We start from the raw sequence: 129846 nt of genomic DNA on the forward strand, positions 1-129846 counted from the left end.
AAATAAGTCATGCCAACTTGTTAAACGGAATATATTAGTACTTGTAGATTTTATCCCCAACAAAAGTTACACAGGTACGTGGTTTTTACGAAGGGAAGGGCCTAGGACATGAATACTAAATACAAAACTTTATTTCAACAATCAAACACTAATTTAAAAATCACTAAAAGACTGTAGGACCCGGACTACAAACATGAAGCAGTGACATTTCCTCTCTCAAGATCCATTAATCAGTTCATGTGAGTACAGTTGTTCAATATTAATATTATAAAGCGGCGAGAATATTTTTGGTGCGCCAAAAAACATAGAAAAGGAGACCGAGGCTCACCAATGGCAGAAATCGTTTGGAAGGTCTGGAAATTTGAGTATGGAAAAGTATGGAATTTTGAAATGGAAAATGTGTAGGAACCCTTTATAAATATGTTAGCTTTACTGTTATCTATAAGCTAGCGTGCTCCAAAACAATGAAGTCTGGTTTTTATGAACATTCACGAGAGCAGACTTGCACGTCACGTCAATCACAAGAACACTACGATGCAAGCGTGATAATATTTTGTAAATAAAGTGGTAAATTATGTTTTACTGCAAAAAGAAACCACTCAAGTCACTTCATAACATTGAGGTTAAACAACTGGAATCACATGGATTACTTTAATGATGTCTTTACTATCGTTCTGGGGCTTGAAAGTGGTAGTTGCGTAGGCTGTCAATGGAGGGGCAGAACGCTCTCAGATTTCATTAAAAATATCTTATTTTGTGTTCCAAAGATGAACGAAGGTCTTGAGAGTTTGGAACAACATGAGGGTGAGTAATTAATGACAGAAATGTTCATTTCTGGGTGAACTAAAACTGTTAACATTAAAACAAAATTAATTAATTAAAACTAAATTCATAAAATGATCCCATAAAAACAATCCTTTAAGGTTCAATACAGAACCTTTTCTTCTAAGGTTGGTAAACAATTAAATATTTCTTTTATTAGAAACCCTCATGTAGAATAATTTTCATCAAAAGAAATATAGAAATAAATGTAGAAACATTCCTGCTTATATAGTGTCACTTTTAACTTTATTTTTGCTAATATTATAATATTTATGCTTTTTTATTATCTGACGCATTATATCTTTTGTGGACTTTTGTTGATGACCTATTACATTTTGATTGTGAAGATGTGAGATCTTGCAAGTGTGTTATATTTACTGTATATTATGTTTCACTCCAAGGTTTAAGGGTGTTTATTGAGGACATTGCATTCCCCATAACTTAGGAAGAGTTTCAAAGATTAGACAAAATTGTATTGTTTACAAAAATTTATTCATACAAATCTTACAACACAGTTTTGTTTTTTTTGTTTTTTTGTTTTGTTTTGTTTCTTACATATATAATGGTGACCTTGTGTGGCTCCCATGTGTTATACTGCACTAATGATCAACACAAGACAGAGATTTATCTTAACGTTCAAGTAAGGCTTTGGGCACTATCAGTCTCTGCACAGAAAATGCATTTCAAGGTTGAGAATGTTTAATGAATGCTGTACAGATAGCTACAACACACTATGCATAAAGAAGTTCAATCGAATAACCGGAAAGGCAGGGCCAGGTGGCATTTTAACAAATTATGTTATGTGAGAAATAGGAGGTGTGTGAGCAGGTGATTGCAGCATTTGGAGGGCCACTAATGTGCCATCTGAAATTGGTGGCCATAATAAAGATGAAGCAAAGGCACCCAAGCCGCTTAGCTGTCTCCTGTGTCACAAAGCCTGCAGGAGAATGCAGAATTAAACACAGATTGATTTCACACGTTTGCACATACTAACAGGCATATGCAAACAAACATGTACATATCACCGACAAGTTTAAGCATATATAACGTTGTCAAAAACTTTACCTCAAAACGTATTACCTTTCATTTGACCTTTGGGAATATTCTTTGTCTTGCATACATAGATGGATCATTACATATATGTCATACCCAACAAGCTCCCCTATACTGCTGTGAAATTACTGATATTTATAACCACAGAGATAAAAATGGTAACTCTGAACTTCAAGATGCAGAGACACATGTCTTCATTGATTAACAGCTTTGTGGACAAATAACAGACATTTGACACTGATATGAGAATAGTGCATTATGAGAATGATAGAAAACTGAGAAAACAGAACAACGGAAATTCGATGAATTATTTAAATACCATATACAATACCATTCAAAAGTTTGGGGTCAGTAGGGTTTTTTTTTAAGAAATTAATACTTTTTTACAGCAAGGACCCATTAAATTGATCAAAAGTGACAGTAAAGACATTTATAATGTCACAAAAAAGTTCTATGTCAAATAAATGCTATCTATCAAAGAGAATTCCTCAAAAATATGCAGCAACACAATCGTTTTCAACATGGATAATAATAAGAGATGTTTCTTAAGCAGCAAATCAGCATATTAGAATGATTTCTGAAGGATCATGTGACACTGAAGCCTGGAGTAATGATGCTGAAAATTCAGCTTTGCATCACAGGAATAAATTTCATTTTAAAATATATTCACTTAGAAAACAGTAATATTAAATTGTAATAATATTTCACAGTATTACTGTTTTTGATCACATTAATGCAGCCTTTGTGAGCATTAATAATTCTTACCGACCGCAGACTTTTGAAGGTCTGAACCACTGTAATCACAATCATTCATAGACAGGGACTTCAATTTCTTTCGTGAGATTTCAGAAGAGAACAAAAGCAGGAAGGACTGGACAGTGTTTCAAAAAGAGAGTTTGAAGATGTAGATTTAATTTAAGTTCATATGCACAATTTTTTCAAATACATACAGAAGTTAAGGTATGTGCAAGAAAGGAAAACGTGTTGAACGGCTTGTGAGATTTTAGCCATAGATGACAGTGGGAAGAACTTGACGTGAGTAAAAGAGCGTGGAAGGGACGAGAGACATCCCTCAGAAAAGCACTATTGCACCGAGCCGTTGAAACTCACCGGGAATTCAGGAGGAAACTGTCTCAGCCAATCCAACAAAAATGCCTCAATCTCATCCCCATCCGGGAGCACACCAAAGTCTATGTCTTGTAGAAATTGGTGCAAATCTAAGTCGTCAGGGCTGTTGTAAATAAAAAAACTTTGTTCTTAATTTCAGGAGTGAAAGAAGGAAGGTATCATTCAATGTAATGATTGTCTTTGAGACTATTTATTTACTCATATTCAGACTAATAGACAAAGTATTCAAGCAAGCATGAATTAATAAACAAACAAACAAATTGTTATTTTGTTCGACCACAAGGCATATCGTTGCATTATCAGGTGCTTCAGTACAAAAGAAAAACAATATTATTATCAAAATATTCGTTTTAATGTCTTTACTTCATACATAAATACATGTTTATAAAGGACACAGGTGCGATCAAATGATCATCATAGTCTTAGTAGTGACTAACTTGCTACAAGAGCTGTACATGTACATGATAATTATAGAGACGAATTTGAAAAAGGCTACAAATTGGCGAGCCGCCGTCCTTTGCTTCTATATCTCTGTCTATACCTTTTGCCCAGGACCGTGGCCAGATACTTCTTTACGGCCATTTGCTTCCGGTAGCGGCTGTAGCTGTCTGTGAAAACCCCGTCCGAGTGACGCTTTGAGAGCGGCTCATTGTCGTCATCTATTGTGTTTCCTCTGTATTGGAGAAAAAGAACAAAGCATTCTAGAACCCAGGAACTTAGAACGTAGAGAAACAACCTACATTTGTTTGAATTTAGGAGAGCAAAAAATCATAATCTATTTGTCGCAAATAGTTTTATCGCTTAGTTTCATTTAGTAAATAAGTTGTATGTGTATGTTGTATAAGCTGCTATGTAGGACTAGTTGTATATAAATACATTTTATGATATGTGGACCACAAAACCAGTCATAAGTAGCACTGGTATGTTTGTAGCAATAGCCAACTATAAATTGTATGGGTCAAAATTATTGATTTTTCCTTTATGCCAAAAATCATTAGGATATTAAGTAAAGGTCATGTTCCATGAAGATATTTTGTAAATTTCCTGCTGTAAATATATAAAAATTATATTTTTGTGAGTGGATTTGCATTGCTAAGGACTTAATGTGGACTGCTTTAAAGGTGATTTTCTCAATATTTTGATTTTTTTTTGCATCCTCAGATTCCAGATTTTCAAATAGTTGTATCTCAGCCAAATATGTCACAAACCATACATCAATGGAAAGCTAATTATTAAACTTTCAGATGATGTATAAATTCCAAATTAAAAAAAAAGACCCTTATGACTGTTTTTGTGGTCACATAGGCCTATAAATTAGAGTAAGTTTTGTAAAAAGTGACAATGGGCTGTTCACACAGGGTGCATTATCCCAGCTAACAAAAAAGGTTCTGAGAATGTTTTGATAATGTTACCATTAAGTTATGATTTCTATTTTAGAGTTTTTTGTTTTTTTAAATGTTGTAAAATCTTTTTTTTCCCCCTGTGGTTATGCAGTCTTTAAATTTGATCATTCTGCAAACATGTACTTTTGAATGTTCTCTGAACATTCTGAAACATTTAGTAACATTTAAAAAACTTTTACACGAATATCCAGCTAAAATGTTTCATGTGTATGAATAATGTTTTAGTGCTAATGTTTTGAGAACATTCTTAAAACTTCGAACAAACGTTCTATTAACGTTACTGGAAGAACGTTTGTTCATAACAGAGAACCTTTTCTAGAACGTTAGTGCAGCGCGCTCCATAGAGCGCTGTCCTGTGTGAACACGCCCTTATTCTTCCTCAGATAGGCTAATGAATGTTGAGAAGCTCGGACAAACATTTGGAAGTGAAATTAGCGATATTGATTTTTCGAGAGAGCAAGATACAGGTGGAGAGAAAGGGATACTGTTCTTACCCCACGCGTTTCGCCATCAGTGTGTGCAGGTATTTCCGCGCTGATAACTGACCAAGCGCTTTCCTGTAGGCTTTATTAAACATCCCGTCAGCGTGCCTTTCCAATCTGCGTGACAAAATGCCAAACAGATTGTACAACGATGTATCAGTGGATGTCTACAAAAGAGGTCAGTCTTAGCTACGCAATGTTCCCTAATTATTGTAATAGCCTCTTATAACATCTTCAGACCGGACCTCAGACCAGACCTCAACTCAAACAAGCAAATACCTCGAAATGTCTTAGACAGAATTTAACCAGAACAATCACAGTAATAGACAAATATAGAGTAGCCTATGCCATTTTGGGAATGCTTAGAAAAATAATTGGAGACCGGGTGAGGGAAAAAGTGTTATCACCTTTTCGAGGGAGGACTATATAACGTGTATGTGTCTTCAGGATCTGATGGAGAGCTTCGAATGGTGATCTGGTCGCTGTCAAAGGTTAGATCCGTTAATGCCTTGCCCTCCTCGTCGAATCCTGCAGTCTCCATTCTGAAACAACACATGAAGTCATTTCATTCCCATTCTGAAGTAAAGGCAATACTTAGCCTGATTCATATAAGTGCTCTAAATTTTTAAGTATATTAAATGCATACTATTAATATAACCTATAATAACAAAATAGCCTATAGGGGATATTTCTGTAAAATTGCTTAAAAAGCTAATATTACTAGGTTTTTTTCTTGTTTTTGCCTATAAATATTTTATAGGCCTACACTTTATGTCAGAAAAGAAAATCAAAGGATTATAGTCTTGTAGAATTATTTACAATCATAAAAATTAAATCACTAAAAGAAAAAATAGCGTAGCCTAATACATTCAAAGCGCGTTCACACTTGTGCCTTTTCTTTCAACTCGATTCTAGGCGAAAAAAAAGAATGCACGTGTAAATAATGAAACTCGTAGTAGCGTATTATTTAAATGTGTTCATATTTGGTACACTCTTAAAAATAATGGTTCCAAATCGCGTTTCCCGAGTTCCCCGAAGAGCCTTTCTTTTCATTTCATATTTTTCTTATTATAAAGAACTTTTTAATAATATGAAGACCCTTTTTCGATTATAAAGAATCTTTTGTGCTTTGAAAGGGTTCCATTGATGTTAAAAGTTCTTCATGGAACCAACAATGCCAATAAAGAACCTTTATTTTTAAGAGAGTTACAGCCAACAAAACAAGGTCTGTTGAAAATTTGAGACACTTGTCAATAAATCGCGTACATTTTTTATTGATCCAACAGTCTTAATGGCCAAATCTTGTTTCGCCGTCCAACTACGCTGCGCAAAATCGAAATCCTCTCCGCGTGTTCGGTGAGATGGATGTGCGGTTTCCGTACCTGATGTTTGGATGGCTCAGAGGCGAACACACGTTGCATTGTACGAGGAGCCCGTAGATGAGGAAGGCAAGAGTCGTTTTGCTGCTCGTCATTATTCTGTAGAATAAAGACATAAATTAGTAGGAGACATTGGAACCATCATGTCTAACCGTACACAGAGGTCTTTAAAACTTTCAGTCTTTGATGCTCTAAACTGTTATATTTGTTACAGTATCAGAGATGACACTACAACTGGCTGGCTAATTTGCAAAAATGATGGTCAAGACCCTTTTATCTCAAACTGAATTATTTCACACCTAATACCGATTCCCACAAATTCCCGTTCCTTCCAGAAGTGGTCCACATACCTACGGCTGCTGTCCAGTGGAGGCTGCAACCACAAGAATGAGATGAAAATCTCACGCTCGCTCCAAGACTCTCTCCAAGGCTGCTCTTTAAACTTTTCTACGCGTCACTTTGTTATCCTTATGAACACAGCGTAGATCCTATTTTTTCCCCCTCAGATCCCCGTATAATGACAGTCGAACGGATATGAAACGAGTTATCATTTGTCTTCATCTCTCATTATATTATCGCGAGTTTTATTCCTCCAGCCCTTCCTTCTGGACCTTTTTCACTCCCCACTTTAGAGATCTCGTCGACGTCATCCTCCCTTACTAGGGAGAGATGGAAAGATCACTGTACTTTTCCTACCTCCATATGGAGGAAGGGAAAGTACAGTGATCTATCCATATAGAGACTAATATTTTATGAAATTATAAAATATACAAAACAAGTAGCCTATTTTCTCGATTGTAATTAGAAAATATGTTAGGTTGTAGTTTTAGCTTTTTTATTAGCATTTTAATTCGATAGTGCATAAAAATGATTTCTTCAAAAAAAAAATTAAATAATTTTATAATCTGCAAACATTTATTGGTTTATTTTTAATTCCATTTAGTTTAATTTCATATAAATTTTCCATTTCAGTGCACATTAAATGTATCATTTAAAAGGTGTTAAAAGTTACATACATGATTTAAAGTCACCATTAAACCATGAAAAAGTAATTAATCAAAATAACTTCCCTTTCCTCTTGCAGTGACATCTCTGCTCTTTACTAGCACGAGGGCGGGACAACTTGTCACTCACATGAGTTCGACCAATAGCAAACCACAACCATCCAATCAGTTCCCCATAGACAACATCAAATCCCGTCCTACATTTTTTCTTGTTTGTGAAGCCGTTTTTGATGTACATCACAATAGGGAAGAAATAACTATCGCAACTTCTGTTTCATACCAACTTTAGATTGTAGAATCATCTTAGAATTACAGGCTGTTTCCCAAAAGCATTTAAGAAGTAGGGCTCGAAGTAGGCTATATCATAACGAAATGTACTTCTTAAGTTATTTCACACTGTCAGAAAAAAAAGGTACGGTGCTTGTCACTGGGGCAGTACCCTAAAGGCAGGAACACACCAAGCCGACGGTCGGCCGTCGGGCAGTTTTTGTTCGTCGGCCGACTAAGTTTTCTCAGTGTGTTCCACACCGTCGGCTGAAGTTGGTCCTCGTCGGCTTTTTTTCGGCCGATTCGAAATGTTCAAAAGGTTGTTTTTTGCCCTTACTCTCTGACCCCCTGAAGGTCAGTGAGTAATTTGCACCCTGACTAAGACACACTGGGGGAAGCATTTCAATAACCCTATGAATGCATATAAAAATGCAGAATCGAATCAAATTGATCTAATTGCATCGGCTTTTAATGTGAATTGTCTCGAATCGAATCGTTCTGAATTTGCAAAAATCGTTCTTAAATCGAATCAAACACCTATGAATCATGAATCAAATCAATTCACTGTTTACCCAAAGATTCACAGCCCTAATTCTGACATATTTAGGTTTATTCTGGACTTTTTTTTTTTTTTTAGAAAGAGCTGAAACACCGTCACTTCAGATTCGAGGCCGGAGCTTGTCGGTCCGTCTGATCATTCTGATTGGCTGTTCAGATACTGCCACCTGCTGGTACGGAAAGGCATTTAATCTCACGCAGGTGTAGAACAGACGTGCTACTTGGCCGTCGGCTGTCGAGCGTCAGTTTGGTGTGTCAGGGCAACTTTGGACACAGATGCTGCCGACGTGAGCCAACCCCACAGTCTGCTTTCGTCGCCACTAGTTCGTTGGCGTCGGCTTGGTGTGTTCTGGCCTTAAGGTACAAAAAGGAAAAGGTAATAATATGTACTTTTAAAGTACTAATATGTACCTTTAATGTGTAAGTAAGGTACAAAGATGTACCTTTTCACTTTTGTACCTTAGGGTCCTGCCGCAGTGACAGTGGTGTACCTTTTTTTTCTGACAGTGCATGGTGACATAAAGCTAACAAGGCTTTTGGGAATTGCAGTTGTGGGTGTAAGCGTTCTGACTAGGGGTGTAACGATTCACTCGTTTTCTCGATGCATCAATTACGAATCCTAATGACACATATGCATCGATCTTGAAACTTGTTTTTTGAATCGTGAATCGTTAATTTCAGTTGATAATCAATGTAAAATTCTAAGAATCGGATTCATCACGATTCAATATCGATTCAGTGCTTTAAAATATATAAACATTAAATTACTACATTGCGCGAATTGGAGACGTTGTACGCTGCACTCTTTACCGCCCCTCACTGGATTGCTCTCGCTCATTGACACATTTTTGAGAAGCCCACAGTTGAGCTCTCCTCAGGATGGCCACTGGCCCACGACCAATTTGTACGTAATTTACGGTGGCTAAATTGTATGAATTCATACGACCTCACTCATACAAATTCATACGATTTGTCTAAACCCGAATGACATTGTGTGAAACTGAATGGAGATTATCGAATTATCATAAGATTTGTGAGTGATTTAGAGCATAGCAGAATTCAGTCAGATAAAGGTTTATTAATTCAGTTACACACAATATTAGTTGTTTTCATGCCTTTTGCACAACATTGCACCATTTCATGCTTTTCATCTTCAGAAAGATCTTTCTTCCTCATCATATTGCATGAGAACTGTGACTTGCTTAATAATGTGGAACAACCTCTAAGTAGGGTTTCCATAGACCTGGCAAATTATTTTGTCTGAGATTGATACCAGTTATCTACAAAGACATGGAAAAATAAATAAACAAACATTTTCTTAGAAAAACTAAAATCTGAATGTTTATTGTACAGAAATCTTACTGATTTGTCTCTTGCATAATAATTTGGAACGCAGTGTAAGGTTGTGTAGCATATCTATCCTGCACTATAGTTAACATGAACTAACAATACTTTCAAAGCCTTTTAAAATTTTGGCTTATGTAAATTTCTACAAATGCCAATTTTTAGGCTATTAAAATAAAGTTATGTAGCATCATTAAGAACTTACATTAACAATGGACAAAAGGTTGTTTTTTGCCCTTATTCTCTGACCCCCTGAAGGTCAGTGAGTAATTTGCACCCTGACTAAGACACATTGGGGGAAGCATTTCAATAACCCTATGAATGCAAATAAAAGATTACATACATCTACCTGAGAATCATTTCCTCTGATATTATTTCAGCAATCATATGTGTTTTTTTATAAGCTGTTCAGATTCACTGTTTTAAAATGCCGTGTCAAGTTAAAAGTTCAACGTCTGAAAACACGTCTCGACATCCTGCGCTCTTTTCCATGTTTTTTGCATTTTAATCACAAGCGCATTCCTTCATTTAGCTCACTGCATACATAGACATACGAAAAGAAATTAAGGTTTTTGATGAAAACATTCCAGGATTTTTCTCCTTATAGTGGACTTCAATGGCCTCAAAACGGTTGAAGGTCAACATTAGTTTCAGTGCAGCTTCAAAGGGCTTTAAACAATACCAGACGAGGAATAAGGGTCTTACCTAGCGGAACGGTCATTTTCGAAAAAAATACAACTGTATATGGTTTATAAACACAAATGATCGACTTGCACGTGCTTCTGCTTTCCATATTCTTCGAAAAGCTTACGCTGTTTGTCCTACACCTTCCCTATTCGACTTACGGAACGAACGCGCGCAAAAAGTATTCTCATCGCTTCATAACATTAAGGTTCAACCACTGTAGACACATGGACTATTTTAACGATGTCTTTAATACCTTTCTGGACCTCAAAAGGTGTAATGTCGTTGCTGCCTATGTGTGGATCAGAAACCCTCAGATTTCATCATAAACATCTTCGGACAAAATTTGTGTCCCAAAGACAAACAAAGGTCTTACGGGTTTGGGATGACATGAGGGTGAATACGTAATGACAGAAATTTCATTTTTGCATGAACTAACCCTTTAAAGGATGTTATGATAGTACAACCTCTTACATGTCACAATATCAATTTGATTTCTAAATTCATGACCCCTTTAAAAGTAATTTTAATTAAAACTTGGACTACTAGAATTGTCAGATGGTCCTTTTTTTACGAATCATGCACTGTGATAGCGTGTCAAAGCATACTCAGCTATAAATAATATGCAGCTATAATAAGTGTTGTCATTTTTGAGTGATGTTTCATGTCGATATGCAATAGTTGCATATTGTTAAAAGTAATTGTGGTTTTAATATATTTGTAAGAATTTCAGGTTTATAGAAAAGAAGAAAGGGAAATCAAATGTCTGGCAAAGTTATATTCTGGAAACTGCAGAGAAATCCCCTAAAAGAATTATGTTTATGCTCCACAAACCTCTAAGGTCAGCTCTAAACACACACACTAATTTATATTTAATTAGAGTTGATTAGTATACTGTGTCAAGTAGAGTCAGTCATAACCTATTCAGTTTTGTCCTGTGCAATAACCTGTTTGCTTTTATGACTCATTTGAACATATGTCTCTGTTTGCCTTAATTAGTAAAATATGCTTGTGTCTGTTCTTTATGAGGTAAATTTGACATTTATTTTATCCTTGAGGAAGTGTGCATAACATACTCAACCTGAGTGCAACTTGTTTAAGCAAATAGTGGGGTAATAACATTGTTCAAATTAAAAGGATATTTGGATTTTACATGCTCAATAAACCATTAAAAAAAACCTAAACTTCACTACGTTTCGGTCGTGACTGTTTCGGTAGTGACATCATTGTTTTGGTAGTGACAAAAGGGAACATATAATTGTTTATTTGGGGGAAATAAACAATTTTATTACTGTTATGCGAATCATTCGAATTTTATTGTTTTATTATGCAAATAATTTGCTTTAGTATGTTAGTTAAAATTCTGTAATGCGATATGGTTACTACCAACAAATTACTATCACTACCGAAAATGTGCAGTCATGACCGAAACATGGAATGTTTTGTTAAAAATGAAGTATAATGAATTATCAACTAAGATGTTATTATAGTGTTGTAATGAATCCTTAACTCTGAAATCAGTATGATGAACTTTATGCATTTTACAAAGAAAGATTGGATTCAAAATACAACAAATCTCATAAATAACACTTGAAATATTGCTAAAATTGTAATTGTTATTGATTTACCTGTGAAACTTTTCCAAAAAATATATTTACAAGGTAGACATAAACAAAATCTTAATAGGTCAATGTAGCCCTTCTTATTAAATTATTTATTATTGTGTTTTCAGTAGTGACAAATTTGGGGAGAGGAAAAATATTCCAAAATTTTCTGAAAATACAATATGAGAATTAACTGTACAATTACTACAAATATGTACTTTGGATATTATACAATTTTCTTACATACAAAATTTGTGGAAAAAGACGTTTCCAATTCTGACTTTGCACCAATTCTGTAGAATGGCCCATATATACAGGTGCTGGTCATATAATTAGAATATCATCAAAAAGGTGATTTATTTCACTAATTCCATTCGAAAAGTGAAACTTGTATATTATATTCAGTCATTACACACAGACTGATATATTTCAAATGTTTATTTCTTTTAATTTTGATGATTATAACTGACAACGAAGGAAAATCCCAAATTCAGTATCTCAGAAAATTTGAATATTGTGAAAAGATTCAACATTGAAGACACCTGGTGCCACACACTAATCAGCTAATTAACTCAAAACACCTGCAAAGGTCTTTAAATGGTCTCTCAGTCTACTTCTGTAGGCTACACAATCATGGGGAAGACTGCTGACTTGACAGTTGTCCAAAAGACGACCATTGACACCTTGCACAAGGAGGGCAAGACACAAAAGGTCATTGCAAAAGAGCCTGGCTGTTCACAGAGCTCTGTGTCTAAGCACATTAATAGAGAGGCGAAGGGAATGAAAAGATGTGGTAGGAAAAAAAGTGTACAAGCAAGAGGGATAACCGCACCCTGGAGAGGATTGTGAAAAAAAAAACATTCAAAATGTGGGGGAGATTCACAAAGAGTGGACTGCAGCTGGAGTCAGAGCTTCAAGAACCACTACACACAGACATATGCAAAACATGGGTTTCAGCTGTCGCATTCCTTGTGTCACTCTTGAACAACAGACAGCATCAGAAATGTTTCGCCTGGGCTAAAGACAAAAAGGACTGGACTGCTGCAGAGTGGTCCAAAGTTATGTTCTCTGATGAAAGTAAATTTTGCATTTCCTTTGGAAATCAGGGTCCCAGAGTCTGGAGGAAGAGAGGAGAGGCACACAATCCACATTGCTTGAGGTCCAGTGTAAAGTTTCCACAGTCAGTGATGGTTTGGGGTGCCATGTCATCTGCTGGTGTTGGTCCACTGTGTTTTCTGAGGTCCAAGTTCAACGCAGCCATATACCAGGAAGTTTTAGAGCGCTTCATGCTTCCTGCTGCTGACCAACTTTATGGAGATGCAGATTTCATTTTCCAACAGGACTTGGCACCTGCACACAGTACCAGAGCTACCAGTACCTGGTTTAAGGACCACGGTATCCCTGTTGTTAATTGGCCAGCAAACTCGCCTGACCTTAACCCCATAGAAAATCTATGGGGTATTTTGAAGAGGAAGATGCGATATGCCAGACCCAACAATGCAGAAGATCTGAAGGCCATTATCAGAGCAACCTGGGCTCTCATAACACCTGAGCAGTGCCACTGTAACGATATGGAAGCAGGAACTGCCAGAATATAAGCTAAAATCTGAAAAGTTGTCATTAGCAGGGCTAGAACCCTGATCTCCTGGACACAGAGCTGGTGCTCTTCCTGAGTGAGCTAGCTCAAGGCAGAGGAATTTCAGACTCAAGTGCAGAGGAATAATCTCAAGGAGACGAGAGGTATGAACTTGAAGTTGCTTTACTTGTAGAAGAACAAAAAGATAAAAAAACAAAGTACAAACAAAACCAGAAGCAAAGCTTCCAATAGCCACAAAAAAAGGAAAACAAAACAAGCACAATGGCTTACAAAAGACTCACGGTTTGCAACAGGATACACAGGAGGGTAGGCTCAAGACTGAACAAAAAACAATGGCTAAAGGCAAACTTAAATAGGGCCCTACACAGGTGAGTATCATCAACAATGATTGCAAATCACAATTGAGAGTTCTTGGTTGCCCCCTAGCTACTGGGAGGAAGATTGCAGGCAACAGACATCTTGCGCCCCTTTGTGGCTGGGAGAAGTACTGTTGGTCATGGCAGGAGTATGACCCCTACCGACTGGAGGAAGTATTGCTGGCTAGAGTCTTACAGCCACAGACTGATCGACTCCATGCCACGCCGCATTGCTGCAGTAATTCAGGCAAAAGGAGCCCCAACTAAGTATTGAGTGATGTACATGCTCATACTTTTCATATTCATACTTTTCATTTGGCCAAGATTTCTAAAAATCCTTTCTTTGTCTTAAGTAATATTCAAATTTTCTGAAATACTGAATTTGGGATTTTCCTTAGTTGTCAGTTATAATCATCAAAATTAAAAGAAATAAACATTTGAAATATATCAGTCTGTGTGTAATGAATGAATATAATATACAAGTTTCACTTTTTTAATTGGAATTAGTGAAATAAATCAACTTTTTGATGATATTCTAATTATATGACCAGCACCTGTATGTATGTATGTATATATATATATATATATATATATATAAATATATATATATATATATATATATACAGCTATGGAAAAAATTAAGAGACCACTCCAAGTTCAGAAATCAATGTTAAGTGGTCTCTTAATTTTTTCCATAGCTGTATATATATATATATATATATATATATATATATATATATATATATATATATATATATATATATATATATATATAAAATCAGTTGTGCAGAGATTAATTAACCTTAATGTGAACCTAGTGTGAACATTTAGTAATTTAGAGCTGGGTGATAGTTTATATTTGATGACGATATAAACAATCAAGCTGTTTACTTTGCTGTATAGTATTTATTTTGTGTGATCATTTGAGTGTACTATATGCAGATGAAACTCAATATACTTGTAGTTGTGAGGTAGGGTTATTAATATATGTATATGTTGTGATATGGAGGATTATGAAATCTGTAAGGTTACAATAACACTTTTGTACAATAACAATTTGGTGTACTGACAAGCTAAATGACCAATACCACTGTTAAATGATAACAGGACTTCAGATTTTGGTCACCTACCTGTTTAACTGAAAAGTTAATTGAAAGTCATGACATATACTTAATACATAGTACATATTATGAAATAGCTTTATTGTCCATACACGCTTAAAGGTGCCATTTTGGGTTACCAAAAGAACCTTTAAGTAAACGGTTCTTAAAAGAAACATTTTTTTTTTCATGGTGTGAAGAACTTTTTAATAATCTGAAGAATGCTTTTCCACTATAAAGGACATTTTGTGCAATGGAAAAGTTCTTGGAGTCTGGGAATAATCTTGTCAGCCAGTATTTTGCTACTGACTCCTTTTTCTGGGCCAATCTATCAGTAAGTTCATTCATTTCAATGTACATAAAATCTTGAAAGTACTGAAGTACCTGTAATCAGTGTTGTAGATGAGCATTTAAATGTGTTGACAGTTTAGCATTATGTTTACTTTTGTGGACAGTATATGAAAGACATTACATTCAAATAATGCATCATTTCTCTTTTAAATATATTGGTAATGGCCAAAAGGGGGCAGCAAAGTAAAAGAAAAAAATCATAATAGTTAAAACAATGCTAATAATACAGTGTTCAGCACATTTACATTATCCCCTTGCAAAAGTACATTGATAAAAAAGCATTTAGAACTCTTTTAATGATTGCTTAACATATATTTTAAACCGAAACAGCCCAAATACTGTCTAAGAGCATAAAGAGTGAACACAGAAAACTGTCTGTGCTTTTGGCTGGTATGTGTTTAGTTCTATTATAATGATACTCAAACATTAACCAAGATCATTTGCTAAGCATGTTTTGCCTCTGCTCTGAAGCTCTTGCCCAAGGATGAACTAGATTGAAAGTGAAAGACGAGGCTGATTTGCAAAATAACATTTGTAGATGCAACACCTTGGTGTTTCTGAGTCAAATGGTATTGACTAATAAGTCAAATGTGAAAATGTAGATTTTTCAACCACACTGGATTTCACTTCAATTGAAACATTAATTTGGTCCTAAAGGTGATACTTGGGGAAACTTTTTGAGCAATGTTGCCAGGCAATTTTGCTGAGTGATGTTGCTTGGGCACTTTCCCATTGAGAATGGGCAACAAATTTCTATCTGGATACTTTAGATAGAAATTTGTTGCCCATTCTTAATGGCAAAGTGCCCAAGCAACATCACTCAGCAAAACTGCCAGGCAATATTGATCAAAAAGTTGCACCTTAATAATATAGCTGCATTTGGCTGGGGGTTTACAAGACCTCTGAGCTGTCCAATGACTGATGACAACCAATAATGGGATTTTAATGAAGCAGTTACTTGAATAACCAAGCTTGCAGAGTTTCATGTAAGTGGTTGTACTATCATAACATCCTTTAAGTTTCAAAACACAAAACTTCCTTGTTAGTCTAAAAACAGCTTTTATTGAAACCAAGCTCTGAAAACACGACGTTTCTAATTTTGTCACATTATGACGCAACTTTAATTGAACTCTGTTGTGTTCTTTGTTATCTGTCAGTGCCATTGCAAAGCAACATTTTTGTTTAAAATTCTATATTCAGTAAAATGTATACTTCAGGAATTGTTTTTTTAAATCAATTTAGGCAATGAACTTAGGCAAAAAACTTATAATGTGTGACAAAATGTTTTTTAAATTGGAAAATTTAGCAAAATGTTTAAAAAAAATTAATAAAAAAAAATTAACTACAACCAATGTAATAACCTTTCCATAGAAAATAGTCCAAATTACCATCCGTTATAACACCACAGACAAAAATTTGGGGGGGGGGGACAAAATGTTTTTTAAATATTATTTAAAAAAAAAATTAATTGTAAATGTTAAATTTACATTACAATATAACCACTTTGTGTTAAAAATGTTATATTGCAGTTAAATCCCAGGATACCTCTTGTGTATGGTGTGAACATGCAGACTATTACACATGAAATCTCAAATTCATGTACATATGCATTTTAAAACAGAAACCTTGTATTAGAACATTGCAAATAAGGAAAAATAACACTTTTATTTAAACACTATAACCATCTTTAAATAAAAAAAATGTTTAAAGGTCTAAACAGCCATTTGCATTTTGATTGCAGGATGGGGGTCATAGTCATAGATCTCAAAATCCTCTGCAGAGAAATCATCAATTTGTTCAACTTTGCGTTTGATCTTGAGTTTGGGGAATGGACGTGGCTCTCGCTGAATCTGTGGGTACAGGACATGTTAGAAACACACTTTGATTTCCCCTGTCTTGTGTTCTATGACTTTTATTTTGAAATGTATTTTCTCTTTCCATTGTTCCCTTTGTTCACTTCCTGTTTGCCTTTGTTTCTATAGTTACCCTTGTTTGTTTTGTTTCCATGGCAATTTTTTACCCACACATGTTCCTTGTTACCCAGTATATTATATTATATTATAATTAACACATTATATTATAATTTACATATATTATATTATAATTTACATACATAACATACATACATACAGTTGTGCTCAAAAGTTTACATAATTTGCAGATTCTGCAAGGGGTAATCATGTTAACAAAATAAGAGGGATCATGCAAAATGTGTGTTCTTTTTCACTGTGCTGAATAAGATATTTTCCATAAAAGATGTTTACATATAGTCAAAAAAATAACTGAATTTATAAAAATGACCCGTTCAAAAATGTACATACCCTTGATTCTTAAGTGTGGTTACCTGGATGATCCACGACTGTTTTTATGTTTTGTGATGGTTGTTCATGAGTCACTTGTTTGTCCTGAACAGTTAAACTGCCCAACGTTCTTCAGAAAAATCCTTCAGATCCTGCAAATTCTTCAGTTTTCCAGCATGTTTTGCATATTTGAACCCTTTCCAGCAGTGATTGTGTGAATTTGAGATCCATCTTTTCACACCGAGGACGACTTAGGGACTCAAAACAAAACTATTAAAAAAGGTTCAAACAATCACTGCTGCTCCAGAAGAAAACACGATGCATTAAGAACCAGGAGGTGAAAACTTTTGAACAAGATGAAGATGTCCAAATTTGTCTTATTTTGTTTAAATATCAATTTTTTTTATTTAGTACTGCCCATCGGAAGCTACAGAAGATATTCACATTTCCCGGAAGACAAATTAAGTAAAATTTATCTTGATCTTCAAATTCAAAAAGTTTTCACCCCCCGGCTCTTAATGCATCGTGTTTCCTTCTGGAGGAAGGAACCTTTTACCTTTTTTAATAGTTGAGTTTGAGTCCCTCAGTCGTCCTCAATGTGAAAAGACAGATCTCAAAATCACACAATCACCAATGGAAAGGGTTCAAATATGCAGAAGATGCTGGAAAACTGAAGAATTTTTCTGAAGAACGTTGGGCAGTTTAACTGTTCAGGACAAACAAAAGACTCATGAACAATCATCACAAAACATAAAAACTGTCATGGATCATCCAGGTAATCACATTAAAAATCAAGGGTATGTACATTTTTGAATGGGTCATTTTTATCCCTGTGTCTCAGTTGTGTTTTCTTGGCCATTGTCTTTACATGTATGTTTATATAGCTGTTGCATTTCTGTTCCCTATTTGGATTATCATCACCATCTTCCCTGTTTGGATTTTTGTTGTCATCATGCCTGTTTGTTTATTCGTTTGTTTAATAGACTATTGTTGCAAACAGATCCTCACCTCTCCTCTTTCCTGCGCAACCGTAACAAAAATATGTAGAAATATTGTATTTTTATTAGTTATTGATGGGCGAAGGTGATATAATTTAATCAAACAATGAAAGTTTTATTCAAAAATACCAACAGAAATTCAAATGTCTACTAAAGATTACTAGTAGACATTTTAATTTCTGTTTGATTAAATTATATCACCTTCACCTTCATCCCCAGAAATAACTTCCTCCAATTATTTCCTATTTTATCACCAGTCTCTAACATGGACATGGAATTTTTCTCCTTTTCCAATATCTATATGCCCTACTATTTTGAGAAATGAAAGAAGAATCACACACTACACTTTTTTATGGCGCACTTCGTCTTTCACACATCACTGTAGATTAATGCAGATAGACTAGTTTTATGGAATTTATGCAACATACCTGCTCTTTCAAAGGATCAATGTGATTGGTATAGATGTGGGCATCACCTATTGTATGCACAAAATCTCCAGGCTAAAAATAAGAAGAAGAATGAGTACAAAATATATTCAGCGAGTTCAAGTTTGGTTAGTATGTCCATAAAATAGCACGGATGCAGATTTCACAAGCTTTGATACATGTATGAAACCCTAAGGCGCATGTTAAATACAACTTTTACTTCCTTTGTGAACTGGATGTGCATTTGTAGTGAACTTCAAATACAGAAATAAAAAAATATTTTTTTTCCTTTTACTAAATTGCAACTTCATTACAAATGTATAATTACAAATAACTGCTTGTCATGCTAAAGTTCAGCTAACTGCATTTAAACTTTTCATTTAATTAAAATCATAGTATATGTGAATAAAAGCCTAAATTCAATCGGTTCATCATATAAAGCGATCGAGTCTCTTCAGAAAATTTGGACTAAACCGCTCAATTCATATGGATTAGTTTTACGATCTCTTTATGAATTTTTGAAGCGTCAAAGTGGTAGTTAAGTGGACTGTCAATGGAGGGTATCTCTCAATTAATCTGTGACCATGAGGGTAAGAAAATTATGACAATTTTTATTTTTGGGTGAAATAACCTTTTAAATTTCCATTTGCTTAACTGACAAGAATAGCTATGTAAATGGTTTTATGCTGCATCAGATCATGCATAATCATGGATTGTGATTACCAGATGACTGTACATTATCCCTTATATTTACATTATGCAGGAAGATGTACTTTCACAGATCATCAGATTTTGAAATATGTTCACCTTGAGTCCAGTGATGTGGGCAATCATGTAGGTGAGAAGTGCGTAGCTGGCAATGTTGAAGGGCACACCCAGACCAATATCACCAGAGCGCTGGTACAGCTGGCACGACAACTCACCATCTGACACGTAAAACTGGCATAACGCATGGCAGGGAGGCAATGCCATCATAGGAAGATCTATCAATAAAATGGATTGTTTTATCATCATGCATACATGTCAAATAAAACAATATAAGATGAAAAACTTACATTAAAAAAGTAACTTTTAAACTAAAAAAAACCTTAAACTTGAATATTTGACCAACTTAAACTCAAAAGGCAACTAACTGAAATAAGTTTAAGTACTATTATTGCGTAAAAAAAAACTAAGTTTATTCATATTGAAAAATTAAAGGTGCCATCGAATGTTTTTTTACAAGCTGTAATATAAGTCTAAGGTGTCCCCTGAATGTGTATGTGAAGTTGCAGCTCAAAATTCCCTATAGATTTTTTTAACTGCCTATTTTGAGGCATAATTAGAAATGCGCCGATTCAGGCTGCGGCCTCTTTAAATCGCGCGGTCTCCGCCCCCTCCCGAGCTCTCGACTCTATCATTGCATAAAGTTCACACAGCTAATATAACCCTCAAAATGTATCTTTACAAAGTGTTCGTCATGCAGCATGTCTAATCGCGTAAGTATGGTATTTATTTGGATGTTTACATTTGATTCTGAATGGGTTTGATGGTGCTACGTGGCTAAAGCTAACATTACACTGTTGGAGAGATTTATAAAGAATGAAGTTGTGTTTATGCATTATACAGACTGCAAGTGTTTAAAAAATTAAAATAACATCAGTCTTGTCTCTGTGAATACAGTAATAAATTATGGTAACTTTAACCACATTTAACAGTACATTAGCAACATGCTAACGAAACATTTAGAAAGACAGTTTACAATTATCACTAAAAATATCATGATATCATGGATCATGTCAGTTATTATTGCTCCATCTGCCATTTTTTGCTATTGTCCTTGCTTCCTTATCTAGTCTGATGATTCAGCTGTGCACATCCAGACGTTAATACTGGCTGCCCTTGTGTAATGCCTCAATCATGAGCTGGCATATGCAAATATTGTTGGCGTACATATTAATGATCCCGACTGTTACGTAACTGTGTCTGTGTTATGTTGAGATTCGCCTGTTCTTCAGAGGTCTTTTAAACAAATGAGATTTATATAAGAAGGAGGAAACAATGGTGTTTGAGACTCACTGTATGTCATTTCCATGTACTGAACTCTTGTGATTCAGCTATGCCGAGGTAAATTCAATTTTCAATTCGATGGCACCTTTAAAACAAACTATTGCAAATAATTTATTATTATTTCATTGTATTATATGAAAAAACAAAAGTTAGAAATGACAAATTTGCAACTAACTGAAAAAGTACTAAAATTACTAAAACGTAAATAAAACAAACTTTAAAAAAAATGAAAGCTAAATAGAAATAAACAAAAACTAATAAAATGAAAAAAGCACACAAAATTAAAACCTAAGTTAAATGAAAACTGAAAATATATAAATAAAAGCTCATTCAAAATATTAAGATACCAGTACTAAAATGATACTAAATAAATGATACTAAAAACACTGGTGGATGGTGATAAAGTTGATTGAGACCTTTGGGATTCCAAGCACACATGATGATCCTCCTGTCTTCTGGATTTGACTTGATAGTGTCAATCACCTTCTGTAACTGGTCAACACCTTGCCCAGAGTAATCTTCACGGAGAGATGAAATAGTCTGGCTTAGAAACAAATTCTTACTATATATACACACACATTAAAAGAAAAGTGTTTTAAAAAGCTTTTCCAATTTCACAAATATCCCAAGTATTCTCTCTCTCTACTAATGTAGTCTTAAATACTGCATGAATAATAATCAGTGCCTACAGTCACCTACACTATGTAACCTAATGGCTTGACCTGCCCTGATGACAATAACAATTTTAAAGTGCCCCTATTATGCTTTTTCAGATATGACCTTTCATGCAATGTGAAATATATCTGTTTGTGAATGTAAAAGGTCAAAGTGCAGATAAATGGAGTTACTGTCTCCCCAAAGAAAAAAACAATTCTAAACTGCCTGAAACAAGTCATCAGTAATTCCAGTCTTACTTCCTGCGTGAACCTACGTAGGTTTGTAACATATTTGCATAACGGCTGCCCGCGAACAACGTCTATTTGACCCACCCTCAAATGCTGTAGTTCTAGCTGAGGCCTGGAAGAGTTTGGTTTGTGTTGTTGACATGTCGAAAAGACGCTGGGAATACAGTATACATCGCTGCTATGGTATGTCAACGGTCTATATAAAAAGATGGGCAGTTACCAGTGTGCATGTCTTTGTATTCAGCTCCAAAATGCCTCCACTGAAAGCCATACACTGGGCCCAGGTCTCCTTCCTCACGATCAGTAAAGCCATTTTTATCCAGAAAATCCCTGGAGCCATTAGCATCCCAGATTCTCACACCCTTTTCTGACAGCTCTTTAGCATTTGTTGAACCCTAAATTGGAAGAATAAAAATCTAATTCATTAAAAATGCAAAATGAAAAAAAAAAAAAAAAGGATATATACAGAAATAAGATACAGAAGTTTGGGATATTTTTCTACTGTACCTTGATAAACCATAGCAGCTCCTGCAATATGCCTTTCCAGAAAACCCTTTTGGTCGTCAGCAAAGGAAACTGATCTGCGAGGCGCAGGATGAAACCGATTTTTGAATTATAATTTAATAACATTTCAACAGTAGTTGATCCTTTAATCCAGATGAAGATGATACACGTCTTTTTGTGAAATCTTTACTGATTTTTAGAAAGCAAACATAAGAAAAAATTATATATTGTTAATATTTCAAGATGAACACTTATTGGACTGAAGCAACTAAGGAAGGTTTATTTGATCATCAACATTTTTTGTAAAAAGCCTGTTAAAATGCATCATATATGATCCGGTTTTTGAGGAGTGTTTATTTGTTCATCTCTTTATTATTGCATTGTATGTTTCAGCTTTAATCATAAAACTATGCATTTAAATATCTTACCAAGACATATTGTTGGGAGATATACAGTGACAACTGATATTTAAATGAGCATATACTAATACAAATCTCATTGATTTACATGATCAGAATTTGATATTTGTGACCCTGGGCCATAAAGTCATAAGTCAAAGTCGCAAGGGTATATTTTGTAACAATAGCCAACAATACATTGTAATGGTCAAAATTTAAGTTTTTTTCTTTTATGTCAAAAATCATTAGGATATTGAGTAAAGATCATGTTCCATGAAGATGAATTTTGTAAATTTCCTACTGTAAATATATAAAAAAATTATTTTTGTGAGTGGATATGCATTGCTAAGAACTTCATTTGGACAACTTTCTTAATATTTTCATTTTTATGCACCCTCAGATTCCAGATATTCAAATAGTTGTATCTCGGCCACATATTGTCCTATCCAAAACATTACATCAATGGAAAGCTAATTTATTCAACTTTTCAGATGATGTATCAATTTAAAAAAAATTTACCCTTATGACTGGTTTTGTGGTCCTGGGTCACATATTTTTGATCATATAAATATCATATAAATCGCATATAAATAAATCACATATTTTTGATCATATAAATATCAGCAACTGCACACACACACAAAAAAAGTATATTTTTGCTCAGTTTGGGTTTTTGTATAAAATTGAGGTGTTTTTTTCCTTGAGTATGAGCTCCATATTCTCATAATATCATACTATATGAGCCATAAAAGACTGATGAATCAAATATGATACTCAAAAAGCAAACTTTTTAAAAAGATTATTTTAATTATATTTGGTCTAAATGATCAATAACGGTTCCATTTATATATATATATATATATATATATATATATATATATATATATATATATATATATATATATTTTTTTTTTTTTTTTTTTTTTTTTTTTTTTGTTTGTTTTTCTATTTAATATTATATTTAGGCTCCGAGATGTTATGTTTAGGCTCGGTTCTTTATGTTTAGTCTCCGTCTCTACATTTTTGATTAACCTGTTGCTTTTAATTCGTTCATCTGACCTAGAGAAACACAACAGGCACATATTATCCGTTTCCCTGTTGTAACACAAAGTATGTTCACAGAAGTGTATTGTTCACCATCTCAGTCAGATAACGTTAGTCATAACTTTAGAAACTCATAGCATTTGTTTATGGTTTTAATACCTAGGCTCTCTAACACAAAACAGAAGTCATTTATGTTCTCTGTTTTTCTGGTAAACTTGCATTTCTAATAATTTGTCATGAAGTTAACTGCCATGAACCGTTGAAGAAACTGTTATGTGCATATTTGTCTCACCTCTGAGACTGTATCTGGCCTGTGTCCCGAACACAGAGATCACTCCGGTCCCTGTCCTGTCGCCTTTGCGCGCTCCGTGCTGCAGAATATACTCGACTAGGTTCAAGTAACCGCGCTCGTCACAAAACAGAGAAAAGTCTTTTTTTCCTCCGCATGCACCTTCTGTCTTGTTTTCTCCGTCAGTACAATGGCCATTTGTCATTTGCACAGCGGCGTTGGGCATTTTCTTCAGTTTAAGATTAAACTCAACGATAGAACTATTGCAGGCAAATCCTGTAGCGCGCAAAAATCCACATTTATATTTTCCCGCGATATATTCTTCTTTTGTTCATTTTTGGCGGTTTTGCAGACCATCCTAAAAGCTGCATACTGCCACCTACGATACTGGAGTGTGTCAAATCAAGGCCTCATTGATCTCTGCTTATTTTCTCCTAATAAGACCAGTTTCATGGAAAAAATTGACTAATGCCCTTACAATTCCCAACTGATTATTTCTTGTACACCATTTCCTTTCAGTTATGTTAATACATTATTTAAGTTCTTTTCTTTCTTCTCTATACATCATGAACTAACAATAGCCTGTTTTTACTACATTTATTAACCTTTCTTAATGTTAATGTTAAAGGATTAGTTCACCCAAAAATGAAAATTCTGTCATTTATTACTCAACCTAATGTCATTCTACACCCATAAGACCTTCGTTAATCTTCAGAACACAAACTAAGATATTTTTGTTGAAATCCGATGGCTCAGTAAGGCCTGCATAGCCAGCAATGACATTTCCTCTCTCAAGATCCATTAATCTAAACATATTTAAATCAGTTCATGTGAGTACAGTGGTCCAATATTAATATTATAAAGCGACGAGAATATTTTTGGTGCACCAAAAAAAACCCGACTTATTTAGTGATGGCTGATTTCAAAACACTGCTTCAGGAAGCTTTGGAGAATTATGAATCAGCGTGTCGAATCAGCGGTTCGGAGCGCCAAAGTCACGTGATTTCAGCAGTTTGGCAGTTTGACACACGATCCGAATCATGATTCGACACAAAAGATTCATAACGCTCCGAAGCTTCCTGAAGCAGTGTCTTGAAATCGGCCATCACTATATAAGTCGTTATTTTGTTGTTTTTTTGGCACACCAAAAATATTCTCAGCGCTTTATAATATTAATATTGAACCACTGTACTCACATGAACTGATTTAAATATGTTTTTAGTACATTAATGGATCTTGAGAGAGGAAATGTCATTGCTGGCTATAGAGGCCTCACTGAGCCATCGGATTTCAACAAAAATATCTTAATTTGTTTTCCGAAGATCAACTTATGGGTGTGGAACGGCATGAGGGTGAGTAATAAATTACATTATTTTCATTATTTTTTTGAGTGAACTAACCCTTTAACTAATTTAAACAAGTTCAACAAAAAAATGTGATATTAGATTATCATTAACTAAGATTAATAAGTGCTGTAGAAGTAGCCTACTTTTCATTGATAGATTATTAACTAATTAAGCCTACATTTCCAGCAGAATTGAATATTCATTCCTATTTTTTTTCTAAATTCAGAAGTAATGTGTATGTTTCTATTAAAACATCATGTTGTTTTTAATGCAGCTGCTGAATAGGAATAAATCACCACTCTGACTGGTTTAAATTCTTCCACCCACTGAAACCATGCAGTGGCATTGCAACTTCTGCGGTGTGTTGCATTCCATTTAATAACATTCTGTATAAGTTATTTTTAACCTCCCTGCAATGTTCTGGGAACTTTATTTTATGGTTACAAAAAATTAAAACCTAAAAAGAATGTTCACCTAACATTAGTATTTGGTTAACAAAAAAAACAAAAACAAACAAGAACCAAATACTAACGTTAGGGGAGTGTTTGCTGGGATGTTGTTTTACTTGTATTAATGCAGCTGCTGAATAGGAATAAATCACCACTCTGACTGGTTTAACTTCCTCCACCCACTGTAAAAACATGCAGTGGCATTACAGCTTCTGCGGTGTGTGTTGTATGCCATCTAATTTCTCTTGATTTGGGCACAGCTCCATATATCATACGTCCATAGATCTCATCAATGCAGTAGACTATATTGAGTATAGACTCCATTCAAAACCATTTTATTAGATTTTGCACATATTTACACTTTGTTTCAATATGTTTAAGCTTTCTCCACTTTCTCTCATTTCAGGTCATGGATACGTGCCCCAGCCTATTTCTTGACCGGACAGAAGCATAATCAAGCATAATTGATATTTTGGTATTTACCCTCAAATTCAATCATGACTGACAATGTCTCACTTTGTTTTGCATTCTTTCTTTGGTAAGTCTTTTGCTGCGCTAACGCCATGTTGTAACCATATATAGACTGTAAAAAAGATATATGATGCACCTTCACTCTCTACCAATGTAGAAAAGTGAAGCCGCCAATGTCCAAATATGGCGCTGACATCTTGGAGCCCGAGTCTGCGCAGTAGTGAGTATGAAGTAGAGCCGTGATATCAAGGCCCCGCCCACACTCCTGCAGAATTGGTTAGTACAGTTAACTGCAATAAGTCAGTGCGAAATAAACAGTTATGGAAATGTAGAAGTGTAATTTGATTAGTTTTGTTTGTCTCATGTCAGATTCGATTATATGAAGAAGGCGGGGTTTATGAGCTATACTGCGTCCAGCCACCTGGGGGGTGACGAAACGTTTTGGCTTCACTTTTTCGTGCGGCACACTTGGGCCTTGTCCGAAATGGCACCCTAAACACTCGCGGCCTTCCTACAAGTCTGCACTTTTGTGACGTAATGCCACTTTGACGGTCAGGAAGACTTCTGCTGCGGAGCCTGCACTAGTGCACATCAAGGACACATATCGACCGCAAAGGGGGCGCTCGAGAGCACCCTTCTGAGACCTAAAATTGACAAATGAGACACTCTACGGTCTCATGGACTTAACGGACACGTAGCAGCCATTGTAAGTCCAAAAGACAGAAAGCACTATGAAGTGTGCCATTTGTGACAGGGCCATGCTACCGTAATTTCGAGATGACAATACGTGACGTTCAACTCGGAGCTGTTCCTTGGAATTATACGTTTCTATTGTAACACTATCAACGCCTAAATTAATCTGCAGCAGTCAGGTGGTACAGTGTACACAAATCAGAGCTCTCAGAATATACCCAGTTTACAAGTTGTAATTAATAGTTATACAAAAACGTGAGCGCTTTTTACAAGTTGGAATCTCATAATTACGGTAATTTACGTCTTGCATTCCCCACTCTCAGTTCTGTTTTTCAACCACGTGCCCATGGACCCCTAGTGGTTCTTGAGATAAAATAGGCCTATAGCATGGACTATGTCATATTTGTGAAATAATTAGTATGTAGTATTATGTTTTGACATATGAGATATTCCCATAAAAATAAAAAAGTCAGTATGTCTGAGGATATGGCAAAATACTGGACAAGTCAACTAATTTATTGAATGTTACATTTGTTAGACATTATTAATAGTTTGCAATAGATTGCAACAGCCAGGTTCTGGAAGTCAAAACTTAATTAATTTTCTTCATAGGGAAACTGATTTTTAACGATGACCTTTAAAGACAGACCTACCGTGAGCTACGAGGTTGTTAACTGATGGTATTTGCTTCTGCTGAAGCCATCAACCAGCATTATTTTAATTTATTCATAAAATAATCCTGTTTAACAGATGAATTTGTGGTGAAAAACTACATTACTCATGATGCTGTACAGAAAATTCCACCAATCAGAGCGCAATGAAGCAATGCGAATGACGTAATTGACTTAAATATTTTTAAATGTGCATATTTTGTAATAAACTTAATATAATCAACAATTTTAAATGAGCAGTTTTATATTTCTCTATTGTTTTTAATTCAGTTCTGCTTCATGGGATTGTAGTTCTTTCAAGCTGTTAAGTATACAGTCTTGCATCTTTGTATTTTTGTCAGATTTTCAAATAGTACTTCTTTGCTTCAAATCAAAGTTTGTTGTGTTGTGATTCACCTCGTTGCTGATTGGCTTGGTTCATGGCATATAACGCTTTAACAAATTTCTATGGTAAAAACGAATGGAAAAAAATACTTCCAGAACAGCTGAAAAATTGGGCAGGCACTGTTGCTATCTATGAGCCGATTTTGTTTTATGGGTCCTTCAGGACATTTATTTTTCATCAATGTATACATTGGTTTATTTACATTTATTTATTTATCTAATAAATGTATGCCTATTTAGTTTATAGATTTATTCAATTTATTTTTGGTTTCATAATACCCTTGTAGACCACAAATTTACCTGAACAACTGGTCAAAATGTGACAGAAATATATTAAACTGTCCTGACTCCTTGCTAAAAGGAGCTTGACTCTTGAGCGCAGGAGTGCAGACCGCTATGCGCATGCGCGAATCACATGTTGCTCTGTTGTTATTGCCAGAGCCGTACAGTCAGTGAAGGGCAGAAAGCGGCACACGCGCACACAGGCGAGCTGGATTAGACTCGGACTGGATGGCAGGATGACATGCTCAGATAAGAAGACTACACTCGAGTCACTGATTAAAACAAACTGTCGCCGCATTTGTATGTTACAGCTGTCGACAGCGCTTTGTGTAAAGACATTCAGTCGCATATAGTTCACGCGCTGAGATGGACGCGCATCTGTGGGATCATCTCCAGGCTGGCAGCTCGGAGGTGGATTGGTGTGAAGGGAATTATCTAATTTATCCTGGAATAGCGGAATTTTACAACACGGTACGTCGGTCGGTACTCTCTTTGTTTTGTGCCATATTGTGTCATGAACATATGCATGTGTGAAGTCTATAAACTTTAGGACTGCTTTGCCTGTGCTCTGCTCACATCAAATAAGATTTTCAGACATGTTTCTGTCCCTTTTCAGATCAGCAACGTGCTGTTTTTCGTCTTGCCTCCAATCCTCATGTGTCTGTTTCGTCAGTACGCCACACATTTCAACAGTGGCATCTATCTCATATGGACTCTGCTGGTGGTTGTTGGTAAATTTCATTCCTCATTATTTCCAGCTGTTAGTGACTGTGCCCGAAAGTAACTTCTTACACAACACAAGTATGCTGGAGGTCAGGTTTTTAGGCACATTATAGGAGGTGGCAGTTAGTAGACTCCGTTCTTCCTCCTTTTCTGGAATATTGCTGGTCTTCAGGAAATAGCTGAGCAGCGCAGGAAGGGCTACTGAAGGAAATATGTTATCTTGGTAAAATATTCAGTATTAAAGCACAATTATATTTCAGTGGAATGAGGAGGTCAAGTCCTCACAGATTTTAAATGTCTTAAAGGATTAGTTCAATTTCAAATAAAATTTTCCTGATAATTTACTCACCCCTATGTCATCCAAGATGTTATTTCTTTCTTCAGTCGAAAAGAAATGAAGGTTTTTGATGAAAACATTCCAGGATTATTCTCCTTATAGTGGTCTTCAATGGCCTCCAAATGGTTGAAGGTCAAAATTAGTTTCATTGCAGCTTCAGAGGGCTTTAAATGATACCAGACAAGGAATAATGGTCTTATCTAGTGAAACGATCAGTCATTTTTGAAAAAAAAAAAATACAACTGTATATGCTTTATATAACCAAATGATCACCTTACGAGTGCTTCCGCCAAAACCGCACTTTTGTATTCTTTAGAAAGCTTTTTTTTTTTTTTTTTTTTAAAAAAAAAGCGATGGTTTCGCTAGATAAGACCCTTATTCCTCGTCTGGAATCGTTTAAAGCCCTTTGAAGCTGCACTGAAACTGTAATTTGGACCTTCAACCGTTTTGAGGCCATTGAAGTCCACTATAAGGAGAATAATCCTGGAATGTTTTCATCAAAATCCTTAATTTCTTTTCGACTGAAGAAAGAAGGACATGAACATCTTGGATGACATGGGGGTGAGGAAATTATCAGGAAAAGTTTATTTGAAAGTGAACTAATCCTTTAATGTAAAACAAAAATGAAAATTCTTTCATTATTTACTCACCCTTATGTGGTTCCAAACCTGTTTGAGTTTCTGTTGAACACAAAAGAAGATATTTTGAAGAATCAGTCAACTGCCTGGTTACCAACATTCTTCAAAATAACTTTTCTTTTGTGTTCAATAAGAAATAAACTAATATAGGTTTGGAACAACATAAGGGTGAGTAAACCAAGTATAAATCTCATCAAATTAGTGTTTTTAAAGTCCCCCTGTAGTCAATAATTTGATCATCTTTGATCACCAAAGTGACATATTTAAATATCTTTTCCTGTGAAAAAAAAAATCTTCATGCTTAAAATAGCCTGAATGTAACTCTACACCCCTTGCTTTATTTAATATACTCGGATCTATAAATATGCTAATAAGCCCTGCCTCCACTCACTTGCACGAGCTCAGAGATCCACTCGGTCAACTTACTGAGGTAAACGCTGCTCAATGGTATCGCTTTTTACAACGTCGGACACATGACAGTAATTAATATGATTAGCCTTTTGCTTGACTAGGCCTACATTATCAAACAGCTGCTAATAATGTGTTGCTAATGTTACAAACCATGTTCCCATTCGCCATCAGAGTCAGACAACTGCTTGTAACAATGAGTATCCTTAGAAAAGCTTTGAACAACTCAGAACGTCAGTGGAGAAAGGGATATAGTTCATCATAACATCGTCATATACATCATAAACCCAATATATTGCTATATCAACCCGATTTTTCATATCAACCGAAAAATATACTGGGATATATTCTCTTGACACTCCCCTGCTTCAGAGCGGTCATGGTTAATGATATGCTAAAGCCAGCCGGCACGTTGACGTGATTGGTTACAAGGTAGTTTGTGATGTCACAAACACCAGCGATTTCAAACTGTGTTTCTGAAAGTGTCAGTTTTAAGGAGAAAATACTCAGCAATCTTGTTGACTTAAAGCATATTAAAAACACCACATAGACATATAAACAACATTAAAAACTTGATTTCCACCACAGGGGGACTTAAACTTTCTTACATTTATTCCAGAATAATAACTAAAGGCAGTAACAATTTAAAACAATATATTTTATTTGTGAACTGATGCTGTTCTTTTTAGTAGTCAACTTATTTTTGGATCATCAGTCATCAAGCTTGGTAAACATTGGTCACAGACACAGACACGAAGATGTCTCTTTAATTTCAGCAAGCTGATTGCTCACTAAAACCCCCACAGTCATGTTTTCGGGACATTTCAAGTTTGATTTTGACTTGACATAAAGCAAGTGGGAGAACTGTTTACTTACTTTTTGATTAGTCTTCCCATTAAACGCAACCATTTTGTTCATTCAGACTGATTCAGGAGTAGTGCTGTCAAACGATTAATCGCAATTAATTGTATTTAATTATATTATAATTCGATTTTAAATAATTATTAATACATGTTATATTTTATATATATATATATATATATAATTATATTTAATTATAGAATTAATGATTAGTTATATTTATTTACATAAATACACACATGCATGTAATGTATTTAACAAAAAAAAAAATATATATATATATATTACACACATTTGCATATAAATATATTTTATATATAATAAATATACACAGTACACACTTATATTATGTAAACACACACTTATTTTGAATGCGATTAATCATTTGACAGCACTATCACGAGTGCAGAACACAAGAGGCAGGATTTATCGCACAAAACGATCATATCCAATCATTTTTTGAGGAGGCACTGCCTCCTTTTCCTCTACGGAGGAAACGCCCCTGATCCCATCTGTCTGATATATTTCACAAACATAAGGTGCTCTGAGAAATCACATCTGTTGTTTCTGTGTCCACAAACAAGTGAGTGACCTGCCAATCAGAAACGCTCTCTGTCTGTCAATCATTATGCACATTCAGAACAGCGGACATTGGGTTTGCTCTGATCTGGATAAGTGTGAAACATTTCATTACCCAGGGTTAAAAATGACCTTAACCCAGAGTTACAAAAGACTGGGTTAAGGATGGCTTGAAAAGCTTCTCTCTTTCTCTGCTCTGTCAATCCCGTGTCATTGGATCTTTTTGTTCATTTTACAGAAGGCCACACAGACCACATTTCATTTAATCATCTGTAAGATGTGTTAATACTCCCATGACCCAAGTGCATTCACAAGTCTGCATTTGTGAAGCTTAACATATTTTAAACAATGAAGCTCTATGTCCCTGTCCATTTTAGGTTTACAGAAGCTGCCCTTCTCACGCTTGTGTCACCCTCACTGCTTACTGACAACCAGAGCTGCAGTTTTATCAAGCTTCTTCCTTTTTACTTGCTGTTTGGGGCTGCTTAATATTCTCTCCTGTAACTGCCAAGGTTAAGACAATCACATGGGAAATTGGTTCAGGATTTGTGCAGAAGTGTGACTTGTACCCAACAAACCGCTGGTGTATTTAAAGCTCGCTGGCAGCTCTGTCTGTGGAGCAGCATGGGAAACTAGCCAACTCAGCACAAACACTGCTCTGTATAAATGTCTTCAGAGTTTTTCTGTTCTAAAAGAAGCTGCTGACTTAATTAATCCGGGTGGGATTTTGAGACAAAATCCTCCCTGCCGTCATATAATACAGTGAGTTTAGTCAAAGGATTAGACGCAGACAGAAATGAATTTTTTCACGACAAACCTTGAGGTGATTCAGCGCTGTTCGTATTGATTGAGATATGTTTTAAGAACACTTTAAAGAGTTTTTAACTGGGATTTAATTGGTGAAATATTGTGTGCTGTTCGGTAAACAGTGGCTGAACTATTGACATTTTCTAAGTATATAATTATAGTCAAGTCTCTGGTGTCCCCAGAATGTGTCTGAAGTTTCTGATCAAAATACCCCACAGATCATTTATTATAGCTGGTCAAATTTGCCCCTATTTGTGTGCCCCTTTAAATGCAAATGAGCGGCTGCTCCCGGCCCCCTTTCCAGAAGAAGGCGGAGCTTTAACAGCTTGTGCTTCAGTTGCTCAACAACAACAAAGCTGGAGAATCTCAGGCATCCAAAATAACGATTGTCAGTAATAGTGTTCAGCCTTACATTGTTCAAACCCAGAGTCGGGCACTGATGGAGAGACTCAGGAAGAAGTTACAACGTTTAGAATGCATCTGGATGTTTCTGAATTGTAAGTGGATAAATTTATGTATTTGCTGTGGAGTTGATTCAACTCATCGACTAGCATGTGCCGTCATGTTAATCTTTTGTGTGAATCCAGCATTGAATTGACCCTCGTTTGTGAAGCAGTCGTAAAATGACGGCATGGTAACAACACTCTACTACAACAACTTTTCCTCTTTAAAGGTGCCCTAGATTCAAAAATCTAATTTACCTCGGCATAGTTAAAATACAAGAGTTCAGTACATGGAAAAGACATACATTGACATACATTGAGTCTCAATTTGTAAATTGTCTTTCTAAATGTTTCGTTAGCATGTTGCTAATGTACTGTTAAATGTGGTTAAAGTTACCATCGTTTTTTACTGTATTCACGGAGACGAGCCGTCGCTATTTTCATTATTAAACACTTGCAGTCTGTATAATTCATAAACACAACTTCATTCTTTATAAATCTCTCCAACAGTGTAGCATTAGCCGTTAGCCATGGAGCACTATCAAACTCATTCAGAATCAAATGTAAACATCAAAATAAACACTGTACTTAGACATGCTGCATGACGAACACTTTGTAAAGATCCATTTTGAGGGTTATATTAGCTGTTTGAACTTTTTTATGTACTTTAAGGCAAGCACGAGCTCTTGGGGCGTGGAGCACTAGATTTAAAGGGCCACACACCCTGAATCGGCTCATTTCTAATTATGCCCCAAAATAGGCAGTTAAAAAAATTAATTAAAAAAATCTATGGGGTATTTTGAGCTAAAACTTCAGACACATTCAGGGGACACCTTAGACTTATATTACATCTTTTAAAAAAAAGTACTAGGGCACCTTTAAAGCAGCCCAACATGGCTTCACCCCCTTTGTTGCACATTCTCGGGGACAGGGTTTATGTACATTTTGGGGTTTGTGATGTCACTAGCCCGGAAAGAAGCTCATTGTAGTCCCTACCAGCCGTTTGTTGTAGTCCTTAAAGGAACACTCCACTTTTTTTGAAAATAGGCTAATTTTCCAACCGTTTTCGAATCCATTCAGCCGATCTCCGGGTCTGGCGGTACCACTTTTAGCATAGCTTAGCATAGTTCATTGAATCTGATTAGACCGTTAGCATCTCGCTCAAAAATGACCAAAGAGTTTCAATATTTTTCCTATTTAAAACTTCTGTAGTTACATTGTATACTAAGACTGACGGAAAAAGAAAAGTTGTGATTTTCTAGGCCGATATGGCTAGGAACTATACTCTCATTCCGGCGTAATAATCAAGGAACTTTAATGCCGTACCATGAGTGCAGCAGACAGCAACATTACACACTAACTAAAGTTAAAGTGAAATCATAATCAACCACCCCTTTAAAGAATATTTTAGAAATCAGCACAAAAAACATACGTATTTCTATCTTTAAGTTCTGCTATCATGTAAATGTTGGAGGAAGGGACCCCAGACCATGGAAAAATTAAGAGACTTCGTGTCATTAAGCTGTATTTTTCAAGGTTTAAGACAGACACCATCTCAGCCAGCCATTTCTGAAAACATGGGGAAGCAGTGGATTTCCAATCTCCTAATATAATTCTCTTGGCGTATTTTATTTATATATATACAGCTCTGGAAAAAATTAAGAAACTTGGAGTGGTCTCTTAATTTTTTCCAGAGATGTATATATTATATTATATTATATTATATTATATTATATTATATTATATTATATTATATTATATTATATTATATTATATTATATTATATTATATTATATTATAAATTAAATATGATTTAGTACTCTTATTAATAATAGAATGCTAAAGTGTAGTTCTTTTTCACAAGGGAAGTCAAAGAAACTGAGCACTTTACTCCATTAAATTTTAAACATTATTTGTTTGTTTGTATGTTTGTTTTTTTTAAACAATCATATGTCTGTTCTTTAGGTATTGGCTCCACTTATTTCCATGCTACGCTGAGCTTCCTGGGGCAGATGCTGGATGAACTGGCCATACTGTGGGTGCTCATGTGTGCCATCGGCATGTGGTTTCCCAGGAGATATCTTCCCAGGATATTCCGTAGAGACAGGTGTGCTCTCATATCCACAAACTCACACATTTTGATTAAAATATACTTGTAGGTAGTGATGTCTGCACTGCTTTTCTCTTGTTTCTCCATGTTTTTCTTTTTGTCTTTCCCTGTTTATTACTAGGTCGAGGTTTAAAATGGTCATCGGCATTCTCTCAGGGATCACCACCTGCCTGGCCTTCATCAAGCCAGCGATAAACTCCATCTCTCTCATGACGCTGGGAATCCCGTGCACTGCTCTTCTCATCACTGAGTTAAAGAGGTCAGTGCGCTTGTAGAAACTCAGCATCAGCCCTCTAGTGCTTTCCATGCTATCGCATTACATATTTATTGCTGTGCACATTCATTTCAAATCACAGTGACAGCTCCTTTTAAATAGCTGTCTCTCTTTATATGGCAGTGTCCCTATACGAAAAGCATATTTTAAAGGCAGTCTTGAATTTTTAATATGAATTGGATTTAATGTATAAGAAAGCACGTGGTTTCCAGTAGAGATACACCGACCGATTGGCCAGGGATCTGAATCAGCCGTTTTTTCTCATGTTTGGACCGGACCGGTGACCTGCCGATCTCACGTCTCGAGTCTTTCTGATTCCGATCCGGTCAATTTTGTTGCCAGCGGCGCAGGCAGTAATGTCTCAGCCACACTCATAGAAGACATAAAGTTTGCAAGAAGACATAAAGTTCGCAATTTGTAATAATTGAAAGGCCAAAGTAAACCGTTATCGATACACCGATACCAGCTGCGTGTTCTCGCTCTCTCTTCTCTCCGATGGTGAAGTGACACACACCCGCCTCCTCACACTCCACTCGTTTCATTTGGTCTGGTTGAATAGTGGTTGTATTGTGCATAATTTTAGTAATTCCTGCAGATTTCACACTTACACCAAAAGCGCGCGCACCACTGATCTATATAAGTGGCGTGCACATAAAGCCGCCTCTCAAACACCTAAATGAGTGGCTTACTACTACACTTAAACGGTCAAATACACACAAATTTATGTCAAAATGCCCATTTTGGCGAATATTCAGTTAAACACAGTCAGTTTTGAAACATCTGAATAGTTGAGAAAGCTAACACATGTTATGTAACAGTATGTGGATCTGTGCATAAACTCTTAAAGTGACAACAGTCTAATGTTCCTGCTTCTGTCTGTCATGTTAATCAAAGAACAAAAGAATTACTTTCTGCTTTTGACTGAATAAGTTTTATAACTTTAATTGTAAGCATTAATAAAGCAATAAGCCCCAAGAATTTATAACAGCTAAGGGGCGTTGTTAGGGGCCGTTCACACAGAACGCGTTTTTCTATTCCAATGTGCTACTTTCCCATTGTTTTTCTATGTAAACACCATAGACAGTAGACACAGCGACCCCATTGGAACTCAATTGAGTCAAGTGAAGCCCATTTTTAGCGATTTTTAGCACTTCCGTTTCTGACGCGCAGACTCACACTAAGCTTGATGACGTCCGCAACCTGTCTGACAGATGTAAATCTTCTAGTAGCTGTGCGAGCAAACTGCCATCGTTAATCTTGCAGAGACGGCGAGCTTGAGCGGGGAGTTCTTTGGCGTGAGTGAGCAGGAGTAAGTATTCTGATTAATTAGTTTGTATAGTATTTTAAAATGTAACGCCAGTACGCCATATTAAGATAATCTCCCCGATTGTCTGCGAGCTTCTCCTCCTGTCTGTACGGTAATTTCTGTACTGTGTGACAGAGAGTCGAGTGGTTATGACGCAATCGTTATTTTTACAAAAACTGTTTCTACGGGGCCATAATGTAACATTGAAGGTAATGGAGCCCTTTATACATTGTCGTGTATCTTTGGAAATAAATAATGGACAAATGGAGTCTTTAAACGCCTCAGATGTAAAGTTATTCACTGTCAAAGTGACGCCAAAATGAATGGGAGTCAATGGGGATGCTAACGCAAGTGAAGTTTTGCTACAAGATGGCAGCACGCGGCCTACTTCAACTTCCGGTCGACTTCCTTGAGCACTGGTAAACACGCGCTTGACGGACATGCATGACCGTTACGCTCGCGTCTCGAATCTTTTGCAGCGCCTCGCACATGAGCGCCGCGTTTTTAAGACGCTGTGTCAAGTTAAAATAATTTCAACTTTTACACGCAGCGCCGCTCATCAATGTCAGTTCCAAAACAGTGGACCAATCAGAAGAACTCGGAGGCGGGGCAAATGTTGCAAGCTTCTGTTTACAGTAGCAAGTTGGCATGACAACTGTTTTATATGACGGCAACATGGCGGAGGGGGGGCGCTCATTATTATCTTACTTTCTTTTTTTCCATGTCAAAACTTGTATCTGTCAATTCTGCTGTTTGCCTATTTCTATTATTTCCGTTATTGTCGTTATTGCCTCACGTCTCAAAAGCGCGTCTCGAGACCCTCGCGTTCTACGCTGCGCTTTTTTTAAAACCACTCCTGAGCGCCGCGTCTCGCGTTTTTAGACGCGTTCGGTGTGAACGGCCCCTTAGGCTTGACGTGGAAGCCCCTTAGCTGTTATAAATTCACTGTAAACCATGGCTTAATGGGGCTTATTGCTTTTATAAAATGGTTACCACACAATACAAATATTAAAGCCAAAAAATATGCATCAATGCAACTTTCACGAAGTCAAATCACTAAAAGCCTTCATATTTTATATCTTTCACACAATACTCTTCTACATAATGCAATAAGCTTCAATGAACAAAATCAGTAGAGAACAATTATATGTTTACGTTGCTAAGAGTGGTTGTTCAGCAACATACACACTCAGTGGCGCAGCGATACTCATGTAATGCGGTCAGCTGTATGTTTTGGGGAATTTTACAATGGCTTCTAACGTGGTTCAACCAATCAGAATCAAGGGCCGGAACTATCCATTTTACAATCTGTATTTAATGTTTACAATGAAGATTATCCAGTGTTATTTTACATTTGATTACTTTAATTTCTGTAGTATTTCTTACCTGAATACTGTTAGACCCACCTGAAAAACTTAAAGCTGTGTTTATTTCATATCAAAATTTATTCTGTTGCATTTATTTGTGGTGTTTTTTGCAATTTGTTTATTTGTTCTTGCATTGAAGAAAAGTAAATTTAGTTTTTTATATGCTGTCAATTACAATTCTTAGAAAGAAAAGAAAATTGCAATCAGTGCATCTCTAGTTTCCAGCTTCAAATGAGCTGTTCTTCCCTATTAGTGTTGTTCATAATTAAATTGAAGGTTTGTTCTATCCATATGGGCCCTATGGGTCGCTTAAATTGTCCCTCATGTCTTGTGTGCTGCTCTTTGTTTTGACCAACATAAGAAGGGCCTAAGTACAACTTTATATGTAAATGTTATATGTATTTTATGATAAACTAAAATATACTTATATATACTTGTATAAATATATAATTTATACAGTAATTTTTATTGAAATTCATGTTTTAAATATTTGTAATTATATGTTTATGAAGTTGCAATTTACTACATTTAAAATCAATTAAAATATAATATATTAACTTTAAATGTAATATTAAATAACACATTACAGGTAAAATTATAATCAAATATGTTACATGTACTTGAGTATGTTAGTCAACACATCAAAATAAGTGTACTTCTTTAAAGAACAACAAAAATTTTAAAATGTACATTAAAGTAAAACTAAACTATTAAGAAGTGCTTTTTTTAAAAAGTGTACTTAAACAGTAAATAAAGTGTACTCTCATTAAGTACACTTAAGTACTCTCGTTAAATACACTTATATCATTAAATATAGTATCTGCAAGTACAGTATTTTTTAAAATATATACTTTTAAGATTTTAATTATACACTACAAGTGCACATTTAATAGAATTAAGTGCACTTTTTTCTACAATGGGTTACTTTTCTAAGAGGTCTGACTTATGATTTGCACCGGGCAGACTATAAAACAAGTAAAAAAATAAATAAATAAAAAGAGATACCATAGATGTACATTAAAGTAGGCACCTAACTTGAGGGTGGGCCACTAACATTTTCTTCAGAACATGCAAAATATAGTTTAAGTTCTCTGGCCCATATTTTCAAACTGTCCGTTGACCTTTGAACATAAAGAGTTCACAACACCACACTGATTGTTTTTGTGCTTAAAGAGAGTCAATGTGACATTTGTTCTTTAGCACAAATGCTTGAAATCCTCTGACCTCAGGAAACCCTTCCCTTAAGCTGTCCAGATGTGCATAGAGTTCATGTGCTTTGCTCTGTAGATGAAGAAACAGGCTTATCAGTGGTTTCCTGAACATGAGATGCACTGCTGTGGTTTTCCTGATAGCGTTCCTCTCAGACCGTTCAGACCAGTTAGATGTAGCTTTATCTAACAGCAAACCATGTATGCGTTTGTAGTTATAGTTGTGCAACATATCACCATGTGCTCATAAAGTAGGAACTAACACATGACAACTCTAAAATGTTAAACAAAGATTAAACTTTTCTCTGTTGAGAGGAAGTGAAACTGTGAATTGAGTAAAATGTTGCTCAGTATATAAACACATAATGTATACATTTAGGGTGTTGCATTTTTACCGTTCTTGTCCCCCTCCTAAATAGCTTGGACATTGTGTCTCAGTTCAGTTGTATTTAATGCTGTTGGTTTTGGCTCTAGTCTTCATGTGTCATCCTGCTTATTGGACAGTCATAAATGTGGTCAGGATTGTGTTATTAATGTCCAGAAACTAACACAGAAAGTACAACAACAGGGTGTTTTTCACACCATTATGGTTTGACATGGAATACTTGATTATAATTTGTATACATTTAAAGTTAATACATTTTAAATGTACTCAATTGCAACTTCATTGTTACAAGTGTGTGATTACAAACATTTAAAAATGTGACATACAAGTTTCAATAGAAATGGCATTAAACTATATTTTAGTTTAACATAGATGCTTGTCAGTACATTCAGCAGTACACTTTAACCATATTTCAAACACATATATTAAAATATATATTATTTCCATAATAAGTACTCTTTTTAAAAGTATGCTGTTGTGTGCGTCAAGGGTTTGTTTTTTCAGTGTGTCTGAGTAACAGTTTGCACTTCCTGTCTCTTTCTCTCTCTCTCTCTTTCTCTCTCTCTCTCCTCACTATTTTTACACCACCCCTGCTAGTGCTCTTTTTTTCACTCTCAATGCAGTGGCTTCAGACTGTTTTTATCACTCAAAATAATTGACATTTTTGTAATGGAGCTAATTTTAAAAGTGATTTTCATTGGCCACTGCATCAATTATTGTTATTTTAGTATTATTTATGTACAATTATAGTATTTATTAATATTTTGAAGTTTATTTTAATTTAAGTTTTAGTAATTTTGTAATCCGCTAGTCATTTTTATATAGTGTTTAGCTTTAATTTATTTTTATTGCAGGTAGCTGCCATGCAACTGCTAATATTAAGTTTTTTTTTACTTTAAAGGTACACTATGTAACTCTGAGTGACTGCAGATGAATGTTTATCCTGCTGCTCATAAAACATTCACTGTTTGTGAATGAGATATAACCAGTTTAGATGGAAAGGATCTCAAACTGACAACCTGAAGACGTTACTGTAGCTACTCATTAATAGATACCGTACTTCCTTTAAAATAAATTCCAGCACAGCACTACAACAACCATAATGAAATTGCCCTTCACAATAGATAATACTTTACAATGAACTCTAATGCTGGGTTCAGACTTCTTTTTTTTTTTTTTTTTTTGACTTTTTTTTATAGAAATCAGTTGTCAAATAAAAATGTTTGCACACTCAATTTAATGAATTTGTTTTTAAAATACTGTTTTAACCCTAATGAACATGGTAAAGTTGACACCATTCAGTTATGAAATCTAGGCTATGTGCCGAATCATATTTATATTGTTATTAAAGGAAAATACATATTAATTTATTCAGACACCTTAAACATTGCATTCATTAATACAGTTTATTCACTATAGTTTAAAAAAATGGTAATAAAATATTACAGGATCTCAAAGTTAAACTGTGTCAGAAAATTAATCTTAATAATGTCAGAGAACACTTAAGCAAAACACATTCAGGTCAAAGTGTCTGAATTTTTGGTCCCAAATTTGTATCAATTGTACTGGTAGTCCACTGTATGAAGAATTTTTGGGTATATTATGTCACAGTTTGCTTTATTTTGCTATCCTCACTTACATAAATGAACTATAGTGTCCTGCACCCACTAGTAAAAATATATCAAAAATATAAAAAATGCCTGAATAATTTTTGGTTAGACTGTATTTACCATTACCATATAACTCGGACACTAGACTGTGCTATGGAGATATTTACCTACACAATAACACAAGACAGTTTTATTTCAAAAGAGTACCAGCATTACTGAACGTATGTAACAGCAGGGGCAGTTCTAGGGTCAGTGGATATTCATGGATATTCAAGTTAAAATTGGATAATTGCTATTTTTATTTAAATATTCCTAAAGGAATTAAAAATATTAAAAGAAAAATGTTTCTTGCACTGTCACATTCAGTGAACATGGATCATGGAAATAATACCATATTTCCAATTCAAAATGCTTGATTTTTTGATTTTTTTTTAAAAGTTGGTAATTTGCAGTAACCAGAGAAGCTTACAGTAAAATTATGCACAATACTCACAATCACGAGCTGAAATTCAGGCCCTGAAAATTGATAATAGGCATGTGTGTATTGATACAATATATCCATGAAAAATATTGCGATACTATGCTGTTTGCTGTATCGATTTCTCCCCCATCCCAAAACAAGACATGCACGGGAGAGTGATGTACACAATTTCCCGTGAAAACCATCCTGCCCTGTGTTGTCACGGTTGCACACAGAAACAAGATGGTAAGATCCAAGTGCAGTGATGTTTATTAAAGGGAACTCCAAACACGTAATCCAAGACACAGGCAAAGGTAAACTCCACAAAAACAGTCCATAAAACAGAAAGCCAGAGAACTAAAGTGCACGTAACATTAAAACAACAAACCACAACTGAGGACAGAAACAACTGAGATTAAATAGACAGACACTGATTACAAAATACATGACAGCTGGGTGTAATGATGTGATAAATGGATAATGAGTCCGGCAGTGCGTTATGGGTAGTGTAGTCAATGGGGTGAAAACAGTCCAGGATGGAGTGCCCTCAAGTGGCTAATTCGGGCACTCTCACTGACGGTTGTGACATTACCCCCCCTCAAAGGAGCGGCTACCAGACGCTCCACCAGACAAAACAAAAACGAAAAACACAAACTCAGGAGGGAGGTGGACAGGAGGAGGATCAGGGGGAGGGATGGTGGGCCAGGACCAGAGTCTCCAACAGAAGGCCAGGGGGGAGCCGGGGGAACAGTCCATGGAGACTCTAGTGGGGTCAGGGTTCTGGCAAGTTGCCAAGGCGGTGCTGGAGGAACTGACCAAGCGGGTGTCAACAGACCTGGGGTCCTGGCCGACAGCCAGGGTGGCGCTGGGGGAACCGACCAGGCTGGTTCCAGTGGTTCTGGAGTCCTGGCTGATTGCCAGGGTGGCGCTGGAGGAACTGACCAGGCTGGTTCCAGCGGGTCTGGAATCCTGGCTGTTTGCCAGGGTGGTGCCGGAGGAACTGACCAGGCTGGTTCCAACGGTTCAGATGGCCTGGGCAGTGGCGGCAGGGCAGAAAGCCTGGGCGGCGGCGGCAGGGCAGAAGGCTTGGATGATGGCGGCAGGACAGAAGATCTGGGCGGTGGCGGCAGGGCAGTAGGCTTGGACGGCGGCGGCAGGGCTGGCCAAGGGTGCTTCGTGGCCGTATCAGGGAGAACGAGCAGCTCGGTGACGGCCTCCGTGGCCGTATCAGGGAGAGCGGCCAGCTCGGTGACGGCCTCCGTGGCCGTATCAGGGAGAGCGGACAGCTCGGTGACGGCCTCCGTGGCCGTATCAGGGAGAGCGGACAGCTCGGTAACTGTCTCCGTGGCCGTATCAGGGAGAGCGGAGGACTCAGGGACGGCAGTGGGCTCAGACTGGAACTGCTCTGGGACGGCAACGTGTTCGGACTGGAGCTGCTCAGGGACGGCAACGTGTTCGGACTGGAGCTGCTCAGGGACGGCAACGTGTTCAGGCTGGAGCTGCTCTGGGACCGCCGCGTGCTCAGGCTGGGGCTGCTCTGGGACGGCAGCGTGCTCTCTGTTCTGAGAGCATCCTGCAGGCACGCAAGACCGCCAAAACATAGAACGTGAGGACAGCCCTCTTGGCCATCACCGGACTGATAGGGAGAGCATGCCGTACTGGAGCGGACTCACTGGCTGGAGCGGACTCACTGACTGCAGCAGGCTCTGAAGTGGACTCACTAACTGAAGCGGGCTCTGAAGTGGACTCACTGACTGGAGCGGGCTCTGGAGGGGATTCACTGACTGGAGTGGACTCACTGACTGGAGCGGGCTCTGGAGTGGACTCACTGACTGGAGCGGGCTCTGGAGTGGACTCACTGACTGGAGCGGGCTCTGGAGTGGACTCACTGACTGGAGCGGGCTCTGGAGTGGACTCACTGACTGGAGCGGGCTCTGGAGTGGACTCACTGACTGGAGCGGGCTCTGGAGTGGACTCACTGACTGGAGCGGGCTCTGGAGTGGACTCACTGACTGGAGCGGGCTCTGGAGTGGACTCACTGACTGGAGCGGGCTCTGGAGTGGACTCACTGACTGGAGCGGGCTCTGGAGTGGACTCACTGACTGGAGCGGGCTCTGGAGTGGACTCACTGACTGGAGCGGGCTCTGGAGTGGACTCACTGACTGGAGCGGGCTCTGGAGTGGACTCACTGACTGGAGCGGGCTCTGGAGTGGACTCACTGACTGGAGCGGGCTCTGGAGTGGACTCACTGACTGGAGCGGGCTCTGGAGTGGACTCACTGACTGGAGCGGGCTCTGGAGTGGACTCACTGACTGGAGCGGGCTCTGGAGTGGACTCACTGACTGGAGCGGGCTCTGGAGTGGACTCACTGACTGGAGCGGGCTCTGGAGTGGACTCACTGACTGGAGCGGGCTCTGGAGTGGACTCACTGACTGGAGCGGGCTCTGGAGTGGACTCACTGACTGGAGCGGGCTCTGGAGTGGACTCACTGACTGGAGCGGGCTCTGGAGTGGACTCACTGACTGGAGCGGGCTCTGGAGTGGACTCACTGACTGGAGCGGGCTCTGGAGTGGACTCACTGACTGGAGCGGGCTCTGGAGTGGACTCACTGACTGGAGCGGGCTCTGGAGTGGACTCACTGACTGGAGCGGGCTCTGGAGTGGACTCACTGACTGGAGCGGGCTCTGGAGTGGACTCACTGACTGGAGCGGGCTCTGGAGTGGACTCACTGACTGGAGCGGGCTCTGGAGTGGACTCACTGACTGGAGCGGGCTCTGGAGTGGACTCACTGACTGGAGCGGGCTCTGGAGTGGACTCACTGACTGGAGCGGGCTCTGGAGTGGACTCACTGACTGGGGCGGGCTCTGGAGTGGACTCACTGACTGGGGCGGGCTCTGGAGTGGACTCACTGACTGGGGCGGGCTCTGGAGTGGACTCACTGACTGGGGCGGGCTCTGGAGTGGACTCACTGACTGGGGCGGGCTCTGGAGTGGACTCACTGACTGGGGCGGGCTCTGGAGTGGACTCACTGACTGGGGCGGGCTCTGGAGTGGACTCACTGACTGGGGCGGGCTCTGGAGTGGACTCACTGACTGGGGCGGGCTCTGGAGCGGACTCACTGACTGGGGCGGGCTCTGGAGCGGACTCACTGACTGGGGCGGGCTCTGGAGCGGACTCAGTGACTGGAGCGGGCTCTGGAGCGGACTCAGTGACTGGAGCGGGCTCTGGAGCGGACTCACTGACTGGAGCGGACTCACTGACTGGAGCGGGCTCTGGAGCGGACTCACTGACTGGAGTGGACTCACTGACTGGAACGGGCTCTGGAGTGGACTCACTGACTGGAGCGGGCTCTGGAGCGGACTCACTGACTGGAGTGGACTCACTGACTGGAACGGGCTCTGGAGTGGACTCACTGACTGGAGCGGGCTCACTGGCTGGAGACTTCTTTCTCCTCCTCCTCCTCCTCCCTTTACCGGGGTGAAGCTGAGGCTCAGTGCCCATCTCCTCAATGCCTTCTGAAACAGAATTATGGGCTGGAGCATGCAAACTGGCTGGCTGATTCAGTGAGGTCCATTCCCTCCGACGGCGAAGATACGCGGCGAATCTCCAGAAATCTAAACTCCGTAGCCCTTCCATCTCACATTGAGGCAGAGGATCGTCGAGGCAGCAATTACACATATCCTTCAAAGCCGCGTCATTGTAACCCAGCCCCACCGCCATCGTCCAAAAGACCTTAGCGAAGCATCCTACCTCCCACCCCTCCTGGCGTAGATCCCTCAATGCCCGTAGTTGATCCCAGCGCTCCCTGGTAGTGGACTCACTGACTGGAGCGGGCTCTGGAGTGGACTCACTGACTGGAGTGGGCTCTGGAGCGGACTCACTGACTGGAGCAGGCTCTGGAGCGGACTCACTGACTGGAGTGGACTCACTGACTGGAACGGGCTCTGGAGTGGACTCACTGACTGGAGCGGGCTCACTGGCTGGAGACTTCTTTCTCCTCCTCCTCCTCCCTTTACCCTTTACCATCTCCTCAATGCCTTCTGAAACAGAATTATGGGCTGGAGCATGCAAACTGGCTGGCTGATTCAGTGAGGTCCATTCCCTCCGACGGCGAAGATACGCGGCGAATCTCCAGAAATCTAAACTCCGTAGCCCTTCCATCTCACATTGAGGCAGAGGATCGTCGAGGCAGCAATTACACATATCCTTCAAAGCCGCGTCATTGTAACCCAGCCCCACCGCCATCGTCCAAAAGACCTTAGCGAAGCATCCTGCCTCCCACCCCTCCTGGCGTAGAGCCCTCAACGCCCGTAGTTGATCCCAGCGCTCCCTGGTAGTGGCTGGAGGAAGGATTCGGAACCCCACACTGCTGGATCCTTGCATGGGTGGTTTGTTCTGTCACGGTTGCACACAGAAACAAGATGGTAAGATCCAAGTGCAGTGATGTTTATTAAAGGGAACTCCAAACACGTAATCCAAGACACAGGCAAAGGTAAACTCCACAAAAACAGTCCATAAAACAGAAAGCCAGAGAACTAAAGTGCACGTAACATTAAAACAACAAACCACAACTGAGGACAGAAACAACTGAGATTAAATAGACAGACACTGATTACAAAATACATGACAGCTGGGTGTAATGATGTGATAAATGGATAATGAGTCTGGCAGTGCGTTATGGGTAGTGTAGTCAATGGGGTGAAAACAGTCCAGGATGGAGTGCCCTCAAGTGGCTAATTCGGGCACTCTCACTGACGGTCGTGACATGTGTAAAATATAAACTCTTTTAATTACCATAGTGAATCTAAGTAAGACAAAAACATGTTTTGGAAGTAGGATTGATAATGTGTTGATTGACTCATTATTTGAATTTTGTTTATTTTGGTTTATTTTGAACAAAAAAGTTACATAGTGTATCTTTTAGGTTTTTCATCTAAGAATTTTTATTTTTTTTCAGTTTTATTTCAATTGACGAAAGTAATTTTTTATATTTCTAGTTTTAATAAACAATAACAACCCTGCTGCTGATGTCCACAATTATGGCTGTGCAAGAAATCATCTGATAGCCGGCGTGTTTGTTTACTGTTATAACAAGACAGATTTGGTTGGTTCTGTGTGGGCAGGACTGTGAAAATGATCAGCAGCGTGATCCCATCTGGGAAAAAGCGTGACTAAAATCACTCTCGAATGAAACAACATCATTTACAGTTTTTTAATGTCAAGCAAACAGTCTGTTGGCTATTTTATCCAATGCTAAATCAGGTGTACTAGATATAATTGTAAGTGTAATCACTTGTAAAAGTAATAGTACACATTCTTTTCACAAGTCGCACTATTTGAGTGGTTGTGTGGCATGTTATATTAGTATCGTTGAAATACTGTTATAGTTCTAAATATTTATTTGAATTTTAATATCTATTTAGTTTTAATTTTTGTATTTTCCATTTTCTTTTAAATTTTAGTTAATTTTTGTTTAGTTAAAAAAAATTTGCATTAACTAATGTTAACTAATAGGACCTCATTGTAAAGGCTTACCGTTTTAGTTTGCTATTATAACTCTGTGGTGCACCAAAGTTTAAGTATGCACAGTAGGACCTGTTAATCATGCGTTTATAATCTGTAGGTGCGACAACCTGCGTGTGTTCAAGCTGGGTCTGCTCTCAGGGCTGTGGTGGACTCTAGCACTCATGTGCTGGATTAGTGATCGCATTTTCTGTGAGATGTGGTCATCTGTCAACTTCCCATATCTACACTGTGCCTGGTAAGTGCACCCTGCATCTGCTCTAGTGCACTTATCACATCATACATCACCTAGTGCGCATGCTCAGTGTGTGCTAAGCCTCAGTAAGCACTGTGAACACATTGAAACATTGGTTTACGCAATGTACTTTTCCTATAAAGCATGGTCTCCCAAACTGGTTATTACAGTTACCAATCCAGTTGAACATGAATGCAGTTTAGGGTTATTATATTAATAAAATTAAAACTAAAACCATGAAAAAAAACATTGAAAATAAGCACAATATCTACGATTTTTAGATCAAAATAATAAAAAAACACTAGAACAGCATTCCCAGATGTTTCCAAGAATGTTTAAATCCAGAGAAATAAGCCATTTTAACCAGGACATGGATCTGTGTGCCGCTTATCAATGACATCATACCTGCGTTACTCTCGATGTAAACACCAAAGATGCTTTAATATATTATATTCATCGACAGTAAAGTAATTATTGTTATATAGCTCAACACAGTAATTCTTACAATTCTCGTTTTCTTGATTTACTGTGAGTACCATGTTTTACCATGCCTAATATCGATGTAGCTTACTGCAGTGTGCAACGAGTGTCTCATAGCAGCCACTGAGTGAACACAGAGAAGCATTTTACCCCACATACGCATGACCAGAAGAAGCGGACGTGGTCGTCTGCGGCATAATAAAAGCTCCACTGCTCTTGAGCTTCATGTCGCCAGCGGCCTCATTCCACTCCAACAGCTTTCAGCAACACCCTGCTTCATACTACAGTAATGTTAGCAAATCTTTAATACATTAGCTCATCCATGAAAATGATTTCTGTACGTTTTGAATAAGCGACCTCTAGTGGCAAAACATTACATATTGTGTCTTTAACCGGAATAAAATAAAATACAAAAAACTTACTTTAGGTCAGCTAAAAGGCAAGACAACATTTTTCATTTAGCTGAACTTGATGCACTAAAATAACAAATTAAAACTGAAATAAAAAATGATATAGACATTTTTAAAAACTAATAAAAATTACAAAACAGAATGACATTAAACATTAACTAACATTAAAATAAAAAAAGAAAACACAAATTAAAACATTCGAAAAATTAATAGAAGTATATTCATTTTTATATAATATAAATAATAGAAACTATAATAGTATCTAAATAATATTAAAATAACACTGATGTACTTGGATAAATGTAATACAGAATGCCTAGTTTAACTTTTTTTTTTTTTTTTCATTTTCCACCTACATTTAAACAGATACACTGTAAAAATGATTTTTTTGATGTTGTAAATAAAAGATTGTAAGAGTACATTTTACAAGTAAATACCAGTTTCGGTCTTTCTACTTCAACATTTCATGTTTAATTCAATGAGTTACTTGCATTTTCTATGTAATTATTGCTGTTTCTGAGTGAAAATTGTAAATTTAAAAGTAAATCCTACTCCACATTTTTTTTTCAGTGTAGTTCACCCAAAAATGAAAATTACATTGTTTCATATTACTGTACAAATTTGTGGGTTGATATCCAAGTAATTTATTATTATTTGACTATTGGTATAATATATTATTTGTTCTACATTTCCCCATTTTATGTGTCTGTTTAGGCATATCCTCATCTGCCTGGCGTCCTACCTGGGATGTGTGTGTTTTGCTTATTTTGACGCGGCGTCTGAGGCTCCAGAGCAAGGGCCGGTTATCAAATTCTGGCCCAGCGAGAAATGGGCTTTTATTGGGGTGCCATACGTCACACTTCTCTGTGTGCACAGGAAGCCCTCTATTAAGGTGACTTAACCTGTGCTTCCTAAGGTATCTGACTATACTTCAATGCACTTTGTAATAGACATTTACACAAAGGAGAATCCTGTTTTTGCATGGGGATTTGTAAGGTTTTGTTTTTGGGGAAAGATGATGGTCAATCAGTGTAATTCATGAGTATTTAGTGTCTTAACAGCACAAAATAAGCTTTCAGTTTGGTTTGGGATAAATTCTGAGTGATTCAGGATTTCATATTATAACTTTACATGGTGTTTTTCTACCGGTCAAAAGATTGGAATGATTACGATTTTTTTTTTTCTTTTTTTTTTTCTTATGCTCACCAAGAGTGCATTTATTTGATCAAATATTATTACAATTTAAGAAAAACTGTTTTCTATTTGGATATATTTTAAAATGTAATTTATTCCTGTGATGCAAAGCTGAATTTTCTGCATCAGTCTTCAGTGTCACGTGATCAGAAATCATTCTAATATGCTGATTCAGTGTTAAAAAACATTTTCTGCTGCTTAATATTTTAGTGGAAACAGTGATACAGTACCAATATTTTGGGGGTTATTAAGATAAAAGAACAAAAGATGCAAGCAAGGATGCATTAAATTGATCAAAAGTGACAGTAAAGACATTTATAAAATGTTACAAAAGACTTCTATTTCAAATAAATGATAACTTTATTTATCAAAAAAATCATGAAAAAATGTAACATGTTTTCCACAAAAATATTGAGCGGCAAAACCTGTTTTCAACACTGATAATAATAAGAACCATTATTAAAAATTGAGCATCAGTTATTTTAAATTCTAATAAGTTTTTACTCAGTAATGTTTACTGTTTTTGCTCAGAAATAGAATTTTTAAAACAGATGTACACACTAGCAATTGAGCCTGAAATTAAATATAAGGAAATAATGTTTTTTTTTTTTTTTGTGCATTAACATTGTTAAAATCTCATTTAAACTTCACCTATAATAAGGCAGCACAACCATAAATGAGTATCATATTACAATGTGGACACAAAGCATGTCATTTCACAGTAGTACTACTAGTTACATTTTGTGACATAACAGGGGTTCCCAACCCTGTTCCTGGAGTTCCTGCAGAGTTCAGCTCCAGCCCTAGCCCTGCTCAACACACCTGGCTGCGTCCGAAAACCTAGGTATCTGTCTTAATGCCTTGCTGTATTATAAGAGAATGACTTGTACGGCAGCGTTTGTGCATGAAGGCACCTCACGAAACTGATTTCGGACAGACTTCTGAGGCAGCGTAACTGTATAATGATCTACAGCGCGAGCTTTGGTGAGAACTAAACAAAGATTTAATTACTACAGTAGTAATTTCTCGATAGAAATGATATCAAAATCGAAATATGCTGGTCAAAATCGTACATTTACACAAACTGAGCAGCAAACGCAACTTTTGGACGCCATCTTTATTTTTCTAGCTCAACTGTCAAAGAATGGAAAGCACAGGATTGTGGGATATCAAAGGCAGCTAAGGATACATCTATGCTTCCTTCAAAAATCGATCTGAAGAAGGTATCTCACGAGACGTGAGGAAGTGAAGCTAATATTGGATTCGGACGTGCCTTGATGCCTTACTACCTTGAAATATGTCCTCAGAAGGCAGCATTTTCCAGTTTTCGGATGCAGCCACCTGTCTGTAATTATCAAGTGCTCCTGAAGATCTTAATTAGCTGATTCAGGTGTGTTTTATCAGGGTTGGAGCAAAACTTTGCAGGTAGGTAGATCTCCAGGAACAGTGTATACATTTAAAAATTAAAAGGTGCACTAAGTGATTTTTCTGTTTTACAAAATGGTCTTGGACTTTATACTGACACCTATGGGTGTAAAGTTAGTGTTAAAATCAAAATTATCCCATGATTTATTTTACCATCCTAAGTGTATATGACTATCTTCTTTCAGACATACTGTATACAGTCAGAGTTATATTAAATAATGTCCTGGTTCTTCCAAGCTTTATAATGGCAGGGAATAGAGGATGAGATTTTAAAGTCCAAAATAGTGCAACTATCCATCAGAAAAGATATCCACATGACTCTGGGGTGCTAATAAAGTGAAGAGATGCTTTTTGCCGTACGCATCGATTTACGGTGAAAGAGTGAACTCTGACCCGACGCATGATGTAATGATGAACACGGAAGCGCAGAGGATAGAGCAAAACAAAACACCGGTCACGAACTAGAAGTCTAAAATGAGAATTTTTAAAGAGAAATGTTGGAGAATTTTGATATATTGTATTCGTCTGAAAGAAGCACCTAGGGCGGCTTGAGGGTGAGTAAATCATGGAATAATTTAAAATTTTTATTTTTGGGAACTATCCCTTTAACAGAGTCTTCATCTCATGTACATAATTTTAAACATATTTGCCAAAAGAAGTAATAATGAATTTAGGTTTAAAACTTAGAGTGTAAAAAAAAAAAAAAAAAATTACTTAATGCACCTTTTTATTATGAATAGCTGTAGGACACGCAATCATCTTCACCAACTGTCAGAATACAGGAAAAACCAGTATTTTTTCTTTTCCCCATAATATGGAGGTTCATTACACCAGTGCACCTCAGCCACAGGCCTGATACCTCTATACTGAGTTTGTGATGTTAAAGTTTAACGCAGCATAAACTGGATGTTTTTATCTAGATGTTCTAAGCTATGTTGCACTACTGTGAAAATGAATGCAGTGTATTGGACAAAAGACTTTAAAACACTGCATGAAATACGTTTGGTGAATTAAATGTAAAGGAATGTACTCTTGAGAAATGAAAGTTTGTCCTTTACCGAATGTCTTTAGACAGAAATGTATATATCTATATTTAGCCTATTGTTAGTATTTCTTTCTCAAATACAAATGTTAATTCTACCTTTATTTCTTCATTTAGTCTTACCTTACAACACTGTACAAAGGCCTTTTGCAGTTTGTATCTTTAACTGTCAAAGAACAAATTGCTGTCGATCAGTGGATAATAAATTTGTACTGCAAAATAGCTAAAAACTAAACCAGAGCTGTCCAATCCTGCTCCTGGAGGGACGCTGTCCTGCAGAGTTTAGGTCCCAGTTAAACACACCTGAACCAGCTGATCAAGATCTTACTAGTCATACTAGAAACAGAGATGCTCTTACTATTGGGAGATATGAGGGTCCGTGGTTCAACCTTTGGAGAAGGCTAACTTGGATCACATGTGCCTTGCTAACCAATCACATTACAGCCTTGACGTCATTGAATTTCATTCAGAGTTGTGCGACAGTCAATCACTGTTTGTGGATACCATAGAAATGGAAGAGAAGTGCCGAAAACTGAATCATACCTATCTCGCAATTGTCTGACTTCTCTTATAAAAAAGCTTTTTTTTCCCCCGGTGTAAACCCTAAATTAGATAAATCCAAAATGAATGTTTAAGAGCAAACATATTGAAGAATAGCTGATGGATTCATTAAATAAGCTATTTCCTCACACAAGCAGTTTATTCAGTGTAGTGAAGCCTCTCCACCAATGACATCCATTTTTAAAAAACAGCCTCCCTGCGTACCGCAGTGCTTTTCTTGGCTAAGGCTGCAGGTTTGCCTTTTAAGTGGCTTTGCTAGAAACTTCCAGGCATGTTGGAGCTAAACTCTGCAGGACAGCAAAGAATATACACTAACAAGAAGCGACACCAAAGACTATAGAATAACACAAGACGTGTCACTCGTATTGTTTTGAATGGGTGAAAGTGTAACGCGCAATATGGCCGAATAAGTCCCGCCTTCTAAATAAGAGCCAATCGCCGACTAGTAAAGTCGTCGCGTCACTTCAGCGGCCGTTAGAATCACCGGTTTCTATAGAAACAGTCAGACGTGCACCTCCGAAGAGATGCGCATTTAGGTCTGCACATGCGCATTAGCTTGATCCAGCCTGAAAAATACTTTTTTTTTTTTGTCCTGATTCGAGCGTTTAGAAACTAAATTTATGAGCCGGTTGTTGTTAGATTTCATTGGTGATTTTAAATATGAAATTTAATCGTAAGGTTGGCGAACAGTTTTGGAAAATTTGATGTTTCCCCATTCAAACAGATTGCATGATGCCCAGGATGCCCGAGAGGCGTTTCAAAGATGGCCGCCAAGTGAAATGACTTGTCTTAAAGGGACTTTGGCGACACTCAATAGAGTGCCCCAGGGATGACGCGTTTTTGTAGGCCAACCCGGACGTTAGCAGTGCACGGGTTCCTTCGGTTGAAAGCCTATGCGTTTTTCCCATAGACTTTTGGAAAATCGCACAAAATAAGCACTGTGTTTAACAAAGGGTTATGACACTTACACGTTTTGTCTGTCAAGATAATCTTTACAAGTTAACACAACATTTATAGATTTTGAAGCCTAAATAAAGTCGTCAGATATAAAAGGCTAACAGTAGGCTATAAACGGACTACAGCACACCATGGTCGTAGAAAATTTATTTATGTATTTAGAAAACAACTCTATTTAAAAACATGCTCGCTGATTATGATCTGTGCTGTGTATGAATACTTATCCACTTTTTCATGAGAAATACTGTCCAAGTGTCCCGTTTTTAATGATGACATCTGAAGTCCCCGCCAAAGGAAGTAGTCCCTTTTAGCAATTTGTTAGCAACCGCCGATTTTAAGACACAGTAAAAGTTTTAAAAAATCACTAGTGGATTATAACTGGTGTGTTTTATGTCATAGATCAAAAAGTGAAAGTATTTAGAGGCTTTGTTAACCATAGACCTTATTTCAGGCGATTTAGCAAAAACCCATTCAAAAAACCCATAGACTTTTTTACGGCGTTGGGTTTTGCCTACAAAAATGCATCATCCCTGAGGCACTCTATAGAACGTTCCATTGCAACACCGACACCCAGCAGCGGCCCTGCGTTTCCACCATTTTGTGGTGAAAGCGACTCGTCGGTCCACTAGTTGTTTCTATGGCAATATCAGCTGCTTTGTTAAATAAAAACATACATTAAAGCTGAAATCCATCCTGAATGATGACAACACAGAATAAAATACTATATCACTAGTGATCATCAAATCACAAATGATTTTGCAGTGTTGTCTAATGTCCATTGAAGCAAAAGTGTCCAAAAGTGGGAATTATCCGATAACGGACACAGCAATGCATCATGTATTATAAGATCATTATGTTTGTAGTGTGATCCATTAAAACGTACAATATAGCCTATTTCAATTCAGACCTAGATATTATTACTATTACTCCACTAGGTCTGAAATATATTGTTTGATGCAAACATGATGATCTTAAATGTATTAATTATTAATTTACTATTAATAAATGTGTAAAGTTGCATAAAATGGAAACACTCAATAAAGTAGGCTAACTACGTTACCTCAGATGGTTAAATGGTTGGATTCCACAACTGGTAAAATAAAACATATATAAGACAATACAACATTTACTGTAGGAGCCAAACAATTTACTGGTGACTTAATTTAAAAAACTGTTCTATTGCGCTTCTGATTTGGCAGTGAAATTCACCGATTTTGGGTGCGTAAGATGTGAAGGATTCTATGGTCAAGTTAGTATTTTCACCCCATAATGGCGGCCGCGCTACCGGAGCACCACCTACCCAAAAAGTATCAAAGTGTCGCCTCTTGGGTTCTACACTCTTTGAGGACAGTGAGCTGGATTGGACCCCTGATCTAAATGATTTATTGAGGGATGAAATACCAAAAACACAGTATGCAATAAAAGCACAAATTCAGTTGGTTTATACACAAATGACATGTTCTATGACTTCTTGCTGCTTTCTTCCAATGCCACAAAATTGCATCAACATTTTTAAGAGAAACTGAACATTACCTCAGTTTGTTAATGTTTTTGCCACTCATCCAGGGTTTCATAAAGGAGCAGCAGAGTGATTTTGTATTTCTGTGTAACTTTCTGCTCAAGCAATGCACAATATGTACTGTAAGCCAGTTCAGTGGCTGTAACTTGTGTGATTATGTGTGTGAGTGTGGGGGTGTGTGTGTACGTATGTCTGTGTGTCACCCGGACCCAGATGCAACGCAGGGACCAAGTATACAAAGACTATTTATTTTTGCGATTTAACCGATTAATAATTTTGTAACTACCACTGATTCATGATTTTGTAACCAAATAAGTTTGATTGTATTTTTACACTGATTTAATAAAAACATGCTGCAAATTAACATGTTTGAACAATGCATGTCTTTCTTAATATGTTCATGCTGAAACAAGCACCTAACCTTATGCACATTCCCTTCTAAAACGCTTTCTAACATGGACATGTACTGACCCCTTGAATAATTTAGCAGCTCATTTTTGAGTAGAAATGTATTGATACTCAGTGTTGGGGAAAGTTATTTTTTTTTAAAGTAATGTGTTACAATATTGCCTTACTCCCTGAAAAAAAAAGTAACTATTTGCATTACTTAGTTACTTTTTATGTAAAGTAATGCATTTTTGTACTTTCTCTCACCTGGGCTGGGCTTGTTTTGTTTTATAATAACAAAAAAGTTATATTTTTGGCAAATGTAGACCCTTTCACAAAAAGTAAAATAATAATCCTCAGGCTGAAGGAAATGCAAATTCATGCCTGTACAGTAGAGGTGCTCAAACAAACTTTTCAGCTGTGCTGGCATTCTGAATTGCAGAAGAATTGGATGCAGAAGAAACTTCAACATTATTACTTAAGCAATAAAACCAAAAAATGAAACACAAATGTGATGTTTATCTAAAGTCATTTTTTGTTTCAAATGTGTTTATCTAAATGCATCATGTTTACACAGCACACACAATGCCTCTGCACTTATGACCGATTTCTCTCAACATTTGGACAGGAGAGCTGTCAGTCAAGAAATGGGAAAACAAAGTAACTTGTGTTACTGGCATGAAAAAGTAACTCTGATATTGTGTTGTAATTTTAAAAGTAATGCATTACTTTACTAGTTACATGGAAAAGTAATCTGATTACGTAACTCTCGTTACTTGTAATGCGTTACACCTAACACTGCTGATACTATGGCAGAAAGGTGACATTGTAAATGGCTGCATAAAATGTTACTATCGGTGCGTTCCAAATGGGATATATCACTCTCTGAAGGGCACTTCGGAGTGAAAACAATCATGGCCGCCATATTGAAGGGTCGTTTCAAACCGAAGTGCTCAAAACTGGCCACTTCAAAGGGCCCTTCAGAATGAAGGATTTCGAAGGGTACAACTAATGGACACTTCGGGCCCCCATGATCCTTTTTCACAGGGATATTGTTTGACGTCACAGGAGGCGGCTCGGAGTTTTACCTATAAATATATAGTATTTTTCTAGTCTCCTACTTTAATCATGTACCAAATCTAATTTGTATAAATATTATAGTCAAAATGACATTGTACTTCAGAAATACTTTAAAGCTCCCTTTATCAGTCCATTCAAATGTTTCAAATTCATACACAATATACATTATATTTAATGTAAAAGACCGGCAGTAGTTTATAATGCAACTACAGTAAATGAATGTGTATTAATACAAAGAGTAAACCAGGGGGGGAAAGACGAAGGCACCTCCTTGATTGTCTCGTTGAGATGACGCTGAAGTGCGTTCCAAAAAAAGTAGTTTATTTGACCCCTACACCCTTCATCCCTTCGAAGCTCTCACTCTGCAGGGTAAACCCTTTGAAGGGATTAGGGCATAGGGATGGAACACGGTATATTTGTAGACTGATATTTCCTAGCAGTGTCAGTAGTATAACATGCTGCATCTTACATAAAAAAAATAATAATAAAAAAAAAAAACTTATTTGTATTATATTTGACATACTTCATGTACATTCTTTGTATAGTACATGCAAAAGTGCATTTTAAATATTCAAGTTAGTATTGAAAAATACATATGCATAGAAAAATTAAACTCACAAACAGGATAAATGTTGGAAAAATTTATTTTTTCAGCTGCCACTGTATATAAAATATGCAATGTGTCAGAATTACACTTTTGTAGTACTAAACCTATATAATGAAACCCCAATAAAGACCCATAAAAATAAAGTGCACCACAATATTGAAACAATATAAGTAACAGTAAAAAAAACTACATTTAGTAGTAAGAGTCAAAAGCACCAAAAATTACACCACATTTCAAACATCTAGTTTGACTTTGGCTACATTACATTAATAATACTGTACATCAAGCTGGAGTATTATAACCATGTTTTTCTCTGAAGTCTCTCCCACACGCTGGCTCTGTGTTCAGGTGTCAGGCAGGGTTTAATGACATTCTCAATGTTCTCCACTCTCCTTCTGAAACGCTCTCGGTCTCTGGCCATCTGCAGCCAACAAGAACCGTCCCGTGCCGCCCTGCTAGCAAAACTCCAAACCACCAGGGGGTGTACAGTCACTTTATCACTGAAACACACCTGAAATAAACAAAAGCATGTTTACAGATAAGAGTACACGGAAGAGTTTCTATTCAAGGCCGCTGTAACCTTATGCCTGTTAGTCATGCAGCATGAGTTATGTGTCACATGATGTCCTGAGTTACAGGAACTCGTTTGACTACTAGCTGCCATCAGCTGTCGTCATGGAAGAAGGGTGATTTAGTGTTTTCAGCCTCTTACAGCAACCTCATATACACATACATATATACATATTTTATATATTATATAATAATAAATATTATATCCGTCTGTGTTATTGTTAATTAAAACCTAAACATCGCTTTCTTTAACTGAAATAAAGCTGAAATAAAGTATAAATATTCAATGAAAAACCTGGGAATCAACTGAAATAAGTAAATAAGTAAATCCTATAAATAAAGCTGGTTTCCATGAAATGTTTACCTTCTTCCCCCCTTCCTTTGAGTTTGGTTTTGGATGGCACTCTTCTGGACTTGTAGCTGGTGAAGGTTGAGTTTTGATTTGAGTTAGTTGGTTCTGCTTGGTGTTTGTTCTGGAGCTGGTGGACGAGCAGAAGCTCAGAGGGTTGTACGGGTCACTGCTGTTGAGGAAGGATTCCCAAAGCTCCAGGCTCTCCGCTGATGCCTCGGAGTCACCTTCATCATCATCATCATCATCTGACCATTCAGAATCCACATCCTGTGGCTCACAGTCTTCCTCTTCAGTGTCCTCATCTTCCTCCTCATCAGTTTCTTCATCAGACTCCCATTCTGAGAGCCTGGCTTCATCATCTTCCTCTTCATCTGAATCAATCATTGACGATTCCCGCTCAACAGCAGGCTCGATCAACTCCTCATCATCATCATCATCTAACTCCATAAGGACCTTCATCTCTAGATCCTTCCCATCCCTGATTTCCCTTTCCAGGGCCTCCACACCACACTTCATCTCGCCGGTCATGGTCATGTTTTTTCCCACACAAATGAAGAAAAACATCTTGGAGCAGAAAAGCTCTGCCACACTCATACAGCAGTTCACAACTCTTCGGATGACCTGCCACAGATGGAGTCTGATCTTCATGATGGACGTTTTGTGGTAATAATTAAGAGGTAGATCTTCATGCGTTCCAGGTTTACTGGACAAAAGCTCAGGACTCATCTTGGATTGTATGAATAGTGCTTCCTGAGGTAAACAGCACTGAACAGGCAGTGGATGATGTGGGGAAATGGTGAATGGTGCCATAATCACACTTAATCTGTAAAAAAAAATACATATTTTTAATTACATAAACATTAAAACCAGTGATTTCAGTGCTGACCAGTAGTCACGAGGGTGTTGTTTGCAGGTTGTTACAACATATGACACATACCAATGTGACATGCGCTGCCTTTCATTATGTGGTGTCTAATACACAACAACAATTAAAATACCCATAGTTACCTCAGGATTACCATGTTTGCTGTATTTAAAAATTTTTTTAGACATGGTACCAAGGTAATACTGTGATTTTTGGACATGTATTATACAACAATTGTACCAATAATTGGAGCAATTTGGCTTAACACTTTCATAATGGTTAACAGTATATGTCCAAAAAACATGGTATTACCATGGTATCGCTTTGTTTGCAGTATTCAAAACATTGTTTAGACATGGTACCAAGGTAAAACCGTGATTTTTGGACATATACTGTATTATACAACTATTATAAGAGTACCAATAATTGGAGCAATTTGGCTGAACACTTTCATAATGGTTTATGTGTCCAAAAAACATGGTATTACCATGGTATCACTTTGTTTGCTGAATTTAAAACATATTTTGGACATGGTACCAAGGTAATACCGTGATTTTTGGACATATATTGTATTATACAACTATTGTAAAAATACCAATAATTGAAGTAATTTGGCTGAACACTTTCATACTGGTTTATATGTCCAAAAAAAAAAAAAAAAAAAAAAAAAAAAAATGGTATCGCTTTGTTTACTGTATTTTTTGTTATGATACCACAGTAATAGCATGATTTTTGGATAACATGTAAAAGTATTTAACAAACTTGCTTCAATTATTGGTACATCGAATACAAATATTTCCATTTTCCAGCTTCACCTTACATACCTTTGTGAGTTTGTCAGCCTGTCGCTTGGCAGTCGCTCCAGTGATGATTTGGTTCTCCAATGTTGAATTTACTAACGTACTCAAAAACGCTGTTTGAGCGATACGACGACGACTTCAATTCAGTCATATACTCCATGTTCGCTTTGTTCATAAACATTTCGCGCTCGGTTCGTATTTCATGTATTTCATTCTTGTTTGCCGTAAATAGAAATGTTGTTGTGAGTGACGGCGGGTGTTTATATACCCTGTAATGACGTTGACGTCGACGTTGCCGGAGGCGGGACTTGCGTGTTAACGTCGATGCCTGGGAAATCACGTAGCCCCAACGCTTCGTCACATTTCGAGAAACTCCAGTGGTGGTGGGCGGGGCTTGGTCAGGAGTTTCTGGTTGAGACTGGATTGCATCATTCCCTAATATAGAAAGTGAAGTCGAGAACAAAACATTCTGGAGGGAGAAACTGTAAACAAAAACATACAGATCAAAGGGACTTTCTTGGCAACGACATTAGGATTTTAAAGTAAAATGGAAATGAAAATGGAAAACACCGAAGAAGCCAGAATGCATGGGGTCCATAAACCAACCCTTAATTTTCTGTGTATCATAAAATATATTGATAACCATCATAACAAAGAGGTAGTAAAACTGAATGCCACATGATGGGTCAAAGTAATTCAAAAGTGGCCTGTGAGTAATAGGCTAATGCTATATTTACAGTGCACACTCACAGTGACACAGACACACATGATACTAGAATAATAATGCAATGGTTATTCTACAGAAACGTACACTTTTCTGTCCCAAACCTTTACAGAAATATTACACTTGAAAAACAAAATATATATATTTTTAAAATATATATTTTAATATGAAACAATATGTTATTTGAACAATTACACCTTCTTGAGCCATCAATGTGGCAATATTTGGTTTTTAATTAATTATAAAAATTCCAAACACCACAGAAGTGCTCGTCCCCACATTCATTCAGAGGGAAAGTGCTTTATTTTGAGCTCAGAAACAGGTTTTTCTACCATTTCAAATACAATAATGTATGCATAACTATCAAATATATTATGTAAATGACATAAAAACAAAAAACAAAATGCTGAATAAATATTATAAGATATATAATGAATGTAGTGGTCCCCTGGAGTTGTGTCACTGGTGTTACCTTTAACAAAAATCTCTTTAAAAAATAAAAGATGACACAGATGACATCACTTGACTTTCTTTTTCCTATTTCCTGAAGATCAATAAAGAAAGGCCCATGGAAAGTCCACTGTCTCTTTTCAGTTATCAGAAATTTTAATTAGAAAATCATAATTTCATATGAAGCTTTTAGTTGAAGTCACTGACTTACTTTATTGTTAGGGAATTTTAAAAAACTGGAATACAAATGGATTAAATTACTTGATTTAGTGAATATACCATGAAAGACAACATGTGGATTGATACCTTGCAGCAGCCATTCTGTAAAATGCATTTTTCATGAAAATTGTCACTGGTGTTACTGTCACTGGTGTTGCCCGTTTATAGATAAACTTTATTCAAAGCTATTCATTTAGTTCTTTTGCATAAAATAGCACTAAGATTACATCTTACACATCTTTCTCATTGTTAATCTTCATTTGGGCAGATATGGCTAAATTAAGGGTATATTCAGTGCAGCGACTTTACAGACAGCGTATTTTACAGACATTTTTAAAATGTTGTTTATGATCTTTTACTGACTGCTTTCACTCATTTTCTTTAGGGTTCATGTCAGAGGACTGGGATGGCCATGGCAGAAGCTTCATTTCGTGCTCAGTGACACATTTTTGTGTTGGTTTTGATGTTTGTTTTGGATCATTGTCCTGATGGACAATCCAACCACGGCCCATTATTGGATTAGCAGAAGCGGTCAGGTTTTGATTTTTTATCTGTTGGTATTTGACAGAATCCATGACACCATGTATCTGAACAAGATGTCCAGGACCTCCAGCAGAAAAATAGGCCCACAACATTAAAGATCCAGTAGTATATTTAACCGTGGGCATGGGGTACTTTTTATCCATATGTGCACCAAACCCATCTGGTGAGTTTGCTGCCAAACAACCCCACACCATAATCCCCCCTCCACCAAACATTACACTTGGCACAATGCAGTCAGGAAAGAACCGTTCTCCTGGCAACCGCCAAACCCAGACTCGTTTATCGGACTGCCAGACAGAGAAGCGTGATTTGTCACTCCAGAGAGCACATCTCCACTGCTCTAGAGTCTAGTGATGCTGTGTTTTACACCACTGCATCCAACACTTTGCATTGCACTTGGTGATAAGGCTAAGGATGCAGCTGCTCGGCCATGGAAACCCATTCCATGAAGCTCTCTACACACTGTTCTTGAGCTAATCTGAAGGACACACGAAGTTTGGAGGTCTGTAGCTATTGACTCTGCAGAAAGTAGGCTGAGTTGCTGTTGTTCCCAATTGCTTCCACTTTGTTATGATACCGCTAACAGTTGACAGTGGAATATTTAGTAGTGAGGAAATTTCATGAATGGACTTATTGCACAGGTGGCAACCTATCACAGTATCACGCTTAAATTCACTGAGCTCCTGAGAGCAACCCATTCTTTCACAAATGTTTGTAGAAGCAGTCTGCATGCCTAGGTGCTTGATTTTATACACCTGTGGCCATGGAAGTGATTGGAACACCTGAATTCAATGATTTGGAGGGGTGTCCCAATACTTTTGGCAATATAGTGTATACACAAGGCTTGACATCATTTTTTTTGTTCACCAGCCACTGTGGCTAGTGATTTTCCAAAGTTATAGGCACTCAGCATTTTCCCTGGCCACAATTTTGAAATTGATACCATGGGGGAAAACTGCCATATAGATATTTTTAATATTATCTTATAATTTGGCAGGAGGTTTATTAAGCTGCTGTCACTTTAAAGGATGAGTTCACTTTCAAATGAAAATTATCCCAAGCTTTACTCAGAGAAATATATATATATATATATATATATATATATATATATATATATATATATCCTGACGCATCCGAGCTTTATAATGGCAGTGAGCGAGATCAGCGAGTATGAAGCTGAAGAAAGTGCATCCATCCACATTCACCTTCTGAAGCGAAGTGATGCGTTTGTGTAAAAAAATAACCATATTTAACAAATTATGAAGTAAAATAGCTTCTGCCAGACCGCCTTCTGTATTCAAGTTACGAAGAAAGTGTAAACTGGCATTGCGTCGGTTACGCTTTTTCCGTAAGTTGAATTGGGAAGGCGTAGGATGTAGTGTAAGCGTTTTTAACTGCTAGAGTTTCACATTTTCGGAAGCTAGATATTTTACTTCATAACTTGTTGCATTTTTTTTTTACACAAATGCTTCGATTGTTTGTCAATACTGTTGCTGTTACAAGCCCTGTTACAGCAAGGTATATATTATATTTCAAATATATAATATATATTATACATAAAATCATATAAATTAAGGTATATAATATAAAATTCAACCTGCCAAAATGGCTCATATGTGCATTTGGTAAGTTTTAATGTCAAGCCTATATACAACTTTTTCTCCTAAAACCTGGTACTGTTAGATATTTATTATCTGTACTGTTTCAGATCCATCTAACTGTTTGTAAAATAAATTCGTTGTAGTTGTAAAACAACTACAAGGTCATAAACTGTTCAAGAATTCATTCTCAGGCCATGCTACACAAATCATTCATGGTGAAAAGAGTCAGCTATGAGTTAAAAACTGGCACACCTTTTAGAATCAGCTGATTCATAAAAGCTGCTGACCTATTTTAGACACTTTTGTGACGTTCATGTAAACCCCATAAGGAAAGGGTTAACAGGCAATGTGATTATCCCATCTTGTGATCCCATTTCCAGCCATGAAAGAAGGTATTTTATTTGTGCAGAAAGGAACGTATGCACACACGCACTCACTCACCACTTCAGTACAGACACTACTGGAGAGCTGCTAACCCTGGTAAGTATTAAGCTTCTGACCTATAGGAATTCCAAATGCAGAACTCTTGTGACTGTATGAAAAAATGTTACTTACCACTATTAACAGTAGAGGTTTATTGACATCTCTGGTTCCATGAAGAACCTTTAACATCCATGGAACCTTTCCATTCCAAAAAAGCTTCTTCATATTGGAAAAAGGTTCTTTACATTTTTAAAATGTTCTTCTCAAGAAAAAAAAAAGTTTCTTTTAAGAACTATTCACTGAAAGGTTATTTGGGCTATCCAAATATCTTCATCTTTGATCCTTTGTAGCAGAAGGGATTTTTGCATCTGTGTTTTGGGGAAATTCTGATGAATGATGCATACAGTTAGTTTCTGATTAGTTTCTGTTCTCCAAATTTTTAAAGAGTAACTTCACATTAAATTATTCATTCAATGTCATTGGTGTTTTGTCTGTGCTTTATTTGGCCATCATGTATTTCAATTTGTTCTAAGCATCTAATTATATAAGATTTGATAGGAATTGGCTAGTTTTATTTTTTTGAAGATGACTTCACATCTGCGGATCAGGGTTTTTTTTTTGTTTTTTTGTCACATTTTATAATACTAAATCTTGGCCTATTTTGATTTTTTGGACTGTCACACAGTTTAAGCGGTAGAAGTTTCCATGGATCTTAAACTATCTTCATGCACCTGAGAGGCAAATAAAAACCCTTTATTTTTAAAGGGATAGTTGAAATAAAAATGAAAACTCATCCTCAAGTTGTTCTAAATCTGTATAGTTTCTTTCTTCTGCTGAACACAAAATAAGACATTTTGAAGAATGTTGGTAACCAAACAGTTGCTGGTCCCCATTGACTTCCATAGTATGAAAGAAAAAAAAAAATCCTATGGAAGTCAATTTAGACCAGAAACTGTTTGGTTACCAACATTTGGTTACCAAATATATGTATATATTGTGTTCAGGAGAAGCAAGAAACTCATACAAATTTAGAACAACTTGAGGGTGATTAAATGATTACAGAATTTTTATTTTTGGGTGAACTATCCCTTTAAGAATGTAAAACATGTCATTTTGAAATAGAAAGACTGAAACAGTATTTTGTTGTAAAATGTACAGTACTCCGATAATTATTTACGATTTCGAAAAAATCTATTTTTATAGCATAAAATGTACACAGACTTCTTGGCATAAGCTACCAAATATATCTACAAAAATAACTGAAAAAATAACATTAACAAAACATATTTTTACAGTGTTAAGAAGCTGATCCGCTCATTATGTGTCCTGATGCCGTGGTGGTGGGCTGCCGACCGCATTGAAGAGTGTGAGAGCAGTGACATGGAGGCCGGGCCCCCGACCCCTGGTAGTCCTGCTGTGGTGGTGGGTCCTCAGAGGCTCTCTTTTGCCTACCAGGGCCTCTTGGAGATTCCCTATGACACCATCCTTCAGCAACAGGACACTCTGGAGGTTCTGGACCTCAGTTACAACTTGCTGGATGAGTATCCTTTTGGGAATCAGATATCTGGTCATGTTTAAAGTCTTACTAACATTATAAGGTTTTCTAATGTAAATATGCTGGTTATATTCACTAGGGCATAGAGTTTTTTTTTCTTCACAGAATGCAAAATTGGAATATTAACCATGTAAAGCTATTTTTACAAGCTATTTAAAGGTACAATATGTAAAGTTTTTGCAGTAAAATATCCAAAAACCACTAGGCTAGTGTTATAAATACTGATAACTAACAATATATCTAATGTTTTCAACTACTTGTAAATCATGAGAAAATTCCCATTCTAAACAGTGACACGGGGAGTCATTAGGTGTGTTCGACATCGGCTGCGGCTGGATGTAACCGATCGGCGAGATTAGCCGCGTGCAGGCGGGGAGGAGCTGAAAACGGAGACGTGAAGTCGGACACTTTCTGCTTCCCGTAGTGACGCTCGCGCTGCGTTTGCATACTTTATCACAGCTGAAGTGAAATAAATGCAATATTTGACTAATACACTGATGTTTCAGAGACATTTTCATTCAATACTTTATGTACTGCTTACAGTGTCTGTTTTTACAAGAATAAAGTTCAACATAAGCATGTATTATTTAAATGCCAATATAGTGGGGTCTACGTTTTTATCAGTTTTATTTTGATAAACATGACACAATATAACATCGTGACTTCATGAAAAGAGCTTTAACTGTTTTAAAAATACAGATTTGTAAGCATTTGTGGAACTGAAGGCGTGAAAATAAACACGAAACTCACGTGATCGTTGTCATGCGGTGAATCCGGCCAATCGTGAAACAGCTGTGTCGTCATCACAGCTCGTGCAGCTCCTCTTCAGAAGCTGCGCGGGCTGACTCGGGCGGCTGATCTCGTATCACTCTCGCGGTACTTTAAAGCCATACGTCACAGTCACATGACGTCAGCGCTGTCTCAAGTCGGACAACATTTCTTACCGGCATGCACTGCTTCAAGTCAGCCGCCGATCGGTCTTTGCGGCGCTGCATCAAGTCGAACAAGCCTATTGACGTCGGTTACCTTTGTTACCGCCTTTACTGACGTAGAAACCACATGACAACAGTGCCGTGGACAAATGCGGAAGTAGAGTCTAGCGTCCAGCAAACCACTAGCTTGCTTCAAGCAGTTCCTTATTTAGTTCTTGCACGTTTTATGGTGGATTGTGTTACTTATTTATGGAACATAATTACTGTTTACCATCTGCCGCTGGTTCTGTCGACAAGGACAGCTCCCGTAAACTCATGACCGGAAAAGCGGAAGCGGCGCCTGCGACTGTGTCATAATAAAAGTCCCGCTGCTCGTGAGGCGTGTGTTGATCAATCGCTCCAGCTCCTCGTTCAGCTCCCGCAACACTCGGTCCTGCTCTGCTTCATACTACAGTAACGTTAATACTCGCATCCACGAACATGAGTTCTTCCAGACTCCAATCCCTATTCTTTTGCACCGTCCGTTGAGACGGAGACCACATGTCCCAAGTTTCCGCTCTAAAACTTGGCGTCATCAAACTACGCCTTTGTTTTGAATAGGCTTCTAGCGACCTCTAGCGGAAAAAAATATCACAAATTGTACCTTTAATTACAATTTTAAACAAAATCTAAAAAAATTTACAGTGTTTGTTTTGTTGAGTACATCATATTAGATACACTATAAGTGTAGGACACTATAAGTGAAGATAACAAAATAAAGTTAACTGTGACATATTATAACCAAAAGTTCTTCATACAGTGGACTACCAGTAAAATTGATTAAAATTTGGAACCAAAAATTATTCAGACACTTTGACCTGACCATGTTTTGCTAAATTGTTATCTGACATAATTAAGATTAATTTTTCTGACACAGTTTAACTCTGAGATTCTGTCATATTTTATTACTATAAACTGTAATAATGAATGAAATGTTCAAGGTGTCTGAATACATTTTTGTTTGACTGTAAATAAATTAGATCTTTACTAACATAAAATGTATATAAATATTAGTTGTTACTCTATATATCTCAATAAAAGATTATATTTAAATGCTTAATTTTTCTGATCAAAACTGTATTATTTTTATAGTTTGTGTGTGTGTGTGGGGGGGGGGGGGGGGATATAATGCTAACTAATTGTTCTTCAAAAGCCTAATGTATCATATTTAATACTCACATTTTAACTTAAAAAAAATGATGCATGTATTGATGATCAAGTAAACCTAAGTTGCTTCAGTCAGTAAATTTTAATCCTGAAATATTACTAACAATATAAAAGTTATTGTTACTTTTACTTTAAAATCAGTAAAGATTTCACAGCAAAAAGACTTGCGAATCATGACCTGAAGGGGGATGTTTTTACAGTTACACTAAAAGGTCTTTTACCTGCTAAAAATGATGAACTATCAATCAAACGCTAGAAGGTATGTAGTAGGTTGTGTGCAGCAAATTTTTTCAGCAAAGTTTTGATCATGTTGATCATTTAGAGGCCTAAAAAATTTGTTTCAAATATTGCTTTGTTGGGTTAAAAAAATAAATAGGCATCTCTGGCTTCTCCATAGAACCTCAATTGCAAAAAAGGTTCTTTATAGCAAAAATATAGTTTAATTCAGATAGAAAATATAGTTTAATTCAGATTATTAAAATGTTCTTTATATAAGACAAAAATAGGTCATTTTAAAGAGTTAGTTCACCCAAAAAATAATGAAAATAATGTCATTTATTGCTCACCCTCATGTCGTTCCACACCTGTAAGACCTTCGTTCATCTTCGGAACACAAATTAAGATATTTTTGTTGAAATCCGATGGTTCAGCGAGGCCTGCATAGACAGCAATGACATTTCCTCTCTCAAGATCCATAAAGGTAATAAAAACATATTTAAATCAGTTCATGTGAGTACAGTGGTTCTACCTTAATATTATAAAGCGATGAGAATATTTTTTGTGCGCCAAAAAAACAAAATAACGACTTTTTAACAATATCTAGTGATGGCCGATTTCAAAACACTGCTTCATGAAGCTTCGGAGCTTTACGAAACGAATCAGTGAATCGGAGTCCCAAAGTCATGTGATTTCAGCAGTTTTGACACCGTTTGACACACGATCCAAATCACTGATTCGACTCAAAAGATTCATAACGCTCTGAAGCAGTGTTTTGAAATCGGCCATCACTAGATATTGTTCAAAAATCCTTTTTTTTTTTTTTGGCGCACAAAAAATATTCTCATCGCTTTATAATATTAAGATATAACCACTGAACTCACATGAACTGATTTAAATATGTTTTAGTACCTTTATGGATCTTGAGAGAGGAAGTACCAGTGCTGTCTATGCAGGCCTCACTGAGCCATCAGATTTAATCAAAAATATCTTAATTTGTGTTCTGAAGATGAATGAAGGTCTTACAGGTGTGGAACAACATGAGGGTGAGTAATAAATGACAGAATTTTCATTTTTGGGTGAACTAACCCTTTAAGATCTGTTCACTGAAAGGTTCTTTGAGGAACCAAAAATGGTTCTTTATGGCATTGCTGCGAAACCCCCCTTTTGGAGCCTTCATTTTTAAGAGTGCACTAGAAAAAAGCCTTTTCAACAAGAACACACACAAACTTTTCAAATGATTGCCCTTAACCGAGCTGTTAACGGAACCCTGCTCTTTTGGGGGGTTTGGAGAAGCTCAGCACACTCATCCTGGATTGCAACAACTACAACGCACATGTCAAATTCCCCTACATGCCCAGCCTCACCACCTTGTGGATCAACAAGAACAAAATCAGCAACCTGCCCATTATTGTGGAAGAGATCTGCTGCAAGTTCCCAAATATCAAGTGAGTTCACCCATTATGCATTAACTCAGTAGACATAATAATGTTTTTTTTTTTTTTTTTTTTTTTTTAAATACATTTCAAGTGATTTACCTCTTTGGTTTCATTGTAGAATTCTTAGTATGATGAACAATGAAGCAGCACCCAGTTACTTTAATGGAGGCAGTCTCACACAGTATATTGATTACAGGTAAGCATGAGAGGAACTGATGTTTGAAATCTGCTTGTATAGTAAACATTCAGCCTGTACTTTTTGATCTGTTTTTAAAGCACACTTTTTTCTTTTTTTTTAAAAATAGTTATTATTACTTTAACAGACGATACTAATATTTTCTGTCCACTAAAGGTCGCTAGAGGTCTATTCAAAACAAAGGCGTAACGTTAGCTTGATGACGCCAAGTTTGAGAGCGGAATCTTGGGACATGTGGTCTTCACCTTAACAGCCGGTGGAAAAGAATAGGGATAGGACTCGGGAAGAAATCATGTTAATGGATGTGATTATTAACGTTACTGTAGTATGAAGCAGAGCAGGATTGAGTGTTGTGGGAGCTGATCGAGGCCGCTGGAGCGATTGCGCAACACACGCCTCACGAGCAGCGGGACTTTTATTATGACACAGTTGCCGGCGCTGCTTCCGTTTTTCCGGTCATGAGTATGAGGTAACGCAGTTCTGTTTATCATATTAGATACATTTGAATGTGTTGAAAATTATGTTATAACGTTACTCTGTGCGTTCGCTCGGTGGCTGCTGTGAGACACTTGCTACAGACTGCAGTAAACTAGATCGATTTTAGAATATAAAAATAAAAATAAAGCTGCATCTGATTATGCTATGTTAGCTGCTTCAAAAAATAGTGTTTTTCTCTGAGGCATGGTAAAGCATGGTACTCGCAAAAAAATCAAGAAAATAAGATTTAAACAATAAGACGTGTTGAGCTATAGAATAATAATTCATTTTCTGTCTATAAATATATCAAAACAGTTGTTCACTTGCCTATTAAAACGTGTAATATATTAAAGCATCATTGGTGTTTCCATGGTTTCTACAAAATGAAACCGGAAACCGAGGGTAACGCGGGTATGACGCAATTGACAGGCAACTCCTCACACGTCCCGGAGCCTTGGTTAAAATTACAATTTTCTAAGGATTTACAAATAGTTGCAAACATTTGGGATATTGTAAGTGCTCAAGTGAACAAAATGTATAACACATGGCCTAGTGGTTTTGGGATATTTTACTGCAAAATTCTTACATATTGCACCTTTAATTACATACTCATGTCATTCCAAACCTGTAAAACCAGTTTATCTACAAAATTGTACCATTTTATTTACAAAATCCAACTGACATAATGCTACAATGCACATTCAAGTGAGCAACACGACATATGCATGTTGTGTTGACATGAAAGCAAGACATTGTTGTGTGTTGGAAATGAATATTTTGTAAATAAAGTGGTAAATTATGTTTGTTTGTTTTATTATATCAGCAAGTACCATTTTTGATAATATACTTTTAAGATTTGAAGTACACTACAAGTGCACATTCAATTAAGCACACTTCTTTTTCACAAGGGTATACTACCATCTAGTGGTCATATTTTGCTTAAGCAGATTTCAGTGGTATAACTTAGTATTTGTGCCAGTAAGTTTAACATACAATCTGAAAAATCTGTCCATACTAGCTACTATATACTTACATTTCTCTATGACAGGCAGTATGTGATCAGTCAGATACCCAGTCTAGAGGTGCTGGATGACACAGAGGTGCAGGAAAAAGAGCGTGAACTGGCCCGAAAGACCTACAGGATGCAGAGAATCAGAGAAGGCCGCAGCAGGAGGAAGGAGCTTCATCGCTAACAGAGAACTGTTAATCATATCACACGCTTTTCAGGGCTGGATGACTTACTATCCCACAACAATCCAAGCAGTCATTCCAGACTTCATGAGCTTCAAAGCCTGTTGACAGGAAGTGAACTAAGTCATCCACCAGATCATATTTGTGATGCAATCTGGAGAAACCCGTTGGATGTCACGATTGAACGTTTTCAGTAGTCAAAAAATAGGTTGAATGTCTTTTTTTTTCATCTTGTCTATCATCTCTGAAAATATCTTGGCAAAATTTGCCTGTTAAGTGCAGAAAAATAGCAATATATAGTGGCAAGGCTGTCTTTCTCTAACGTTACTGTTTAAAGGGTTAGTTCACCCAAAAATGAAAATTCTGTCATTAATTACTCACCCTCATGTCGTTCCACACCTGTAAGACCTTTATTCATCTTCAGAACACAAATTAAGATATTTTTGATCAAATCCGATGGCTCAGTGAGGCCTTTCCCTTTTTCAGATGCCCAGAAAGCTACTAAAAACATATTTAAATCAGTTCATGTGACTACAATGGTTCAACCTTAATATTATAAAGTGACGAGAATACTTTTTGTGAGCCAAAAATAACAAAATAGCGACTTTATTCCACAATATCTGGTGATGGGCGATTTTCAAAACGCTGCTTCATGAAGCTTCGAAGCTTACGCATTATTTGTTTCGAATCTTGATTCTCGTCGCTTTATAATATTAAGGTTCAACCACTGTAGTCACATGAACTGTTTTAAATAAGTTTTTAGTAGCTTTCTGGGCATCGGAAAGTGTTAATTTTCTTGCTGGCAATGCAGGCCTCACTGAGCTATCGGATTTCATCAAAAATATCTTAACAAATACAAGGACAGTTCACCTATCAAAATAAACCACATAGCATGTAGAATGAAGGTGTATTAATGCAAATTTCTTGCCAGTCCTGTATAAACTATGACATGCAAAGATTTTTTTCTAATACAATGTTATCGTGAGAAGGCGGAGCACAAGAGAACAACGAGCTATAATGAACACACATGTTCTAATTATGTGTTTATGAGAGGTTGAATTGAAATCAAATTCTGCCAAACTGCCATTACTACTTCTGAATAGGATGTCTACTTCATAAAATGTATGAAAATATGGAATATATATGGTTCAGATCACTCAAATAAATGGAGGTGCCCAGATATGGAGCTTGGGTGTCATCTAGTGAAAAAGTTTGGTACTGCGCGCAAACAAAATCTTACTGAAAGCTCATTTTTTAAACATTCGACCTAAAATTTCGAATGTTGACATTTTTGGCTTTTATTTTCTTGCAGTTTTAGAGTGAAACATGCTTTGTAATATATTATTAAAAATATAAACAATTATATTTTTACATTTTCATAAACTTAAACTTCTATAACTTTTTTTTCACTTTCATAATTTATTTGACTTCTACAATAATCTGAAAAGTGTCTTCTTTAAAACAACACCAATAATATGTCTATATTCCAAAGCATTCTAGAATTTTAATCATTTATGTTTGGATAGTGCATTTTCATGTCTATGCGAAAAAAGGGTTTTACCGTTTTTTAAACCTGTTTTTCTCAGAATTCCGTTTCTGAAAATCAGAGCGATCAGCCGACTTCACATAACCATAACTTTTGTTACAGACAAGCTATGAAAGAAGTAAAAACAGATTTAGAATGGGCTCGAATCCATGGTATTACCTGTACTAATAGGTAAAGCTTCACTTCACATTTAAACTTGGATTTGAAGCCACAACAAATAAATATGAAATGGCATTGGAAATATTTTTACTGCCTTTTTTTGCTTTGATCAACAGTAATTATCTGATAATAATGAGTTTTTAATACTTGTAAGAGTAACTCAAACTTAATAAATCTTTGAAGCAACTGACACATTTCTTATTTTTTTTTATCAGGAAAGATGTTTTAATATTATACTAAAAGAGAAAAATCTGATTGAATGAGCCTCATTCAAAGCCACTGTAAATACTGCACATAATTTGAATTCTATATTAATTTGACAAGCTTACGGTTAGGGTAACTATATTACATGGAAGAATAGAATGTAATTATTATTAAACTATTAAAGTCAAAATGAATTCAAATTGACATTTCTTGTTTTTTATTGCAGTATTATATATTTTTCTGTGCACATAATTCTAAAATCAATCCAGTAAACTAGATTGATTTTAGAATATCATATTAAATGCTGGATGGCTTGTGTTGATAAATGGCATGCAATTAATTTTAAAACATATTCTATAATGGAGAAAATTCTGTATTACTGTTACAACAAATAAAGCTGCATCTGAATATGCTATGTTAGCTACTTCACAAAATAGTGTTTTTCTCTGAGGCATGGTAAAGCATGATACTTGCCAAAAATCAAGAAAATTAGATTAAAACAAAAAGATTAAACGTGTTGAGCTTTAAAACAACAATAAGTTTTCTGTCTATTAATATATCAAAACAGTTGTTCACTTGTCTATTAAAACATGTAATATATTAAAGCGTCTTTGGTGTTTCCATGGTTTCTACAAAATAAAACCGGAAACTGAGGTTAGCGCCGCGCGGGTATGACGCAATTTACAGGCGACTCCTGACAACGTCCCGGACTGGTGTGTCTCGTACGTCCTGAAAAGTGAAGCTGCGGGCTTTTTGATCGCCCCCTGGAGGCTGGATGCAGTACAGGTCATAAACCCCGCCCTCTCAATGCAGTCGAATGAGACTTCAGTGAAAACTTAAAAATAAATTCTGCTTCAAATAAAACTTTCTGAAAGATGGTTTTGGTCATTTAAGGTAGTTGTTATCACACTGATATATACTCAATTGTTCGTTTTTGTGATGATTTAGATTTTAGCTAGCAATTTGATGCTATAAAAACGGGGCGTGTCGTCATGAATCGAAGTTGATTGACAGCTTGTCTGAGGACTGTCGGAGCTTTGAGGGGAGATTGAAGATGTATTAACTATTAATTTTCGATTTCTTTGTTATTTAACACCAACAAAATGAGTTGTTCAGCAGTAAACTGTACTAACCGACCTACAGGATCTGACGGATCACTGAACCTTTTTCTGTAACATTAAATATGGGCGTAATAAGCTAATTAATAAATGTTATTAGTTCAGATAACACGCCTAACGTTAGCCATGACGGGGAAAAAAGCAGGTGATCGTTATCTGGCAGTTTACTTATTTTTATGGGTATAAAATAATAATAAGCAGGACAAAACTAATGATAGCTTACTCTAATTACAGCAATCGATCTCCTGTAACGTTAGTTGAACTTGATTTAAAATGGCAGGACCGTTTCTGACGATTTAGAGTTGTTTCTAGTGGCATATTATATTGATTTTATCTACTGAATTTGCTGTTTCAAAAATATTATTGCTCTAGAAACAGAATAGCCTATTATTTTATAGGTAGAATTTTAAATTGTGTATAATTTTTATAGTCTATTTAAAATACATGAATGATGACGGAGTCGTCTGGGTGGAAGTTTGATATCGCGACTCCGCCTCCGGCTCAACTGACGATTCCTTCTGCGCATGCCCAGGCTCCAAACTTTTTTTTTGACGTATTGCGTAACGTGTCAGCGCCCATTCATCTGCCCATTTTGGCTTCAGTTCAATACAATGGAAGGAAGCGGTGTCGCGTCGTCCATCTTTTTTTCCCGGAGCCTTGGTTAAAATTGCAATTTTCTCATGGTTTACAGATAGTTGCAAACATTTGGCATATTGTAAGTACTCAAGTGAACAACTTGTTTTTTGTATATTTTACTGCAAAATTCCTCTCCCTCCTGCAGCGATTGATATCTCTTCTCTGATGATGTGTTTACGGGCATGAGGGCGGGACAACCTGTCACTCACATGAGATCCACCAACAGCAAACCACAACCATCAAATTAGTTCCCCATGGACAAAATGAAGTCCCGTCCTACATTTTTTTTCCTGATCAAGAAGCCAATCTTCCCTTTAGTGCTGACTTTAATGTGACAAGTTGCAAAGCAAGCCTGAACAGCTTATGGCAAGGATTAATGAACTATGATGGTGAAACTATTATATTTAAAGCAGTAAATCAATAAAATATGCACAGTCTAGTTTATTGCTTTGATATAACTGCAGCTAAAGCAGATTATTGATAGCAAATAAAAATCGCTTGTAGGCTCAGCAGCCTTTGTAGAACCACATGTAGGCTACTATAGGCCTGTTTATCTCTGTTGTGATGTTTTAGCATCTTCATGTAGAGTATGTTTTTTTTTTTAACCCTTTGATGCACAACATGGGTCAAAAATGACCCGGCTGAGTTTTTATTTTCTATATTTTTGCAAGAAATTATTTTAATCATTCAGTATTCCAGGTATTCCTCAATTAACTTGTTTTTGATCATCACAAATCCTCATTTGAATTTTTTCTTTCTTACTTTTTTAATGACCCGTATTCATTTCCTATGTAATTTCAGTCATGACTGAGTGTTTCTTCGCTGAATCTTTGAAAGAAATTTATTTTATCATTTATTTATTTCAGGTATTACTTAAATATCTTGTTTTTGATTTTCTACAAATAATTATGTTTATTTTTCTTTCTTACTTTATAAACAAACACAGTTTCTACATCAATTTTACACACATGGGTCAAAAATGACCCATATAGAAATCTTTAAGATTTGCAAATTTTTGCAAGTAAGAACATATTTACTGCAGACTGTTCAACTGTTCATCTGCCACACATTTTACATCTTAACAAGGCTACTTTTGTATATTTGATGGATGTAAGTCTTATTATATTTAATATATTAGGCTATATATTTCATAATTTTTAATTTTTTGTCATAAATAAATGCAATTGGTCATCCTTTATGTCTGTCAGCGTTCCTGAAATGTAACAGTTTTGGACAAATACAACATGAGTCAAAAGTGACCCGAATTAGTTATTTTCTATATCGCATATATTACAATAAATTAATTTTATCATTCATTATTCCATCTATTACTCAATAACCAAATCCTTATTTAAATTTTTCCTTTCTTTTTGAATGAATTTTTTTGAATGTGTGTGTCATTACCTTTCTAAAGGCCAACGTATACTTCACTTTTTATGTGTACGTGAGGGTCAGCATACAGATTTTTGTAACTTTTTATAATTTCCGCCGGATTTCTGTAACTGTGTATGTGCAACCCTGCACATACACATTTAAATTGCGTTTGACTGTTCGCAAAGTACACTTTCAGCTTTTTTTACAGTGCTGTCATCATCCACCTCAGTTCTGTTGAGGACCAGCCATTAACACTCTAGATAAAGAAATTCAAAATCACTGTTGATCGATACACTTATTATATATTTTCACTGTTGGACAGAAACCTTGTTCAAGACTGTTACTATTCAGGAACACTGATAGATGTAAAAGGTGACCAGTAGCATTGGTTTATGACAAAAAATACAAATTATGAAATATAATATACAGCCTATATGAAATATAATATGTCTTTCATCCATCAAATATACAAAAGCAGCCATGTTGAGACATGAAATGTGTGGCGGATGAACAGTTGTCTGCAGTAAATATGTTCCTTCTTGCGAAAATTTGCAAAGGTTTCTATATGGGTAATTTTTGACCCATGTGTGTAAAATTGATGTAGAAATACAAAACCTGTGTTTGTTTATGAAAAAAAGAAAGAAAAAATAAACACAATGATTTGTTAAAATCAAAAGCAAGATATTTAAGGAATACCTGGAATAAATAAATGACAAAATACATTTCTTTCAAAGATTCAGCGAAGAAACACTTAGTCATGACTGAAATTACATAGGAAATGAATACGGGTCATTTTTGACCCATGTTGCGCATTAGAAGGGGTTTTCATAGCTTGTGCATCAAAGGGTTAAAGAAAGAAAACTGCCCCTCAGATCATTTAATGCACTATGCAGGATGTTTTGTAACTGGATCAGACCTCAAATTATTTTTGTACCGAGTTCATGCACATCGCCTAGACCTGTCTCACTAATTTATGCAAGTAGCCTATAAAAACGGATGTTAAATGTGATTTGTGGTGTTTATTACAATAGCAATGAACTAAATATGACCTTTACCACACATTCATAACAGTAAGGAAACCGGCGCAGAAGCGCTGAATCATTACCGTAATACAAGTAATAGACATACGGTTGTTGAATGTCTTTATCTGTCAAATGTCGTTTTTATCGTGTATAAATGTAAATGTATTTTATGGTCAACCGTTTTAACATTTAATAAAGTAGTGATTCTTTAAGTGTATAATATATGACAATATGACAGGTCTTCAATTGTGTAGCAGATACAGTAGGTGAAGCAGGCTGCTAATTTAGAGTAATTACGGTAAAAACACCAAAGCCGCTCGTAGAGTTAAAGAGGCCGAACATTCAATGACAGCAAGACTCAAATCTACTCTAACACTACGAGGTAAGCTGATTGATCAAACTGTTACACAGTGAAATCGTGCTTCGTGAACATAACTTCATGCAATATTCTCGTCGGCATGTCTCATTTCATTGCTTTCAGGGTTTGAGTTCATAGTGTTTGTACTGTTTCTGTCAGGCTAATAACAATGCTCTTGCATATTAAAAGGATGCAACTGAAGTTACCGTGACAGCTTGAATGATTGTATGTTAGAAGAGATCGAGTGGGGAATATTTGCAGTTTTGGCTCTTATTTGGTTAACTTAGCTAATCAGTTATCTGCCAGTTCTCAATGAAATAAGTGATACTGCACATGCTAATAGGGAAGTTAGTGATGTAAAATTAGTGCAAATGTTCATTAATATTTTTTTTTCTTGCGTGTTATGTCAATCAAAGACGGAAAACGTGGACTACTATCTTCAGTAAATCATTCTCTAAACAAGTCCCTGGAAAACACAGCCTCATTTCATAGTCCAGAGTCTAATACACAGACAGAAAATGGCATTTTGGTCACAAGACTGGGTGGGAATGTACAGATATTACCTCAGATTATGTTTCCTTTAGTCTGTTATGCTTTGCAGTTGGCACTAAGTCTCACACTTTGAGACAGCAGATACTGATTAATGATGGAAGTAACTTAAAGCGGGTGATTTTGCATTTATATATGTTTTATTCTTAAAGTATCCTATCTTTCTAAATCACAGAAACATATAAAATGCTATGGAGGAATTATGTTTCTCATGATGTGAACTTGGCCAAGTCGAACTGTTTAAATTAGGGGTTTTCAAACTGGGCACCACAAGGGCCTGTGGATAAATGAATGAATGAATGAATAAATAATCACATATACATGCATATACATTATATGTAAATATGTGTATGTGTATGTATGTATGCATGTGTGTGTGTGTTTATATAAATGTATATTAATATGTTAAAATTAATATGTAATGAATTTAAAATAAATACTAATAATGAGTAGAAGAAACTTAATTTAACTTCATAGAAGCTAAATATTTTTCACATGCATTTTAAACATATTTATAATATAAATTTTTCACTGTAAATTGTCTTTAAACAAGAAACTTTATAGGTGCCTTTTAAATTTTGGGATGGGTGATAAATTTTAGGATGGATTCACGAGAATGATCATAAATCAGGGGCATGTGGCATCTAAAAGATTGAAAACCCCTAGTTTAAATAATGGTAATGGCTTTGTTCTATCATTTAGCATAAATTTACCTTCCCTCTTAGGGTGGCTGAAGAGTTTAGTGGCTCACCCTGTTTGGTCGGTTGTGTCCTGTCTTCTGTTTGATGTGTTGCACAATTCTGCTGCCATTATTGTAGGAAAAACCCACTTTGCTGGCTGTACAACTTGGTCTCATTGCTTGCTCGTATCCCAGGAGGACCGAGTTAAACTTGTTAACATGACGCAGCATGATGGGATGAAGCATGTTGGACCCCTAGGGCTCTTGCCCTAATTTTTCCTCTAAGGTTTAAATGTTTTTGAAATCCTTAGATTGTGAACTGCTGCTTTCTGCTATAGAATGAACTGCAAAATCAGAAATAGTTAACAGTGAATATTCAATGGCTGCCTTTTTTCTTTGAATCCAAATGATATTGCCTCAAAAAAATGAACATCAACAGTATTTTGTAATTACATACAGTTTATGTACATAACATTCAGATTTTGGTTAAATGTTAGATAGCAAATAGCACATGCTATTATAACTATCCAAGAGACTGTCATATGGAAGCCCAATTCCGCCACTAAATAAAAAAATAAAAAGTCGCAAATACTGTTTTTATCTCAGAATTCTGACTTTTTTCTGACTTACTTTCTCACAATTGCGAGTTATAAAGTCAGAATTGCAAGATATAAACTCGATATAAACTTTTGCAGCCCATCCTCAACCTAATCACAGGCTCTACTCTTCACCACAGTGGTAACCCTACAAAACTAACATTACAGAACCCCTGTGAATCCCAACATGACACAATATTAAACACTAATTTATGTCTCTCTATGTTAAAAACACACAAAATAACAACATTTATTTATACAGTCTGATGCAAAGCATGCTGGGAATTAGAAATCTGCTGCAACTCAACTCAATCATCACTCAATCAAGTTAAGCTTACTACAGTGAAATTGAGTTCACACAACTTTTTTCTATTAAGTACAATGGACTTCATTTAATTCATTTCGTTGTTTGTTTTTACAGTGTAGAGCACATCAAATATTTAAACTATCCTTTTCAGAGGTTAAATATAGTAATTTTAGTCAGACTGCCACACAATAATCATGATTCATGACCTATGAGCAGACATGACTTGGATAAAGAGAGGATTGATTGAAATATTAGGAAATTTCTGTGAAGAAATAGAGTTGACTTGTTTAACGTCATGGTCCGAACACTCACCTGATGCATCACTCCACAACCAGTCCAGAACATTTCCAAATCTCCAGACTTGTGTATGAGTTTCTTTTGACACTTGTGTGGAGTCCAAAACAAATACCATACAGTTCATTATCTGTAACAGTTTTGGAGAGGGCCATGTTTATCTCATTGCACAAAACTGATCTCTGTAAGATCGAGCAGATTTCAAGGCTGTGATGTAAACTGTAGATCTGACAACACACAGCTTCTGTATAAACTAGTCTGTGTGGAGGCAGTGATAAAGCTTTCCTCCTTGATCTCTTATGCTGTGTGCTGGCAGCTGCTTCAGATGGTGTCGTCCCGGCTGTCACGTACCAACCTCTTAATTCTGGGAAGTTCTCAAGCCTTTGGTGTTGAATAGAGGCAGAAAAAGTGCCAGATCTTTCTTTTGCAAAGCTTGAACTGAACTGGAGAAGATTTACTGGAAACTTTATTGCCGTTCAGCACAGGACTAAAGGTGTAGTTATGATTGGTTTTTATTTAACAGTGAACTGCAAATGCTGGTCAACCTTGTTAAATCTCTTAAATCCTTGCGACAAAGAAGTACACTTTAGCTTACTTTTAAAAAGAGTACTTATAATGGGAAAAATCCTTTGAAATTATATACGCAAGTGCAAACTGAATGTAATGTTTTCAGACACTTAATTGCATATTAATTGCTTTTAAATGAAAATGTGTTATAGTATATTATTATATTATCTATAAGTATTTTTTTTAACAATGTATACTTTTAAGATTTAAGGCTATCTACAAATGTACATTCAATACAGTTAAATGCACTTCTTTTTCACAAGTGAATGTATGCATAATGCCATGCTTTGGTCTTAATATTTGTGAGTACAAAAAAGTATGTGGAGGTACCATTTTACAGTGATGATATCAGATAGTAATAGCCTACCATGGTACATGTACAAAAAACATGGTATTACCATTGTATCATTCACAAAATGTTTTAATTAGTAAATAACTACTTAAATTACTTACTAATTGTTTTCTTCTTCTCAATTCAAGGTTCAAGAGTGTGCTGTAAGGAAGCGTGTTTTTAGTTATGACGAACCCTTATGCACACACTATTGAGCCTCTGGACCCCCAGAAGCCTGACCACAAGTTTTTCAACCTTAAAAAACTTAAAGACCCCAGATATGGTAAGAAAATATTTTTATGTTTGCTTGTTGATTTGTCTGGTGGGCCAACGTCCTGCAGATTTTAGCTCCAACACACCTGCCTGGAAGTTTCTAGTGAGTCTGAAGACATTGATTAGCTGGTTTCAGGTGTGTTCATTAAGGGTTGGAGCTAAACTCTGCAGAATAGTGGCCCTCCAGGAGCAGGTTTAGACACCCCTCGTCTAACCATTCAAGTAATGAAAGTTACATCAGCTGTCCCGGGTTATTATGACTGGAGACATCTCTGTACCTTTCTTTGAAGACCAACTACCCTTCTCAATCCGTGTGCTGTTGGAGTCTGCAGTGAGGAACTGTGATGAGTTCCTGGTGAAGAAAGACGATGTGGAGAAAATCCTCAACTGGAAGGTGACGCAGAGTCAGACTGTGGAGGTGCCTTTCAGACCGGCCCGCGTCATCTTGCAAGACTTCACGTAGGTTTTAACCCTATAAAGCCTATCATATTTGATACGCAGATTTCTAAGAACTCTAAATTTGCTGAAAAACCTGTGGTACACAATCCACTGATTGATCAAAGTCCTTTTGGTATAATTGCAAAAACTTTCCCCTTCAGATTGTGATGCACATGTGTTTTTGCTGTGAAATCTTTACTGAATTAAGTAAAAATAAGAATGACTTTTATATTGTTAGTAATATTTCAAGATCATTTACTAGATTGAAGCAGCTTTTCTTTTACTTGATTATCCATTCATCGGCTTTTTGGCCATATAAATATCAACTGCAACTGCACCAAATTGCATTTTTGCCCTGTTTGGATCTCTGTATAAAATTGAGATGTTTTTTTCCTCCTTGAGTATGAGCCCCATGTTCTCATTATATCATACTATGAGTCGTAACAAATATGATGCTCAACAAAAACGCATGCAATTTTAAATATATTGTCTAAACTGTTTCATTTAAAAAAAATAGATTTTTCTGACAATTCGCAGTTTTTTTCTGTCTGTTACATATTTGTCTCATTGTTCATTCACTGTGGACAGGGGGGTTCCTGCAGTGGTCGACTTTGCAGCCATGCGTGATGCAGTGAAAAAGTTACAGGGCGACCCTGAGAAGATAAATCCAGTTTGTCCGGCAGACCTTGTCATAGATCATTCCATTCAGGTTGACTTCAACAGGAAGTAGGTTCATTTGACAGAAATGTAAAATTCCTTTTTACTCTCTATGTCTTAGTAGGACTTAAGTACATCTTCATATCTAATTTCATAATTGCTTCTATTGTCTTTGAAATATGGTTAAAGTGTACAGCTGAATGTTCTGACAAGTATTTATGGTAAACTAAAATATACTTTATTTCTATTGAAACTTTTCATTTATTTATTTTACTGTCATTTATTTAAATATATTTGCAATTACACATTTGTAATGATAAAGTTGCAGTTTAGTACATTTAAAGTTTATTAACTTAAATGTAATATTGAATTTAGCTCTGCAGTTAAATTATCATGTATTTTACATGTTCTTTAGTAAGTCATCACGTCAAAAAAGTGTACTTTAAAGCACAACAAAAGATTATATAAAATGTAATTTAAAACGTCAACATTTTTTAAGAATCTACTTAAGTGTTTTAAGAAACAATCAAGAAACTCTACACTTAAGCAATCTTTTATTTCATGACCATGTTTTTTTTTTAAAATATACTTTTTGAAGATTTGTAGTTCACTAAAAGTGCACATTTAAAGGTCCCGTTCTTCGTGATCCCATGTTTCAAACTTTAGTTAGTGTGTAATGTTGTTGTTAGATTATAAATAAAATCTGTAAAATTTTAAAGCTCAAAGTTCAATGCCAAGCGAGATATTTTATTTAACAGAAGTCGCCTACATCGAACGGCCAGTTTGGACTACATCCCTCTACTTCCTTCTTTAATTACATCACTAAAACAGTTTTTTGACTAACCTCCGCCCACAGGAATACACAAAAAAGGGGGCGTGGTCTTGTTGCGCTCCCACGGAGAAGAGCAAGAGTTGCGTTTGTAGAGTGTGTTTGTCGCCATGTCGTCGAAACGCTGTTATTTCCATCCCGCAGTCGAATCAACTTTGTTTGGCCTTCCCAGGGACGCTGTACTTAGAGATCAATGGTTACAATTTATTTTTAACTCGGTTCCCGAAAATTATAATTGTGGCATCCTTACTGCAATAGTTAATGTTGGACTTCAGTGCACATAATGGCCACAAGAGGGGACTATGTTTATGTATATGGCTGTTTTGAGGTACTCTTCTGAGTGAGTGCTAACGTTGTACATTTTCTGTCGCTGCTTGTGGAGATTAAAGAGTTCAGTCTCTCGGGAATTATTGTCTTTTGTGTTCATTCGGCACAACACCACAATAATCCACATGTAAAACTATGTGCAGCACACGTTATGGTAAGAGGCGTGACCTTTCCGGTCAAGGAGCGCTAAGCTGCTGTCGAATCACAACACAGGAACCGCTGGCACAATCAGAACTCGTTACGTATTTCTGAAGGAGGGACTTCATAGAACAAGGAAGTCAACAGCCCGTTTTTATGACAGTGGAAACAGCGGTATACAGATAAGTAAATTATGTGAAAAATACTGTGTTTTTTTTACACGCGAAACATGAACACATGTTATATTGCACACTATAAAAACAATCAAAGCTTCAAAAAAACCACGAAAAACGGGACCTTTAAAATATTCAGTTACGTTTAGTATATTTTCAGTATATTGTCTTGTTTATATGTTTGAATTTATTTATTTTTATTTTTAAAAACTAGAAATATCTAAAAATGAAAACTAAAACTTAAAGCAGAACTAAGTAACTTTTTTTACCTTGATAAATAGTTTTCTAAGTCCTTACGATGGTTAATTGACTTGTAGTGGTGTGTTTGAGGTGAGCACTAACCCCCTCTGGCACGTCTACGCCAAAAAACAGCACTTGCAAGTTGAGCTGCATCGACCCGACACAATCTCGCCTCATGTTCACGTTCACGTTCACGCGAGAGTGACAAAATGCTTTACGGTAATTCAAAAACAATGTATATATTATGACAATTTTGAAAATTACCCACCTCCATTGAGATTTCTTGAACTGTATTTGCAAAACTACTGCGCTGGTGAGCGTTGTAGTCGTTGTAGTCCAGAGCTGCGCTTGGAGTATTTACGACAGTGTGATTCACTGAAGGAACCTGTAGGGGGAGCTTCGCAAACCTTACTGAGTTCTGCTTTAAATGTCACTTAGAGCACTTGTCTTGGGATTTGCAGTTTGGTGATAAGTGAATGATAATTTAAATGGATAGTTCACCCAAAATTGAAAATTCTGTCATCATTTAATCACCCTTATGTTGTTCTCAAAAAGAAGATATTTTTGAGAAATGTCTGTTTGGTTACCAGCATTCTTCAAAATATCTTCTTTGTGTTCTGCAGCGAAAAAGTCATACAGGTTTGGAATGACATGAAGGTGAGTAAATGATGACAGAATTTTCACTTTTGGTCGAACTATTACCATAAATACTCACTTCAAAAGTTCATTACATTAAATATACATTTTCCATACTTTAAGGTCTGACAGTGTTCAGAAAAACCAAGACCTTGAATTTGAAAGGAACAAGGAACGATTTGAGTTTTTAAAGGTAATTTTCCCTCTCTGTATTTGACATGTTTTGATATTGTTTGTGTCTTGAAGATATGAAAATGATGATTGCTGATGAACTAATTGTATCGGTACACAGTGGGGTTCTAAAGCATTCCAGAATATGCGGATCATTCCTCCGGGTTCAGGAATAGTCCATCAGGTCAATTTGGAGTACCTTGCCAGGGTTGTGTTTGACCAGGATGGTTTCTTCTACCCAGACAGTCTTGTGGGAACAGACTCCCACACAACCATGATTGATGGGTTGGGAGTGCTGGGCTGGGGTGAGTGAAACTCATTGAGAATCACTTGTAGTTTCATTATTTTAAGTAATTTACAGTTATCATTTTTTCGTGTGAACAGGTTTTAAAGGATTAGTTCACTTTCAAATGATAATTACCCCAATTTTTACTCACCCTCAAGCTAAATATTTGACTTTCTTCTTTCTGATGAACATAATTAGAGTTATATTAATAAATATCCTGACGCATCCAAGCTTTATAATGGCAGTGAACGTGGGCTAAGATTTAGTACATTTGAAATACATTAACTTCCATATTCAACTTATAAAAAAAGTGATAGTTCACTTAAAGTACAACTTACTTTTTTTGCAAGTTGAATAGGAAAGGCGGAGGATGTAGGCGGGTAAGCATTTTGAACTCTGAGAGTTTTACACTTTCTTCGTAAATTGAATACGGAAGGCGGTCTGGTGGAAGCTAAATATTTTACTTTATAACATTGTTATGGATATTTTCTTACACAAATGCATTTCTTCGCTTCAGAAGGCCTTTATTAAGAAAGTCATATTCACCTAGGATGGCTTGAGGGTGAGTAAATCTTGAGGTAATTTTCATTTTAAAGTGAACTACACCTTTTAATTCATAATTATGAGATAAAAAGTCATATTTATTAGATAAAAAGTTGAAATTGTCATAGTTATGACTTATGTATTATGACTTATGCATAAAATGTCAAAATTATGTCATACTTATGACTTGTGTATTATGTATGACATGCATTTTACATATTCATATTATGAATGACTTACGAAATGTTGAAATTATGAGATACTAAATCATTATGAGATCTTATAATTTATACATTTTATGTCAGTACATAAGTAATAATTATGACAATTTCAACTTTCATGTAGTAATTTTGACAAAATGACTGTGTAATTATCTCATAATTTTTACATTTTATATATGTCATACTACATGAGTCATAACTGACACAAATTCAGCTTTTTATTTCATAATTATGACTCGGTGTCTCATAATTTTGAAATTTTATGTGTCATAATACAGAAGTAATTTTGACAATTTCAACTTTTTGTCTCGTAATTATGCCTTAGTATCTCATGATTTTGATATTTTATGTATGTCAATACACATCATAACCGACACAATTTCAGATGTTCAAGTTATAATTATGCCTTAGTATCTCATGATCTTGATATTTTATGTATGTCATAATACACATCATAACTGACACAATTTCAGCTTTTTATCTTATAATTGTCATGTTATGTATAAGTCATAATTATCACAATTTCGACCATGTCATAATTATGACTTAGCATCTTTTTTTTACATTTTGTCATAATACAGAAGCCATAATTATGACAATTTCAACCTTTTCTCATAATTTTGACATTTTATTTATAAATCATAATACACAAGTCATAATTATGACATAATTTCAGCTTTTCCATTGATTATGACTTAGCATCTCATAATTTTCATGTTATGTATAGGTCATAATATACAAGTCATAATTATGACACAATTTCGACCTCTTATGTCATAATTATGACAGTCTTATAATTTTGACATTTTATGCATGTCATAATACAACACGATCACATGAAAATGCGTATAAATAGTATGAGTGTGTAATCTCGTAGAATAAATATATGCTTATGGCACGCAGTTTTTCGCGTGCATATGATACACACTTTATGGCGTATATATGACACGCTCTTGGGTAGGATGGGGGTGGGGGGGTATAAAGTGCGTATCATGTATTATTGAATACATAAGTCATAACTATGACATCATTTTTACGTTCATGCCATAATTATCATTTATTGTATCACTTTGACTAATCTCAGAACTATGACTTGGTATCTCATAATGGCAGCTTAAATTGTGTATCAGTGTTGGACTGGTAATTAAAGAATAAGAAATGAGAAATTCCGTAATAAACCCAAAATTTCCAGCTGAGATTTAACCTCAGATCTTTTGGAGCAGGTGTGGGAGGTATCGAAGCAGAGGCGGTCATGTTGGGTCAACCCATCAGTATGGTGCTGCCAGAGGTCATCGGCTACAAACTACAGGGGACACCCAACAAATTTATCACCTCCACTGACATAGTCCTTACTGTCACCAAGGTATTGAAATCTTGCCATATCTGAACATTACTTTGGTTTGAAATTGACATATTGGAAATGTTGAAAATATTCTCCCTACACTAGAAAGAGCTTCATGGTTAGTGGATGTTTACAAACTAAGTTGCTTTCTATTATTATATTCTTTTTCTGCCTAGCATTTGCGGCAAGTTGGTGTGGTTGGGAAATTTGTGGAGTTCTTTGGCCCTGGTGTTGCCCAGCTGTCTATCGCTGACCGTGCCACCATCGCCAACATGTGCCCAGAGTATGGAGCCACCGCTGCCTTCTTCCCTGTAGACCACATCAGCATTCAATATCTGAAGCAGACGGGTACGTTAACCTGTCCCTGATCAGTTTCGAAAGATTCTGACCCTTTTGTAGTACAGTTAAAAAAAAACTGTTAACACTTTAGTTATTAGCATGCATATTACTTGGATATTGGGTGTTTATTAGTACTTAAAAGCACATATTAATGTCTTGTTCTACATGACCATTTTCTACATCCCTTAATGCTACCCAATACCTAAACTTAACAACTACCTTACTAACTATTAATAAGTAGTAATTAGGAGTTTATTGAGGCAAAAGTTGTAGTTAATAGTGAGAATTGGACCCTAAACTAAACTATCATAGTTTATGTGTTTTATACATATTTGTTTTTAAGGGAGAGACATGGAGAATCTAAGGTACATAGAAAAGTATCTGAAAGCGGTGGGCATGTTCAGAGACTACAGCAACACTGCTCAAGATCCACAGTTCACTCAGGTATCTAAACCCAACACAAACGTGCTGTTCACAGATATGTTTGTACTAGTCACTTCTTTCTTCAAAAATGTATACATGTCTCATTTTTTCTCTTCCAGGTTGTCGAGTTGGACCTCAGTATGGTCGTCCCCTGCTGTAGTGGTCCTAAACGGCCACATGACAAAGTGGCTGTATCAGACATGAAGCAGGACTTTGGCGCATGTTTAGGGGCCAAGGTACATGTCACAGTAATACTTAAAAAAACATACATGACACATGTTCCCTTGGATTCTTGAGATAATGCAGTAAACTGTTTCCTCATAAATCCTCATAAATCCTAATTATTTAAAGAGTGAATGACCACTGTGCTAAACTAAAAGCTTAGCAATCCCATGAAATCACATGATGAGCAGAGATCTCATTCCTGTGAAAGCCCATTTCTGCTTTGGTAAGTCATATTTATGACATTAGGCATAACTGACATAAAATGAAATTATCATAAAAAGTCATAACTGTCATAAAAAAATTATGACTTAGTCATAATTGACAAAATGAAATTGACACAAGTTGAAATTAACAAAAAGTATATTTGACAAAGCAATTATATATAATTTGACTTTTTTTATATAATTTCAACTTCTCTTATAATTGTATATTTTCTCAGTTTCTTATGTAAAAATTATGACTTTTTGTCGAAGTTTAAGTTGAAACTGACAAAAAACAATTTTGACAAGTCAAAAATTGGCAAAGTTGAAATTGATTCACAATTATTGCATAAATAAGTCGACAAGTTGAAACAAATTGCATAAGTGAAAATTGACGAACAATTGAAAGTTGTTTTTGTCAATTTCGACTTAAATGAGATAAAGTCACAATTATGACTGCTGAAATTATGATTATTACATAATTACATATACAATTAAATACAATTTCATTTTCCCCCCTCATAATTGTGTCATAACTTCAACATTTAATTATTTAAATTTATTTAATTTTATTAATTTTAATAATTAATTTTAATTTATTTAACTCATTTTACATTTTTTTTTCATGTGCTGGAAATAGGCTTTCATAATTCCTGTATTGACATAATTCCTTTTAAAAAAGGTTAAGTGTGTTGCCAAGTTCATATTGTTAACTCTGGATCAACATGCACCATTCCAAATTTTGCTATATATCCTAATCGTTGTTAACATGTTTTCATTACTTCCATGAGCTCTTTGTTTCTACCTTAAATTAATACATTTCTTAAATTGATATATTGTTTGCTAACTGCGTAATTTGCATATGTACATTTCTGAAATTACAAAATTTGGACAGTCACCTCTGATAACCGATTACTCTAAAGCAGGGATGGACAACTCCAGCAGAGTTTAGCTCCAACCCTAATCAAACACACCTGAACCAGCTAATCAAGGTCTTTAGGATTAGTAGAAAGTTATAGGCAAGTGAGTTTTTATCAGGGATGGAGATAAACTCTGCAGGACACTGGCCCTCCAGGACCGGAGTTGTCCATCCCTGCTCTAAAGGTAATATTGACATGCATTTTCTATAAAGCTGCTTGGAAACTATATGTATTGTGAAAAGCACTATACAAATCAATGTGAATTGAGTTAACTTTTAGGAATACACTAGCCTAAAGAAGATCTCAAAGCTAATATATGGACATAACAGTCAAAAAATCCATAAAAGTCATATTTTGATTTCCTTACAGCAGTGCTGTCTAGAGAAGTATTCCTGCACACCTGTCTCATCCAGTATTGTCTGTTGTCTATAGCAAGGCTTTAAAGGATTCCAGGTGGCTCCTGAGCGCCATGATGTTCGAGTGCCATTCCAGTTTAACGGTGCAGAGTATTCACTCTCTCACGGATCTGTGGTCATCGCTGCCATTACAAGCTGTACCAACACCAGTAACCCCTCAGTCATGCTGGGAGCAGGTACATGTCTGCCCACAGGGATCATTTATCCCGAAGTATAAATTCATCCACTCATTCTCATAAAAGTGTATGAAAATGGACAGAAAATAACACCCCATAAAACTAGTCCATATGACTCTCTAGAATCATTTTAATGATATCCTTTTCATTTTTGTTTAAACTTTCCCTTTAATGACAGATTTTAAGTTATTACTTTTTAAAACAATAAAAAATATCCTTTAAATTAAACATTTTGTGTTATTTCCATGAATTGTCCAACATTGTTATTTTAGTATAATTGTTGTATAGTTTATTTATTATAATCTAATATTTTGAATTAGATTTTATTTTTCTGTTTTCATTTTAAATTTAAAGTTTTAGGAATTTTGTTTTTGTCACTTTTATTAGTTTTTGTTTAATTTCTTTAGTTTTTAGTATTAGTTTTAGATATGTTAGTACTTTTACTTTGAGTTAAATTTATTTAATTTATTCCAGTTTATTTATTTATTTTTATATATAATTTATTACATTTCAGTTTGGTGGTGTTTAATAAAAAAAAAAAAAAAGTTGTTTTAAGGTTTGTTTAACCCTGCCGTGCAAAATGCAACGTTGCCGTGACAGATTATTTAAATTTATTTTTATTAATTTTATTTATTTATTTATTTATTTATTTTTTATTAAATGCCACTTGAATTTCAGTGGTTCCATGCAATCACATAAAACACATTGTGGTCTACACAAACCATGTTTATTGTTGCTTCAAGTGAACCCGTATATAACACATTCTGGATTGTGCTTTTTTTTTATTTTATTTTTTACCTTGCATATATTTGCATTCATGGTTTTTGAAGATGAGGGCATGCAACTTGAGTTGGCGTCTTTTCTTCTACCAAATGACAGATAAATTTGTGCCAAAATACTGTGGAGTAACACAAGCTATGATTAAGCCTATTTATTTTGAAATCCTAACTATATACAACCATATTTGTCATTGTTTTTTCCATTCTTTCTGTGACACGATCAGTTCAGACCCGTGACCCATTTTTGTGTTAAGAACACCAGTTGAGAACCGCTGACTTTATAAATATGCTGAATGTATTTTTGTCACTTGTATAGTTAAATATGTATTTTTGTCTATCGTAATGTAATGCTGCTATTTATGTGCATCAGGTCTCTTGGCTCAGAAGGCAGTACGGTGTGGTCTCAGTGTCAAGCCGTACATAAAGACCAGTCTGTCTCCAGGTAGTGGAGTGGTCACCTACTACCTTAAAGAGAGTGGAGTCATGGACTTCCTCTCACAATTAGGGTGAGAAACTCAAAGTTTCCTAATTTTTTCACCTAGAAAAATTAAATATTTCAGTGTTCCTTCATATAAATGTACTTTTTAGTTTTGAGGTAGTTGGTTATGGCTGCATGACCTGCATTGGAAACAGTGGACCCCTTCCAGAGCAGGTTGTAGAAGCGATTACTCAGGTAAACAAGATTTTATGTTTTTTTTTTTTTTTTGATAATGTCTTCATATTTAGAAAAATATTTTAATTTTTTTTTTTATGTCATAGGGTGATTTGGTTGCTGCTGGTGTTCTGTCTGGAAACAGAAACTTTGAGGGTCGTGTCCATCCCAACACACGTGCCAATTACTTGGCCTCTCCTCCGCTGGTCATTGCCTATGCTATTGCAGGCACTGTGAGGATAGATTTTGAAAAAGAACCTTTAGGTGAGTAATATTTACCAGGTATTTAATCTCATTATTTTACATGACAATGCTTGGTTCTCCATCAAGAGCATGAATAGTCACAATGTTTCTTGGGTCTGTCTTAATTCAGCTGTGAACTCTAAGGGAAAAGAGATTTTCCTAAGGGACATCTGGCCCACACGAGAGGAAATCCATGCGGTGGAGAGACAGTTTGTCATTCCTGCCATGTTTAAGGAGGTTTATGAGAAAGTTGAGGTACTTTGAACTTATATACTTGTCTGTCATAAATCAAAACAATGTCCAGATACCATAAAGTGTGCAGTAAACACCTTATGTTCTTTATTTTAGGAGTAAAATGTAATAAATTAAATTGTTTTGTTTGTATATTTTCATATTTAGAAAGTGAATGAACGCTGGAACGCCCTGAAAGCCCCCTCTGACAAACTATATACCTGGAATCCCAGTTCTACTTACATAAAATCTCCACCTTTCTTTGATGGACTGGTATTGTATACTATTTTTACTTAATGCCTGTTCAGTGTCATAGCTATACCCTTATGAAAAAGAAGTGCACTGTAGCCTACTTTTAAAAGCAGCACTTATTATTGAAATAATATAACTTTAAATTAATATACTTAAGTGCAAACTGAATGTAATGTTTTCAGACACTTAATTGCATGTTAATTGCAATTAAATAAAAATGTATTATAGTTTAAATTTATATTAAATACAATTATCTGAACTTTAAAGTTTTTATGACCCCTTAAGTAGCACATTGGTGCTCGGACCCCAAAAAGTGTATGGGTGTTAGAGACCCCAAAATTGTTGGGAAGGTCCCAGATATGCACCGCTACTCAGGCACACAGACGCACACACTTATCAGACACTAGGTGGTGCTATAACAAGGCAATTTGCATTTTGGACCATAACTTTGGAATCCTAAGGGCCGGAAACAAAACTGTGTCAAGCCACATATATGTAATATATATATTATATATATATATATATATATATATATATAATATATATATATATATATATATAATATATATATATATATATATTATACACATACAGTACAGTCCAAAAGTTTGGAACCACTAAGATTTTTTAATGTTTTTAAAAGAAGTTTCGTCTGCTCACCAAGGCTACATTTATTTAATTAAAAATACAGTAAAAAACAGTAATATTGTGAAATATTATTACAATTTAACATAACTGTGTGCTATTTAAATATATTTGACAAAGTAATTTATTCCTGTGATGCAAAGCTGAATTTTCAGCATCATTACTCCAGTCTTCAGTGTCACATGATCCTTCAGAAATCATTCTAATATGCTGATCTGCTGCTCAAGAAACATTTAATGTGTACAATTGTACAAAATATTTGTGTACAATATTTTTTTCAGGATTATTTGATTAATATAAAGTTCAAAAGAACAGTGTTTATCTGAAATCTAATCTTTTGTAACATTATAAATGTCTTTACTGCCACTTTTGATTGATTTAAAGCATCCTTGTTGAATAAAAGTATTAATTTCTTTTCAAAAAAATAAAAATAAAAATTCTAACTGACCCCAAACTTTTGAACGGTAGTGTATAATGCTACAGCAGCTTTGTATTTCAGATAAATGCTGTTCTTTTGAACTTTCTATTCATCAAGGAATCCTGGAAAAAAAAAAAAGTACACAACTGTTTTCAACATTGAAAATAATCATAAATGTTTATTGAGCAGCAAATCAGCATATTAGAATGATTTCTGAAGGATCATGTGACACTGAAGACTGGAGTAACGATGCTGAAAATTCAGCTTTGCATCACAGGAAACAAATGTAGCCTTGGTGAGCAGACGAAACTTCTTTTAAAAACATTAAAAATCTTAGTGGTTCCAAACTTTTGGAGTGTACTGTGTGTATATATATATATATATATATATATAATAAAATATGATTTAATTTCCTAGAAACCTACTTTTTCTGACTATCTTAAGGGCATTGGTTTGATCTTCACCAAAATGGCCACAGGAGCTAAGGCCAATGCTGGCAAAAAATTACCAAAAGAATTTTGATTCGTCAAAGCAATGAAAAGTTATAAGTAAACACAAATGCCGGTTTCACAGACAGGGCTTGGATTAGGCCTTAGTTCAATTAGGACATTTGTGCATATGAGTGTATTTTGGCCAGCTGAGAACTCGTGAAGAGCTTATAAAATGTGTAAAAGAGTCAAAACAGCGGCGGGAATCCATCTGTTACACAGACGATCTGCTGCGTGGAGACGCGCGTCTGACGCCTGTGATGGGCAAACTCGCGACTATGAGAAGAAAAACCGACATGCGCGAGGATTCCGTCCTTTTTAGGGTCTCATCTTCCTGTTTTTGGTTGGTTTACATGTCTTTGGTCCGTGTTGTGTTCATATATCATTTGAACCGCATCAGGGTTTGTTTGGAAGCGGACTGTGTTCACACTTGTCATGTTTGGTTCGATTAAAACGAGCCCACGATTACTCTGTTAGTGCGGTTCATTTGAACATGTGTGAACGCTGCCATCTGAACCCTGGTGCGCACAAAAAGATGGGTCTCGGTCCGCTTCCAAACGAACTCTGGTGCGGTTCGAATGATATATGAACGTAACGTGAACCAAAGACATGTAAACCAACCAAAACAGGAAGATGAGACCCTAAAAAGCGTTATACATTGAATTGAATTGAATTGAATTATAATATTTATAACTGCAACTGTATGATCAATAAAGTTGAAAATTAGTATGCATCTTCTTTAATGGATGTCCTAACATATCTTCTGTGACTCAGATACTTAAAAAAAGTTTTCCACCAGCCAATCAAATTTTAGCGGCTAATAATATCAAATCTGTATGGCATACAAAAATGTATATATTTGCACATGTTGTGAAAAGGAATATTTACTGATTTTGTGAAAATCAGCCACAAGGTGGCGCACATGTACTTTAAAGTAAAAAAATTTAATTTGACATTATTACAAAGTGTACTTTTTAAGTTAATTTCCAACATGAGCAAAACACAAAAGAAACAATGACTTGACAAGAGGAGCACATGGCAGGATCACATGATTAGAACATGACACAAACAAGGAACAGGAAACATGACTATAAGAATTTCAAAATAAGACATGAACATGAAACAAAACCAAAACTAGATGTGAATATTATATATAATAAAATAAAAGGCCACTTAAGTGTACTTAAAGAGAGTACATTTTTATAACTGTTTCTTAACACACTTAAGTACGTTTAAAAAGTGCACTTTGTAATAATGTCAAATTCAAAGTTTTACTTTACATTTTAAATCATTGTTTTAATAATCTTTTTTTGTGCTTTAAAGACGAACACTTATTTTGTTGTGTTGACTAACATACTAAAGTACATGTAATATACTTAATTATAAATGTAACTATTGTATGTTATTCGTTCTATTTCAACATATTATATTGTAAAATGTACTAAATCGCAACTACATTATTACAAATGTGTAATTACAAAAATATTTAAATATATGCCATACAAGTATCAATAGAAATGACATTAAAGTATATTTTAGTTTACCATAAATGCTTGTCAGTAGAAGTAATTATGAAATTATGAAGGATGTACTTAAGTCCTACTTTAGTGGGTAAAAAGAACTCAAAACTTTAGATAATTGTATAGGTACTGTACATAAGTGTGTTAAGAAACATAGTTATGAACGTGTACTGTCTTTAAGTGGCCTTTAATTTTATTAATATTATATTTATCTGAAAGTACGTTATTTTTAAAAAATTTAATGAAACATGCTTCTTTTTTCAGAAGGGTAGGAACTGTTAACATAAGTTGCTCTACTGCTATTACATTTTTAGACCCGGGAGCTCCAGACATCAAAGCCCATAACAGATGCATATGTACTGCTCAATTTGGGAGATTCTGTGACCACAGACCACATCTCGCCTGCTGGCAACATTGCACGTAACAGCCCTGCTGCACGCTACCTAACTGGCCATGGGTAAGACTTTGATACATTTAGTATGCTCAAGACGTGGTATATATTGTTTTATCAGAAAAGTTGTACATTGTCTTTAAAATTGAGATATGACTCTCAACGCTATGAGTAATGAAATCTTCCTTTCCTTTGCTAGACTCACTGCAAGAGAGTTTAACTCATACGGTTCTCGCCGAGGCAACGACGCAGTCATGGCTCGAGGCACATTTGCTAACATCCGCCTATTTAACAAGTTTATAAACAAGCAAGGACCATGTACCCTCTATCTTCCTACAGGGGAGACGGTATGAGACTAAAATATATTATATTCCATGTTTTTCCATACCAGAGCCATGTGAACAGTTGACAATTGTAATATTATGTTTGTTTCTTTGTTTTTTACAGATGGATATATTTGATGCTGCAGAAAAATATCAGCAGGCTGGTCATTCTCTCTTGATTCTGGCAGGCAAAGAGTATGGATCAGGAAGCTCTAGAGATTGGGCAGCTAAAGGACCCTTCCTGCTGGTAAGGCTTGTAGTTCATCTAATCATAAACAGACATTTAACTTTAACTCATCTTGACTAATTCACATTCAGGTTTGTACAGAAATAGGTTTTGTTGTCTTGGACAGGATGATCAATGTGTGTCTGGAATCTACATGTATGGGATAAAATGTTTTTCCAGTACATCTTGTGCCCATGCAGTTTTATTTAATGCAGTTTCAGTCAGTTTTGAATCTTGCCTGCATGTGATGCCCCTTGTGAAAAAGAAGTGCACTTAATTGTATTGAATGTGCACCTGTAGTGTACTTCAAATCTTAAGTAATTTAAAAAAAAAATTACTTGCAGGTAATATTTGTAACATAAAGTCCACTGGAGGTGAGGTTGAAGAACCCAAGTGCAGTTATTAATTTCCAACATGAACACACAAGAAACAATGACTTGACAAGAGGAGCACATGGCAGGATCACATGACTAGAACATGAAACAAACAAGGAACATGAAACATGACTATAAGAATTTCAAAATAAGACATGAAACCAAAACTTGACGTGAATATTATATATTATAAAATAAAAGGCCACTTAAGTGTACTTAAAGAGAGTACATTTTTATAACTGTTTCTTAACACACTTAAGTACGTTTAAAAAGTGCACTTTGTAATAATGTCAAATTAAAAGTTTTACTTTACATTTTAAATCATTGTTTTAATAATCTTTTGTTGTGCTTTAAAGACGAACACTTATTTTGTTGTTGACTAACATACTAAAGCACATGTAATATACTTAATTATAAATTTAACTGTAGTATGTTATTCGTTATATTTCAACAAATTTATATTGTAAAATGTACTAAGTTGCAACTACATTATTACAAATGTGTAATTACAAAAATATTTAAATATATGCCATACAAGTTAAATAGAAATGACATTAAAGTATATTTTAGTTTACCATAAATGCTTGTCAGTTCATTCAGCAGTACACTTTAACCATATTTCAAACACAGTAGAAGTACTTATGAAATTACATATAAGGATGTACTTAAGTCCTACTTAAGTGGGTAAAAAAGCACTAAAATCTTTAGATAATTGCATTTAATATGAATTTAAACTATAATACAATATTATTTAATTGAAATTAGCATGCAGTTAAATGTCCAATAACATTACATTCAGTTCAGCTTACATATATTATAATTGTTAGTGTACTTCTTTTTTCGCAAGAGGAAACTAATCCTTTTTTATTATTATTATTTTTGTATATATAATGAATGCATCTTCTTTGCGCTTTGACAGTTAACCACAGTTTCTGGATATCACAAAAAAGGGTGTAGTGTGCAATCCTCTCAGTGGAACCGCTATTGATTTTCTCCCTCAGGGCATCAAAGCTGTACTAGCAGAGAGTTACGAGCGGATTCATCGCAGTAATCTGGTGGGCATGGGCATCATTCCTCTTGAGTACCTGCCGGGTGACAACGCTGAAAGCCTCGGGCTCACTGGCCGCGAGCGATACACTGTGATGATTCCCCCACAGCTCACTCCCAGAATGACTGTGGACATCAAGGTACAGCTTATGATTCCACCTCAATCCCTGCCTTTAAATCAGCAGCTCTCAACTGCTTTCTCTCCCGGAGCTCACATTTTATATCAAATGGCCACCCAACACAGAACCAAAAGTATGCAACCGTAAAACAAAAATGTCCTTAAAATCAAGTGCCCCTATTAAGCTTTTTCAGATGTTACCTTTCATGTAGTTTGTAATATAGCTTGTTTAGTTTCAAAGATCAAAGAAAAGAAAGAACCAATTTTTAACCATCTGAAATGAGTCATCAGTAATTCCAGTTGTCCTGCACATATGTTTGTAACAAATTTGCATAATGCCCACCTATGGTCTGAATTGGCTACCTGTGAACGGTGTCTACTTTGACCCGCCTTCAAACACTGTATTTGTAGCTGAGACTGGAAGAGTTTGGTTTGTGTTGTCAGTGTCTTCTTAACATGCCGTTTTCAGTGCTGCAAAAGGAAATCCACTTGCATGCACTTCAGAAGGATAAGGTTGATACAGTAAAACCCATGCCATCATTACAGTTCGTATCACTGAGTATCAAGCACTGAGGAAGTCTCAGTTTAAATGTCTGATGTTTTATCTTATCCTTTTAACATTTAAGGGGTTTTCCCGTGACTGACAGCGCTAGTCAAAGCATTTGTCAGTTGCCTCTTGTTCTGTGTTCACAACAGTTCAGTCTTTTCATTGTAAAAGTCTTGTCTACTGACCGACACACTCATAAAGACAGTCTTTGCCACCATCTAATGGCGTAATAATGGAACTTCTGATGCTGTTCACGGTCAGGGACTATTTTTTCCGGTGGAAGGAAGGCTTTAGTGAAAGTTTACTTCATGAAAGTTGCATTGATACATATTTTTGGCTTTTAATATTTGTATAAAAGCAATAAGGTATTCGAGGCTAGTGCTGTATCGTGAATAAGTCAAGGCTGAAGGGGTTGCAGGCACACTTATTCACAATACAGCACAGCCTCATACTTTATTGTTTACATGTATAACAGCAGACACTATCATCATAGCAATCAATAGGACATGTGGGAGTTTTTTTTTTTTTTTAATTTATGGTTTAATTACTTATTTTATTTGCATTTGGCATTGCTAACCACTTCCATAAGGGTTGGTTGTTATTTTTAGCTAAAACCATAAGTATTAAACATTTCTTTATTAAAATGTATTTTCTTTATTGAGATAAATTAAAAATAAAATATAAATATTATGTTTAAATTGAGGTACTTAAATTACTAAAACTAAAACTGAAATAAAAAGAAATTAAAGCTATATATATATAGATATATATATATATATATATATATATATAATATAATATAATATAATATAATATAATATTTTATATATATATAAATATATATATATATATATATATATATATATATATATATATATATATATATATAAAAATGAATAAAAAGGACAAAAGCACACAACAAAAGTCCTAAAACTTAAAACTAAAATGAAAACCTAAAATATAAAAACAAAAGCTAAATACTATAATTACATGTAGACAATACTATAATGATATGTAAACGATACTAAAATAACTGCCTTAAATAATGTTTTTTCTCCCTGTTCCATATAATTAAATGTGATGTGTTTCGTTCATATCTGCAGCTGGACACAGGGAAAACATTTCAGGCTAAGATGAGGTTTGACACGGATGTGGAGCTCACTTACTTCCATCATGGTGGAATCCTCAACTACATGATTCGCAAGATGTCTGAAAATTAAGATGGAAAGGACACCCTCTTCAGGACGTTCTAAACGCACATATCCAGCATCTAGATACTTGTTTTGTCCTATCAGTGTTTCTGTTTTTTTCTTATTATAGGGATAGTTCACCCAAAAATGAAAATTATCCCATGATTTACTCACCCTCAAGCCATCCGAGGTGTATATGACTATCTTCTTTCAGACAAACATATTTGGAGATATATTTAGAAATATCCTGGCTCTTCCAAGCTTTATAATGGTATCATATACACCTAGGATGGCTTGAGGGTGAGTAAATCAAGGGATAATTTTCATTTTAGGGTGAACTATCCATTTAAGAACTAATTAATTCATTTAGTTGCAAATGCACTGTAATGTTCAAGATAGTTTGCGTAATGTTATGTGACACATGTTCAGTTCTCCAAATCAGCTGTGTCTTCAGTTTCTCTGAAAGATGCTATTTTTGATTCTGATGATTATATTGGTTTGGTGGAGGTTCAGTGGGATTGAAGGGGAAGTATGAAAGCATGTTGTCAATGGCAAGTTTAACTTTTCTCCATTCTAACCCTACCTCAGCACTGCCAAACTGAAGTCGCATTATTTCAGTTTAGATGACATCGATGTATAAATTAATGTCTCATAATCTTATTAATTACTGTACTTAAACTGAACTTTGACACAGTTTCTTTACAGGTTATTTGCTCCTATAATAATAATGCTTTTTGTTAATTATAATATTATAAAATTACACACAATGATTCCGTTTCATTGTTGAATATTTTTTTTTCAGAAGTCATATTGGTTATGTATTACCTATAAAAGACTGATATACTGAAGAAAATTTGGGTTACACTATACTTAAAGCCTTTAAGTATGTATAACTTATATAATGCATTATAAAGGTATTCATAATGTACGTTATAATGCAGTATATCTTTGTAACCAAAGCTAAACTGCATTATATTTACAGTTTCCTTGTTACATCTGAAATTGTTTGTTTGTCATGTGTTTTAATGCTTTATACATTTTAAAGGTGCAGTGAATAGATCGTGTAATAATGTTTTATAACTGTGATTACAATTGTATTGTATGATAAGGTGCATCACAAGACATAATTTATGCATTAAAATACATTTATAATGCATTATATGAAGACTTTAAATTTGTTGCTCTCTGCAAACAAATATTGCATCAGATAAATCCTTTTAACAACTGTTGAATATGAACTCGGCTATCATGCTATACATCTGAAAGTGCCTATTTTCTCAGATTGTGTGTATAATCATTTGAATCATGTGTGCGCATATTGTTCCGGTCTTTATTTCTTGTGTGTTGTGCATTCCGGTAAAAAGTGACTGAAAACAAAATCCATCCAAAGGCGATTTCACACCTTTCTTACTGGTCGCCTGTCAAATGTAATGACGAGGTGCTTGGAATCAGGTGCGAGATTGCTGAATTTAGTAAAATATGAGAAGATGCTCTACGCAATTTGAAATGCATTTTCTCTATTGTACAAACTTTACTGTAGTTTAACTGTATGTTAAAGCACAGAGAGGGTTAAAGGATTAGTTCACTTTCAAATTTAAAATTTCCTGATAATTTACTCACCCCCATGTCATTCAAGATGTTCATGTCTTTCTTTCTTCAGTCAAAAAGAAATTAAGGTTTTTGAAGAAAACATTCCAGGATTTTTGTCCATATAGTGGACTTTAATGGCCTCCAAACGGTTGAAGTCAAAATTACAGTTTCAGTGCAGCTTCAAAGTGTTCTACATGATACCAGACGAGAAATAAGGGTCTTATCTAGAGAAACCATCGCTCATTTTCTAAAAAAAAATAAAATAAAAAATACATTATATATATATATATATATATACGTTTTAAACATAAATGCTTATCTTGAACTAGCTCTCTTTTTCTTCTTCTCTATTAGAATTCCATCAGTTGTAGACGCTGCTTAGTGTATTACTGCCCTCCTCAGGTCAAAGATTGAACTAATTGTCATATTCAATATGCTAGTGCAAGTATATAACATTTAGTTCAAACGTTAACCTGAGGAGGGCAGTAATACTCTTAGCAGTGTCTACACTGCTGGAATTCTAATAGAGAAGAAGAAGAAGAAGAAGAGATGGTTTCTCTAGATAAGACCTTTATTCCTCGTCTGGGATTGTGTACAACTGCATTCAAACTGTAATTTTGACCTTCAGCCGTTTGGAGGCCACTGAAGTCCATTATATGGAGAAAAATACAGGAATGTTTTCATCAAAAACCTTAATTTCTTTTTGACCGAAGAAAGAAAGACATGAACATCTTGGATGACATGGGGATGAGTAAATTATCAGTAAATTTCAATTTGAAATTGAACTAATCCTTTAAACCTGGCAAAACCTGAACTCTGCTTTAGGGCAGAATACTATATAGAATATTTAGTATGTCAGAAACAAAGATATTTAGCAGCTTTTTAGAGGTTTTGTAATTTCAAGCACAGACTGCCACAGTCTTGCTCTTTTACTTAAGTAATCAGATTGATTGACCTTTATTTTAATAACAAAAAATCACATCTGTAGTTTTTGTGGAAACTGGCTTCACGAAAATAAATGTTTATTGAAATACTTCAATTTCATTGTTTCTTTATATGCAGCATATATAATTTTCTGACATTGCTGAAGCTAATGGTTTTCAAATTACCTTTAATTTATCGAAAATCAACGGTGCAATTTGCTTAAGTTGAGGACTTTTATTTTGAAATACAGACGTCATTAAAGGGGAGGAGTTTCAACCTGGAAGTAAACAGTACACTTCAAGCTGATCGATTTGAAACTCATGCTGACTCAGGGATATTAGAAAATGTTTAACCTAACATCTTCTTATCTGTAGCGTAACAGTCACGCAGGCACATTAGTGAAAGCACTGTTTCGATATACACAGACATACGCCAGTATCGCGAAGCAGCTGGTCGCGTCGCACATCATTCAGCACAAGCTTGTCACTGACAACGCAAATATATTCACCTGCAGCGCTTTTTAAAGACTGAAAGGACATGAACAACGAAAATTTCAACCTGAGCGAAAAATTGGTCTCGTCCTCATATGTGCGACAGGGTCTGCAAGCTCGTCGCGGGCACGAGCAGCTCATCCGAGTGCTTTTACAGCAGGTAATAACTGTATGATTGACATCTGTTGACTGTACATGCACATGTGCTCGTTTGAGTGAAAGAGCGAGACTTGGGTCAATGCCATGACGCTCTTTTCATTTTATTTATTTTGTTTATTTTGGTCAGGACCTAAAGTTATTAAAAAATACATTCCATGTTAAGCACATTTTTTTTATTTCTGAATCTTGCTTTTATTTTCTGTGCACAAAGTCAAAATGTATAACAAAACTTACATGCTTTTGTTTAATATTAAAAAACAAACAAAAACAAACAAACAACAAAAAACTTGTGTCTGCGAAATCAAAGTCATGTGATGCAGGAAAAAAAAAACAGGAGCCTTGCAGACACTCGTGACCGTCAAACTTTTACAAAGAGTGCTTATTACGGATATATATACTTTAAAAGAAAAACTGAATGTAATAATTTCTGAAACTTGAATGAAAATGTATTAGTTTGAATTTCTATTAAATGCATTTAGCTCAATTTGAGATTAAGTAGGACTTAAGCATGTCGTTTATATTTTCATATAATTTCATAATTCTAATTTCATATTTCTTTGAAATATGGCATAAGTGTATTGCTGAATGTACTGACGACAATCATTTATGGCAAACTAAAATACACTTTAACATCATTCTGTTGAAACTTGAATGTAACATTTGTAACTAAGCATTTGTAATGATGATAAAGTTATACGTTAGTACATATAAAATATATAACTTGCAATACTGAATAATGCATATGATGATAATGTTAAAGGGTTACATAATCAAGTGCTTTACATGCGCTTTGTTAACAACACATCAGAATAAGTGTGCTTCATTGAACATGACAAAAGATTATTAAAACAGTGATTTAAAATGTACTTTAAAATAAAACTATAAATATGATACTATTACAAAGTGCACTTTTTAAAAGTGTACTTAAGTGTGTTAAGAAACCGCCATAAAGGACATTTAAGGGTCCTTTTATTTAATTATTAGTATATTATCTGCAAGCTTAGTTTATAAAAAAAATATAGTTTTAACATTTGAAGTACACTACAGTGCACATTTTCATAAGAGAGGTTCAATAAGTCTCATAAAATATCAGAAAATTTGACCATTTTATTACAAGAAATGGTTAGTTCAGGTTGTAATATGTCATGGGACATGACTCCCCAAAAGTTTAATAATACATATGAATTAATAATACTCTTTAAAAATTAAAAATACTCTTTACCTTTTTAAAATAATGATTAATGCACTTCATTATTTTTTAAATTCATGTGCACTCGTAATCTTTCCCCTTCAAGGCGACATCTGTTCTCTTCATGATGTACGTCTCGGTGGACAGTGGGACTAAATATCCTCCACAAATAGCATTCAGAATCAGATATGCCTCCATTTAGTTAACAACACCCAACTTCCTACAATCCATTTAATTCCTGAGGATGAAATCAAGTCCTCCCTTACATGATTTTTGTCATGTTCCAGAAGCCGTTTCATACGTCACAATAGGGAAGAGAAGACTATCGCAAATTCTGTTTCATGCCGACTTGAAAGTAGATTTTTAAAATATTTTTTTTCTTTTGTTTTTTATCGTGGTGGACACATAAATGGGTGCGTGTGACTGTCAGGTTTCTCATTTCTTGTAGGGCAAATGTCCAGAGGAGGGATGGAGTGAAAGCACCATAGAGCTCTTCCTAAACGAGCTGGCCGTCATGGACAGCAACAACTTCTTAGGGAACTGTGGTGTGGGAGAGAGAGAGGGCAGAGTCGCCTCCAGCCTGGTGGCAAGGAGACATTACAGGTTACACACAATCACTGGAAGCTTTTCTGTTTCTCGAAATGTAATTTAATATTTAGTTTAATTCATTAGTTAAAGGGTTAGTTCAACCAAAAATGAAATTTCTGTCATTAATTACTCACCTTCATGTCGTTCCACACCCGTAAGACCTTCGTTCATCTTGGGAACACAAATTAAGATGTTTTCTATGGGAGATAAAAAACCTCTTGGATTTCATCAAAAATGTCTTAATTTGTGTTCCCAAGATGAACAAAGGTCTTACGGGTGTGGAACGATGTGAAAGTGAGTAATTAATGACAGAAATTTTTGGTTGAACTAACCCTTTAATGGGGTGTAACTATTTATAGTGTCACAATAGGCATTGTGTATAGTTCACCAAAATGAACATTTAGACAGGTTCAATTTAACATCAAATATGTTAAACCCAGAAGATCACACATTTGAGCGTGCATGTTTATTAATTATTATAAAGAAATGACACGTAAAATGCTATATAATTATTTATATTCTGGTGTCAACATTTCTGGGAAAAAGATCTTGGTCAAGATCTCGTATTGACAATACAAGAGGTGAGCACTCTGTAAAGTCTCCTCCAGCACATCCCAAAGACCTTCAATGAATTTAAAGGACTCAGAGCTGCTGATTCATGTGTGAAAATGATTCTTCATGCTCACTCCCACTCCCATTCAAACAATTCTTTCACAATTTGAGCCTGATGAATCTTGACATTCATTCTGGAATATGGCCATGATGTTTCTTCCTACATTGTTGTTTAAGAAATGAAAATCTACACATTCCATCAGTTAGGGTTAGAAGTACTGACATATTCAGCGGGTACGGAAAGTATTCAGACCCCCTTAAATTTTTCACTCTGTTATATTGCAGCCATTTGCTAAAATCATTTAAGTTCATTTTTTTCCTCATTTATGTAAACACAGCACCCCATATTGACAGAAAAACACAGAATTGTTGACATTTTTGCAGATTTATTGAAAAAGAAAAACTGAAATATCACATGCTCCTAAGTATTCAGACCCTTTGCTGTGACACTTATATATTTAACTTCGGTGCTGTACATTTCTTATTGATCATCCTTGAGACGGTTCTACACCTTCATTTGAGTCCAGCTGTGTTTGATTATACTGATTGGACTTGATTAGGAAAACCACACACCTGTCTGTATAAGACCTTACAGCTCACAGTGCATGTCAGAGCAAATGAGAATCATGAGGTCAAAGGAACTGCCTGAAGAGCTCAGAGACAGAATTGTGGCAAGGCACAGATCTGGCCAAGGTTACAAAAAAATTCCTGCTGCACTTAAAGGTTCCTAAGAGCACAGTGGCCTCTATAATCCTTAAATGGAAGACGTTTGGGACGACCAGAACCCTTCCTAAAGCTGGCCGTCTGGCCAAACTGAGCTATCGGGGGAGAAGAGCCTTGGTGAGAGAGGTAAAGAAGAACCCAAAGATCACTGTGGCTGAGCTCCAGAGATGCAGTCGAGAGATGGGAGAAAGTTGTAGAAAGTCAACCATCACTGCAACCCTCCACCAGTCGGGGCTTTATGGCAGAGTGGCCCGACGGAAGCCTCTCCTCAGTGCAAGACACATGAAATCCTGCATGGAGTTTGCTAAGATGGTGAGAAATAAGATTCTCTGGTCTGATGAGACCAAGATAGAACTTTTTGGCCTTAATTCTAAGTGGTATGTGTGGAGAAAACCAGGCACTGCTCATCACCTGTCCAATACAGTCCCAACAGTGAAGCATGGTGGTGGCAGCATCATGCTGTGGGGGTGTTTTTCAGCTGCAGGGACAGGACGACTGGTTGCAATCGAGGGAAAGATGAATGTGGCCAAGTACAGGGATATCCTGGACGAAAACCTTCTCCGGAGTGCTCAGGACCTCAGACTGGGCCGGAGGTTTACCTTCCAACAAGACAATGACCCTAAGCACACAGCTAAAATAATGAAGGAGTGGCTTCACAACTCTGTGACTGTTCTTGAATGGCCCATCCAGAGCCCTGACTTAAACCCAATTGAGCATCTCTGGAGAGACCTAAAAATGTCTGTCCACCAACGTTTACCATCCAACCTGACAGAACTGGAGAGGATCTGCAAGGAGAAATGGCAGAGGATCCCCAAATCCAGGTGTGAAAAACTTGTTGCATCTTTCCCAAAAAGACTCATGGCTGTATTAGATCAAAAGGGTTCTTCTACTAAATACTGAGCAAAGGGTCTGAATACTGAATGTGATATTTCAGTTTTTCTTTTTTAATAAATCTGCAAAAATGTCAACAATTCTGTGTTTTTCTGTCAATATGGGGTGCTGTGTGTACATTAATGAGGGAAAAAATGAACTTAAATGATTTTAGCAAATGGCTGCAATATAACAATATAACAAAGAGTGAAACATTTAAGGGGGTCTGAATACTTTCCGTACCCACTGTAACATATAACATTCTAGAAACATAATAATCACTGCAATAATGATCCAGTCATGGACTCTTAAGCATTTGCCTGTTTAAATCCAAACAGCAATTTTTTTGGGCTGGGCATTGTAACATAATAAGGACACTTTCTTATTAAGAAATTGAATTAAAAAACAACAACAGACTTTTCTACAATAATCTGGCTTTTTTTACTATATAAGGCTTTGTTGTTTTTCCCCTCAGGCTGATCCATGGCATCGGCCGATCGGGTGACATTGCAGCTGTTCAGCCTAAGGCTGCTGGTTCCAGCCTATTGAATAAAATCACTAATTCAGTAGTTCTGGATGTGCTGAAATTTACAGGTACTATCTCTAATGTTTTATTAAACAACACTCTTGGTAATGGAACATACAATAAGCAGAACAAACAAGCAAACATCAGGTCTTCACTTATAATTCAGTGTATTTGTGCACATCTGTAACTGTTTTCACAGGTGTTAGGAGTGTGTCCTCATGCTTTGTGGTCCCCATGGCGACAGGAATGAGTCTCACGTTGTGTTTCCTCACCCTGAGACATAGGAGGCCAGGAGCACGATACATCCTCTGGCCTCGCATTGACCAGAAGTCCTGTTTCAAATCCATGGTGACTGCTGGTAAGATTCACTGAGGGCTTTTAACACAGCCCACCACAGAGAAAACCTGTATAAAAGTATTTCTATTTAGCTTTCATTTATTTTTATTTCAAATTTAAATTTATTTAGTAACACTTAAACATTAAGGTCTCCTTTGTTGACATAATGCATCACCTAACATGAGCTAACAATGAACGATATATTTTTACTGAATTTATTAACCTTTATTAATGTAATGTACAATTAATGTCTACATCCATGTTAGTTCAGTGCATTAACTAATGTTAAGAAATACAACTTTTGATCTTGAAAAAGCATTAGTAGATGTTGAGATTAACATTAACTGAGATTATTAAATGCTGTAGAAGTATTGTTCTTTGTTATTTGATGTAATGTAGTTAACTAATGTTAACTGATGAAACTTTATTGTAAAGTTTAGTTTTTTTCAGTTGCCAAGGCAAAAAATTAAGTTTAGTTTTTTTTAAATCTAATATTTATTTTATTATCAATATGTATTTCAATTATTGAAAATTATAATAGTTTTGGTTTTCGATTTTAAACTCACATTCACAAGCACAAATCTCTTCTCCAGCGATACAATGCCACTATACAATGAAATGACTCTTCATATCTGTTTTCTTCATACTATTTCTTCAAATGCAGCCAAATATTATTCATACTTATAAGTTACTACTACTGTCATAATGTCATAAAAACAAGAATATGGGACCCACTTTATATTAATTGTCTTTAACTACTATGTACTAAGATTTAAATTAATCATTTGATACAATGATGTTTTGTGTACATACATGTTTATATATCACTCTTATTACATTAAATTTTAAAGTATTACAGTGTAATTATACATGCAAGTAATGAGTAATAATAATTAACTACATATACTTACTATAGGGTTAGGATTTGGATGTTGCATGCAATTAAGCATAATTTATAGTAATTACTATAGTAACTACATGTAACATACTGTATGTAACACTGTAAAATACTGTTACCTTTAAATAATACCTGCATGTAATTACATATGTAATTACACTTTTGACACTTCCCTTACACTTTAACCCACCCTTAAACCTGACCATACCACCAACAAAACAACAGTTTTACCAGCAAAACTGTTTTGCAATACATCAACACAATAAGTACATAACAATTTTTTTTATTATTATTATGTAAGTGTATTGTTGTTAAATACACCTAATATAAAGTGCGACTCGAATATGTCACTGTTGACCGTCATGGTGCTTCATTTATATTAGTGAAGAAAAGACTCATCAAATGTTTTCCATCTTTTGAAAGGGTTTGAACCTGTGGTGATAGAAAATGTCTTGGAAGGAGATGAGCTGAGAACAAACATGGAGGAAGTGGAGAGGAAGATCGAGGAATTGGGTGCTAAAAACATCCTCTGTGTCCATTCCACAACATCCTGTTTTGCACCACGTGTCCCTGACAGGCAGGTCAAAACCACAAACAAAAGAATGTTTCTTTACTAAAACAAATATTTAGTCTGCAAAGTTTCTGTAAGCATTTAGACATTAAGTTTAAAGGAACAGTTCACTAAATAAGAAGATTCTGTCATTACTTACTCAAAATCCAATCCTATATTAGTTTGTTTCTTTTGAAAAACACTGATGGAGATCTTGGGCAAAAATGCCTGAGCTGCAAGAAAAAAAAATATTTTTACCACTTCATGGTCCTATATATATGTATATATATGTATATGTGTATATATATATATATATATATATATATATATATATATATATATATATATATATATATATATATATATAATATAGAGAGAGAGAGAGAGAGAGAAAATTTTAATACAATTAATTTTTTTGACAGGAACTTACCTTAATAAGCCTTTAACTGACCTAGTTCTGCTGTGCTCTAAATCACTCACAAATCTTATGATAATTTGATAATCTCCATTCAGTTTCACACAATATTAGTTGTTTTCATGCCTTTTGCACAAAATTGCACAATTTCATGCTTTTCATCTTCAGACAGATCTTTCTTCCTCCCCATATTGCATGAGAACTGTGACTTAATAATGTGGAACAACCTCTAAGTAGGGTTTCCATTTACCTAAGTAGACCTGGCAAACTATTTTGTCTGAGATTGATATTGGTTATCTAAAAAGACATGGATAAATAAACAAACACTTTCTTAGAAAAACTAAAATCTCAATGTTTATTGTACTGAAATCCTACTGATGTGTCACTTGCATAATAATTTGGAACACTGTGTGTGTGTGTGTATAGTTTTATTTTTTTCAATTTGCATAGTCACTTTGTTTCTTTTTACAGGCTAGAGGAACTTTCTGTTCTGTGTGCGAAGCATGAAATTCCCCACATAGTCAATAATGCCTATGGAATGCAGTCATCCAAATGTATGCACCTTATTCAGCAGGTAAAATGTACTTTTTGTTTACATTTACTATAATCATTTTATTTCAATGAAACCAAATTGGCTTATTAAAGTGTTTTTATAGGGGGCTCGTGTTGGGAGAATCGATGCCTTTGTCCAAAGTCTTGATAAAAACTTCATGGTCCCAGTTGGTGGTGCCATCATTGCAGGGTTTGATGAGAGCTTCATTAAGGAGATCAGTAAGATGTACCCTGGTATGCATCCTTTAAACAGCAAATATGTTGTAGATGACTGATCTGTTACAAACTTAATGTCTGAAATCAGACATTTGCAGTTACAATTGAAGAGTCGATATGATACTAAAATACTGCTATCCATTTAAACATGCTGAATATTTACTGTAAAAAAGTGGTCTGTCTGAGTCTGTCTTTCTCTAAAAATCTAGAAAGAGTTTTTGTTTGTGCAGTGTGCCACTTCAGAACTGCTCTCTGCTGGCTCCCGCATATCCCTCCCACTTTTTTCTGCACTGCAGAGGAAATCCCAAACACTCCTACTACTATTGATTCACTGAGTGTGCTAGAGTGAGTTAGACAGGGGAAAACACTTGTAATTTGGTTCATTGTTACTTCAGCTCTGCTGCACTGTTTCAAAATGCTTGACGACGATTAATTTACTAAAATACATTCTGATTCTCATTTTAAACAAGTGAATACTGATTATGAAATGATTTTACTGCAAAGGTTTTAAAATCCAAACGATCATTTAGGGAATGAGCCAGCATTAAAATTCAGGCTGATACGATAAGCAGATAATTATTTTCATGCTATGGCCAATAACTATGTTTTGTTTAAAGGGGTCATATAATGCCACTTTCATAAGATGTAATATAAGTCTCTGGTGTCCCCAGAATCTGTCTGTGAAGTTTCAGCTCAAAATACCCCACAGATCATTTAGTTTGTCAAATTTGCCCTTATTTGGGTGTGAGCAAAAACACACCATTTTTGTGTGTGTCTCTTTAAATGCAAATGAGCTTCTGCTCCCAGCCCCCTTTCCACGAGTCGGTGGAGCTTTAACAGCCCGCTCTTCGGTTGCTCAACAACAACAAAGCTGGAGAATCTCATGCACAGCCAAAATGCAGCTGGACGTTTCTGAATGGTTAGTGGATAAATTTATGTAGTTGCTGTGGAGTTGATTCAACTCATTAACTAGCATGTGCTGTCATGTTAATCTTTTGTGAAAATCCAGCATTGAATTGACCCTCGTTTGTGAAGCAGTCCGGTGTAAAATGACGGCATGGCAACAACACTCCACTACAACAACTCTTCCTCTTCTCTAAAGCAGCCCAACATGGCCTCACCCCCTTTGTTGCGTGTTCCCAGGGGCAGGCTTTTTGTAAATTTTGGGGTTTTTGAGCATGCTTTACTCGAACTTTTGCCATGGCGTTATAACTGATACACCATTGTCACTTGCGAAAACAAAATGACAGCGCCGTGGGTGGAAACATGCAGAGTAAGGGGCAGGAATTTTATAATAAACTCCCCTTCCTACATCACTAGGGGAGCAAAGAAGTTACTGGGTTGTCCTTTTTCACGTGTTTTGGGTTGGTAGATTATAGCATCTAAACACAGAAAAGTAAGTAATTTCCACCCAAGGCGTATGCAAATTAAAAGGTTGAGGCCTGCTTGAGTTGCTTTAGTAGTGTGTTAAAATACACAGTTATGGTAATAGGCGTGACATTTTCGAACACGCTCAATCACAGCACACTGGTCCAGCTGACCAATCAGAGCACATTGAGCTTTTCAGAAGGAAGAGCTTCGTGGAGACAGAAACTAAAGCGTTACAGACAGACTGGGAAGACTGCAACAATGTCAAATATATGAAAAATTTCTTTTTTGAACATACAAGCATGAAAACCTATTCTAGTAGAACTCAAAAACAAAATCAATGCTTTGTAAAAAGATAACAGATACTCTTTAAATGATTTGTGTTTTCAAGATTACCATAAGATCCAAATCTGAATGCAGAAAAAGGGGAAATAAAAATACATAATTAAACATTCAATATCAGTCAATTCCGCTAAATTATTAAATATAAAAAATAAAAAAAAAATCTGAGTACTGATATATCTTGCATCCCTATTATGTTTGTACTTTATTCTCTCTATGAACTGCAATAAAGTGTTGCAATGACAAGTATAGCTTTAATGCTTTACAATAAACTTAAGCAGTACTATTGCAAGCTGTTGATTTTAAAGTCATTGAGGTTATCTGCTCTTGTCCAGGTCGAGCTTCTGCTTCCCCATCTCTAGACGTCCTCATTACACTGCTCACACTGGGGGCCAGCGGCTACAAGAAACTTCTGTCTGAGAGAAAGGTAAAAAAAAAAAAAAAAAACGAGCCGCTGGGCTACATTTTTCATAACTTCCAATTTCCAATTTCAATTCTAGTTTTTATTAATATTTTGTATGGCTTTCATTTTTAGTTCAGTTTTGTTCGGTTTTCATTTTAATTTTATTTTTTTAGTAATTTTTTTTGTATATTACTTTTTATTAATATTACATATTTTTATATTTTCAGTTTACTTTTTAGTAATATCGTAATATCGATTTCAAATATCGACAGTGTTTCTCAAAAATCGCTTACCGTACCTCTAAATAATATTATGTCATTCTGTGGCCCCCTTGGAAGTTTACTGAGGCCCCGTGGTTGTGAACCAATGGTGTATAGGCAGGTAGGTATATTATCCCAATGAGACTCCAGTACATGGAGCAAAATACCATTAGCCGTCATGTAATAAGGAACTTAAGGGGATATTGATTTACCGCTAATGCATCCGGATTATTAATAATTTACAGCCTTTGTTGATCATATAAGATATTCTCTGTGGTCAGATTTGGTGGTCTAACATGTTTTAGCCAGAAGAGAAAGAATATTTGGACAGTCCCCTTGTGAAAAAGAAGTGCACTTTAGCATACTTTTTAAAGAGAGTACTTACTACAGAAATAATATATTTTAAAAGAACATACTTAAATGCAAGCTGAATGTGATGTATCCAACACTTATTTGCATGTTAATTGCAATCAAACTAAAATATATTCTAGTTATATTGAATGCAATTAGCTGAACTTTGGAGTGCTTTTTTGACCTACTTAAGTAGGATTTAAAGACATCTTTAACCATATTTCAAAGACAATAGAAGTACTAATGAAATTACATATAAAGTTAATTGCTGATTGTACTGACAGTCATTTATGATAAACTAAAATATACTTTAATGTAATTTCTATTGAAACTTGTATGTCCTGTATTTAAATATATTTGTAATATATGACGAATATATTTAAAATATATTAATTTTACATGTAATATAAAGTTAAAATTATAATTAAGTACTTTACCTATACTTTAGTATATTAGTCAACACATCAAAATAAGTGTACCTCTTTACAACACTAAAACTTAAAAAAAAAAATTTTAATTTGACATCATTACAAAGTACAAATTTTAACTGTAATTAAGTCTGTTAAGATCGTCATGAAAGCGTACTTTAAGTACACTTAAAGGCCCACTCAATTGCCTTGGAACGCAGCAATATTCACTGTGTTGATGTAATTTCCACTGAAACAGGAAGACAGGGCGAGACATATCGAACAGCTCCTCACTTTTTTTCTTTAAATAGCCAATAGCGTTTTGTTTATATCACAGCTCGGCCAGAGCCGCTGAGCTCTATAAAACCTCAGTTTCTTTCTAATCTCTAACCGTTTCTCCTCCTAATCTCCTTCATATCGCTTTAAAATACTGCATTTTGTGCAGAATTCAAATGTGTCTAATATGTTTTGTGGTCTGCGCTGACTCACGCATATTATACGCTCTGTGCTATCGTGTCTGAGAGCAGCGTGTGCACGCTGCTGCGATTGTGACAATAACGTGAAACCAGATTTCATTCGCCTCAATGGAAAGCATATTTACATTCTTAATCGTTTCCTATTGCCTATATAGTGCACTAAGTGCCATTCACCATGTAGTAAATAGTAAATTCTTGTGTTGTGGGTGGTTGATAGGGCGTTGGTGTTTTGTTGCTTGGGTTTTCCATTATGCAAATTTTATTTGCATAATGTTGGTTTCTGCATATTATGAACTGTCAAGGACAGCAGGTTTTTGTCTCTGTGTTTTCATACTGTATTACTAACAGCATCATAATAGGAGACCATAACCTGAGGGCCTCCTACAGTTCATTTGTAATTGATCCCAGTGGTGGACCACAGCACTGCCAACACAGCTGATTCTGTTGATGCAATTACATTACAGCTTCAGATGGGAAAGCAGGCTGCACCTTTGACTGGAAAGGAGAAAGCTAGGGTGGCTGGAGAATGAAGCAGGTGGTGGGTGTACTGTAGGCCAGCAGACACAGAAATGCTACATTAGCAGAAAACAGAATGTGCGACAGAAAAAGCAGTGTAAAGTGGAGTGTGGAGAGCTATTTATAACTGTTGTTTTGTATGGCCCGCAGGAGCTGTATGGCCACCTGGCACAGGAGCTGAAGGTTCTAGCCGAGAGGTACGGGGAGAGACTGCTGCATACGCCACACAATCCAATATCACTGGGTGAGGAATGATACATAATGTATATATAGTGCAGTGTCATATGAGCAAAAGAGCTGCTCCTGCTTTTATAAAACAGTTCAATGAACAAGTATTGTTTGACTGTAAATGAAAATAGTTCCAAACGTTTTTTTCATGTTGCACAAGGGGTCAAGGTTTGGTTTGTTGATTAGCTGTTAGCCCCTGCTTGTAGATGCTGTAACTACGCCTTCTGACTGCAAAGAGCATCTCTGCATTTTTCTCTGTTGACAAATAAAACTTTGCTACAATGTAAAGTAGTGAGTGTACAGCTTGTATGACAGTGTAAATTTGCTGTCCCCTCAAAATAACTCAACACACAGCTATTAATGTCTAAACTGCTGGCCACAAAAGTGAGTAGACTCCTAAATGAAAATGTCCAAATTAGGCCCAATTAGCCATTTTCTCTCCCCAGTGTCATGTGACTCGTTAGTCTCAGGTGTGAATGGACAGGTGTGTTAAATTTGGTGTTATTGCTCTCACTCTCTCATACTGGTCACTGGAAGTTCAACATGGCACCTCATGGCAAAGAACTCTCTGAGGATCTGAAAAAAAGAATTGTTGCTCTACATAAAGATGGTGTAGGCTATAAGAAGATTGCCAAGACCCTGAAACTGAGCTGCAGCATGGTGGCCAAGACCATACAGCAGTTTAACAGGACAGGATCCACTCAGAACAGGCCTCGCCATGGTCGACCAAAGAAGTTGAGTGCACGTGCTCAGCATCATATCCAGAGGTTGTATTTGGGAAATAGACGTATGAGTGCTGCCAGCATTGCTGCAGAGGTTGAAGGGGTGGGGAGTCAGCCTGTCAGTGCTCAGACCATACGGCGCACACTGCATCAAATTGGTCTGCATGGCTGTTGGCCCAGAAGGAAGCCTCTTCTAAAGATGATGCACAAGAAAGCCCACAAACAGTTTGCTGAAGACAAGCAGACTACGAACATGGATTACTGACGGACATGGATTACTGGAACCATGTCCTGTGGTCTGATGAGACCAAGATAAACTTATTTGGTTCAGATGGTGTCAAGCGTGTGTGGTGACAACCAGGTGAGGATTACAAAGACAAGTGTGTCTTGCCTACAGTCAAGCATGGTAGTTGGAGTGTCATGGTGTAGGGCTGCATGAGTGCTGCCGGCACTGGGGAGCTACAGTTCATTGAGGGAACCATGAATGAGCAGAGCATGATCCCCTCTCTTCGGAGGGGATCTTCTTCCAACATGATAGCGACCCCAAACACACCTCCAAGACGACCACTGCCTTGCAAAAGAAGCTGAGGGTAAAGGTGATGGACTGGCCAAGCGTGTTTCCTGACCTAAACCCTATTGAGCATCTGTGGGGAATCCTCAAACAGAAGGTGGAGGAGCGCAAGGTCTCTAACATCCACCATCTCCGTGATGTCGACATGGAGGAGTGGAAGAGGATTCCAGTGGCAACCTGTGAAGCTCTGGTGAACTCCACGCCCAAGAGGGTTAAGGCAGTGCTGGAAGATAATGGTGGCCACACAAAATATTAACACTTTGAGCCCAATTTGGACATTTTCACTTAGGGGTCTACTCACTTTTGTGGCCAGCGGTTTAGACATTAATGACTGTGTGTTGAGTTATTTTGAGGGGACAGCAAATTTACACTGTTATACAAGCTGTACACTCACTACTTTACATTGTAGCAAAGTGTCATTTCTTCAGTGTTGCCACATGAAAAGATATAATAAAATATTTACAAAAATGTGAGGGGTGTACTCCCTTCTATGAGATACTGTATTTTTATACTGTATAAACGGTATATTCTATCCCCTGAACATACCCAACACAGAAAACTTTTGAGCTTTTACATATTCAGAAAACATCATTAATAATTATAAGTTAATATTTATAAGCTCTTTTAATCATGAGGACCAAATAAATGTCCCCACAAGGTCCCACGATGTAGGGTTTACCAGGACCACACACACACACATATATATATATATATATATATATATATATATATATATATATATATATATATATATATATATATATATATATATATATATATATATGGCTCTGTAAGCGTTCTTGTGGTGCTATCAGTCAGTCACCCTTTTGTGGACAAAAAAAAGTGAACTTAATTGTATTATTAATATACATATAATATGATTAATAAACTAAAACACCATTTAAGTTAACTTTTACAAAGTGCACTTTGAAATCGTCAAATTAAACGTTTTACTTTAAAAAAAAAACATTTTAAATCAGTGATTTAATAATCTTTTGCCATGCATTAAAGTACTTATTTTGATCTGTTGACTAACATACTAAAGCACATGTAAAGTATTATAAAGTATATTACACTTAAAGTTAATATATTTTAAATGTACTAAAGGAACTACATCATTACAAATGTGTAATTAAAAATATGTTTAAATACATGACATATACTTTAATTATTTCTATTGAAACGTATTTTAGTTATATAAATGCTTGTCAGTACATTCAGCAGTACATTTTAACCATTATTTCAAAGGCAATAGAGGTAAATATAAAATTACTTATAAAGAGGTCCTACTTAAGTGGATTAGAAAAGCACTGCAAATTTTAGCTAATTATATTTAATTTAAATTTAAACAAATACATTTTCATTTAATTTCAGTTAACATGCAATGAAGTGTCTGAAAACATTACATTCAGTCCGCACTTAAATATATCCATTTAAAATAATTATTTTAGTGATAAATATTCTTTTTAAATGTATGATAAAGTATTTATCTTTTTCACAAGGGGCAGCATTGTTATAATGTCATTGCCTAATGTGTGTATAAATGCCTAATGAATAAATGTTTCATATTGTGTTATATTATCCCCTTCCATTCTGTTCCCTTCAAAATTTTCAAATTAAAACAAATGTACAAAAGTGCATATATATAAAAAGGTGTATAATGATGTTCCTTGTGCACTCCAGCTATGTCACTGAACTATCTCCAGACACAGAGTAACGCAGCAGTCACACAACTGGGCTCCATGCTCTTCACCAGACAGGTGTCTGGGGCCAGGTGAGCTACTGTCCATCAAAGCAAACCTGAGAAAAAGTATAGAGGATGTGAAGTCATTCTTCTCAAGTTCACACAGATGAGAACTAAATGTGATTAACTACATGCTCCACCATCTGACAATCAGAAAGTGTCTAAATACTTTATTTTAAACAATGTGTCTATTGTTACATAATATATATCCTAACTAACCTAGCTTTTTTTCATGCAGTGTTGCGATACAGAAGTGTGCCTGTTATCCTTAAAGAACAAATGCCACTTTTGGGGTCACTGTAGCTCACAACTTACTTCTTATATACCGTAAACAAGCTGGCTGAATATTTTCACATCCCAAAGATACATTTTCTCTTCACTTAAAGGGGACATTGGATGCAAAATTCACTTTTACATGATGTTTGGACATAAATGTGTGTTGTCTACACAACCACCCTATAATGATAAAAATCCACCCAGTGCTTTCTTTTAAATCCTCAGAAATCATAAGCACTTTGTCAGATCAAGCCATTCACAGATTCTTGGCAAAACAACGTGAATTTGACAGGCCCCTCCAATGACTGTTGACGGACACTGCCGTTTTAGCATAGACCCGCCCTGAGTAAGTTGTAAACAGTCTGCCATTGTTTTGACGCCGCGCAGGTTGCCTTTGGTCGGTGTTTGTTTTCACCCAACTGAACGTTTTTAATCGCCGTTTGTTGGGTCGGGGAATGTCTGAGCAGTGTGGTATGATTTTCCAACAAACAAGAACAAGCTTTGATGTAATCTGACCTGGTCACCAACCGTTGCCATGACGATGAGGCAAGTCCCTTGCAAAGACTGCTGTTTGATCGCGCCGGCGCCTCATGCACACACAACAAAGCACTGCAAACATGACATCGCAGCTTGTTCATTATAAAAATAATACAGTCAAACAAACATTTATTTCTTCATTTCTATTTAGAACCTTCTCACTGTAATTCATCACTGCACGTTAATGAACAATGCATTAAGGTGATTGTCTTATTACAAACTGTGTACATTTTATGTAAAGATAACATGGTAACACTACAATAAGGTTTATAAAGGTGTTAGTTAATGACTAACAAGTAATTTTAAAGTATTTTAATAGTGTTTGAGCATTTATAACTGCATATATAAGAATGGTGAGTTCAGAATTGCTGAAGATAGGGGTGGGGTGAACAGTAGCCCATTATCATTTAAAGGGACATGCACCGAAACGGCTCGCTGTGAACAGAGCTGTTTTTGACAAGGTAAAAAGGGTGTTTTTTTTTATACAACCATTAAGAAATTATAATCAAAGTATGTTATAGACTTTTCATAAAGGCTCTAAAGAATCATACTAACTTGTGGAAAATTGGCAGCCGATGTCCCCTTTAAAATTTGCTTACACTTTATTTTTTGTCCTTGTTACAGTGTAATTATACATTTAATAGTGATTAATAATAATTAACTACTTGTACTTGCTATAGGGTTAGGGTTTGGTTTAGGGTTAGTTACATGTAATTATGCATAATTTATAGTTATTACTATAATAAGTACATGCAACTTGTGTAACAAGGACACTGTAAAATAAAGTGTTACCATATTTTGTGCTGGACACTAGGTGATCTGCTGTAATATTGATGAAACTTACTTTCTGCTGTCCGCTTTCATTATTTAAATGGGAGTCATTCTCATTCTCAAGGGGTTTATCTTGTTGCATTATCTTGTCCACCTCCTTTTAGTCTGTCACAGGCTGTGCACTATATCTGCAGTGATAGATGTCCAATGAATAAATATGACACAGTAATTTAAGATTGAACTAAATGTCTGCAGTAAATTTGGAAAGATCCATGTAAGACTCTGAATTGGCTCATGTTTTGTTTTAGAAAATCTGTTTCAGCTTGAAAGAGAGCGACTCTATTTGTCCTCATTAATCTTTTAGAGGACCAGTTTAATTTATCATTGTTGGTTAGAAATTAATCATTGTAATGATAATTATTAGGATGGCACAATTATTTGTTACAATTCTTGAACATTTGTTTTGGCATAACATTAGATAAGTTAGTTTGGGTTTTGCACTCAGCCATGTTTCTGTAGGAGAAGCAATGTGGAAATGCATCAGATGGCTTGTTCATTCATGCAAAATTTTCTTGCAGGGTGGTTCCACTGGGTGTGGAACAGACCGTGAGCGGACACACGTTCAATGGCTTCATGTCACACGCCGATTCCTATCCATGCCCATACCTTAATGCAGCCTCTGCTATCGGAATAACTAAAGAAGATATAACATTGTGCATTAAGAGACTCGATAAATGCCTCAAGAGCCTTAGGAAAGAAGACTCTGCAGAGAAGAGTGAGTCAGTATCGCCTACTGAAGATTTGAAGGACTAAACAGTCTTCTAATGCTCTGGTTAAAAGAGATGGTTACATAGGATTCATTTTTTCCTAACTTGATATTGTGGCAATAGCAACAGCATATGGCCACAAATGCATCCGTTTGTTTCCTCTGTGTGTTTGAAAGCTGTGTATCCTGAATGACAATAAATAAATATTATTTCACAATTTTAAATCATCTGGTGCTGTTATTTTTTTAGAACATCATTGTGGTTGAATATACAAATGTAGATGGAATTCTCTGTTCCAAACAATATCATAACAGATTGAAAGAAAATTCACTCAAATTTAATGTAAATTTCACACACAAAAAATGTAGTCTTGTGATGTACTGGTGTAATAGACACATTCTCATGGTTAATTAAACAATTTTAGATTAATTAAAAAATTTATATTAAGCAGTGATAAACATTACTTAAAGGTGCCATCAAATTGAAAATTTAATTTACCTCTGCATAGTTGAATAAGAGTACATGGAAATGACATACAATGAGTCTCAAACTCAAACATTGTTTTCTTCTTCTTATATAAATCTAATTTGTTTAAAAGACCTCCGAAGAACAGGCGAATCTCAACATAACACTGACTGTTACGTAACAGTCGTGGTGTACGCCCCCAATATTTGCATATGCCAGCTCATGTTCAAGGCATTACACAAGGGCAGCCAGTATTAACGTCTGGATCTGTGCACAGCTGAATCATCAGACTAGGTAAGCAAGCAAGAACAACAGCGAAAAATGGCAGATGGAGCAATAATAACTGACATGATCCATGATAACATGATATTTTTAGTGATATTTGTAAATTGTCTTTCTAAATGTTTCGTTAGCATGTTGCTAATGTACTGTTAAATGTGGTTAAAGTTACCATCGTTTCTTACTGTATTCGCGGAGACAAGAGCTGTCGCTATTTTCATTTTCAAACACTTGCAGTCTCTATAATGCATAAACACAACTTCATTCTTTATAAATCTCTCCCAACAGTGTGTAATGTTAGCTTTAGCCACAGAGCACTATCAAACTCATTCAGAATCAAATGTAAACATCCAAATAAATACCATACTTGCGCGATTAGACATGCTTCATGACGAACACTTTGTAAAGATCCATTTTGAGGGTTATATTAGATATATAAACTTTGTTTATGCACTGATAGAGTCGAGAGCTCAGGAGGGGGCGGAGATTACGAGCAATTAAAGGGGCAGCAGCCCTGAATCGGCGCATTTCTAATTATGCCCCAAAATAGGCAGTTAAAAAAATATTTTTAAAAAAATCTGGGGGGTATTTTGAGCTGAAACTTCACAGACACATTTAGGGGACACCTTAGACTTATATAACATCTTGTAAAAAAAACGTTTGATGGCACCTTTAAATATTGTAAGACCCCAATGAGCTTTTGTTTACCTTTATTTATTTACTTGTTTATGTGTTAATTTCTTTTCAGGGTGTATGTTTGACAAAATTGCAAACATTTTATTATTTTTTTATTTTATTATTTTTCAGGATGTATTTATTGCAAAAATAATTTACTTGAATTTTTTTTATTATTTAAAATTAGCTGATAAACTGTATTGTAAAAATATTTTTTTAATTTATTTTCAATATGTATGTTTCGATGGTGTTTAGATTTTTTTGTAAAAAAAAAAAATATATATATATATATATATATATATATATATATATATATAATCCATGTATATATTCTTTTATTTTTTTAAATGAAAAGTTCAAGTCTTCACACTGTTCCATTTAAAAAACAAAAAAATCTATTTAATTCTGCTAGTGCTTCCTGTTCCTGTACAACACTTGGATAACCATAACCACCTCTAATTATTTTTAAAGCAAATTTAACCAAATATAAGGCTACAAGATTAATCTACAAAAAAGTTAACTTTGTTTTGTTAACTCTGAAGCTAAAAAACTTCCACAATCACTCCTACACTTCAAGATTGCTTCTGGTTTCAAATACCTGGGGTCTTCTTTACAAATACTTAAAATAACCTATTTGCAAGCAATTTTCAACCACTTGTGGATAAATCCAAGCTGGATGTATAGGTGGGCCAATGCCTTTATCTCTTGGTAGGTTGCATTAACTTGGTCAAAATAGTTATTCTGCCTAAATTTCTTTACCTCTTTCAACACATACCGATTTTCATGAATAAATCTTTACTGGCTTTGACAGTCTTTTGTGCCCATTTTAATGGGGGAATAAAACAGCTTGCCTTAAGAAATCAATCCTACAACTTCCAGCAATATTACTGAGCCTGCAACATTAATAAACTTCTCTTTTGGAACAAGGATAGCTACAGTACTGTACTGTACAGTGACAACTGTCCACCATGGTGCATATCATTGAAAAGTACTCTTTACTCTATTGTTTGTTCTCAACTTCCTTTCATTCCAAGCAGGATCTCAAATAATCCAATAGTCACTGGTTCTCTCAAGATCTGGGTTCAATTTAGGAAACATTATGGTTTACATAAAGTCTCTATTTACATGCCTATCTCCAACAATTACATTTCCCCTCCATCCAGACCCTGCATTTTGCCTTTGGTCATCTAATGGCCTTCTCAAGATTAATGGCCTCTATGAAAACAGATTATTTGCCTCTTTCTCCTTATCTCAAAAGTATAAACTACTCAATCATCACTTATTTCTTTCAAATTAGATAGAAAAGCAGTTCCCTAATCGCCCCCCGGAAACACACACTGACCACTTTCTTGCTTTGAATGTCAACCGTAGACATCTCATCTCAGTCATATATAATTTAAAAGGCACCTATTATACAAAATACACTTTTACAAGGTGGATATAATGTGAATGCGTGAACACAACCACCCTACAATGATAAAAATCCACCCACTCCTTTTTTAAAATCCCCATTAAACCAAAACAGTCTCATTAGATATGTTGTTTTGATTCTTTGAACAGTGTGACAACACACTGCTCAGGCCCCGCCCACGGCCACTGACTGACAGTCCTGCATTACCATAGTTTCCGCCCTCAGCGAGTTGTACGCTGTCCACCATTTTCTCAGTGCTCAAACAGCTTTACCAACAACAATTCCGATATACTTCAAACAAAGTGCTTTTTCATTCTTCGTTTAGGGGTAAAACGAAGTTTGAAATACATGATCTGCAATATACTGTAATCCATCGTCTGACGCTGCCCACACTGCTGAGAGCGACAGTTAGATGAATATGTAAATACGTACTGTATACTTTCTTCTCAGTTACAAGATAAACAACAAAAAATTAGAAAACAGCTAGCATTTTTTTATAGAAAGCATAAGAAAAGCATCTGATCATAACATGGGTATGTTAACACGAGCTCTGTAAATTAGCACTCCAGTCACATATTTATATAGCATATAGAATAGATGTTTATTCAATAGATTGCTTAAAAGCAAGCAGCTTTACAATATCAAACATGAAAAACAGTGTCAGTGCCTCATTTCATCAGAAGCACAACTTCATTTTGTACTATAAAGTGGCTATCCAGTGTGCATGTTTTCGCCCGCGGAGATCTTACCTCAACGGACTCAACAGATCAAATGAGTCCGAGAAGACTTCCACGCGAATGAAGGCGGAGCCTTGGCACACACCTCCTATTACGTTACCGGCACAGACTAATGGTGGCATGAAGGTGTTTTGCAGCTGAAGCGAACTTTTCCTGAAAGTTCGCTTTGGCAAGCCTTTTCGAAATTCCAAAAAGGACACAAAACAAACTTCGTTTCGGCCTGATTTTGTTCGAAATGACGTCACATCAGTTCGTTCTTCGATTTCGTTTGAAGTATATCCGGGCCTTAAGAGTGAACATAGGATTCTTCATTTTCTCCCAACATCTGAGCCTCTGAGGACGCAGTGGATTCATTCACAAGGTAATGCGCCCCAAAACATACCTAAATTCATATATGTCTGCTTTGTGAACGAGTGTCAATGCAAAGGGACAATACAAAACAGGTTTTGTTAAAAAGTTGTTACTCAAGGATGGATCAGTACCAACTGTTCGTGATCCAGCTTTAGTCTCCAGAGCAATACTGGATACGGCAATAATGAAAGAGAGAGCACGCACTTCATTACAGTTCATCTGAGTTGTTTTACAGATATAAAGTTTAGCAGTTTATTAAATACCCACATCGAAAAAAAGAATAAGGTCTGTATATTCAGCTCTTGCTTCATCTTTTATGTGAAGTACTATAAACTTAATAAAACTCAGTTTTGGACATCATTTGGACGAAGTCCGCTACAACAGGCTTGTAGTAATAGTGGATAAAAGCAAGATGACAACTTAATTTATAACCATAATTAAACTAAACTATACCTGTTCTATTTTCATGCAGAAAATGGCTTTGTAGGCATCATTGTCTGACTCTGGTTCAAACTGTACACCATCACTGACCGTTTCTGACATTTTCAGTGCATGAGATTGTCCTGTTTGTTTGTTGCATGAACTCTTGAAGCTCCGCCCTCTTCTTGAAAGTGGGCTGGGAACAGCAGCTCATTTGCAATTAAAGGGACACACACAAAAACGGCGTGTATTTGCTTACCCCCAAAAACTGGCTATTTTAACATGCTATAAAAATGATCTGTGGGGTATTTTGAGCTAAAATTAAAATGATTGTGTAGCCTACAGAACTAGACTGAGAGACTATTTAAAGGCCTTTGCAGGTGAGTTAATTAGCTGATTAGAGTGTGGCACCAATATTGAACCTTTTCACATTATTCTAATTTTCTGAGATACTGAATTTGGGATTTTCCTTAGTTGTCAGTTATAATCATCAAAATTAAAAGAAATAAACATTTGTCTGTGTGTAATGAATGAATATAATATACAAGTTTCACGTTTTGAATGGAATTAGTGGAATAAATCAACTTTTTGATGATATTCTAATTATATGACCAGCACCTGTACATGTTAACTTATTCTACTAACCCTACCCTTAACAGTCTATTTATACTCAACTAATTCTCTAATGGCTGAAAGTTGATACTTATAGTTAACAGAATGTCTAAAGGGGACAACCAACATAAAGTAATTTATAACAGTAATGATTTTTTAAAGAATGTACAATGTTCACTAAGTGATCACTCAGTGTTTAAATAGTTAACTCCACACAATAGTTTAATAATATCTGTTCAGTGGTGTGCCAGAGGAAGGTGCACAGTATCTGTTTTCACGTCAGAGGTGTTGAATCAGCTTCTCACACCATGCTGTAATGCATTTTATGTGCAGTCCAGCAGCATTTCTGTTAATGATTTATGTCGAATCAGCCTCTGCTGTTCTCTCACACTCTGCAAACCTTCTTTCTCTGTCATCTTCCTCCACTGATCCCTCTGCTACACTCCATATCCACATTCCATCTGTCCCAACAAGTTATGTCTGTCCATAATAAACTCTCCTCTTGCTGTTTATCTTAATGTTTTGCTGACACAGATTTTTCCTACCACTTAAGCAACACTTATCCTTTTCCTCCTGTCATCAATCACTCTGTGTTTATGACTTTGCTCTTAAAGCATCAGCACAGATTAGCCAAATAGGCCTCCCTGATTTACATATAAAACATTCAAAAATTTCAAGTAATTTCATAGTAAATCTTATACATCATTGCAAGTATTGTCATATTTGCATGGCGAATTTCTTTTTTCAGATTTTCTTTTTTAATACACTAATTACTACACAGATAATACACAGATTAAATGATAATATTGTGTTTGTCATAGTTGGATTAAGTTTATTTGGAAGCTTTCCGCCATGGAAGAAAACATAAAAAATGTAATTGTGATTTTTTTATTTATATCACAATTCTGATTGTTCTCTCTTGCAATTGCAAGTTTATATCCCATAATTCTGAGAAGAAATGTCAATGTAAAAATACTCAAAATTGTGAGAAATAAAGTGAATTTTGATATGTAAACTGATATGCAGTTACGAGTTATAAAGTCTGAATTGTGAGATTATAAAATTGCACTTGTGAGGAAAAAAGTCAGAATTGTGATATTAAAGTCACAATTACCTTTTTTTTACTACAAAGTGGAAACAAGCTTCAATAGTTTTCAGTCTTTTTTATAAGCGAATGAAAAACATAGGCAGCTATAACGTATGCAGTTACTGTAGAACTCTACTGTTTATCTCCAAAATAACAGATAATTGTAAAAGAAGACAGAAGGATGCTTTACTCTTATTGTTTACTCTGTCTCATATCTGAGAGACGTGTCTCATTGACTTATCACCTACTTTAACTTCAAGTGCTTTGAAAGCGGTAATAGAACAGACCGCTGACAATAGCGTGTTTGTTTTGACAGTTAAATAAATGAACGCTCTGTCAATTAGAGACAAAACTCTGTCAATTAGAGTTTTTTGCCTCTGTGTAAGTTAACAAAATTAACTTTTTATCTCACATTATAAAGCCCCATATTTTTTAGTAATAGAAACTAATGCTGATATTTAAAATAATGTGAAAATTTTTGTACTGTCCCTTTTTTAAAGGCTGCGGTGCAAATAGCAATAGATGCTTTTGAAGCTAAGTGCAAATAGAGATAGATGCTATATACACTAAGTGAAAATAGCTGTAGATGCTATATACACTGGGAAAATAGCAATATATTCTATTTACACTTGGTAAAATAGTGATAGATTCTATTTACACCATGTAAAAGTAGGGCATCAGTTCTTTTCAATAAACGCAGCGTTCCCATTGAAAACAATCTTTCTGAACCCCTTCAATCTGGCTTTTGAAAATTTCATTGTGAGACAGCCCAGGTCAAGGTCACCAGTGATCTGTTAATAGCCTCAGACTCTGGTTCTCTTTCTATTCTGATCCTTCTGGATCTCTTTTGATACTGTCAATCACAATCTGTTACTCAAGCATCTGGAAACTGTCTTTGGTGTTTCTGGGACTGTTTTAACATGGTTTAGATCTTACCTTTCTGATCGTCAACAGTTTGTATGTATGAGTGGATTCCGGTCTGTGACCGCTTTTTGTATGTTCGGGTGTTCCTCAAAGTTCAATCTTAGGACCCTTATTTTTTAGCATTTACATATTTCCACTTGGATTGCTTTTAAGATCACTTGGGCTTAATTATCACTTTTATGCCAACGTGATCTCATGAGAATACGTGTGTATTTTTACGTGAAGTGTGGTTCTACCACACGTACATTTACTAACGTTTTCTTACACACAAAAACGTACAACATTGACGTATTTATAGCACTAAAGCGTACAAATACTTACGTATTAGCAGCTTAAAAAACGTAAATCATCTAACGTAAAGTGTGAATGTGAATTACCATGTATCAATATTAAAATCGTGGCTTTAATGATTCAAATATGTTGTGTTCAATTGTCATATCAATACATGTTTTTAGTTGAACTTCTTGTAAGCAGTTTACTCAGATTGCAAATAACATAACTCGTTTCGGGGATTAATGTTACATAAATGAGACTACACTTTGAAACCTTAAAATGAATAACATTTCTATAATCGTTTTGTAATATTTTGCTGTGCGATTTTCTTCCTATGCAGTGACTGACAATACAACCATAAGATACACCAAAGCACAACATAAATTAACAAATCACACCCATTTTATTTGTTTGCTGTACTCCATATCTTTACAATCCATATGTTTGCGAGGAACAGATTCAAATTCAGCCCTTTATCTGTCGATCTTCACCTTCATTCTCAGCAACAGCGACCGTCACAATCAAAGCCTGCTCTGTACCCTATAAAAACTATTATGTTACCGCCAGAGAGGACTGCGACTGGAACTCATCTGTTTATGCTGACGATACTCCGATTTACATTCACTCTAAGCCTAGTCAAAATCTGGACCTTACTTTTTTAACACATTGTTTTTTTGAGATAAAAACATGGATGTCCCAAAACTTTTTGTGTCTCAATAGTGATAAGACACTATTGGCACCTCGCATCAGCTTCGTAAAGCTGGTTCACTATTTTTAAATGTAGATGGCTCTGTTTTGGAATCACAAACCAAATTAAAAAATCTAGGAGTAATATTTGATTCAAGTTTGTGTTTTGACTCTCCATACGGAAGAGGATTAGGGCCAAGCAATAATAAAAAAAATAAAACCATCTCGAGATTAAAGTTGTTAAATTTCGAGAAAAAAAAGTCTAAAAAAAATGTTGAGAAAAAACTCATTAAAGTACGAGAAAAAACTTGTTATATTTCAAGAAAAAAGTCGAGATAAAATGTTGAGAATAAACTCGTTAAATTATGAGAAAAAACACGTTAAATTTCGAGAAAAAAGTCAAGATAAAGTGTTGAGAATAAAGTCATTAAATTGCGAGAACAAATTCGTTAAATTATGAGAAAAATGTCATTAAATTTTGAGAAAAAAGTCGAGATAAAATGTTGAGAATAAAGTCATTAAATTATGAGAATAAATTCATTAAATTACGAGAAAAAAGACGTTGAATTATGAGAACAAATTCGTAATTTAACGAATTTGTTCTCATAATTTAATGACTTTTTTCTCATAATTTAATGACTTTATTCTCAACATTTTATCTCGACTTTTTTCTCGAAATTTAACATTTTTCTCATAATTTAACTAATTTGTTCTCGTAATTTATTGACTTTTTTCTCGTAATTTAACAAGTTTATTCTCAACATTTTATGTCGACATTTTTCTCGCAATTTAACAAGTTTTTTCTTGAAATTTAACAACTTTAATCTCGAGATTTTAATCTTTTTATTTTTTTATTATTGCTTGGCCCTAATCCTCTTCCATACTCTCATGTTCAGTACACTGTAAATAACTCCTTTTTTCATCTCAGAAATATTGCTAGGCTCCGCTCTATGTTATCTCTCTCGGTGACTGAAAGGCTTATTAATACTTTTGTGTTTTCCCGCACTGACTATTGCAACACACTGCTGGCTGGGGTTCCTAAATGCACACTAACAAACTACAATGTGTGCAAAATTCAGCTGCTAGGACACCAATTCTCAAGTCCTTGCACTGGCTTTCGGTCAGGTTCCGAGTTGATTTTAAAGTCCTCATGCTTACATATAAGGCACTGCATGGTCTGGCCCCTCAGTATCTGTCTGCACTTTTAACCTTATACACAGCCAAGCGTCACTTACGCTCCTCACAAGCTGGTCTTTTGGCAGTCCCACAGACACGGTTGCGTTCTGTAGGAGATAGGGCCTTCTCATCCTACGCTCCTAGGCTTTGGAATGCACTCCCTCCTCACACCAGAGATGCACAGAATTGAAGTATTTTTAAATCATATTTAAAAACTCATTTTTTTTAGGGTAGCTTTTTCTTGCTTGTCTTGTTTTTTATCTTCCATATGTATATGCATAACTTGTTTTACTTTGTGTGTGTTGTATTCTCATTTGCTTGTTTTATGTAAAGCGCCTTGAGAAGTTACTTTAAAGGCGCTATATAAAAATAAAAAATAAAGTTATTAATTGAAAAAGTATGCTAGCAACTGGAAAAAATGCTTCGTTGGACACACGGCCTTACTGTCACTTTTTAGCCAGCCGTCCAATCAGAGTGGAGGAGGGGCGGGACAAATACAACACTGACCAACTTGCTGTACAACGACATCAACAAGCAGAAAACTGAACAAAATGGATGATAAATTAATATTTGCTGATCTCCGAACATACATAGCAAGTACTCTACATTGTGTCAACATTTTTAGTCTGAAACAAATTACCTGCGAAATCAGTTACAAGTAACAGTGCGATAGATATTCTGTATCATAGCAACCAAGGGCGTAGATTTGGTTTCAACTTTGGGGGGGTTGAACGTTGGTATGGTTGTATTGTATTGGGGGGGTTGTAACTGATGGATTTGAATATTGGGGGCGTTACCCCCCACCCCCCACAAACTACACCCCTGATAGCAACAAAGCGTCTCAACTAAAAAAACGCTGCGCTGCCAAAGCGCTCTCAAGCATTCACAGGTAGGTGAAAATCGTGCTGCCAATGATGATTAAATCTATCGATCGCTTAATTAGCTATTGTGGTATTGTGTTTGTAAGCTTTTCAGACTATAAATCTTTAATTAGCCAAACTGTGCAATGACGCAAAGACAAGCTCGAATTTCCCGCGGAAATCCACCAGGTCGCTCTTATTATAAAACATTATTACAAGCTTGCGGTTGTGAATCGAGCTAAGATAAGGAGAACGTTTTGAACACTGGCCAAAAAAAACAAAAAAAGTTACGGACTGCAGCTTTAAGCATTCATAGCAT

General features: G+C 35.9%; 7 protein-coding genes and 1 long non-coding RNA gene across 11 annotated transcripts; 4 read left to right on the plus strand and 4 right to left on the minus strand.

The window, feature by feature from the left end:
- Positions 1-1369: 1369 nt before the first annotated feature.
- On the minus strand, positions 1370-6799 carry adcyap1a (adenylate cyclase activating polypeptide 1a). Its single transcript, XM_067401328.1, has 7 exons — positions 6618-6799; positions 6271-6366; positions 5296-5430; positions 4901-5005; positions 3545-3676; positions 2986-3106; positions 1370-1759 (listed from the first exon to the last, which is right to left on the minus strand). Exons 2-7 carry the CDS (start codon positions 6360-6362, stop codon positions 1751-1753), a joined length of 594 nt encoding a protein of 197 aa, XP_067257429.1. The 5' UTR covers positions 6363-6366; positions 6618-6799; the 3' UTR covers positions 1370-1750.
- Positions 6800-16560: 9761 nt separating this feature from the next.
- Positions 16561-24334, minus strand: tyms (thymidylate synthetase). Of its 2 annotated transcripts, XM_067401329.1 has the most exons (7): positions 24048-24334; positions 22317-22390; positions 22030-22204; positions 21321-21422; positions 19663-19838; positions 18859-18930; positions 16561-16982 (listed from the first exon to the last, which is right to left on the minus strand). In XM_067401329.1, the coding sequence occupies exons 1-7, from the start codon at positions 24268-24270 to the stop codon at positions 16845-16847; spliced, it is 960 nt and encodes a 319-aa protein (XP_067257430.1). In that variant the 5' UTR covers positions 24271-24334; the 3' UTR covers positions 16561-16844. The 2 variants fall into 2 exon arrangements, with proteins under 2 accessions (XP_067257430.1, XP_067257431.1); XM_067401330.1 differs by lacking the exon at positions 18859-18930.
- Positions 24335-28497: 4163 nt separating this feature from the next.
- On the plus strand, positions 28498-56142 carry acer2 (alkaline ceramidase 2). Of its 2 annotated transcripts, XM_067399991.1 has the most exons (6): positions 28498-28811; positions 28957-29071; positions 35102-35243; positions 35368-35505; positions 47480-47617; positions 49219-56135. In XM_067399991.1, exons 1-6 carry the CDS (start codon positions 28707-28709, stop codon positions 49403-49405), a joined length of 825 nt encoding a protein of 274 aa, XP_067256092.1. In that variant the 5' UTR covers positions 28498-28706; the 3' UTR covers positions 49406-56135. The 2 variants fall into 2 exon arrangements, with proteins under 2 accessions (XP_067256092.1, XP_067256093.1); XM_067399992.1 differs by lacking the exons at positions 28498-28811; positions 28957-29071 and adding an exon at positions 31848-33190 and having other exon boundaries at positions 49219-56142.
- Positions 56143-57281: 1139 nt separating this feature from the next.
- On the minus strand, positions 57282-60104 carry ppp1r15a (protein phosphatase 1, regulatory subunit 15A). The gene is made up of 3 exons (XM_067401333.1): positions 59888-60104; positions 58211-59021; positions 57282-57787 (listed from the first exon to the last, which is right to left on the minus strand). Exons 2-3 carry the CDS (start codon positions 59006-59008, stop codon positions 57572-57574), a joined length of 1014 nt encoding a protein of 337 aa, XP_067257434.1. The 5' UTR covers positions 59009-59021; positions 59888-60104; the 3' UTR covers positions 57282-57571.
- A 1434-nt stretch (positions 60105-61538) lies between these two features.
- On the plus strand, positions 61539-72114 carry LOC137030038 (leucine-rich melanocyte differentiation-associated protein). Its single transcript, XM_067399995.1, is given in 6 exon segments — positions 61539-61962; positions 63810-63880; positions 65119-65364; positions 68989-69180; positions 69290-69367; positions 70893-72114. Coding segments are annotated over 4 exon segments (627 nt in total). The 5' UTR covers positions 61539-61962; positions 63810-63880; positions 65119-65152; the 3' UTR covers positions 71038-72114.
- LOC137030039 (uncharacterized) lies at positions 65237-78786 on the minus strand. The gene is made up of 3 exons (XR_010896379.1): positions 78753-78786; positions 70878-70979; positions 65237-65369 (listed from the first exon to the last, which is right to left on the minus strand). It is a non-coding gene; the product is annotated as an uncharacterized lncRNA (long non-coding RNA).
- Positions 77354-99330, plus strand: aco1 (aconitase 1, soluble). 2 transcript variants are annotated; one of them, XM_067399994.1, is made up of 21 exons: positions 77354-77476; positions 80925-81058; positions 81339-81507; positions 82075-82212; positions 84610-84679; positions 84779-84962; positions 86931-87070; positions 87226-87397; positions 87732-87832; positions 87931-88047; positions 89589-89748; positions 90898-91033; positions 91116-91200; positions 91287-91443; positions 91553-91677; positions 91822-91926; positions 95291-95433; positions 95567-95714; positions 95815-95937; positions 97292-97477; positions 99106-99330. In XM_067399994.1, the coding sequence occupies exons 2-21, from the start codon at positions 80962-80964 to the stop codon at positions 99220-99222; spliced, it is 2673 nt and encodes an 890-aa protein (XP_067256095.1). In that variant the 5' UTR covers positions 77354-77476; positions 80925-80961; the 3' UTR covers positions 99223-99330. The 2 variants fall into 2 exon arrangements, with proteins under 2 accessions (XP_067256095.1, XP_067256094.1); XM_067399993.1 differs by lacking the exon at positions 77354-77476 and adding an exon at positions 80131-80370.
- Positions 99331-100898: 1568 nt separating this feature from the next.
- On the plus strand, positions 100899-119761 carry sepsecs (Sep (O-phosphoserine) tRNA:Sec (selenocysteine) tRNA synthase). The gene is made up of 11 exons (XM_067399996.1): positions 100899-102357; positions 103994-104148; positions 106814-106932; positions 107064-107222; positions 108522-108675; positions 109535-109637; positions 109720-109849; positions 111877-111968; positions 114105-114198; positions 117159-117249; positions 119382-119761. Exons 1-11 carry the CDS (start codon positions 102244-102246, stop codon positions 119614-119616), a joined length of 1446 nt encoding a protein of 481 aa, XP_067256097.1. The 5' UTR covers positions 100899-102243; the 3' UTR covers positions 119617-119761.
- The last annotated feature ends 10085 nt before the right edge of the window (positions 119762-129846 follow it).

Source organism: Chanodichthys erythropterus, chromosome 11 (genome assembly GCF_024489055.1).
Source record: "Chanodichthys erythropterus isolate Z2021 chromosome 11, ASM2448905v1, whole genome shotgun sequence".
NCBI classification, from domain to species: Eukaryota; Metazoa; Chordata; class Actinopteri; order Cypriniformes; family Xenocyprididae; genus Chanodichthys; species Chanodichthys erythropterus.

Bases quoted from the DNA above. Each gene is read 5' to 3' on its own strand.
- adcyap1a (XM_067401328.1), bottom strand. From the start codon at position 6,362: ATGACGAGCAGCAAAACGACTCTTGCCTTCCTCATCTACGGGCTCCTC. The intron at 3,677-4,900 runs GTAAGAACAGTA...TCTCCAATACAG, and splicing joins CTGATGGCGAAACGCGTGGG to AGGAAACACAATAGATGACG. The intron at 3,107-3,544 runs GTATAGACAGAG...TATTTACAACAG, and splicing joins GCCACGGTCCTGGGCAAAAG to CCCTGACGACTTAGATTTGC.
- tyms (XM_067401329.1), bottom strand. From the start codon at position 24,270: ATGCCCAACGCCGCTGTGCAAATGACAAATGGCCATTGTACTGACGGA. The intron at 22,391-24,047 runs GTGAGACAAATA...TGCGCCTCGCAG, and splicing joins GGCCAGATACAGTCTCAGAG to ATCAGTTTCCTTTGCTGACG. The intron at 16,983-18,858 runs GTATGTTGCATA...CTGTACCCACAG, and splicing joins TTGATCCTTTGAAAGAGCAG to ATTCAGCGAGAGCCACGTCC.
- acer2 (XM_067399991.1), top strand. From the start codon at position 28,707: ATGGACGCGCATCTGTGGGATCATCTCCAGGCTGGCAGCTCGGAGGTG. The intron at 28,812-28,956 runs GTACGTCGGTCG...GTCCCTTTTCAG, and splicing joins TAGCGGAATTTTACAACACG to ATCAGCAACGTGCTGTTTTT. The intron at 29,072-35,101 runs GTAAATTTCATT...TCTGTTCTTTAG, and splicing joins GACTCTGCTGGTGGTTGTTG to GTATTGGCTCCACTTATTTC.
- ppp1r15a (XM_067401333.1), bottom strand. From the start codon at position 59,008: ATGGCACCATTCACCATTTCCCCACATCATCCACTGCCTGTTCAGTGC. The intron at 57,788-58,210 runs GTAAACATTTCA...TGTTTATTTCAG, and splicing joins CAAAGGAAGGGGGGAAGAAG to GTGTGTTTCAGTGATAAAGT.
- aco1 (XM_067399994.1), top strand. From the start codon at position 80,962: ATGACGAACCCTTATGCACACACTATTGAGCCTCTGGACCCCCAGAAG. The intron at 87,833-87,930 runs GTATCTAAACCC...TTTCTCTTCCAG, and splicing joins AAGATCCACAGTTCACTCAG to GTTGTCGAGTTGGACCTCAG. The intron at 89,749-90,897 runs GTACATGTCTGC...TATGTGCATCAG, and splicing joins CTCAGTCATGCTGGGAGCAG to GTCTCTTGGCTCAGAAGGCA.
- sepsecs (XM_067399996.1), top strand. From the start codon at position 102,244: ATGAACAACGAAAATTTCAACCTGAGCGAAAAATTGGTCTCGTCCTCA. The intron at 109,638-109,719 runs GTAAAATGTACT...GTGTTTTTATAG, and splicing joins GTATGCACCTTATTCAGCAG to GGGGCTCGTGTTGGGAGAAT. The intron at 109,850-111,876 runs GTATGCATCCTT...GCTCTTGTCCAG, and splicing joins GATCAGTAAGATGTACCCTG to GTCGAGCTTCTGCTTCCCCA.